We start from the raw sequence: 133,089 nt of genomic DNA on the forward strand, positions 1-133,089 counted from the left end.
TAATACATATTGTGCTCTTTTATTATAAGATGTAATGTCCTTGCCTTAATGTGATCCCAAGTACTATCTCCCCGTGATCAATTCCAGTGAGAACTAAAACTGATAAGCTAGTTAAACGTGCTTTTACTAAATGAGTCTGTAGATAGTTGTCATGAAGATAGCCAAGACTGGAAGGAATCTGGTTTGTTCCTGCCAAAATCACGCAACCTGTGGCTCTAGGTAGAAGATCCCAATACAAATAAATCTTCAGCACATGTCTGTTGACTGGACTTCTATTAACAATGTGAAAATATTAATTGGCTTTTCATCCTCACGTAGCACATCAGGTATAGAAACATCCCGATTTTATAGCCTCATAAACTCAGTGTTCTATTGTAATTCTTTTTTTCAATCGGTAGTTTTCTTCACCATTGTAAATGTTAAATGTTCTGAAGAAAGAGGATAATTAAGGTTTTTTGGAGGATATAAAATAAGCACTTTTAAAGAAAACAAAATATCCAGCTCCAGGATTTTAAGGGCTGTTAGTCACCCCCTACCAAAGTCCAACTCAGAATGCTCTTTAAGAGACAGAGGGGACCTAAGGTATCCAAAGGTTATGCCAATGGAGCCTAAGCTGCTACCTACTTATAGGCTTTGGGTGCAGGTGTCATTAATGACTGGCACCTGAGATCCGATCTAGCTAAATTCAGAGAATCATACGATTCGGTTGGTCATCAGGTAACAAACTGCATAAATGTGGCCACAGCAACTCTTAGAATGATATTAAAAAAACCGACACAGATTTAAAGTTCACAAAGCACTTTATATACATTATCTCATTTGAGTTTTAACAACCCTGTTAGACAGATATTATCCCCATTTTAAATTAAGGAGATTAATTAGCTTGCCCAGGTGGGTGGCACAAGCGGGTAAGAGTGTTGAGTCTGGAGTCAAACCTGGGTTCAAATCTGGTCTCAGACACTTACTAGCTGTGTGACTCTGGGTAAGGCACTTAACCTCTGTCTGCCTCAGTTTCCTCAGCTGTAAAATGGCAATAATAATAGCACCTGCCTCCCAGTGTGCACGCTGCCTGAAGCACAGCAGGCACTCTACAAGTGCTTACTCTCTCCCTCCCTTCCACAGCTACAGGTCCAGTAAGTGTAAACTGTGCACAATTCAAACGTAAGTTTCTCCTGGTTCCGAGTCTAGCACTTCTGGCAGTATGGCGAGGTTGTGATCTGTGTCAAAACTACACATTGATGGAATCACAGACATTTTGAAATACTACAGTTAAGGTGTTATCATATTTAGCCATTTAAATAAAAGTAATGTAATCCTATGTCTGTAACTTTGAGAGGTAAATTCAATGATAGACTGTAGATTACTCTGAAATTTACACATTACTGCACAAAGATAAATATTTTATAAAATAGGAATTACAATTGGTAAAAGATATATACTAAGCTTTAAAGAGACACCACTTTATGTGCTTCCTTGAACTTGGAGCAAGAATGCAACAAGTTTTTAAATGTTATTTTTCCTACAACAAATAAAACATAAAAGATGTCTTTTGCACAGAAAACTAGTAAAACAAAAGTTCTGACTTAACATTTAGTAATAATAAGATTTGACTAAAATTCCTATCTCCTAGAGTCCTCTGCACCCCAAAATCAAATTTAGCATAAGCTTATGAGTATATGTTTATAAACTTCTATAATGGTGAAAAGGCTTTAGAATACTAAAAATAATTTTTGTCAAAGGATAATTATAGAAAATGTATAAAAACACTAAAAAAAGGGAAACAATTTACTATCTGTGTTTTGTAAAAGATTTAGATCATAATCTATATTCCCCTCTATTTTCAACATAACCTATACATTCAAATTTTTCATGCAACAATTCTATTTTTAACTAGATATGACTCATATTTCAACCAATTTCAAGAAGAAATTTGTCTACAAAATGGTCTAGTCTTATCCAATGTAGAATTGAGTGGTGGGACTGTCTGAGTCTGGTGGTATAAGAAACCAAGGGGAAAGAACAAATTTCCAAGATGAAAATGATCACAGCCATATTTTAACCCCATTTGTTTGTCCCATCTTCAGTACTTAAGTAATTACAGTCACATCATTTCATTCTGTTTTATAGGTTCATCTTAAAGCGAGGAATTTAGGTGGCTTAATCTCAACTTTTTGTCCAGCCCAGAATGTTTTAAATAGATTATATGAATCAAAATTCTGTATCCACCATTGCAGTTATCAAATGAACAGAGAATTACAGCACTTTAGAGTTCAATAACTCCTTAAGATCTCAAAATTCATTCTAATTTGCCCTCAATGATTTTTTTCCCCTAATTTTGTGCCCTGATACAGCTTGACCATCAGAAAATGCTCTCAACACATAAAACCTGGGATGTGCAAGTAAATGTTTAATAATCTCCTCTCTAAAAACAAACAAATGTACCCATGAGACACTTTTAAATTTAGTCTTATTATTATTATTAACATTTTCTCCATCACTTTCTTAAATCTAGGTAATCAACAAACAATAAATCAAGCCTTGATCTGTATCACTGGCTGATTCCCAAGGTGTAAATGCTCACACTGAAATTGGAACCATTAGCTCTCACAAGCTGGGATGAACTAGCTCTATCACACCCTTGTATGTTACCCACACTTCTTCCAAATATCCTATCCTATCTTATAATTAAAAAAAGGGTCACCTTATGACCTAAATACTCATTAACTATGAATTAATCAATCAATAAATAAATATCCTTTGTGTGGAAGGCATGCTGATGTTGTGCTAAACAGTCTGTGTCACAGTCCAGAAGAACTTAGTTCTGCAGTTTCAGGTCCATCACAGAGACAATTAATTCTCTTCAGTTTCACTCACTCCTCCAAAGTAGAGAGCAACAGACACATTCTGACCAATTTATTAGTAATGTGTAAGGAAAAAAACAATACATTACACAACAGACAAACCACATAATAGTCTTGCACGTGACCATTTGTTTGGTTGCACTTTCCAGACTGAAAAAATCCTAAGTCTATTACAAACTGATTTATGAATGGATCAACATGCTGCAGAGAGGGCTGAGGTAAAAAGTGGAAGCTATTTGACAGTTGCACAGGAATAATACCCATTAATTTGGGAGAGAACATTAAGAAATCAACAGTGCACAGGAGTTCATTAACACTAATGCAAAATTATATTTAGTTGAACCTATTACTCCTAATGTTCCCAAGGAGTAAAACTGTGCAGATGTCCGCTACGTGTCCTTAACACCCAACAGCTCTAGCCATGAATATTGTTGATCCAAAGAATCGAAAGCTCAAGTACAATAACAGAATGAGAAAAGACAATAATTTAGAGACAAGTAGTATTTTTGCTATTTAATTGATAAGGACATCAGTCTTTTCACAGTTTGCAAGCTTAGCACTGCAGGCATTCACAGTTTTAAACTGATAATGGAAATATAAAAATAACAAATACAAAGCATTCAGGGGTCTCACAAAGAAGAAATGGGATAAAAAGAGTAGTACATTTTGCTGATTAAAAATTTTTTAATACTAAAGAAGCTGAATAGCCTCCTTCAATAACAAATGACAACTGTTTAAATGTAAACTCTTTGTGCTAATAGGAATAGGTCCTGACACTTACTTTTTGAGAAGCAGAAAGACTGAATTCTTTTCCTCAAATTCAATCTATGTTTGCTTTAAAAACTACAGTTCTTCAGGCAGTTTTAAAAAGAAACATCGGCAAAAGGAAATGTCCTTCTGATGATTATATTTCTGGAAGATGAAGCAGATTTAAAGAAAATATGCATTGTTCACAAGGTAATTCACTATCTTTCTTTGGTACAAAGAAAAATTAAGGTGTTTTAAAAAATCTTAGTCCACCTCCTTACTAACATAATGAGAACACACAAAATAATAGCAGCCCAGATTATGAGTCTAGGGGAGATTCATGTTCTTCCACTGCATTCACCAGAGCAGCAGATCCATTGCCAACACTTTCTTGGTTATCTGCAGACTGAATTAACTCTTCCTGCTCACCAGAAACAAGATGGGATGAAGATTCCTCCTCCTCCTCTTCATCTTCCTCTTCTGCCTCCCCGTCATCTTCTACATCCATTTCAAATACTCTAACATGACGGAGATTTGAGCTTAACTAAAGAAATGTGAAAGTATTCAGTTTTAAAGATATTTAAGATACTAAAATTTTTTAAATCAATACCTTTGAGCAGCCCAATAAATAGACTTTTTCAGTAATTGTAAAATGGAAGCAGAAACTGAAAAGTGTTTTTTTAAAGGAAAATAACTCATTTATCTCAATTTATACCAAAATCACTAAATTTAGCCCTCCAATATATAAAAGGAGTGTGTGGATCATAAAAATGTAGGTTTTAACTTGGTACTCTCAAACACAAAACTAAATAGCTGAAGATCCAAAGAATTCATGTAACATGCCATAATCAATTTTAAAAATCCTATTAACATTTAAATACTTACTACACAAGAGACTTTCCGAAAACCATTCACAGCAACATATTGTGCTTTCATATTCTCCAGTATTCTCCATTGATTCTCCAGGAAGACAGTATGTGTAGGTATAATATCACTCTGTTCATCTAGCCTACACAGAGTAAAACCATAAAAAGCAGAATTATTGTTTTTCCTCATTAGTTGGAGAAAGAGTGGGACAGTTAAACCTGTACTTTCAACTTCTGTCCAAATTCATCTAGAATGCTTCTCTTGAGAAAGTCAGAAAAAACCCTGCCATTTTAGGACCACAAGATCATAAATCTAGAGATAGAAAAGACCTCAAAATTCATCTAGTTCAAACCCCTAATTTTACAGAGGAAGAAACTAAGGCCCAAGGAGGCTAAGGGCTTGCCCAAGGTCTCACAATTAGTGAGCATCAGAGATAGGATTCAAATCCAGGTTTCTGATGTGGCTAAGCAAAAGTTAGCCTAGAAATTATCTCTGATTAAACAATCACCAAGACCTCTGTAAATCCCTAAATATTTTCTTGTTTTTCTACTATTCTCTCTTTCCAATACCAACTTATCCTAGTTTTAGTCTTCATAATGCTGCAATTTCAAACAGGTAAAATACCTGTAATATTAACTTAGCTAACAAAGTTACAAGAATAAGTTAATAAATTTTAAAAAGAAGGAAAAATCTGGTTTTTCAAGCTTCAGTTGTTCAAGGCTTTTCTTTTGAAAGTGGCAACTTATGGTTTTTATGGCCCCTAAGATTAGTGGGTATGGCTTTTGAGTATCACAGTGAGCAATAGAGTAGAAAGTGGGAGCTCCCTCTATTCTACTGTGTACTTAGCAGCCCGTTTTGAAGGAAGGCCTCTTTGTTCCAAAAGGTAAATTCTAGAGGCAGGAATATAGTCAAATTCAGAGTAACTAGCCTTCCATTAAATCTGTGGTAATGCTCTTGGGATGTGGATTTGAGGAAATCACTTTATCCTACCTAAGTACATCTCACCTTGTTCTAATAATTTCTCCTCTATTTCGGAAGGTAAAAGAATAGATGGGAATTCCCTGCTTTTCAGTTACCCAATATTATACTACACTTATCAAGTATACCCTAAATAACTGAGTCTACATTTTACATTGTAAAAAACACATCAGCTGAGAGAAGTCACATTATCAATGTCCCTGTACCTTTTACAAGTTGTCCCACTGAACTCTTTCTCTGGAGTGTCTTCCTTCGTATATACCAAAGACAATGGTAACTGAGCCAAGACTCTTTCTTTGCCTTCTTGTTCTTCACTCTCCTTAAGAACCACAGTTATCGTTTCATCATCATAAAAATGTGCATCAAGACAGCTGTAGGAGCTTGAGTAAAAAGGAATTTGTTATATTTAGAGATCATCTATTAACTGAGTGACCACTCTAAGCACAGGCATTAAACTGGCAATGAGGGGGGAAGAAGAAAAAGATCAAGTCACATCGTATTTAAGACTATCAAGATTCATTATACTTGGATTCATTCTATTTTCTTCTAAATTCCCACTGACCTGCTGTTCTCTAATTAATGATAGTTAGGTCTAACAAGATTTTACATTACACATTTATGAAACCAAGAGTACAGAGACAAATTTGTTCATGGTCACAGAACCTGCTTGAGATCACTGTTCAGACTTAAGTCCTTACTCTATTCAGTCACCTCCTCTGTGGAGAGCCCCAGAAGACTCAGTGTAAGTATGCCTTATGGGAAACCAAGCTGACTGGCACCAAAATGATTCCTAGGCTTAAAGGCAATTCAGCTTCACTCAAACTGGTCAACAGAGAAGTAAAAATGAGATTTCATGTAGAAAGACACACAGTTCAAAAGCCTTTGCCAAAAAGTAATGCTTCCCTTTTGTAGGATGGATGAGAGAATGTTTTTTAAAAGAGAATCCCATATTTAGCTTTTCTACATTACTTACTTTTATCAGATGACTCTCATAACAACTCTAAAAGATGAGTTGCTTTTCATCCAAATTATGTACATAAGGAAATGCAGGCACAGTAATGAGAGAGATCTATAGTATATCTTAAATTGGATACAAAGTAAATCTGGTATAGCTGGAATCAGAACTTTCAATATCCACATTATCTGTCTTTTAATCCCTAGCGCAAAACTGCCTCCTTGACCCACAAAACTTAAATGTCCTACTTACGACACACCTTATCAAGTATGTTGAGAGGTAGCATGGACAACAGATGGAGAGCCAGCCTAAGAGTTAGGAAGCCCAGAGTCTCAGAGTCCTGGCAACTCCCTAAGAATAAGTTGCAAAGAAGGTGCCAACTGGCACTGCTAGAGTTTTCTCTTCTGGAAGTTTCCGTCATCAATGAAATCACAGGTCTAGTCCCTATCTCTATCCTTATGAAACATTCTACTATAGCATAATTAGTTCAACTACAGATTAAACACTTCTTCCATGGACAAAACAAAATGTAAAGACTTTTTTTCACTATAGCATATACTAGAAGCCTTATAATATGACTGATGTTCCTTAAGTTCAATTTTACTTAACTAAAATATATGTGAAACATTAGTATTCAAGAGCAAAATATGCCCCAAGTAAATGACTACTACTAATTATGTGTTCTCTAGACAAAGATCAAGATATACCTATTTTCGAAGTTTTCATTTGTTGTATTCAAAAAACTTCCAAACTCAACAGCAAGTAGTCCATTATTGACAGACCTTGGAAAAAGGAAGAAAAAAGACAGAATACTCTGTGGGCCAATCTGGATAATTCAATACTTCAAAAGCTTTTTCAAGGACCTGATTGGAAGATTTAGTACATTACTTACATAATATATTCTACACTAAAGAAATATAAATTTAACTCTCCCTGCAGAAAACATATTGGATTAAAGCATCAGGATAAATAGAACCTACCATCAATATTTTATTACTCCTAAGAACATTATGTCACGAATAAATTAAGATGAATATCCAACAACCTTTTTTTTCCTTTTCTTATCAGGCTCATCTTAGCCTCATGAGATTTCCTTTAAACTCTGGCATAATACTACCACTACCACCACCACCACTACCACCACCACCACCACCACCACCACCACCACCACCACCACCACCACCACCACCACCCCCACCACCACCACCACCACCACCACCACCACCACCACCACCACCCCACCCCCCATTTTTTAAAGGAACTGACGGTCCCTGGAATCACTGTTTTTTTAGCTCTATCATTGGCCTCAGCACAAAAGAAGCTGTTATCAGTGTGGGAGTGGAGTATGCTGCTCCTTTGTTTACTAAAAGGTAAGTTTGAAAGCTGAAGCGAAACTTGGTATTGTAGGAAAAAGAGAACCAGACATACTAAGGAAACCTAGGCTCTCTTTCTGGCTCTGCCTAATTGCTTTGTGATGATGGTCAAATCACTTATCCCTTTTAAGAACTGAACCATCAGTTCTCTCATTCATGAAAGAAGGCCTTAGAGTCAATGATATAGTTCAATGATATGGATCACAGAATCTAAGATCTCTCCCCAAGGCAACAAGTAATCAAACTGCTGCTTCTCAGGGAGTTCAGAAGAAATACGTAACACATTAGTTGATTTTGAGGTTGTTTTGTTTCCCTGTCCTGCAGGGCAGTCTACACTTAAAGGCTGGATTCCAATGCATTTTCCAATATACTAAAGAATCACAGAACTGGAGATTATCTAGTCCAAACCTTTCATTTTACAGATGATGAAACTGAGACCCAAAGAGATGAAGTAATTTATTCAAGGTAATACAGTTAATTAGTAGCAAAACCTATACTCAATTAAGAATACAAAGGGACAGGGAGGAAAAACTCCATCTGTTTGAGGAACAATGCTATGCATATCATTTTTTCATTTTAACTTAATACTAACCTGGATATGTCAGTATGTCTCCTCAAAATGTAAATTTTAGAAGCTGAACTACCTGACATAGTAAAGAGTACATAATGTAGATTTGAAGATTTGTCATTCCAGCTGAAAAAAACAAAGAAAAGTAAAATAAATTTAAAAATGGAATTTAGTAACTTCTACTAAGAAAAACTGTCAAAGATGAAACAAAGGCTTACAGGAAGGGCAATTTGAACAATCTAGGTGTAGAGTCCTCACTGAAACAAAAGAAAAAACAAGTCAGCAAATTCCAAATTTACTGCTGAATTATATGGTGAAAATGTAGAGAAAAATACCTTTTAGCAGCTTTGTATAAGGGAATACAGACAGCTTGATTCACTGATTTTCCAATAACATCCTATAAAAATGAATGTATTTTAAAATTGAACAGAACATGTTTCTTGGGACATACACAGGTGTTCTAAGAAAAATATCAAACAACAAAAAGTAACTAATAGTTACAGTCCAGTTGCTGTATAAAATTATGAAATAATAAGTCTTTGTTTATGCACTTTACAAAGTACTTTCCTCATAATACTCTCATGAAGTATAAAGTATCCGCCATATTTACTACTTTCTTCAAAACTTCTTTAACTCTTCACCTAATCTTTCAGTTTTCGACCTCTTCTTTCTCCAAAGTGCACACTAAGTAATGCTCTGAAGGCTCAAGTCTTACTCCCTTGCCCTAAATCTCCTAAGTTTTCCACTGTGGACTCAAGAGAATATAGATCTCTTGGCCTGGCATTTAAGGACTACCACAATGTGGCCAAACCTACCTTTCTGACTATACATTAGACCATTTCAGTAAAAGTAGGCTACTCACTATTTCTTAAGCCATGGCATCCAGCCTACACGCATTTGCATGTGATCCCCTTCATCTCCTGCCTATAGAATTAAAGGACTAGCTACAGTACTACTCCTTCCATGAAGCTTTGTCAATTTTTCTTATCTAAAAGTGATTCCTTCCTCCTTCAATAGTTTCAGAAACTCTCCTATGCACTTAAATTTTATTTTAACTTGTTAAAATGAGTCCATTATATACGTATCTCTTCCACTCTACTAGATGTCAAGTTTCCAGAGACTATGTTGTCTTTCTTCTACAGTCCCAAAGAGCCCAATGTGTTGCTTGCAGAAAGTGCTTTAAAGATGTATACTGAGGGGAGTGTGGCTCAAAAGTGAAGTGACTTCTCTGTCCATTGCCACAGAACTAATATGGGTTAGGGCCAGGGACTCAAACCCAAATCTTCTGACTCTAAATCCAGTACTTTTTCAATAAACACCATCACACTGCTTCTTAAAACCACACTTCTTTTCTCAAGTAACTTTAATAAGTGTAGCAGGGGAGCAAAAGACAATACAAGAAAACTGCCTCCTCTAAGCTCACATCATCCATTAGCCATCCTTTTAAATAAAAACTACAACTTGAGTGGTACTAACCAAATCTCTATGCTACTACCGTTCATAATGAATTTGTTCAGTGACTAAAATACTCCAATGCTTTTAAGACTACTCCTCACTTTCCTACCCAATTTTTAAAATGACCACAGCAATAATTAATCATTTGTGTAAGTAAGATATGTAGATATTCATGGTCCTGAACAATCATTCCTGACAATGTCAAAAGAATATTCCTAATGCATAAGTCCATTTCCTCACTTAAAAATCATCGGTGCCTCCTAATCGTGTATCAAATAAAATTAAAACTCCTCCTGGAATTCAAAGTCTCCCATAATCTGGCTCTCCAACCTCCTTTGAATTTTATTTGAAACTTACTGCTGGTTTTTGTAAACAACGATCAATAATGCTTTCCATCTGTCTTTTCACAAAATGCAATGACTTTTCAGGATAATAGGGAAACAGCAAAGGGCTTTCTGTAAACAAAAAGTTTTGATTTAATATATAAAAAGATTAGAAGAAAGTATCAACTATTAAGTAGGCACAACCAAGAGTCCTACTATCATTACAGAATGCAATTTACCTATTTTAATATGTCTCACATGGACTAATTATATTCAATCAGTCAACAAGTATTAAATTGCTTACTCAGTATATTTTATTGAATACATTCTAAAAAGAATTCCAAAAGTACTGGCTAAATTTGTTTTTAAGTTTAGTCAGGAGGGTAACCATAAGCTGGAAATTTCAACTATGTGGAACATTTTACAATAACATGCAAAAAACTCCTAAGTGCTATGATACGTAGGGACAGAGACTGGATCTCTGATTTCATTGATGTGGGCAACTCCCAAGTGAGGAAATCCTCTCTATCAAAGTACCTTAGCACCTTCTCTGCACTTTAACGGGAGTTGCCTGAAGTACTGAGAGGTTAAGTATAGTATACATATAAGCCCAGCCTCACTCAGCTAGTTCTGTCAGAGGCAGAACATAAACCCATGTCTTCCCAACTGTGTGACTAGTTCCCTGTCTAGTATGTCGTACTATTTCTCCCAACACGTATAGAAAAAAGTGAATCACTGCTCTTGAAAGTCTTATATTAAGGGAAAAAAAATCATGATAATCTTCTAATTTAAAAAGTTATACTAATCCGGATACATACTGTTCTTTCTCCCATCCCACTAGGCTACAAATTCTTTGACAGCAGGGATTTTGTCATTTAAAAAAAAAAATTTGTATCTCTAATAGTGTCTTGAATGTTTGTTGAATGAAAAAAAATTGAATTTAGTTCTAGATTTATTCCCAGGAATGTCAGTTTGTGTGGAGGATAGGAAGGCATAGACAAGCAACATTCTTCTAGTGTAACATTAGGATCCTAGGGAATAAATAATCAAATATGTCCAAGTCACCTTCATCCTAAAATACACCTTCAATAGACCACAGCTATCAAGGACATCAAGCTATCATCCTATATCTCTCCTCTCATTCTTAGCCAGGCTCCTTGAAAAAGCTGTCTATTCTCCCTGCCTCTACTTCCTTCACTCTCAATTACACCTCAACCCTTTGCAATCTGTCTTCTAATCTCATCACTCAACTGAACCTGCTCTGTGCAAAGTTACTAACGATTTCCTAATTGCTAAATTGATGGTCTTTTCTCACTCTACTCCACTTCACACTGTTGGTTACCCTCTCCCCCACAAAAATCTTTCCTCTCTAGGTTTTTGTGACACTGCTAACGAGGTGTCTCCTGCTACCTCTCTAACAGCTTCTCCTTGTCTTTTATTAGCTTACCATTCATATCATACCCCAGTGGGGGGTATACCTGAAGGTTCTGTCCTGGGCCTTCTTCCCTCTCTATACTCGTTCCTTTGGGAACCTCCTACCAGGGTTTAACTATTTTTTCAATACAGATGACTCACAATTGTACATAACCAACCTGAGTCTCTCCCATGAGCTTTAGTTTTATGTCAACAACTAACCTTTGGCCATTTTTCAAATTACATGCCCTCTCAACATCTTAAATTCAACGTCCAAAACTCAATCCTTCTCTCTTCCAAACATTCTTATTTCTGTTTAATGCACCATTCTTCCAGTCTTCCAAATTAGTAACCTCAACATTATCCTCGTCTCATAACTCTCCCTCACCTCACACATCCAATCAGTTGCCAAATTTTGCCATTTCTACCTTCACAACATCTCTATCCCTTCTTGCTTCCCAAGACCTAGACCTCTACCCCATCTCAGCCAAACACAAAGACCCTCGACCTTGCCAACGCTCACAAACGTATCACCTCTACATTCAAGAATTCTGAAATCTCCTTATCCATCCATAATCCATTGACTTTTCACCTCTCCCTCTGCTTTTCTTTACCAAATTCTACTCCCCATCCTCACCATGATCCTCAATCTCTTGACCTGTCAATCCTCTTCCAGGCCATGTCCCCTGCAGGAATCACTCTTTCTTTCTTTTTCTCTCCATGTTGACTTCTTGGTGAACCAATTCAACTTTACACTGTTTCTTGAATCCGAAGCCCCCTTATTTCACTAAATACGTCCTGCTTAAAAGCTCACCTTTGGACTACTCTCATCATTTGCTGCCTTTGCTGCTGAATAAAGGTGGAGAAAATCATGTAACCATTATGATTGGATCCACTACCAGTTTGTTACACAACCTCGACTAGGCCCTCACTATTGCTAGGCAATTCTACTATATCTCCCTTACCAACTCACCACCCCATTCTCCAGAGTGACTCTCAAAATTTTTCATCTCTCCTCAAACATTCCATGGCTCCCCCTCTCCCAACTACCTTGGCTGAGAACCTTGCCTCATATTTTACAGAAAAAAATTAAAGCTATTTGTTGTGAACTCCATCTTCCTCATCTCCTATCGCTTTGGTGCCTTCTGCCACTATCTCCTCCTTCATCCCTGCTTCACATGATGAAGTGGCCTTACTCATTACCAAGGCTAACTTCTCTACTTTTTCAAGCAATTCCATCTCATACAATCTCTTCCAACAGACTGTCCCTCTGTCATCTCCACTCTCACTTATTTTCAATTTCTCCCTCACCATTGGTTCATTCTCCACTACCTACAAATATGCCCATGTCTTTGAATCCTGGAAAAACTCCCATTTGATCCTCCAATCCCTGCAACTGTCCTATTGTCTCTTCTGCCCTGCCTCCACTTTCTCTCCTCTCACTCTCTTCTTAATCCCTTGCCATCTGGTTTCAGACATTATCATTTCACAGAAATTGTTCTCTCCAAAGCTACCAATGATCTAGCAGCCAAATCCAATGACCTTTTCTCAATTCTTATTCTCCTTGACCTCTCTGCAGCCTTTGACACTGTTAATCACACTTTCTTTGACACTCTTCTCTCTAGGTTTTAGGGATACCACTCTCTCCTGGTTCTGCTCCTATATGAAGTCCTATATGACTGCTCCTTCTCAATATCCTTTGCTGGATCCCCATCCACATCACGTCCTGTAAATGCAGGTGGATCTCAGGGTTCTATCATGGGTCCTCTTCTCTTCCCCCTCTACACTACCTTCACTTGGTGATCTCATCTGCTCCCATGGATTTTATTACCATCTCTATGCTGATGATTTCCAAATCTACCTATCCTGCCCCAACCTCTCTGTTAACCTCTAACCTTGCCTTTTTCCCACTCTCTTTCAGACATCTCAAACTGGATGTCCAACAGACTTTTTAAACTTAACATGTCCAAAACGGAACAAATTAACTTTCCCCCTAAACCCTTCCCTACCTCCTACTTTCCCTATTATGGCAGAAGGTAACACAATCCTCCAGGTCACTCAGGCTCAGAATCTAGAAGTCATTCTCAATCCCTCACTATCTCACACACACCTCCATATCCAATCCGTTGCCAAAGCCTGTTGATTTCACCTTTGCAGCATCTCCCAAATATGTCCCCTTCTCTCCTCCTCTTACACTGCCACTACTCTAGTGCAGACCCTTATCATCTCATGCCCAAATTATTGCAATAGCCTGCTGGTGGGTCTGCCTTCCTCAGGCTTCTCCCCATTCCAATCCACTCTCCATTAAACTACTAAAGTGATTTTCCTAAAGTACAGTTTCAACCATATCATATGCCTCCTCCTCCAAAAATTCTAGGATCAAATACAAAAGCTCTTCATAAACCAGCTCCTTGCTACCTTTCCAGTCACCTTACACCTTACTTACCACCAAGTAGTCTTCAATGCAGTGACACTGGCCTCCTTGCTCTCCTATGAATAAGAAATTCCAGCTCTGGGCATTTTTTCTGGCTCTCCCCCATACCTAGAATGCTTTCCCTCCTCATCACTACTTCCTGGCTTCCTTAACTTCATTCAAGAGTCAACTAAAATCTCATCTTCTATAGGAAGCCTTTCCCAAACTCTCTTAATTCTAGCACCTTCTCTTTCACTTATTTCCTAATTATCCTGTACATAGCTTGTTTGCACATATTTGTTTGCCTGTTTTCCCCATTACAGCATGAGCTTCTTGAGGACAAGGACTCTCACACAGTGCCTGGCACATAATAGGTACTTAATAAATGTTTACTGGCTGACCCCTTTTCTCCTCACACAGCTACCACCTTAGTTTGAGGCCTCATCACTTCTTAGCTAGATAGCTGAAACAGTCTCTTAACTGAGCTCCCTGCCGCAAGTCTCTTACCACTCCAGGCTATCCAATAACACTGCTGCCAAAGAAATTTTCCTTAAGCACAAATATGACCATGCAACTCCCTTAATCAATGTCAGTGGCTTCCCGTTGCCTCTAGGCTCAAATATACACTCCTCAGTTTGACTTTTAAAGCTCTTCACAAACGGGCCCCAATGTCTCTCTCTCAAGTCTCATTTGACCTTACTCCCCCCTGCCATGATCCAGCCACACTGGCCTCCTCTATGTTCCTCACATGGGCCATCACACCTCCTGCCTCTGTGTGCCTTTGTACCAACTAGCTCCCATACCTCAACTCTACCTCAGAGAGTCTCTCTTTTCCTTTAAAATGTAGCTCAAGCTCATTGTCTTTCCTCATCTCCCTAACTGCTAGTGTCTTCTCTCCCAAACTACCTTGTATCAAACTATTTTATATATGTATTTATTCAACTTCACATATATGGATGTACATACATGTGCGTGTGTATGGGGAGGGTGGCTGAGTGTGTATAAAAAAAAATTTTTGTTTACCCTGCTAGAATACAATATAGCACATGCATTTTCTATTACAGAACATGAGTTACAAAATACAGCTCAAAGCAGCTTATTTAAAGGTCAGATGCATGGTAAACTGGCATTACTATTCACTGATTTACTCAGTAGTCAAATGGATCTGTGATCATGTCAGTTTTCAAGTAAGCTCCTTGCTTCATTCTTTGTACTTGTATCCTTTATGCCTAGGCATGGTATAACAAACAGGCCTTTAATGAATGGCTACTGACTGACTACCTGCTTGAAGCTATATGCAATTTAATAATGTTATCTAGACACAGATCCCTTATTTGATTCCTACTTGCTCTGTTTCTTCATACAACTGAAATGAACACAAAAGGAATTAGTGGCTTCAAAGAAGCTTGGACAAGGTTGTAATAGATGCTCATTAAATACTCGTTGATTATTTAACTGGGCTTATATAGATTTAAATGTGGCCAAAGACTATTTATTGTACTAACAGTATCATTAAATACCTTTAAGGTGAGTGCTATTCTGAAGAAAATCATACCATTGGTTTCCCTCGATATTAGGTGGTGACACAAGATCATCGTCTTCATCTTTCAAATACTAGAAATAAATTATTTAGAACTTAAACTCAAGAAGCCAAGACATTTTGTCAAAAACTAGGAAGTGTTTCTATTTAACGTTATTCATGTATAGAGGATCATCCATCTCACTGGAAGTGATTCATTACCATTAGCCATACAAAATCAGGTGACCAAACCATATCATGCATAAAATTATTAAATATAGATTATTACACATTATAGTCTCTGTAAAAAAAGAGACTAAGAGTTTAAATACTGTTTATATTGAAATTTAAATGCTCTATTTATGTTGAAATGCTCTATTTCTAGGAAATAATTTTAATTGTGTTATTAGTTATATAATGTTTCACAATTGTTTACAAATGATCATTATCTATTGTGGAATCTAGCATACTTCCAACCCTCTACAAGTGTTAAGACTAATTTTACCATAAATTTTTACAGATTAGAGAAATAGCATGATAATCAAATTCAATAAAAATTTTACCTGACCAACTCTTTCTACATTGAAATACTTTCCTTTTCGATTATAAAGCTCTGGAGCCTAGAGAAAACAAATATATTATATGACTCAATACAAAGTCAATCTCATTCACTTCAAAGTAAATTATCAGTCAATTTTATAATATGGCATATGCATTTTCTATTATAGAATACGAGATCAAATACAACTCAAATCAGCTTATTTAAAGGTCAGATGTGTGATAAATAAGCATTACTGTTCACTGATTTACTCAATAGTCAAATGGACCCTGTGATGATGTCAATTTTCGGTTATTTTAAATTTGATTCAGGCTTTTATTAAACTACAATAAATATTATATCTTTCTAATTAAACAGGGTCACCACTTTGGCTCTTAGAATAAAGATAATATTATAAAAAATTCTGGTCCCTACCTCATTAAAATGCTCAGTAAGAAAATCAGCAACAAACGTGATATCTTTTTGAGTCATCTGCCAAAAAAAGAAAAAGAACAAAATGTTAAGAATCAAACATCTATATAAAAGAAAACTTCTCAAATAAATGTTAAAACAACCAAAAAAGCATCATTTTGTCACTTAATGAATGATACAGAAACTATATGAATTGTTTTTTTTTTTTTTCAGAATAAGCTCCAACATTTAAAGTTCACACAATTATAAGATCATGAATTCATAGGGCTATAAGAGGCTTGGAGAGACATGTATTAAGAAATGAAAAGCCGACTTAACTCTTTGACTCAATCAAGCAAATAGCTCTTAAATTCCTTATATCCTTAAGAGGTCTTTGAAGGGAGCTCTCAGGAACAAAGTGAGCCAGCCCCAACTCCAAAGACATCTCAGGACTGTTCTCCACAGCATTATTGGTTTCCCTGACACTATCTCTCTCATCCTATTTTTGATTAAGTATGGCAGCTTCAAACAACTTGACTCTGGTTTCACCTTTCATCTTTTAGAGGCCATGACAGAGCTGTGATTGGGTCACCTTCTTCAACCCAACTGGAGCTCTCTAAAATTATTACATCTCAGTACAAGGAACAGAACTGAAAACTGGTAACCCATCTGGTGTATAGTAAGTATTTAATAAATGCTCATTGACTGATTGATTACTCAGACTGAAAATAATTGTGCACAAGATATACAGAGCATACAGCATTAGAGAGATTGATTCTGTTCAATTACGGCTGATTTAGTCCATCTGGCTCTAGGCTAGACAATACCTAACCCATCTTAGTCACTATTTTTTAGGATACCAAGGGGAAGGAGATTCCACTGTCATATCTTCCAAGCCACTTAAATGTTTCACGGTCCTCAGAATTAGAAGCAAAAATTTTCATCACCACAAACCAAACTTATATTGCATCAATTAAAGTATTTAATCCCTCCATCATCAAGAGAAGCTACAAAGGACAATAGATTTCAAAAAGATAAAATGAAGACCATAAAGGTACTTGTTTTGTGTATAGTGAGATCACTGATTCATTAGGTCAAAATCAAAAACCAAACTAAAAGGATAAAGATGAGAAGACAAAAACATCCTAACTTAACCCGATAATGAAAAATTGGAAAGAAAGAAAGAAAAAGAAACTGACATGGATTATTTTTATTTTCTACTGAAGTCTAGGCAATTGCAATAACTCGGTCAAAGAGTCAAGAAAATGCCTAAGCCAGCAAGCACATGATCTCTTTTTATCTAAGTCGAAAAGTATGGTAGATAAAAGAAAAAACAATTTGGAATATCAACTTATTTAAAAAATGTTAAAGAGTGCAAAATTATGAGCAACATTCCCTCCAAAATGAAAGAAAGAGTTACAGGAGGGAAAATTAGTCTACAGAAAGCCTGGCATATGCTCCAACAAAGACAGACTATTAAGAACTTTCACAGGTAAAACTGGAGGAACGACAAAGAAACATAAAAGGGAAAAGATGTCAGCACTGCCACAGTGACATTTGGACTTTAACATCATAGCCCCTGCCATATTACATCAATAAACAGAAATAACACAAAAGAAAACAAAGCTGTCTAATACAATAGAGGTCTGTGCTGTGCTTACATGGTGTTAAAGGATTGACTCTCAAACTCACAGGTCCATAAATTTAGAACTATATGATCTTGGAGGTCAGAAGGCCTGGTTAGTTTAAATTCCAGCTCTGCCATATTTTTGTTGCTCCTTTTGCCTTAAATATAAAGATGCTATAATTAATGGCTAGGTTCCAATGTACTTTTCAATCAATGACTTAGAGATCAACTATTCCAAATCTCTTATTCTGTAGATGAGAAGGATGAGACAGAGATCGTGACTTGTCCAAGGTCACAGAGGTAATCAAGTGACTAAGTTGGGATTCAAACTCTGATCCTCTGGCTGCCAACCTAGTGCTCTTTTGCACAACTGAAAAAAGGGAAGATGCCAAATGATTAGGAAAAATACAAATGGTTTTATTACCGAAAAAAAGGTGATCAAGAGGCCATCAAGAACTACAAATTTCAGCTACAACTACTATTACAACTCCTACTACTACTACAACTCCTACTACTACTACAATTACTATCATTATTTTACTGACCCAAATGAGGACTTTTTCATTTCTAATCTTTATAAGAATGATCTACATAAGAATGGAAAGTACATTTGAGGAAAATGAGTGGCGAACAGTTAAATTTTTACAAAACTTTCTACAACAGACTATATTTTCTTTGATCTAACTAATTAAAAATTACAGAGATTATAAGAGCCTCCTATTTGTTGCTTATAAAAACAAATTCAGTACAGGAAAAAGGAAGATTGAAATGTTTTCTTCCTATGCATATGTTAAGATCACACAAAACTCACTGAGAAACAATATAAGAGGTAACTTTACCTAGAGTTTCTCTGATTATTAATATCAAATGAGGTACAAAACAGAGATATATGCTGATCAAAGGTATCTACCACTGCCAAAGGGTATCCTAAAGTCCAAATGGTAGAGGTATTCCCTACAGATCAGGACATACTCCAGATGACATTGTGCTGATTTCATCAGTCCACAAAATAATTATGTTAAGAAGTTTCCTCAACAAGATCCACAAATACTCTAAAGAGATAAGCCTGACAATCCACAAAGACAAAACCAAACGACTAAAAATGCCTACTGGTGAGAGTACAGCAAGCAGCTGGATTGGCAGCCCATTGAATTACCATAACCACACATGTGTATTAGACAAGCACTGTAGAAAGCCAATGAAGTGGGCACAAAATTGAAGGAAAAAAGTAAACTGGATTATATTTGGAAAACTGTGACGTGCTTAGCACAGGATTTGGCACAGAGTAGGTACATTAAGATAGATGTTTACTGACTAACAAAGGGTTCAGGCTGCTCCTAATGTGAAAAGCAATTTTTCAAAACACCAATGCTCTGCCAGTGATGCTATATGGCTATGACAGTAGAATCCTACAATTTCTGAAGAATCAAAATTGTTGGTGACCCAAAAGAAAAACAGAGATGTATGCAGGCTGTAGCATATTGCCAATGATGACTAACACGCAACAAGTAAAAGATATCATTCAGGAATGTATGATCAGAAAAAAGGAAGGACTATACTACATATAGTAAAAGAAAGGGAAAAGAGATGAACACCTCAAGTGCTACAACTGCTGAAAGGCCTTCAGTATGCTGGGTAGATTCTCTATGGAGGATTCATGGAAGGACATGTATAAGAAACGCATGAGATTAAAAAGGCATGAATGGGTTGTGATCAGCACCGTGGAAAGGAGCATATACAATGACCGGATCATGGATCCTCTGAATTACTAAAGTATAAATGGCTAGAAGTCAATGATTATTATAATACACTTTGCAAATAGGAGTTAGTTTGACAAACCATATCAATCCTAAATTTCTGTTGGGGCAGAATATATGTATCTTGCAGGAATTTTCTTTTAGACAAAGTTTTAATAATGTATTTATACAATGTCTGCTATGAAATAAATATTTGACATTTACTGAATTTCTAGATTAATTATGTAATACTGCTTGAATTGCCAGGGTAGCTGGGCTTTCTAAATCCTCACAATCAACTGCTCTAGGAAAATATACTACCTTGTTCAGTTCTGGAAGCACATGGTCTTCTGACATTCTCAACATTGCTGGAAAGATAAAGTCAAAATTATCTTTCAATGAAAACTACAGAAAACAGTAATAAGAAGAAATTTAGTATATACCTTTTCTTTCATGGAACAAATTTCTTCTTTCAAAATAGTACCTTTTAGCATGCAGTATCCCATGTTTACGTCTCAGGAAAAAATAATACTTTCCTTCTAGGACTAGACACTATAAACTAGGATTAAGTTCTTCATCCATGGTTCAAAGATGCCCTGACCTACCTTTTTCTTTATTCTGTTCAATCCTTTCATTCCATTCAGACAAACATCACTGACTTTTCATCTATTTCTCCATTCTGAATTCTATGTCCTTTGTTCAAATGAAGTAAGGGCTTTACAAACCTTTTTAAAGTACTATATAAATGTTAGCTTCTGTGACAACGATGATGATGTCTATTTTTACAACAGCTTCTCCCTCTTAGCTAGAGAAGCTTAATCTAACTATTACACTTTCTCTGCAAAGCTTTGTTCTCTGTAAGGCATTTAATTTTTTCAAATTTTTCAATTCATCACCAAAAACATTTGCACTATTATATATACATGATTCACTTAAATGTAGTTAATATTTTAAGAGTTGCTTATATATCACTGACTCTTTACATCTACTTTTAGATATTACCTTAGAAAATGTACTTTGTGCAATGCCCAACACAATGATCATTACAAATCATTATTTAAGGTTTTTAAATGTTGGATGAGACTTAAGAAATAATCTGCTTCAATTTCATCATTTCACAGATTAGAAAACTAAGTGACTAGCCCAATGTCAAACCCCAAATTAGTGGCAGAGACTGAACTAGGACCTAAGTCTCTTAACCTCTTGTTTATTCTCTTTCCCCATATGAAACTATGATGATGAAGAGTCATCAGAAACTTTCTTTTTTGTTAGTTAAGATTTGCAATGAAAAAAAAATATAAAAAGCTGTCACTTCAATAGTCTTTGATTTAATCACAGTGTAATTCCTCAACCAATAGAGGTTGCGTACTCCTACACTTTAGTAAATAGTATTTGAGAGTTGCAGCAACCAAGCAATATTCATCACTTAGTGGCCAAACTCTAGGTTCTAAGCCCCTTCATGATTAATGAGGCTGATCCTTTGTCAAAAGCCCAAGTCTGCTGCTGGGCTTACCATCAAAGCCTTTCCAGCTCGACAGGTTCTATCCATGCACTGCCAGCACAGCACTCCAGAACCCAGGCTCACCTTCATGGTACGATCAGGCAGCAGAGCAGGAATTTGGAGGAAGAAATAGCCAGTTACTATTGTAAAATGCAGTAAAGGCAGTGTGGTGTAGTGGCCAGATGCCAACATTGGAGTCAGGAAAAGATGACTTTAAATTATCCCTCTGACACACATGGCTATGTGAGCATGGGTGAGTCGCTTAGCTCTGAGAAAATATGTTTCCTTCTAGAACTACATAGAATCAACCGGGAAGCTTCACAATAGGACATAAATGCAACTAAAGAACTAATATATGTTTTGAGAACAAAGCAAAGCTATCAAGTAAAAAGTCATAAATGCTACCATTATGGGTTTGGGGTTTCACCGGAAATAAAAGTTTTGAACATTACTGCATATAAGGTTATTAATCTTCCTTTTCGTATTTCAGGATTTTAACAGCAAATAGTTACTATACTCAGAATCTCAGAGTTGGAAGGGTCTCAAGGGCTATCTTTATCCAATCTACACCCAAATAAGAAATCCCTCTACAGATCACTTGACAAGTAGTGAGCTAACCTTTGCTTTGCCTCGACCCAGAAAGTGGAACCCATTACGTTCTGAGGAAGTTACAAAGTTTTTTCTGATAGGAAGACTAAATTCACTTCAACTTCTACCCACTGCCCATCAAATCCTTCTTGAACATGACATTAAAGATGTTAAGATAATTTTCGTGCCTCCTCAAGTCATCCCTTCTCTAGGCTAAGCATTTCCTCATTTCTTCAGCCAACTCTCATACAATACAAACCTGAGGCTCTTCACCTTTATGCTTGCCAGTGTATACTGTTAGAGGATCACAGTCCTTCCTAAAACATACCACCCAAACCTAACAGAATACTCCAAACGTTGTTTGACTATGTCCCCTAATGCAGTCTACAATTAAGTTAACTTTTGGGGCTTACAAATCATACCACTGACTCACAGAAAACTTAAAATAAAACCTCCAAGGCGCTTTCAAATGAACTGCTTATCTAGCCATGCCTTCTTCATATAGTACTTATGAAGCTAATTTCATTGAACTGAAGTACATAAGATTTTACACCTATGCTCATTAAATTTTACCTTAATAAATGTGGCCCAATATTCTAGTCAGTCAATATGTTTTTGGATCCTGAAACTTATCCAGTATGGTACTTATCCCTCCTAGCAAGCTGATAAAGATGTCACTTACACCTCTCCCTACGTAGCTCACAAGCATGTTCACTAGTCAAAGGAACCATGCACAGACTTGTGAAGCACAAATGCAACCAGAATCCAGTTGACATTGGGCACTTTGGGTCTTGCCATTCAGCTGGCTCTGAACCCACCAAACTATATCACTGTATCTCTCCCACATCTCTCTTTTCATTTGACAATATGAGTCTCTGTCAAATGCCTTGCTAAAATCCAGGTAACTATCTATAGCATTCCCCTGACCTGCCTGTCTAGTAGCTCTGTGAAAAAGTACAAAATGAACTTAGCCTGTCATATCAATTCTTGAAGCTTTCTGAGATCACCCTTACTAGACTCCAAGTCAAACTTACTGGTCTATAGTTTTCAGGCTTCATTCTCTTCCTTCTTTAGAAAATTCAAACAGATTTGTCCTTTTTCAATCCTGTAGCACCTCTCCATTCTCAATGATCTTTCAAATACCAATGACAGTAACTCAGCAATCAAATCTCCAAGTTTTCAGTATTCCAGGAAAGAATTCATCTGGATCTGATGACTAACTCATGCAGGGGAGCGGGATGTTTTTCCTACTTATCTCTATTAGGCATTTTTATCCTGTTCATTCCTATCTAAACATGATTCTCCGTGGCAGAGAAAATGGAAGGAAAATAAGACAACTATAGATAAAAAATTAGAGTTTTTTTTAAAATACAAGACAACAATACAAGACATGACATAAGCATATGTATTATTTGCATGTGTATATGTATAAATATATGTAATTATCTTATGAATAAATATGTGTGTTTTCTTTTTGGTCTGAACTTGTGAAAGGGGGAGTGTCAAAATAAGTGAGATATGTAATAAGTATTGTGAGAGTATAGAAAGATTTTTTAATAATAGTTAAAGTTATATAGAAGAGTGTTTATTATTATTACTCATTCTCAATTGAAAAAATACAAGTAAATTATTTTAGTAGCGTGCCTCTAGATTGTTATTACCCCTGCCCATCAAGAACTGAAAGAATTAAAACAAGCAGAAAGAAATATTCACATAATCTTACCTACATACAGCCACCGGAAAAATGCTTTGAAGTTTTTCATACTACTATCTATAACTCTAAACAAACAAAATAGAAAGGGTTAGTAATAAATTTATTTTGGATAGCTGGTTCCACTTATTTTTTTTACTTACTATTAGTGAGGTAGAATTTATGTCTAAAAATTAATGTGCATAACTCTCACTGCTATATTTCATCTTAACTACATGATAATTAGGACTTTAAGGACAAAATTCACAAACCTAACACATCCAGAAATTATATTCCAAAGAGCAAATTCATTTCCATTTTAACATCAAGGCAAACAACTCAGATTCTACCTGGTTCTAAGAAACCTTGCCACAAAATATAACATTCTTTCCAAGCATTCAGTAAAGTGTGAAATTCTTTTCTAACTTTGCAAAGAAAGGAAATCAGAAAAACTGTTTTCAGCATTATCTTCACAATACAAAAATATGCTCACTGGTCAGTATAAAGAAAAAACATCAACACCAAGAGAAAACCATTATTGTGAAATTTCTACTGTGGCAATTCCTCTGGTCTCAAAGGACATTACTTTTAGAATGTAATTTGTGATCTTCGCAAGTACTAACAGGATTACAAAAAGTGAATTTCCCTGTTATATACAGGGACCAAAAATAAGTTCTGTAAAGCAATTTTCATTTTGCTTAAATCCCTTTCTGGATATGGAAGTAGGAGTCATTTAAGCTTATAAATGTTAAGATCATTATTAAAAGTAAAAAACATGACACTTGTATTATACTTATCCACTCCAAATATCAAAGTCCTTTGCAAACAATAAATCGAATAATACTCCTAGGGAGATTAGGTCAGTATCATTGACTTTATTGTATATAGTAAGATATCTGAAGTACGAAATTATTAGGTGACTTATTTTAGGTTCCTGAGCAACATCTAACAGCACCAACATGATCACACCACTACTATTTCAAAGAAAAAGAAATTCTTATCACTTCTATGAAGTTTTGGAATATCAGACTAAAACACCATAGCCCGAGAATTGGAAGACATGTTGGAGGTCATCTAAGCCTAATCTTCCACCCCACTCAGGAATCTCAGCTATTTAACTCAACAAACTTTTATGAAGCATCTACTAGGTGCAAGGGATTGTGCTACAGCACTGACATGTGGTTATCTGGCCTCTGCGGAACACTTCTAGGAATGGAGAATCACTACTTCAAGAGATTGCACATTCCATGATCAGCCTTGAGCTGAATCTCTCCTGTAATTTCTACTCATTGATCCTACCTCTACTCTCTGGAATTACACAGGAGAAATTTAATCCCACCTTGTCGGATGACAGCTCTTCAACTATTTAAAGATAGCTATCATGTTATTTCAAGTTCAACTATTCCTTATGACAAATTACTCCCTTTACCATCCTGACTATAGCTCCTCTAGACATGCTCCAGAATTCACTGTCTTTAAATGCAGCACCCAGAACTGAACACAATATTCAAGATGTAATCTGGTCAGTATTTGATAAAGCAGAACTATTACTTTCTGTTCCAGCCATTATAATCTCCTACGTGCATTATAGCGGCAAGTACAAGATAACCCATATGAATGATTTCCCCAGTGTGGGGAACTCCCTTCCCCAGCTGTATGTTACTCAGGAGGTTCTAAATCACAGTATTAGAGCTGGTATGAAAGGCCATTCCATCCAACCTCACTCATCTTACAGATGAACAATGAGGCTGAGAGAGGTTATATGATTTGCCCAAGATCACACAGGTAGTAAAATCCAAGTCCTAGGAACTTATCTGAGGGGAAAAAAGGTAAATGACTTGCTCATAGTCGCACATTTAAGAAGTGAAATAAGGATTTTAACTAAGGTCCTGCAGACTCTAAGCCCAACATTTTATATTCTATACCATACCACCACTATAGGTGCATGTAGGAGATAATTAAAAAATGAATTAATGAGGCCCAAGTTTACATTAGTTATTTTTTTTAGCAACATCACACCGTTGATTTATATTGAGTTTGCATTCAACAGATATGCCAAGATTTTTTTCCTACTTTTAATATACGTAGTCAATATTTAAAGTTTCAATGCATCTCTTCCTCTTCAACTAGATACTGTATCTAAATTACTGAGTATAGGCATAAGGTATAGTAGCTGGCAGCTTGGCTAAGTGACTTTGAGCTATTTAACTTTTACTGCCTCAATTGTTCTATCTGTAAGATGAAATAAGAGTACTATGCTGTAATTATCTCAGAGAAAAGAGGATTTAAAATGTAAAAATTACTGAAATTATCTTCCCTCAATTAATATTTACTGACTGGCCACAAGAAAAGTATTTGCACTTAGGCTGTTAAAACAAAATAGGATTTCTCCACTCTTACGAAAAAACTCATCTTTTTCCTTTGGCTTTCTTATTTTTTTTCTCTTCTTCAAAAAATAAATTAGATTAAAAAAAAAAAACAAAAACAAAAAAAAATAAATTAGATTAAGATCTTATTACTTAAACTGTATGATTAGGAGGAAAAACAAAAACCATCATACATTTCTGATACTTACTGAAGAAGTTCATTTGCCTTTAATATGAAAGAACCCACACTAGTAATAGCATCTATGGAAAAAAGACACAATTTTACTTCTTATAAGCAAAAACAATTTTAATGTAATCTACTGAGAAATAAACTGACTACCTTCAATTCCAGTGGCATCTAGTCCAAGAGGTTCATATTTTTGTTTCCAAGAAGCCATTCCTTTCAATTCACTCAAATGGTACAGTAAGGCCTCAGAGCCACTACCAAAGTAAAAGAAAACATAATTTCTCAGTTATTCTCATCACTACTTACCATCATCATGGATACTAAACACACAGTTTAAAAATTTACAATTTTTCAGACTAGAAACTTACAACAAGTTTAATTTGGGTTTTATTTTCTAAGATACCCCTAAGAATCTGAATGTATCATTCTGTCCTGATGCCTCCGGAGAGATGAAATTAAAATGCAATTCAAATTATATTACAATAGCTCATCATCCTGATATTACAAAACAATCATTATATTTAAGTCTAAAATTAAAAGGTCCCAAACCATTAAGATCACATGTAGATTTTTACCATAGTTCAAATCTTAAACTCAACATTACTTCCTGATTTATTTCAATTCTCAAGGCAGAGTAACAAGCCCATTTCCAAATCTACTAAAAACAAGTGGGGGAAAAAAAGAATCAATCTACATGTGGTGGAGAAAATATTCTGGGGGTGATAGATAGACTCAGCCATTGGCTCTTTAAAGTCTATTCCCATATCCAGTTCAATGATTGACTAACCAAGATGACCAGCCCAAAAAGATGTAAAAGTTTGGAGCCATGGATAATGGATAGTAGTCTCTAGGTGATAAACCACTACAAGATTTTAGGTAAGTCAATTTCAACAGCTATAATGCTAAATAAAGCATTCCAAATAATCATACCTCTGCAGGTGACTTATGACCAATTTTTGTATACTGGAATATGAAGACTCTATAGACTGGCCAAGCTTTTTTAAGCCCTAATTAAGAAAAGAGAAATAATTTAGCATGTCCCTAAGAGATGATAAACTTCTTTAAAGGAAGCAATAAAATGTGTGCTTTACATTCACAAGAGGCAGTGTGGCATAATGGATAAAGTGCTGCCCTTAAAGCCCAGAAGACCTGAGTTCTAGTCTCAACTTTTGACATATAAACTGCCTCTATGACCTCTGGCAAACCACAAAAACCTCTTAGGGTTCCAAACGACTATGCTTGTAAGATGCTGACCAACAGTGGTAGAAAGGGACCTCTTCGTCTGGGAGTTCCCTATACCAATGAAAGCACAGATCCAATCCCTATTCTTTGAAATTCATAGCCATTTTAAAACACAAACACACATACTGTATTATTAACTATACCTTTACTGTTAACTGGTTCATTAAGAGGGACTGAAGTTCAAGGCTAAAATTAAAAACAAAAAACAGAATTTTAATAATTTTTCTCTATTTAAAACCTCTTTTTCTCCTTTACTGTTTTGAAACTCAAGGTACACAAATTATGCAAAAGAACAGTATACATTTAATATACAAATTAAAAATTATCCAATTACCTTGCTTTCCCCCATAATAGCAGCTGCATGAATTCATCCTGCACTGAAGTCGTTGTGTTCTTTTCCTAGTGGTCAAATATTATTGTCATAATTATTTTTATTTTACTGAGAAATATTTAGAATTATAAACATATTTATTCAGAAGCACATAATTCTTATATCATCACTAAGCCTTTCCTAAAAATTCATATTTAAGTTGGTCACTACAATATCAGTGACTAAGGTAGAACTAATTATTTATTATAACATTTACTCCTCCAAGTTGTTTTCTCATTTTATACGACTACCTGGTCTATCATCCTAATCCCTACCCAATAATCCTCTCTGCCAACTTTCCTCAGATGACCATATCATGCTCACAACAAATAAGCCAATTATTTCATATAATTAAGTCAAAGAGGAAAGCATGAATAATGTTTTATAGGATAAATTATTTTCCTATTTTTAAAGTTACATGAGAAGTTAGATCAAACTGAAAAATTACTACTCTTAACTAATATTGCTCCATTTATGGGTTTTCTTAAATGCCTGAGACATGAGCTAAAAATAAGTAAGGAATTTAATGCATCCTTTAACTTTTCAATTGGGGGCTTCAGTAATAATACCTGTACAAATTTGGTAAGACGAGAATCCATCTGCATCAATATTTCTTCCCAGGCCTCACACATGCATGTCAACGATAACCTTATATACTATTAATGAAAAAGGCAAAAAAAAATAATTAAAGCAATGAAAAATATTTTAACCTAAGATGTTAATTAAGAATTTGTATTTTTATTGTTATCTGACTCATAATAATTCGAAATTTATCCCCTAGTGAATTTAGCTTTGAGCCTCACAGGAAAAAGATAAAAACATGAATTATAGTAGCCAGTGTCAAGATATATTTCAAAGAATGTTCTATTGAAGATATGGACAAACTACTGAAATACAATTATTTAAACTTTTCTACAAGCATATTTCAGATTACACTAATAGCCAAAATGAATGTTTGGTCAAATCATGTAGGTTGATATAAATCAACAGTTTTAAAACAGAACTTTAGATTAGATGCTGACCTCTAAGAGTGCACTGTCATTTAGAAGTAGGTAAATGAGATGTTGTATAGTCTACAATACCCTACGAGATGTTTTCCAAATTAGATTTTAAAAATTATTAAAGTAGTATTTGAACTGTCATCAAAAATGTTCAATTGTTTTAGAAAGTATCAATAAATTTTCTATTTCTGAGACTGATACAAAGTGATCCTAACATAAATTATCATAGTGTTGAGGAACATTAAGAAGTGAAAGTTTATGCACTTGGTATGTAAAGAACTGAAGAAATCAACACCTTAAAGAGTTGCATAAAACAAGTTTTAAATAAATACCTGCAAAAGAGTTGAAATATGAGTAAATTTTCTGGCCATCCGAGTAACTTCAGGTAAATAAGTAGACAACAGGCTAGTATCAAGCTGTAAGGCTCAACAGAAGAAATTGCAGTGAAAACCAGATGCTTACTTTTAAACTTTATTAAAGCTAAATCACTATCAAAAGATGTGTCCATGGAGACAGAGAATACCCCAAGAAACATAGACCACTTAACACACAATTTCGTGACCAAAATTCCCTACTTCAAATCTCACAGCATTTTTAGAAGTATCAACAAGTGACTGACTGGTTTTTGCTAACTTTAAGTAGAACATACTCATACACGTATCACATGAAATCCCTTTTTAAATGTGAAATAAAATGATTTTGTCACAATCTACAAAAGAATGTTTTAGAAACAGTTTAAACAGTATTTGGCTTTAAAAACAAACTATTTCAGTGCTGAGCAAAGGAATGCAAATCCTAGGGTTTTCAAATCTATCTTCTGGGCAAGTAGTTAACCCTTCTGGATCACAATTCTTATTTATAAAATTAAAATAATTGTAACAACCTATTTCATAAGATTACTAGGAATAGTTATCTAAAACAGATCACAAATTCACACAGATGATTCATTTAAAAAAATAGAGAAGTCATCAAAATACACACCTCTGACCACACATATAATTATGTACCTCTTTTTTTTTAAATATCTTTCTAATTGTAAGCTCCATGAAAGCAAGAATTGTGTTTCATCTAATGTTTCTATGTTCTCCAGCTTATATCACACTGTTCTACACACCAGTTATTTATTATGTCTGCTGAACTGAAGTAGAGAAGGAAGGTGTTAGGCAGAAGTGCCACTCACTGGATCTTTTCAAGTGTTTTCCTTTTGTGGGTAGTTTGGCAATTTATGTGGGCATCTGATTAGGTGGGTCCATATTTGAGGCAGGGAAATTTTTAGTTAATGTTAGAATTACTGAAATATAAAAATTCAGTTTTGTCATAGCTCAGTTCCCCTATCCTATCAAATGAGATATTTGTAAAGCACTTAGCACAGTACCTGGCAAGTACTAGGCACTTAACTAATGTCTGTTGCCTGCCCTTCCTGTTACCCATACCTACAAAGCAAATAAATAATAATCAAGTTTTTTTTGTTTTCCATTTGTCTCAGTTTTTAAATTACTGAGTATTTCTATTACACAGATAGTACCACAGTAAAGACTTAAAATATAAGATTAGTTGGAACACGTAGAGTTCATCATCATCAGACCCACAATACTACTGTTTCTATGGGCCATACTGTAGGACAGGGCTGTCCAAAACGCAGCCCGCAGTGTGATTTATGCGGCCGGCCTACAAGCACAGAAATTTACATAAATTCTTTAGTAAAGAAACTGAGCTACCGCAGAGCTCTCACAAAAATGGCAAATCAAAATATATTGTCTATTGTTTCAATAGAAACACAAGGTTGGACAGCCCTGCTCTAAGACACAGAACCAATTCTACTATATGGTTTCTCTGCTGAAATGACAATTCTAATAATGGTGTTTTACCTGCAAAAGATGTGGGAATTCTTAAAGAGTGCTAATGTTTCTTTCATGAAAGAAAGAGAAACATGGAATAGTGGATATGTGCCAGTTTTATCAACAGGGAAGAAGGTCTGGATTCAGATTCTGTCTCTGACAGACTATGTGTGTGGATAAATTGCTTTTACTGTATGATTATGGGCAAGTCATTTTTCTCTGCACCTCAAGTACCTCATCTGTAAAATGGAGATAATAATACCACCTTTGGTACCTATCTCAGAGTCATATAAAGCTCAAATATGATAATATATGCAAAGAACTTTGTAGGTCTTAAAGAACTCTCTAACTCTCAGCTATTAATATTATTATGCTATAGATCATCAAAATGGTCTTCAGCCATTGGAATCAACAAGGCAGGAAGAGCGTGCCATAGACTGCATTTCACATTGCTCTGAAAATCAGTTTTACTTACCTGAAAATATGAAATTTCTGATATAATACTGGTAGAATCTCCTATCTCTGTAATAACTGATAATGATTTCAAGTCACTTGATAAGCATAAGCCAAGACATGAACCAGAAACCTGAAAAAGTAAAAGATTCCAGTCATAAATTTTATTTGTTCATTTTACTCAAATAACATTTTTAATATTAATGCATTACTTTATGTTTGTGTACAATACATGAGGCAAAAACCTAGGTAAAACCTAGAAAATAAAACTGCTCAGGCAACCTAAATCTCCACTGTTCAGGTGTCTGCCTTCCCTCTGTTATGGATACTGGGGGTGTCAAAACTAGATCCACATTCACAGACTCAATTCAGGGAAATGGTCTGTATTTCTCCCCTCTCCTTTGGTTACCCTAGTTAAAGTCAGTTTCCACAACTGAAATCAGCAGAAAATCAGCACCTCAACCTTCACCAATTGTTCCCTCTCTCCTCAGGAGGTACAGGAGGAGACCTGAACTTAGGGAGCAAGTTCAGTGCTAAGCCTTTAGCTCTGGTGGTTGGGAGCCAAACAAAACTGGTTTTGACTAATTTAGCTTAGCTGTATTTTCCCCACAAATTCTAGCTTTTATTCTCCATAGACTGGCAAAAAATACAAGTGAGTTCGTAAAGCATAAAGCAACTATAAGCATATCAATCTTTTTTTTTTAAGGTTCCCTTTAATTCCATTAGCAACTAATAGCTCTTGCTCTTTATGGGTACCATCTCTCTTACTTTTACACTCTGTATGAATTATAAGTGAAATCTCTAACTTCCAAATTTAATTAATTCATGATTATAAGAAAATATCATTCCTTTCAGAAAAAAACCCATACATTTAGCATTTAAGGAATAGTAATTTCAATTACTGGAAATGAGAAAAGTCAGTGTTTGAATCTTGTCTCATAAACCAATTAGTTGCTACATTTAAAAAGAAATTGTTGGGAAAATAAAAAAAGAAAACTTACCCCTGTAACAGTAGCAATTTTGTACATTCCATAAGCATAGATCTCAATGAACCCAGAGTTTCCTCCAAGGACAAGAGCATTAAGCCTAATTAAAAGTAAGGCAACAAGCTGAGGACCAATCAACAATAGAAATAATCAAGTTCTAAAACTCAGCTCTAAATGACTACTCCTACATAATCTACATATTAAGGCTCTCCTGCAGTGGAAATTGATAAACCAAAACAAGTCTACTGGTCAAATTCAGCTAAACGTGCCTAGTCTTTTCAAAAGTAGTACAAAAATTCAACTGTGCAAATTAGGAAGGCCTGCTACCTGGAAGAAATCAGGCTGTAGGCAAATAACAGTAAAAATTATAATTAAAACACCAATACTGTGCTTTTTCCTATTTGTGGCTAGTATCATCGCAGCTCTACTAGGATGACACCGACACTTACATTTTAAAATTTACAAAGCACTTTGCATACATCAGCTCTTTGGATTCTTACAAGCCTGAAAGGCAGTTATCACAACTACTATTATCCCTGCTTTTTACAAATAAGTAAACAGAGGTTTACAAAGGCTGACTGATTTGTCCACACCATGTCCCTAGTTCTTTCCTCTATGTACCATATGCTGCCTCTACCTCAACGGTAAATATATTTGATAGGGCCTGAAGATTTTAAAAATGCAATGCACCTGCCAACTCTAAAATTCAAAGATGAAACAGCACTTTTTACTTTTTTATTCCATTAAAATTTTTCTCTAAAACAGTAAAGGGAGGTTACAAACTTTTAAAACTATTTTTTAAATTGACAGAATGAAAGGCCACAGAATAAAATCAAGTTAAGTGATAGATATTAAAAGAATACCTAGTATGCACAAAACAATTATACAAACACGTAAGATCTGTCCATTTAAAACTTCCTACCCAGATTAAGTGATTTTAAATATAAGAAACCCATACTTGCCACCCACCATAGGTATGTCCAAGAAAATTTACCTGACATCACCCAAGAGCTTCATAATTTCATCTGATTTTTCTTCACTAAAATATGAAAATAATCGTTACAACTCAATTTTTATACTAAACAATAATTCTCTTACCAGAAAAAATACCAAAAAATCTTTCTTACCTAAAAATTTTTGCAGTAGTGCTATAGCTGAATAAAAATATAAATTAAGAAAATTAATACTTTAAACAAAAAAACTAAACAAGATATTTTCATAACATAGTCAATAACAAATTTCAAATGAATAAGAAAATTACAACTAGTTACAAAGCTATCCAACTTTGATACTTACTTTTTTGGCAATGCAGGTAGTTTAGGCAGGAGGAGATTTGATTCATCTTCAGCATTATAAAAGGATGTTAAAACACTAGAGGAAAAAAGAACACTAAAGTTCTAAAATACAAAAGATGTGACCTTTTTTTTACAATTTAAAAATATTGTAATCTTTCAAAGAAAGAGAAATAACAGAAAGTTAACAGTAGTCAGGTCTTGCACTTAAAAATCTTGCCATCATATTCAGTATGAGTTAAGAATAAAATATTCATATCTTTTCTCCATTGAGAAGCATGTAATTTTCTCAGTACTCAGTTCAAAATAAATGCTACATAGTAAAAATGAAATATTACCCAAGCTCTAAACATCTATAGCTACTATTTATGTTATGAAAAAAATCACCGTTAAGATTGATTTGGGCAAAATCAACATAACACAAAGATTTAGGTAAAATAAGTAAGGTAAAGCAACAAGTTTTATAACAACTATACAGCATTTCGATGAGAAGGGACATTTACTATAACAAAAAATATATTAAAAATTTTCCTTATTCACAAACAGCCATTGTCTTGACTTTTAAAGGACAAATGTATCCATTTTATAAATCACAAAACAGAAGTAAATGACTTATCTAGGATCACAAAATTGCTATTAAGGATGTGGAATTATAGTTCATGAATTCTAAACACTCATCCAAGGGTCCACTACCATAGATCTAAGTAGCAAGATTTGTTTTAAAGAAAATTGCTATTACTTATGCTGGCTTAGTGGCCAGTCCTGTGGTTTACATACAAACTTCCAATCTAATGACTTGACAAGCAGTTCCACATTTAACACAAAAGTAGTCCTGAAAGCCTCTGGATCTTCAGCATAATATTCATAAATTGGTATATGAATCATCACTACTGAAGTAATAGGTTTTTAAAAAAAAATTGCTAAAAATCAATGAATTATAATAAACTCCTAATGATTTAGAAATAATAATTTACAAGAATTACTTGTCAAGAATAGCTTGTACTGCATTTTTAAAAGTAATTTTAATTTTTCATGATTTAGAGAAATTAGATTTTATACATGTGTATATATATGTGTATATACACATGTGTATACACACACACACAAATATACACATATGCACGTACATACACAGTTCTTAAAACATTGTTGCTTAATAAAAGAAAAGAATTTAGTAGAGTATTATAAAAAAGCAACCTATTTTGGTAAAGTTGGGGAGAAAGATGACCCCAAAGGTATTCCTACACTACATTTAAAGTTACCTTTGACACGCTGAATTTGTATTAATGCAGATTTCAAAATTTCTTGACCTACCTGCTTTCTTCAGTTACTTCCATCCAATGCATATAAGTAATAGGTGTATCCACAGAAAAAGAGTGCAAGCTTTCAGGTTTTTCAACATCACATAAAATAACTTTCTTGGTGTCAGCAAGACCAAAGGCCAAAACTACCAAAAAAGGCAATCAAATATTAGGTGATTCACATAGAAAAATGTAACTATATCTAAAAACAACTTAGTGAAATGAATTCGGGCTCAAAATCCTAAGTAGTTAATGTTTTTAATTTGCTGTTTAAATTTGTCTATTTAAAATAAATCTTCATTACAGTTGTTAGAATTAAGAATTCTACCTTATGATAATACTAATGCAACGTTAAACTATTAGTAAATTTTTAAAGGAAAAAAAATCCATAAAGGATTTTTATAAGTTCGCTTAAAAGTGGGCCTATTCACTTTCATGTAGAGTATTAACATAATGTATTTGTATATACTTACACATCTAGAACCTTGAGATCCAACACTTTCTCACGTACAGTATTAAACATCTGACATAGTATAAGTTCCTAGATTAGAAACTATGTGTGTCATCTGGCACAAAGCATTTAACAGATAAACAACAATAATATATTGCTGTATGATGGCTCTTTATTACCAAGATATAGCGGAATCTATAAACAAGCCTAGAAGAAATAATTTAATCTGTCTAATTTTTAATACTTTTTCTACCCTTTATTTTTCTTTACTAAATGAGAACATGGGAATCATAAGTACACTTCTCTTTGACAACAATTAAATCTTACAGTGAGGAGTTTCTGAATGGGTCGCTAAAAAGATATTTTTAATACATCAAATTATTTCACTGAATTTCAAATATGGACTCAGATAATATCATCCAATATTTACTAATGTACAAATCTGTACAAAGTCCTTGTAAGTTCTTGCCTCTCCTTCCTAAAAACAAACTACTTGAAATAACTCTCAAATAGTCTTTATTTGACGAAGACTATATTTAATTTTTTAGTGAAAACCTATTGCTCATTATTTAATCAACACTTACTGTGTGATCTTTCACAAGCCTTTGTTTCCCTAGCACTTAGTACAAAGCCTTGTACACAGCAGATGTTTGATACTTACTGATTAATAAAATTTTTTATTTCACTATGGTTCTTTCCCAAGACAAGCGCACTGTACAAATAAAATGTAGCTGAACAAAATCCCTCAAATTATGTGTGCAAAGCGACAAGGGAGAACCCTAACCACTAACATATTAAATGATATTAATGATGGCTAATTTTTATCAATTATAAAAATGAGAGATACTCTTTGGTGTTTCAATGTGTCTGCTCTCATCAGTGTGGCTACTCTGCCATTTATCCATGCCTTCTCATCCTGTATGATTCTCATTAACATCTTATGTGAATCCTCCAGAGGATCTCTCCAACATACTTCTAGATCTCTTAATGTTTTGTGAATTTCATGAAAACCTTCAGACCATGTTATTATTAGTTCTTACTATACAACAAATGAACCTTCTCTGGTCACAACTGTTCTTGATGACATTCTTCATGGAACTTCTCCCATGTAAATCATTGCTGGTAATAAACTGCAGGAAACTTGCGCCCATGTTATGTCTTTCCATTTTGCTTTTTTAGTTACTCTTAACTTTAATTCTTACAAGACTACTGTATTCCAGGTTTTGTAGTCATATAATATCACTAGAGAAACCTGGAAGATTTGTTTTGGTAACATGGAGCAGACTGTGATTATTAGAAGCCCTATGCAATTCCCCAAATGCTATTCAGTTCACTCTCATCCTATTCAATTATGGGCCCAATTTAAGCCTATCTGAATTGCCTTTTCAAGATATATGTGCTAATGGACTAAACCAAGGAGCTGCTGCATGTCAAAATTTTCCAGATTATTCATTTGCTGTTTTTACAATATGGTTTTTTAGGCTAATTTTATTTGAGTAGTCTTGGATCTCACTGTAGTACTGTTCAAGGCTCAAAACAATCAGCATAATGTAACTGACAAACAAGCAACCGTAGAACCTCAATATGGAATGAAAAAGGAAATATCCCTTCCATTTGGATTTTTATCTCTCTCTCTCTCACACACACACACATGCACACACACACATCCATTTTATGCCTTCCTAAATATAGTTTAAAGAATTGTTGAACAAATTATCACTGTGGTTTCATCTATCAAAGAAGTTTGTCGTAGCTTTATCATCTTAACACATACATAAGAGGTAGGTGAAGGAAGAGGCTCTGAGGCTGTATTCTGCCCTTACACGTTCATTCCTTCATTGATGATACTCAATCAACAAGTATTTATTAGGTGTCTGCTATGTATCAGGCACCATGTGTCAGGCACTGGGGAAAGAAGTACAAAAAAATCTAATCTCTACTCATAAGGAGTGTACATTCTCATAGAGAAGAAGATAAGTAGTTATATAAATAACTGCAGCACAAAGTGCAAAAATACAAAGTAATTAAATGCAAGGTTGTTTGGGAGAGAGGACACTAGTAGCTGAAGAATAAGGAAAGGCCCCATGCAGAAGACATCTTGGTTGCATCTTAAAGGAATAAAGGGACTCTTTGAAGCAGAGGTAAGGAGGGCATGCATCTCAGCCTTCCAGGATGGCCACTGCAAAAGCACCAAGAAAGGAGAAGAGAGCAGCATGTGTGAGGAAGAAAGAAAAGGCCAGTCTGGCTAGATCATGAGTGTGGGAAAGGGAAGTGTCCATTGAGACTGGAAAGATAAATTGGGGGCCAGGTTGTACGGGACCTTAAAAGCAAACAGAGGAGTTTATACCAGATCCAAGAAGCAACAGGAAACTCCTGGAGTTGCTACAGAGTGCAACATAAAAAGTGTCAGAGTCAGAAAAGACACAAATTCTAATCCTACTTTTGACATGTCCTACTTGTGTGACCCTGAACCTTTCTGAGCCTCAGTTTCATCACCTATGAAACAGGAGAGTGGTAACTGCAGAACTTACTTCACTGGGCTGTGTTCACCAAGTGACATAATGTTTCCATAAAGGACTTTGCATACCTTAAAGTCCTATAAAGATGCTAACAGCCACTATTCTACATTTAATTCATGCCTGTACCATTCTCATATTTTATGGACATGAAAAAATGTAGGCAGATAAATAATTACTGATGTCTTCTCAATTACATTTTTTGTTAAAATACTGTCAGATCTTTTGTTACTTTTAGAAAATCTCTCTTTGTGATTTCTGGAGAAGTGACCCAAGTGCCTTTTGTGAGAAATGGGTCAGTTCCAACACAGACTCTCACTGCACAGACTCACTTTGACAGGCACAATTTGCTCTTCTCAACTTTATTTTCTTGAGCTCTCTTACCCATGTAGCATATTGGGCAGTGGTGGGGAGGGGGAAAAGATCCAAATGCGGTGGTTCCACTGTCAGATCAATTATAAGAACAGATTTCTATAGATACACAGTCACTTTTCACATATTTGAGGTCTCCCACTTCATCTATGAATGCTCTCATAATTTGGCTTAACTGATTATTAGCTTTCAGCACGCTTTTTCTCTTCCACTGCCTTTGTTTTGTGATCCAATACTGCTCGCAATCTTATTTCATTCTTCCCTAGTTTTCTGTAAATGAGGTTATATTCTAAACTGCAGGTGCCCTTGTCTGCCATCTCTTGCTAAGTAATGAGATCAAGTATTTGTTGATTTCTAGGCTTTTTTGGCTTCTCCAATGTGGCAATTATTTTATAACAGTCTAACTTATCTAAGAAATGGTGGCAAGAAGACAGTATCTTTACTTTTGTCTATTTCTCATTTTTCAAAGCCAATGGCTTATTTAAATAGGTCAAGTTGGAGCTGCTGCAATTATATACATTGTCTCCTTCACATCTTCATCTTTTCTCCTGATATTTGGACCTTTATGCTAAGCAATCCAAGACCTGACTATCCATAGGTAGCTAACTCTGAAATGAGTCCCACACCAGAAACTGAATGTTAAAAAAATATAGTTAATTTCTCTTTTGTTTTGCTTAGTGCTTGACCTTCCCAGTGCCTTCCAAATTTTGAAGAAAGTAATTAAGATTTGTAGGCATGAGGTCTCCAAGAAGTCTACAAAGCCTTGGACTTTTTCGGTTTTTTAATCACAAACATTATTTTACAGTTTTCAAGGTCTTCCCTGTGCCTACTTCCAAACTGATATCGTCAAATATCAAAGTAAATGCTGACTTGGTTTGGAGGATGCTGTCAAGTTTTTCACAGAACTGGCATGGACAAATACTTCATCATGCAATGGCTATCCTGCAGCCAATGATCTTCTCTGGGTTCTCCAATAGCAGACACATTACCTTTGGGGACATAGATGAAGTTTTCCAACGTGGCAGAACTAGTCAAGGCAAGTGCTCTAGTGACACAACCTTCAGAAACCCAGGGCTACCTCCAAACCACAATATGGATTGTTTTGTGGCAGAAAGAAATGTAAGGAAACAAAGTGAGCTGGATGTACTTACAAAGGTATAGAGACTTATGTGCCACATAACTACTAAATGCCATAAAGTACAAAAGAACTGAGAAAACAGGCTAACAAGCAAACAAGCTAAATACAAGAAACTGTAAGGCCAAGTAGAAAAGGTAAAGAAAATATTTGTATATGTTCAATTATATTTCATTTAAGCAATATCTTTGCAGAAAGGAATTATTAAAGTTTCGTGAAATGGAGAGCTTTTAAAAAAGAATCAAATAAGTAATATTTAAGAACTCTAGCACATAGTCTGAGCATAAAATTCTTTCTTGGAACAAGGTTTCTGCAAAAACTCCCTTCTGTGATAATAAAAATTTCTACAATAGTACTATCATTACTTTTCCCATCTGGTCTCCAAGCCAAAGATGTTACTTCTTTTCCAGTATTTTCATTTGGTGGCAAACTCCAAACACGCTGAAAATTTGCTAGTCGATGAAGTAAAACCTGAGAAAGACAAAATGTCAAATATTTTTTAAAAGTTTCCTACTTTACACGTATAAAATGGATTCTTAAAATAGATAATTTTTAAATAATAAAGAAACATAAACTCAATATGTCACTAAGGATTTTTTAAGTGCTTACTATCTGCCAAGGACTGTGACTGGTATTAGGGATGTAAAGAAAGGCAAAAACACTGCTCCTAACCTCAAGAAGCTCACATTCTAATGGGAGAATAACATGTTAGTAGCTAGGTACATACATATATACAGAGTAGAGAGAAGGTAATCTCAAAGAGAAAGTATTTGTAGCAAGAGAGGGCTAGGAAAAGTCACTGCAGAAGACGGCACTTGGGCTGAGTCTTAAAGCAAGCCAGTTATAAAGACTAAAATTCCTATTTTCTTTTTTGTTGTTTTTTTGGAGGGGGAAGGCAAGGCAATTGGGTTAAATGACTTGCCTAAGGTCACACAGCTAGTAAGTGTGTCAAGTGTCTTAGACCGAATTTGAATTCAAGTCCTCCTGACTCCAGGGCCAGTGCTCTACTCAACTGCACCACCTAGCTGTCCCAAAATTCCTATTTTCTAAATCATCTACTAGCAACGGATAGAACCCATAGTTGTTCACAGACAGTACTGTCTGAAAGAATTGTAAAAATATATTTTAAAAAACTGAAGAGAAAATCTAATTTAATTATGTATCCAGTAAATTATCTAACCTTTTTATGTCACTAGAAGGCCAACAATTAATATCATAAAGGTAAATGTGTTTCAATATTAGTGTTGGGTGTGCAAAGGAAGAGTCCTCTTTTCAGTTCATGGCAATTAACACTACATCTAGCAGAACTGAAATTTAAAGTTTTTTAGCAATTTTAGTATGCAGAATAATTACATATGCTTCAGCATATAAGTAACATAAGGCGGCTCTGTTGGTGACAGATAAACAAAATGAGACTTCTCGAAGAAATATTAGTGCATTAAGAATTTTTTAAAAATTAAAAAACACCTTGCAAAATAAAAAAAGACAATTTCAGTTGTTATAAAAAGAGGTCGGCAGCAGATGGCCTTAGTTTGAGGTAGATAGAGTACATTGCTTTGCTCAAACACCTGTTCCAATAAATCTTAATTCTGGCAGCACTTCAGATAAGAGCTTTTGTAGAAATAAATATTAGTAATCCAAATTATTTTATGACAGGGAAATCAGTGCATTTTGGGAAAATCTGACAACACTAGACTCATCCTCTAGAACGGTAACACTGTAACAGCCATTCTTAATCAGGTTTGTGTCAAGGACCTATTTGGCAGTCTGATGAAACCTATGGAACCTTCTTAGAATAATGTTTTTAAATGAATAAAATACATAAGATTACAAAGGAAGCCAATTATATTGAAATGTAGTTATCAAAATTTTTTTTAAAGTTCACTGAACCAAGGTTAATAACCCCTGCTCTAGAAAATCAGATCCCTGCTCTTTTACTAACTGCTTCTCCCAAGCTTGACAATACAATGGTCAAATTTAGGCTCCTACTAATTAGGGTTCAATCTAAAGGAAGTTTTTATAATTTAATGTTAGCCTCCAAAAGTTGATCATTTAAGAACTAGGGCACAGGATACTAGGACCCTAACTAGTAACAACCATTCAATCAACAAACATTTATTAAGCACCTACTATAGACCGGGCATGGTGCTAGGGATACAAACACAATAAATGAAAAAATCCCTACTCCTATAGCCTTTATAATCTGACAACATGAATATACATAAGTATAAAAAAGAATAAATATAAAGAGAATAAATAAAAAGTAATTAACTACAAGGTAGTTTGAGAGGAATGGCATTAGATGTTGAGGTTAAAAAAAGCTTCATGTTGAGAGAGGTATTTAAGCTGCATTTTGAAGAGAGGGATTCTGTGAGGTGGAGATGAGGAGGAGGTGCATTACAGTCACTGGGGACAGCTAGTGCAGAGATATGGAGATGAGATATGGAGTATCACGTGTAAAGAACGAAGAGAAGATCAGTTTGGCTAGATCCCAGAGGGTGGAAGTCGTTGGAAAGACAGGTCGGGACAAGGTTAGGAAAGGCCAAGGTTGCAAACCTGTGAGACTGAAAGAATGGTGATGCTTTTAACAAAAACTAAGAAGTTAGGAACAGAGACGGATTTGGGAAAAAGAAGAACGGGATTTGGATGTGTTGAGTTTGAAACGTCTCCAGACATCCAGTTTGCTTAAAAAAAAAATAATCAATAAATAAATATTTACTTGCTAGACACTATGCTGGGTGGTAGGCATACAAATAGAAAGAACAAAATTATCTCTATGCTCAAGGAGCTTACATGTACATGATATAAATATCTAAGTATTCTTCAATACCTCCAGCATTTGTCTCCTTTCACTGTGTTCATCACCTTCTAAAACTCTCCAAAGTTGCCCTACTGAGTCAAAAATTTTCAGGCTCAATTACTATCTCTGACATATAATAGCTGCATAACCATGAAATCAATTAACCTCTCAGAACCTCAGCCATCAATACCGGCCGGGGAGGAAATTTCCTCAAATTCCTTACAGATGAAATCAAAGGTCAAAAAAGCCCAAGACCCTCCATAATGTAGTTCTCACTACAAGTAAGCCTACCTTTCCAGACTCATGTCACACTACTCCCCTTCACATATTCATAGGCTCATAAGATTTAAAAGTGTCAGTCAAGGAGCATTTATTAAGCATTGTGCACATGAGACACTGAGCTAGGCGCTGAAGATATAAAAACAAAAGTGGAACTTTAGTCCCAGCCCTCAAAAAGCTTACATTTAAATAAAGGAGACAAAATGTATACATATAAGTATGTACCTAACACACAGAGAAGGAGTACAAGTTGGCACTAGCATCTAGGAGGATAAGAAAAAGCTTCATGTAGAAGCACTTGAACTGAATCTTGAAGCAACCAGAGACTCCAAGAGGCAGAAATGAGAAGGTAGCACATCACAGGTCTGGCAATGTGCAAAGGCATGAAGATGGGACATTGAGCAGACTGAGACACTAAGAGGTGAGAAGGCTCGTTAAGATCGCATAAGTAGTGTTGTAGAATTGAGACAGAAACCCAACCAAATATTCTTTACTACAAATCCAGTGGGACATTCTGTTGGGCAACAAAATGACTTACCCAGTTTTTCCATATGTATCCCATGTTCTCATTCATTGTCTTCTCTTAATTCTGGAATGCCCTTCCCTTGCATCTTTCTTTACCAACTGAACTCCTAAAAATTCATGAAGGCCCAGCTGGAAAACCTTCTCTAACTCTCTTCCCTGTTCCAGCATCATCCTCCCCACCAAAAACCCCAGAACATTTTGCACCTGGGATATTGCCAAGTACTTGCTACATTACATTGGGTAAATCACTTCACTAGTCTGAAGCAAAGAAGGAACTGTTTTTTTCACCTTTCTCTGAATCCCCAGTACTTAGTATAGTGTTTGAAGCACTTCATAGATGCCTGCTGACTGAGCCTCAGTTTCCTCATCTACTCTGCAGATAATGCAATCTTTTAACCTCATGCCTTGCATAGTAAAAGGGTTTGGGGTTTTTTGGGCCTTTCCTTTGTCTTTTCATGTAGATATTTTAAAGGGCTGACAATAGATAAAAGTGTAATGTACAACCTTTTTATATATTATTGATTTTTTTTGAAAATATTTTAACTTAAATGGGAAACTAAAATCACACAATCATGAAGCCAGTGGTGGCACACCTAGCTCGTTCTTCCATTTCAGTACCTATTGTTTCTCCGTTTTAATATGTGACTATTAGCTCTTTCTATATTAAAGCTTAAATAGAAAAAAAAAATAAAGCAAATTCGCTTTCTAAAGAGAAGGAGAGAACTTTTGTCTTCTACTTCAATGTTTATTTTTGTGAAGTTTTTCAGAAGCTTCTTCACTGGATTATCGTGAGGGAAAAGTGTTATAACGATATCTATGAGTTAATGATACTGTTCTTTTGTGCTCCTCCCAGGGCCTGGCGAAGCCCCTTCCCTCTGGGGTATCATCGCAGACTTAAAGCTGGAGGGGGAAACTGAGGCCCAGGGAGGCGAGGGGAGGCTGAGGCGCTGTTGGGGTAGGGCATCCCTCCCCCTTTCACTTACCTCCCCTATTTTGTTGGCTAAGGCAATGAGGTCCCTCTTGGGAGACCAGGCCATGAAAATGATCTCCTGGGGCAGCTGCTTCTCTCCCACCTGTCGGAAGGCCGGCATCGTGAGGGGTGGTCCTGCAATGACAAAACCCCCTATTCAAACTGGACCCTGGCTCCCTCTTCTCCCGCCCACCTGGCTCCTCCACAGACTACTGGCAGCCGCCTCCCGGCCCCGGCCCCGCCCCCCGCCTGCCGCGCAGCCGCATTACCGGGCAGATTCGCGCGGCAGCGGCGCGAACCAGGGCCCCGTACCCCGTGTTCCGGAGCGGGGCTAGGCCGGCCGCCGGTGGCGGTGAGAGGCACTTCCGGCGTTGGGACTTCCGGCTGGAGCGCCGGGCGCGCGCACGTCGGCTTCTAGCGCGCACGCCCAATCTAGGCTGACGCCGTGGCTCCCTGTGGCGGGTAGTCGGGTCGGCTTCTGCCCATGTACTCTCACCAGCCTGTGTAAAGCTCCCTTTAGAAGAGGTTCGATCCTACCCTCATGGAGCTTACAGTCAAACAGCAGACGAAACACCCCCGCTGGTGGCCGGAAGACTCATTCTTACCGACCTTGCAATGCTGAAAAACAGTGGATTGTGCATAAAATAAGTGAAATCTCACACATTTGCAAATGAAACCAATTATATCGAAATAGTTAATAAAATATTCTTTTAAAACGTTCATGAGCTCCGGGTGAAGAATCCTTGCTTTAGAAAATCATTCCTGTTATTTTATTATTTGCATCCTCCCACCTGGCAACGCAATGATGTGCTTTGGATTCCGATTCCTTCCAATTAGGGTTCAAGCTGTAGGGAAGTTTTGTTCAATAGTTGCCTTTTTTTTTTTTGAAGGGGGAAGGCAAGGCAATTGGGGTTGAGTGACTTGCCCAAGGTCAAGTGTCTGAGGTCGCATTTGAACTCACGGTGCTCTTGACTCCAGGGCTGGTGCGCTACTCACTGCACCACCTAGCTGCCCCCATTAGCTGCTTTTTCAAAAACCTAAACAGCCTTGACCAGACCCTCCTTCCATATGCACTGAAAAGGGCAGCCAGCGAACCAATATTTAAAATAGATTTCAGCATAAGGCAGACAGCCCCATATTTTCTAAAAAGGTGATTATAGATGGCTCAATCACTCTTAAAAATGAAGACCTGGTTTTCCTAAAACTCCATGCATGCTTAGGCCTGGAATGCTCTCTGTTCTACTCCACTATTGACCTCCCTGACTTCCTTTAAATATCAACTAAAATCCCACCTCCTACAGGAAGGCTTCCCTAACCCTCTTAATTCCCATACCTTCCCTCTATTAATTATTTTCAGTTGCTCCTGAATATAGTTTGCTTTGTAGATATGTGTTTGCATGTTGTCTCCCTCCTTAGTTTGTAACCTCCTTGAGAACAGGGACTTTCTTTTGCCTCTTTTTGTATCCCCAGTGGTTAGGACAGTGCCTGGCACATAGCAGATACTTAATAAATGTTTATGGAATGAATGAATTATGCCATCATTCACAATCTTAAATGTTGAATGCCTTGCACGTCAAACTCACAAAGTGCTGAGAACTGTTATGTACCTATAAATCTGCTGAAAGATGTGCTTTTTCCAAAATAACGGTCCAAGTATATGAACTTCCTTTAGGAAGTTACATATAACTGGTTAGCTACTACACTACCAAAGTGGATTGCTTTTGTTAACTACCACCAGTGAGGAGGGGAATTAGGCACATGTTATTCTCATGCAGAGGTTCTTAGCCTTTTTTGTGCCCTGAAAACCTTTGGTAGTTCGGTAAAATCTATGGATCCCTTGTAGACTAAGGTTTTTAAATGCATTAAATACATAAAATATAAAGGAGAGCAAATATATTGAAATAAAGATGTAATTTTCCTCCATTCAAAGGACTCCCTGAAATCCACCCATGGATTCTTGGTGGGGAAGGTCTATCAAACACCCCAGTTTAAGAACCTGAGAGTCAAGATTAGGCCCATCAACAAAAAATTTAACTATGGCAATACAGAAACAGGTGTAATGAGAGCATATGTATCATGAGGGTGCCCTGTGTCCTGAAGGGAGGCTGAATAGACATCTCTAGCCTCTTCCCCCCCCCACCCGCCCCCGCCCCCCGCCCCACCCCCGCCCCCCAAGGAGCACTTGGGGCCAGGAGCTTAATTTACTATTTTGAGGTGATAAACAATACAAAACACATTAGGGAAGAATTGCCATGGTGAATGAGGTTTCTTGCAGGATGGAAGCAAAAAGTTTTGTTGTTACCTCAGAATCAATCTGCTTCCCCCAAATTAAACAATCAAGGGGATACTGAGGCTTCTAGAACTATTTACATGACAATGCTGGAGTTGTTACATGGGGGGAGAGGGGGGGAATCTGAGGATTTAAAATAGTTCAGGTCATTGACAAGAACTGTGAATAAAAGGTACCTCTTTAATGCCAGTTTTATTCTTAGTATTCATTTTGCTAGTCAAAGGGTTAAATTGGTTGCATACTGAGATGGGAGGCATCTGTGCATAGTGCTATGAGAATTTTTAAATTTTTTATTTCCTTTTATTAATATTTTGGGGGGGAGGGAAGGGGGGGTCAGGACTTTTTCTTCTAGTTATGTTATTGAGCAGGCTGAAGCCTATCCCATAATATGTGAAATTTTACTTAAAGCTTGAAATATTCCTCAGAGAAGAAGCAGAAGAGAGTCAAGGCTCCTGGAAGTAATTTGACTTACTCATTTGAAGGAGAATTCACTTGACTATAGGCATGTAAATCTCCCCTCTCAATCAGCCTATTTCAAACCCTCTGAATGTGATTTAATTTGTAACCTGACTTAGTTTACCTATAAAGTCTATTTAACTGGGTTTGTTTCCCTAGTTGATGTATGAGAATATAATTCTGGATTTAAGTTTTATGACCTTGCACAAAGCATGGGATTATGAATATATATGTATATATGTATATTATGTATGTATATACATATATATTTAACTTTTATGGTTTAAGAGGATGTATGAGATTGCTATATGTAAAAGAATTATTTCTCTGTCTCTCTTGTGTAACTTTGTCTATAAAAAGCCTTGTTAGAGTCCTAATCTTTGTTCAGGGTTATTTTTTTTTAAGTCCTGAACCTGTGCTTAAATGTAATAAAACAAGGTTTTTACCTTTATAATTTCTGTGTTATGGTAGATTTATTTCAGCAGCAATAACTTACCGCATGAACTCAGAGGAGATATTTCTCCCATAACAAGAGAACGGAGTCAGGCTCCCTGGATATAAAAGAGAAGCCGTCACAATGACATTTGTAAAAACCTTAGCAGCTTTATTTTATGTGTCTATCTATCTAGACAGATAATGGCAGCTAGATGGTACAGTGGATGGAGTGCTGGGCCTAGAGTCAGTAAGACTCATCTTCCTGAGTTCAAAGCTGGACTTAGACATTTACTATCTGTGTGACCCTGGGTAAGTCACTTAACTTTGTTTGCTCTAGTTTCCTCATCTGTAAAATGAGCTAGAGAAGGAAATGGCAAACTATTCTTGTATTTTTGCCAAGAAAACCCCAAATGGCACCAAAAAGAGTCTGACACAGCTGAAAACGACTGAGTGGGCTGACAATCTGTCTAGCTTTGATCTAGAATTGTGATTTCGAACGAGCGTAAGGAATTCCAGTCAGGAAATTCCATCTACCAATGAAGAGCTGGGGCTAACTCTTTAGGATATTTTCATCATAGGGAATTGCCTGGGGCACTACAAGATTGAGTGACTTGTCCAGGGTCACACAAACATGATGTAACTTCATGTGCCATGAAGGGTTGTTGTGAGGATAAAGTAAAATACTTGTAAAAGTGCTTATAGTAGGTGCTATCTATATAAATATTTATTCTCTTCCCTCTACTGACCCTTAATGCAGTCTGAAAGAGGTTTAGGATCCCAAAGAGCAAAGCAAGAAAGCCTCCAGACAGAACAAAATTGGCAGAGTAAAATCTTCTTTCTAAAACCAGGACCCAATTTTTTAACACCACACTTCTTCTACTTATACCATATGGCTCCACATGATGCAGGCTCTAAAGAATTAAAGACAGAGGTCACCCAAAGAGCAATGGAGAAACACATGGTGGGTGTGAGTGGGCTGCAATTGGGAATTAGGTGGGAGAAGTGGTATAAAAGGTACTATCAGATGACCAGAAGAGCAATAGCATCCATCCGTCATGTAGCAAGATGGCCTGTGTGTTCCATTGATATCCAAGCAGTGTCTAGCTTAGACTAGGCATGTTTGAGGGAAGCCACATGGCTTCTCTTATGCAGTGGGCTAGCCCGAGTTTGAAAGTCAGAAGATCTAGGTTTGAACACTGGATCTGCCACTCTTCTCTCTGGGTGAGCTTGGACAAATTTGCTTCTCACTTTCCTTATATGTAAGATGAAGGGACTGCATAAGATGCCCTCTGAGTTACCCTCCAGCTCTAGGTCTATGATTTTATGACTAGGTATCCTCTGGGATACCTCCCAGAACTAAATCTAAGCCTTTGACTATGCTAACGAGTATCAAAAGTACTAGCAGGATCAACAGCAGGGGCAGGACATTTATCCAAAGTGAAAACTGGACTACTACATACAACGCATATAAGGGGCAGCTAGGTGGTACAGATGATAGAGCGTTGGGGTTAGAGTTAGGAAGACCCGAGTTCAAATCCAGCTCCAGACACTTGCTGGCTATGTGATCTTAGGCAAGTCATTCAACCTCTGTTTGCCTCCTCAACTGTAAAATTGGGATAATAATAATACATAGTTTCCAGAGTTGTTGGGGTGGGGGGGAATAAAATGAGAAAATATTTGTAAAGTGCATAGCACCGTGCTTGGCATACAGGAGGTGCTATGTAAATGCTGACTATTATTAATTATTAGCAGGCTTGTTCCCTATAGCTTTTCCTTTTGCCAGATTTATGGAGGCTCAATGTCAGTCTTCCTGTGCAGCACTAACAAATGGAGAAGGATAAAAGAGAGCAACAATATTAGGATAAATTTCGATTGTATCCTTTGGGGTTTTTTTTTTTTTGGCCCCTCAATGATTTGGCTTCTCAACAAACACACACTGTTTCCCACTGTGGGAAGTGTGTAGTGGGAAGAGCATTAGAATAGTAGTCAGAAGACCTTGCTTTCAGTTCCGGATCAGCCAATTGTTATATATTATTTTGAATGAGTCAAAATTTCTGATCCTTTCACAACTACGTACAGTAACGGCGGAGTTCTTGACCAAATAAGAGACGGAGGATAACAGCTGAGAAAATGAACAATTTTGATTACATAAAATTGAAAAAGCTTTGCACAAACAAAATCCATAGTTAAACTTTATTTCTAAAGATTTCATCAATTCTGAACTTGAACACCAAATAAAGCAGGCATTTTCGTATACATAGGACCTTATCCAGGTCATCGTGCCCATTTACCCAGTGTCCCAAAGGGCTCTGTCCTGCACCCTCTTCTCTTCTCCCTCTATACTACTTCATTTGGTGATCTTATCATCTCCCATAGATTTAATTATCATCTCTATGCTGACAATTCTCAAATCCACCTAATCTGCTGACCTCTTCTCTAACCATCTGTGTTGGTAAGCACAGTAGGCTCTTAGCACTTAGTTGACTTTTGTTTCCTTTGAGTAATTCAGTGTATTTCATTTAGCCTTACTAGGTGCTAAGCCCCAGGCCCAAACCCCTATTAGGTGTAAAACCTATGTGGGTGTGACTTGGTAACCAAGGTGGGGCCCCAGGTGGGGCTAACTAAGGGAGGGCCTAGTTTACACATGAGTTTGAGTGATAGGTTTGGGCCATCAGAGACTCTTAGACCACGTGGGTTTAAGTTGCCTCTTTGTGACGATTTTAGGTCACTATGGGTGAGTCGCATGTGTGACTTACTCCTGACCCTGAAAAAAATATAAAACCAGGGGTTGGTTTCCTCTTTTTTGGAGCTCTTAGCCACAGCAGTAGTGGTGCGCATGACTCTGAGCCAGCCCCTTTCATGAGCTCCTGGGCTGAACCTAGATGTTGGTAACTATGAATCTGTATTTGGTCTGTCTGTTGATGTTTGTAATTTGTTTGTAATTTGCTCTGAAGTTCAGTGTGCTGGTCTTTTCCCCCTGAACTAAGTGAATGATATTTGTATGCTGAATTAAAGTAAGCTTGTCAACCCCTTAACGTAGCTTTCCTTAGTTAAGCAGATCAAAAGAACCTGTGCTTTCGCAGCATGCTGGTAGCATTCTTGTCGTTGGGCTTGGGCTGGTCTTACACCCCCACAACAGCTGCTAGCCGGATTGTTGACACACCATCTCTCTGCTGACCTCCAATTTCATATCTCCAATTGCCTTTCAGACATCTCAAACCGGATGTCCAATAGACTTCATTAACCCAACATGTCTAAAATTGAACTTGTTATCTTTACTCCTAAACCCTATACCCCACCTCACACACACCCCCACCCCTGCCACCTTCCTAACCTATTACTGCCCAGCATAATCTCATCTTCCCAGTTCCTCAGGCTCACAACCTAGACTCCCCGCTACCTCTCACCCCCCAAATCCAATTGCCAAAGTCACCAATTTCCCCTCTGCGACATCTCTTATATATGCCTCCTTCTCTAACATGACTACCACTCTAGTGCAGGGCCTCATCTCATTTTTGGATCTGCCTGCCTCAAGCGTCTCCTCACTCCAAGCCACCCTTCAGGCAGCTGCCAAAAGATGATTTTCCTAAAGTGCAAGTCCGATCATGTCACCCTCCACCCAATAAACTCCAGGGGCTCCCTTTAGGATCAAATATGAAATCCTCTGTTTGACATTCGAAGCCCTTCAAAGCTGTCCCCTACTCCCCCCTTTCCAATCTTCTTACACCTTGCTCCCCACCGTCTACTTTTTGATGTAGTGCCACTGGCCTTCTTTTGGTTCCACAAACACCTGGTGTTCTAGGCATTTTCTCTGGCTGTCCCCTCATGCCTGCAATGCTTTCCCTCATCACCTTCACCAAATGGCTTCCCAGACTTCCTTGAAGTCCCAACTAAAATCCTATCTGCCACAGGAAACCTTTCCTAACACCTCTGAATTCTAGTATCTTCCCTTTTAAAATCATTTCCTATATTTTCTGCATGTAGCTTGTTTGTTATCTCCCCCATCAGAGGATGAGTTCCTTAAGGGCGGAGACTGTTTTGCATCTTTTTGTATCCCCAGGGCTTAGCATGGTGCCTGGCACATGGTAGCAGTGTTTATGGATTGACTTAGTAAATGAAACTGCAGGTCTCTATTATGTACAACTTGCTTTTAAAAATATACATATTATATATGAATAAATAAATTCAACATGTAACTTTCACAATTGTCCTCTTTGTGATTTTTTCTGTTCTTCCTTTTGCTCTCTTCTGTGCATTCTACTTAAAAGATGCTTCAATGACCCTCTTTTCTTTTTTGCTATCCTACCCCAATCCTTTTTCTCCCTTCAACTCCCTTCTCAATGGAGAAGTAAAAGCATTTTGTAAATTGCTAAGCCATTTGCAAATGTAAAATGGTACTATGGGGTAATGGGTGTTTTAAGAATCACTGTTACTAAGCAGATGAATGGGTTGAATTTACCTCTCAAAATGTTGAGATCTGATCTGCTTGGTTTATATTGCTGCTATCTCCTACAATCTGCATCAGATCACAAATCCTAAATTGCAGGGCTTCAAACAGTAAGAATAAGTTATCTTCTGGTCTCTGCAGTGACTCTTGTGGATGAACCTTACATGATTTAACCTAAACTGTCTTGATTTACCAATTAAAAACATCTCATTTAAAAAATGAGGTTGATTTTCCTTTATATGCATGATTTTCAAAGGGTGTGCCACGCATAAGCTATGTTAGGTGTGCTGTGAAGATGTGGATTTTGTCATTTTAAAAAAAGGATAAATAATTTTAATATACATTTTATTTATCCAGCATACATTGCATGGTAAGAATAGTTTTCACACAACAAACAAAACTTGCCTACTACACTAACCTCAAAACGCACCAGACCTTGAACTCCCAAAGACCTCAACGAAAACAGCTGCTATTATTGAAGGAAAACTGCAGACACTCCAGTCTCCTTATTCTCCCATAATGTTACCAACTTAACTGCTCAATGTGCCGTGATTCCTTACTACAAAGGATACTGCACCATGAGCAAAAAGTTTGAGAATCATTGTTTTATGTTCTCTCAAGTACTTGTGAGGAGAATTAACTTCCCCATTCAAATTTAAAGTTGTTAGGATTTCAAAATTTAAAATCATGTAATTTTCACAGCATCACAGAATTTTAACTTATAAGGAAGCTTTGGCTATCTAGCCAAAATCATATCTGGAAACGAATACCCTCTCCAACATGCCAGAAAAGGGGTTATCCCAACTCTGCCTGAAAACCTCCAGTGAAGAGGAAGCAGGTTTTCAGAGTAAGCATGAACACCACAGAAATCAACAAATGCTACAAATCAGGGCTTGATTTATTAGTTTGTTGGTTGATTAAAGAAAGTGGAGAAAATGTTAATAATACAGATTAAAGTAAACGTGTGTTGTGAATACATTTTTTTTTGAGAGCCAGTTAGTTGTTAAGCATTTACTAGCACTCCCTTGGGAGGAAGGCAGTACCATCTAAGGCAGTCCATTTAACTTTTCGACAGCTATAATTGTTGGGATGCTTTTCTTTTCCTTTTTCTAAGCTGAAATATGTCTCTCTGTAAGTTCTATTGATTGCCTCTAATTCTTTCTTAATGGCCAAGCAGAACAAGCTGAGTTCCCCCCCCCCATTCCATGTGAAACCCCTTTAAATACTTGTATCAACCTGCCCTGACACTGTATCCTAAAGTACCCTGGGCCTTAATATCTGCCTTGCCACCACCCCTCTGGCTCCTGGCCACTGCCATCTGACATGCTGAAGTGAAGTCTTCAGCATCAAATATGAAATCCTCTGTTTGGCATTTGATGCCCTTCAAAACCTTCCCCCAATAACGCACCTTTCCAAACTTCTGACACTTTATCTCCCCCCCTTCCCCAATCTACTGTTTGATCCAGTAACACTGGCCTTCTTGCTGTTCCACAAACATTTCCTGAGTTCCAGGTCTTTCCACCCACCCTGTAGATAAAGTCTTTTTATATGTGTTGCCTCCCCAAATTAGTGTGAACTTCTTAAAAAGCTTTCATTTTTTTTTCTTTATCAATATCCAGGACTTGTCACAGTGCTTGACACCTAATAAGCACTATTCACTATTCATTCATTCATTTATTCTCAACAAGCATTTATTATACATTTGTATTATACGTCAGGCACTGTAAAAGGGGTTGGGGACACAAAGACAAATGAAAGTAACTGCCTTCAAGGAGTTCACATTCTATCTAGGGGGCCTGATAAACTCTCCCTCACCCCACACATCCAAATCTTGCCGTTTTTACCTCAACAGAATTTCTGGCATCTAACCCCTATGTCTACTAACACAGCCAACACCTTAGTTTAAGGGCATTATAACCTCTTTCCTGGACTACTGCAGCCTCCTAATTGTCCCTTGCCTCAAGCTTCTCCCGACTGACGTCCATACTCCATGATTTTCCTTAAGCACAGATCTGACCATGTAAGAGATATTATACCATGGACATGAATAATCCACAAAGGAAAGCAGACTAGTCATGAATGAAACTGAAAAACAACATGTTGATGGACAGCCTGCACTCATAGCCAAAAAATTTTAAGTGAACTATAGTAAGATGTCTGGTGCAATAGACAGATCCTCTATAGAGACTTTGGAGACACATGGATAAGAATTCCACTATATGTGAAAGCATGGTAAGGAGCTGCTCTTGCAAAAAAAGCATAGCCATCAAAGTAAGCTCACAGAATTTCCATGATGATATAAAATACAGAGGAAATAAAATGTAAGGAAAATTACTTTTGGATAGAGATAGATAGCTGGAAAGACCATCATGTATAAGTTTGAAAAGGAAATAGAAATGTTTCAATACTGATATCAGCAGACATCTAAACATTTTTGCTTTAAAAATGATCTATTAATAAGGTAACGACTTCAATTTTTACATTTTTAGTGCATTCTTTCAACATACTGAGTCATATCAGATACCATCTGAAAACAAAGATACATGCTCACTGTACTTTTCAAGGGAGCTTTAAATGCATCATTGTTGTTGCTCTTATTTAATGCTTTGGATCAAAATCTGTGAAAAAAAATAGACATCACTGTTTCAAAATCTTATTATTACACTTCTAATGGTCACTGTAGACAAAACATTATAGGCTTTTGCATGCATCCTTATCTAGATTCTGCACAGGAATGCTATATTAATCATGCCCAAGTACAGAATAAAGGGGCTTTAAGGATTGAGATTTTTGGAAATAAAGTGACCAAGAGCACAACCCAACCAAAGAAAGAATCTGGGTTCTTAACAGGTTCACCATAGCCCTTATCGATTAGATGAAACATTCTTAACTGGGGGTCCATGAACTTAAAAATAAAACAAAGTTGATAACTATATTTAAATACAATCAGCTTCTTTAATAACTTATTGATTTTGTTTTATGCATTTAAAGACATCATTCTGAAAACAGGTTCACAGACCCCCAAAGGGGACCCTGACACGCAAGAAGGTTAAGAACACGTTTACTAGAGAGAGCATACAGCCTGACAATCTTAAGTTTCTCAAGGTGCACATCTGTGAAAGTAACAGAATTTAAGTCCAGCATGGCATTTTGAGAAAATAGCTTCAAAGGTTAAGCTATAAATCTTATTCTCAGGTCACTGGACATTTAGGAGCAAGGATATTGATGTCCTCTTTTCTTCTTTTTCTTTTTCCTTGTAACAGTTGCATGATTCATAGATTGTCCTGTAGTGGTCTCCATTTTCATCTTGTTACTTTTTTTTTGCTTCTGTTTCCTGACAGCCCTGCAAAACAAGGTGTTAAATTATGTTAAGAAAAAGCACAATGAATTATAAATACGTTGCCATCCAATTAACCAGCTAACCAAATAAGCAAGTACAAGAGTTGAAAGAATTTACTGTACAATATATGCCCATAAAATTCTAACAGTAATAACAAGGAGTTAGAGGCCTGAGCAAGCAAAACGTTGTTTGGAAAAACAAATTTCTTTGAAAGATGGTTACTAGTGATTCAGATCAGTCTATCCAGGACAAACAGCACAGAGTTAAACAGACAGGCCAATGAAAAACTATTTTTTAACATCCATACTGCTCAGCTCAGCACTTCAATCTTCAAATCCTTGAATTACATTTTCTAGAAAAAGGACTAAGACTTGGGAAGTTAGCAGAGTGAAAAAAAATGCAAAAGCATAACAGATGGGGATGACAATTGAAGGGCCCATTTTATAAGCTCTCTAGTTAATTTTCCATTCCTTATTAAATCCAACGACTCTGACAAATGCTACACAGAATATATAAAATACATGGTCACTGTCTCCTGGAAGCTTGCAGTTAGTTTAAAGCAATGAATAATGAATACCAATGACCTAAAGAAGGATTAACTTGAAACTTGCCCTATAAGAGTATGAAACCAGAATTAAGAACACTGAACTTTTCACTCTAGTGTTCTCCAACCTGACATCAGACTGTTAAGCCCTTTCAGGGCAGGGACTGTCTTTTGCTTCTTTTTATATAGTATCTGGCATATAGTAGGGGCTTAATAAATGTTTACTGATTGATTGACATGAGCCAATTAGTGGCTAAGAAAGATTTCATACAAACGCAAAAGAACTTCGTAGCTTATTATCATATTTCAGAAGAAACTTGTACGCTTATGAATCTGCCACTAGCACAGTCTGACAGCAGTGTCCACTTCCCATGGTTATTCTATAACAAAAAGAACTGGATTCACTTTTCACAAAACACAGCGAGTCCCAAGGTACCAAAGGCAAAGCTTTTTCTTGATGTGTCAAAGGTGGTAACACCTACATCAAGGCCTCAAGTGTACTTAAAGACTTCACAAGCTTGTCAGCTACTCCAACTCAGCTTGTATCTGATTCCTTCATCTCTTCACTGTGGTTTTCCCATCCTTCCTTAGAAGTTACATACTTTTGATTGAAAGGGTTTAGGTCACTGATAGAAGGTAAGTGAGGAAAAAAGAGGACAAAATGAAAAAAACATAGAAAGGCCAATACCATCTTTTACTTTAAAGTTTTAAAGTAAAAAGAAATAACAATGTCTTTTTAAGCAAATGCAAAATTTTATAAATTTCATCCCAAATACATAACTATCTCTGAAATCTGAATAAGACCCTAAAGAAAATACTAATGAAAACCACTGCTATATTCTGCAGGCCCATGTTTTCTGTTCAAGTGGCCTGTGTTACAGGTTTCCAGGGAAGCAGAGAGGCTTTTTACTGCTATATTGCCATGTTCTACTAGATTTTTAAAAACAAGTTACTGTATTCAAAAGCTTTTTAAGCTTGGAAACTTTTATCCTAAAATATTCTCTTCTATAGTTGCTGTTCAGTCATTTCAGTCATATCTGACTCTTTGTGACCTCCATTTGGGGGTTTTCTTGGCAAAGGTACTGGAGTGATTTGCCATTTGCTTCTCCAACTATTTTACAGATAAGAAAACTGAGGCAAAACAGAGTTAGTGTTTGAGGCCAGATTTGAACTTCCTCCAGGTCTGGCATTCTATCCACAGCACCACCTAACTGCCCTAAATATTTTCTAGTCTAGCCAAATATAATAAGTGTCTTGAAAATACCTAACCAAATAGAACAAAAATGTCTAGCAAGTACATATAAACATCCCAGTCAGCCCTCTTCCCATTCACTTGTTAATTCTCTGCCTCCTCGAAGTAAACAGAGGCAGACAAAAAGCATGGCAGTAGAATAACGGTGAGAGTTTGGCACTCCAATATTAAAAACAGGCTCTTCCCCTTTACGGTGGTCATTGCCATGGAAAATAAAGTATGTAGAGAAGAAAAGTGTCAATGGCCTGGATACATTGCATGGTACACAGAATACTGACCTTGGAGTCAAAAAACCTTGGTTCAAATTCTGTCTTGTGAAACTTACTAGCTATGTAACCATGGGCAAGTCGCTTAATCTCTGAGTCTCAGTTTCTTCATGTGTAAAATAAGAATAATGACTATGTAGTACCTACATAATAAGCTTGTTGTGAAGCTCAAATAAGATACTATTAAACTTCTGGCCACTAGGTGGCACAGTGGATAGAGTGCCAGGCTTGGAATCAGGAAGACTGGAACTCAATACCAGCCTCAGACATTTACTAGCTATGTGACCCTGAGCAAGTCGCTTCACCCTCTTTGCCTCAGTTTCCTCCTCTGTAAAATGAGCTGGAGAAGAATACGGCAAACCACTCCAGGATCTCTGCCAAGAAAACCCAAGATGGGGTCATGAAGAGTCAGACATAACTGAACAACGACAACAACAAGTACGTCAGCAGATTTTATTTTATTATTGTTGTTGTAGCTGCTCTCATTCTTTATCCGAGGAGCTCCGACAGAGGCAGTGCTATGGCAGGTCACTATCTTACTTTTGTGTCTAATGTTCAGAAAGGTGGCTAAATGATTGTGTTTTGTAACTGCATAAATGTATTGGGATATAAGCTCATCTTCTTCACGATCACTGAAAATAGCTTCAGGATATATTCTGCAGACAGAATGACAGCACAATTTTACACTTCATCCTGTTACCAAGTGGTTTTAATTTCTTCTAACAGCTCTTTATATTTTGAGAGCTTTCACTCTTTAGTTGAGAAATTATGAGTATTTGGTATAGGAACATTTATGAAAACCATTGCTTTTCTTAATAAATGTTCCTGAAGCTAGTGGGTAATTTGAGAGGGTTTAAGGGATGGGGGTTTGAGATGGGAAATGTATCTATTCAAAAGAAGAATGGGTCAAGTTCAGTGTCAGTCTACACAACACAGCCGGTCTTCATGTTGCTGCTTTGTGTTACCATAAACAGATGATGTTGAGTATAACTTGTGTATGGCTAATGGTGATACCACTGTATTAAAATGCTACCATTTGATCTTTAAAAAAAATTTAAAAACACTAGCTTTTCTCAAACTTTTACAGGTCGACATTATATCCAAGTGACTGTGGGTAACAATTTTGTCTGTGATTATGCTCCAGTTCCAATATTTGCTAATTCTCAGGGATATCTGGGGGTTTACATTTCACAGAATCACAGAATTTGGGGGGGAAGGGACTTCAGTGGCCATCTAGTCCAATCTATACCCCACACAAGGAATCCTCCCCTACAGTATTCATGTGAAATGGCCACCTAGTGTCTGATTGAAAACCTACAAGAAGTGGGACCCACCACATCTCACAGCAGAAAGCCACTGAACTTCTGGACAACTCTGTCTCCACGTGAAGCCTAACTTCGCCTCTTTGCAATTTACACTTATTCCTCCTGGTTCTGTCCTCTGGGGCTAAAGAGAACAAGCCTGATCTTTCCTCATGACAGCCTTTCAAATACTTGTACACAGCTTTCATGGTCCCCTACGTCTTCTCTTCAGGCTAAAAAAACTCCAGTTCTTTCAACCAGTTCTCATACAGCATGGATTCAATGACCTTCATCATCTTGGCTGCCTTCTTCTAGATACTCCCCAGTTTATGAATATCCTTCTTAAACTGTAATGCCCCAAACTGAATACAATACTCCAGACAAATCAGAGAAAGGCAGAGTTTAGAGAGCCTATCATTCCTCATCACTAGAAGCTATACCTCCCTAAATGCAGCTTAAGATTCAATTAGCTCTTTTGGCTACCACATCATACTGGTGACCCATATTGAGTTTACCATGCACTGAAACCCATACACACACACACACACACACACACACACACACACACACACACGTATTTTTTTTCAGACAAACTGCTCTCTAACTATATCTAACCCATCTTGTACTTGTTAATTTGATTTTTGTGTGTGTGCCCATGTATAAGACATCTTATTTATCCTTCTTGAATTTCATCTTATTAGCTTCACTCTAATGCTTGTATGTAAAATTTTTTTAGAGCTTGACTTATCTAGGGTGACAGCTAGCACTCCCATCTTAGTGTCATCTATAATTCTGATGAGCCCAGAGTTCTAGCAACTCTACTTTATATTTCCCTATATTTACATTTCATAGTATAGTTCAGGAGAAAAAAAATTTTAAGTTTTTAATGTGCCAGTTACATAACTACTGCTTTGCTTAATTTTTTAAAAACAAAATACAGGAAAATTTCCTAACTAAAAAGCAAAGATTTAGCAAAAAAAAAAAAGAGAGAGAGAAAGAGAAAAGTAATGGTATAGCAAACTCAGTGATACTCTGAAAAAAAAAACTCAACTTTGTTTTAAAAATATACTTAGTAAATGGCCATCAAACCATAAGTTTACCAGTGATAAAACGAGATTTTCCAGAAATAAAGCTCACAAATACTATGGAAAAATAAGACAATAAATAAGCTTGTGTAATCAGTCTTTTTTCCACATATCCTAAGAACTGATACTTATGTGAGATTTCTTTCAAATTTTGGTTTTTTGGGTAAATTTTAAAAATGGATAGATAACCACAAGAGGGAGTCAGTCTCATTCCAGTTCATCACAAAACAAATTGCTTTTAAAATAGTATAAATTTATATTCATAGTAAAAGGGCATAAAAATTCTTGCTAAAATTATGGAATCTTTTAAAAAAATGTTTCAAAAACAATCACTTCCTATTTTAGCCTAGAAATCAATAAAACTTAAGTCAAAAAACATATATTAAACTCCTACTATGAACAACGCATTGTAATTTCACTATAATTAAAATACTCTGAAAGCAATACTTAGGGTTAATTGGGAACAATAACATAAGCAGGAATCTTAAGGGAGAAAAAAAAAATAAAGTACTATTTTAGACTTATTCAAGCATATCACTTCCCACAGGATTAATTCTTTATATCATACTGAGATGATGAAATCTCCAACAATGAATAAAATTGAGTAATCTGAGTTACTAAATGATGTCCCTCAATTAAAGTGCTATGTACTATCATCAAACAGGCCACCTGGGAGGAAATTCGAAGAAATAGAATGATTTACAAGCAACAACAGAGAATGAAAATTTGTTGTTAATATATATATAGTACATTTTCAGGTATCCTGTTGCTTTGAGAACCACAGAGTTGGAAAAAACCCAAAAGGCAAAGTCCAGACAGTTGCCTTAGCAGGACTATGTTTAAACTATCCAGACAACAGAATGTGTATCTTATTCTTAAAGAGGTCCAAAGCAAAATATTCTAATGTGATTTTGTTCAGTTATCCTGAAGTTATTGTGACCTGTGGGACAAGTCACTTACTTTTCCTGGGTCTCAGTTTACTAATCTGTAAATTGAGGGAGTTCAACTGGATGACCTCTAAGGATCCCTTCAGGCTCTAGTTATAATTTTATGTTGATTTAACAGAAAGGAAAATTAAAATGAGTGAGGAATGAGAACTAGTAATGGAAGATGTGAAGAAAACTGAAGAAAAATAACAATAGGTCTCATATATAGAATGCTTGTAGGGATCCAAAGCAGTTTCCTTCCAAAAACCCTGTGAACTGGTTAGGACAAAGATACTGCAGTACTTCAACAAATCTATGATGTCACTTATGTAAGTACTCTGAATCAGACAGATTGCTACTGATCTGCACATGTCCATCACATGCCACCTCTCTCTTCCGTGTCCTTCCATAAATCTGCCCACAGTAGGCCCCCTCCCTCCCAGCAACATACTGAGGACTTTTTCTTGAGTTCTTGTGATACCTGATACAATCAATTTTTCACTCTTGTTATATAACCTGCTCCTCTTTTTTGACTGTACATTTCTGTGGTGAAATCCTTTACTGTTTTTTCTTCATGACCCTTGCTTATAGTGTGTTGTACAGCCTGCTCATGCCAACCAAGTACCTCTCCACTACCCTCTGGATGATGCTCAACTTTAATGACTCACAGCCATGAAACAAAATCAGAAGAATATGGATGTTAAAACGATGGGCCTTTATTTCAGGCAGAAGATGGGGATCATTAAAAGAATTTAGCAATTTCCCAAAGGCAACCTAATATACTTTTCTCCTCCTGTTTAATTCTGGGCCTGACTCATTACATATTTGCAGTGTCTTTGAAAGAGATAGATAGATAGATCTTTCTCTCTAGAGAAACAGATATCTACATATATAGATACAGCTGCTTCTATAGAGATAATCTTGCCAAACACTTTTAGATGATTATGGATTTCATTTAGGAAAAGGATCTGCAGTGTAAAGGGATTTGATACAATCAATACAATGTCAACTAAAACCAGGAGTACCTAGAGGACTTCACCATGTACAGGGAATTCCTCTTTGATTCGGACTCTGCAATGCATTCTCTTTTGTAACAATAATGAATACCTTTAGGGAGCACATGTCAATAAATCAATGAGCACTGATTAAACACCTACCAAGTGGTAGGTACTATACTAAGCACTGGAGATACGAAAACAAAAAATGAAACAGTCCCTGCTTTCAAGAAGTTTATATTCTATCAGGGGAAACTATAAGAACAAAATAAGTCCAATATAAATACAAGGGGTTAGAGAGGTCAGGCACTGGCAGTTTAAGGATCAAGAAAGGCTTCTTGTAGAAGGTGGTACTTGAGCAGAACACTGAAGGATGAGAGGGATTTTATGAACTTGAGATGATGAGAGATCGCATTCCAGGCATGGGGAATGGCCAGCACAAAGGAGCAAAAATGGGATAAATGCAATGTGTAAAAAACCAGAAATCAGGCCAGTTTGGCTGAAGTGTAGATTATGAGAAGGGGAGTAATAGATAATGAGAAATCCAAAGGAAAGATCATTTTGGCAGCTAGATGGAGTATAGATTGAAGTGGAAACAGAGAGGGCCAATAGGAGGCCAATGAAAATCCAGATGAGAGGTGATGAGGGCTTGAACTAAGGTGGTGACTATGTAAGTACACGTAAGCAAACAGGTGTAAGTGATGTTACGGAGGTAAAACTGTTAAGATTTGGCAACTATAGAGTGAAGGACAATGAGGAGTTGAGGATAAAATTGAGGTTATACAGCCGGGAGTCTGGAAGAATGACGGTATCCTCAATAGAAACATAGGTATTTAGGTAGAACCATCTTCCTGTTTCATATTAATGATCAGAGGGTGTTCAAACAAGGTGAACTCTTGTTATATTTTAAGAAACTTGAATAAGGGAGAATAACATGACTTCTAAGGTCCTTTTCAGGTCTAAAAACATTCCATGTTTCCAGAAACTAAGATGTCAATTTAGCATCTACTTAGCTGAAATAATAAGGTTAATGACTTACTGTCATTACTATAATATCCTACTACTAAAACTTATTTGCAAATGAGGGTTAGGGAAAAGAGGGAGGAAAGGCATTTTGTGGGGAATGGGAGGTGTTTGGGGGGGAATAAAAGGAAAACGATAAAAAGAATAAAAATAAACTTAAAAATCAGTATATATGCTGTAAGCCTTTTTCTTAAGCTTTCAAAGGCATAACCATCTTCCTACTATGAAAGTGATTATAATAAAATTATACGAAAAAATATTTAACATCTACTCATAAATAATTATAGAAATAGTTGATTTAACATGTCTAACATGTTCTTGACCACTGAATAATTTTTTGGCTATCCTTACAAAATTACTTGAGAAAAGTATGCAAATCATGTTTTTTTTTTCAAAATAATTCAAAAAATTCGACTTACTTCTTAGCTCTTTTAGATGGAGAGAAATTAGGACACATAGTACGTTTGTGATCTGCTTCACCACATATAAAGCAACCATCTTTAGCATCTGCACATGAATGATTTGGAAGTGCACAGTAATTGCAAATGCTGCAGTGAATCCAAGCTGCAAATCAAAAATTAGATTTTAGAATACAATTCTAATTTAATACACTGTTGAATTTTAACAGACATTAAGATATCTTACTTTAAGCAACATGATGACCAGGTCATTTATTCACTTAAACTTCGCTTAACTTAAAGTATTAGTGTGGAGGTTACAAATTAGAATCCCATGTGGATAAACTGGCTTTATCATGTTATATGACCATATGCTATATATATCTCTAACCGAGCCAGCAATATTCCATCCAAAGTACTACTAATCACAAGGGGTATTAAAAGGCTGTTAACTAATACAAATCCATTACTACCATTGAAAATAAAAACAAATGTCCTATTGAAAATAATCAGTTGTGTTGATTTTGTAAAATGCAGGAAATGAAACACACACATACATGCATGTATATGTGTGTATATATACATATACATATATATGTGAATGTGTGTTGGTATGTATGTGTAGGTGCACATATGCTATAGTCACACGTATTATGTATACATACATACATATGTCTGTTAAAAGGGAAGACTACTATTTGATGGGAAGAGGTTAGTGAGTAGCTATAGATATGCAAAATATAGCATCATGAAAGCATTTTTTAATGCACAGAAGAAAAAAGGAAGTAAAGGGGACATAAACATACAGAATAATTTTTACTACCTTGTTAAATTATATATAGAAATAGATTATAATTATTATATTATAGAATATTGTTAATATTATAAAATACATGTTATATACTATTATATTATTATGTGTTTGATATATAATTATAATCTCTCTCCCTCTATTAAAAAATCTGTACAGAATAGAAGTTCAGTTTCTCATACAATATTCTTTCCAGTTATTTGTATATTGAAATGTTTACAGTTATTAAATTCACAACAAAAAAAGAAAAAATTTAAAAATTTTTTAAAAAACTAAATAAAGGAAACCATATCTTTGTTTTTACCACAGTAATGGCAAATAACATAGACGTCTTCAAACTTCTAAGTTACTTATTTTTCTATTAAGAAATTATAAGAAGAAGTGGCATAGTTGATATTGAGCTGGTCTTTAATTTAGGAACATCAGGGTTCAAGTCCTGCTTCTAATTCATACTAGCTACGTAATTATAGGCAAGTAACTTAATCTTTCAGTTTGTCAAGCAAAATCCCTAAGACCATAAGTTTCGAGCAAGTTGCCAATCAGCAACACTGGAGATTTGTCATTCCAGAAGTTGTCTTCTCTGATGAAATCATAGGTTCCCCTCCCCTCCACCAAACTACCATACAACAAAATCAATATATTGCCAAAATGAAGCAACACACTAAAACATTTTTAAATGCTTCAAGCCCATCAAGTTCTTATATACAACCAAATTGATAAAAGGCTATTTTCTTTTAAATGTAAGAATTTCATTATGGGTCAACATTACTAAAAAATGCACAACTTTCCCATCTAACCTCCTAATGATGAACCCATTGGCACTTAGCTAAACTGGTCTTCACATTGCAATCTATTGCTAGGCCTGCCCCAAAAGGATTTTCAGCTAAGTAGACTCTTCCAAATGTTGGGGTCCAATGGCATAGTTTTTTAGAAAGCAAAATCACCTCCCTGCAATGAGGCAACAAGATAGGTCTTTTGTGGCTCTCGATTACCAACTCCTACAAATAGAAAGGCTTCATTGAAATTGTATACCAGAACAGCCTTGAATATATTCAGATCAGATTCTTTATGAAGAATCTGATCAGAATATATTCAAAACTATCAATACGCATTTGAACCTAATTTTTCAAAATTTATTATGTATTTCAAAAAAAAGATTTATCTTGGGCTCAGTCTAAAATGCTCATTATATTCTATCACAGAAATAAAGTATTAGGAAATTTCATACTCTAGCTAATTTAATTTTAATTTTTTCAAGTGAATATTTTTATTACTACTAAGTGAATAGCAAATTAAATATAATTATAATCTCTCAAAGAAAAAATATTCTCCAGTACTTACAGGGCTTGACACATTTTTTGCAAAGAAGGCAATGCTTCCACCTTCTGCCATCCTGCCAAAAATAATTTTTTCAAAAGGATGTTATTAGTTGGTGTAAGTATGTCAAATTCTACAAATGGAAATCAAAATATATGTTACAAATGAGAGGATAGTATGTATATAAATTAAAATATACCACAGTCTATTTTTTCCCCCAAAAAGTTTGCAGACGAATTCAGAATGAATTAAAAGAATATATATTCTTATGAAGTGAATGTTATACTGGTTACCTATGACCAACTTAAAAGCTCAATATTAACTATAAAGTATGTGTTTCAAAGTTCCTAAAAGTGTGCTCCACCAATATTATAAGTTACTATTCATTTTGGAAAGGGTCACAGGTGCTTATTGTGCCTTTACTACACAATCTAGTTTTTCTTGTTATTTTTAAGATCCAATTTAAGGATCATGCTAACTTCCTAAAGAAAACAATATTTCACTAGAATACAGACATGGTCATCATTATCACCAGCTATCAACCATTCTGAATATGGTACTAGACTGAGTTCTACAACTGATGTCATTGCTATTAGGTGTGCTGTAAAATTCTACTGCCTTCCTCAAACAATACATAACAAAAATAGCTTCTCAGCAAATAAAAACCAAATCTTACATGTTTCACACACATTACACACACACACACACACACACACATATACACATGTGTATCTACGCATATACATACATACACATATCAAATAAGCATTTAAACTACAGGGAACATCTTACCTTAGATGTACACGAATTGCAGATCTCACAGTGTTGGTTCTCTAAAGAAACATAACGTTGGCACATAGTACAAAACCTAGAAAGAGACAGAATTAACTTGGATAGTCAGTTATAAATATTTATTGAGCATCTACAGGATGCACAAATAGCATTATATGAAACACTATTCATACCAAATGAGTAATCTACAGATTTCATTTTAAAAATGAAATTGCAAGAGGAATTTAAGTTTAAAAGGATAAATCCGTTGTAAATGAGTAGGTTGCCAAAAATATTTACTCATTTTGAATGTGTAATTTTATTGTAATGGCTCAAGGAAACTTGAGTATCCTTAGAACCCTTACCTGTATCCTTCTTCTGCTGGAAGAATTATTTTGTTGGGAGGAATATTGGTGAAAATACGCACAGGAGACTGTTTTCGACCTGTTTTTCCATGTTTATAAAGTGCATGATTATCATAATCTACCTAGAAAGTTGAAAATATAAGCACAAGAATTTATTTAAATAAAAGAGCATACACTGTTATTAAAATCAACAAATAAAAAACTAATAAGATATAGATTAAAGCAAATTAAGAAAAGCCATCTTATTAAATAAATATGAAAGCAACAGTTAATTTTTAATTTGGTGACAAGGAGGCCTACAATTCAATGAATTCTCATTAGAAGGTGGTGAAATTTATTTTTTATACATAAAGAACTTGTCAAAAGTAACAGATAATGAACAAAAGAGTTGTGATTTGAACCTGAGAGTTCATGTGAATGCAAATCCAATGCTGCTCCTTTTATAAGTTTTGAAATTTTTTTTCTACTTGCTGAGATTTTATAAGAATTAAAAACTGAGCCCTAATCCCAGAAAATCCCATCTTTTCACTAAAATTGAACAAAAAAACCCCCAAAACCCAAAAAGCCTTGGTCCAGAAAAAGTTAACAGGTAAATTTTATCATACATTTAAAGAGGATTTAATACTTGATGCTCCACAAATTAATCTTATAGATCAAGAAAGAAAATGAGACAAATATGATCCTAACACCTAAACCAGGAAGGGACTGAGAAAAGAAAGAGAACTACTGATCAACTTAATGGATATAAAAATGATCAAATAAAATTCTGGCAAAAAAACTACAGCAAGAGTTCTCAACTTTTTTTGTGTCGTGAATCTCAATGGCAGTCTGGGAAAGCCTAAAGACTCTTTTCAGAATACTATTTTTTAAATACTAAAAGAAGATAAAAATTTGATTTTCTCCCATCCAAGTTCATGGACCCCAAGACTACAGTGGGATGTGAGTGTAAGTGTATGTATGTATGTATATATGTATGTATGTGTGTATGCGTGTGTGTGTGTGTGTCTCACACTATGAACAAAAGCTGGATTTGTTGTCCCTCCCATTGCTAGTGTTTTCCCTCTGAAATTACCTTCCAAGTATATCATATAAATCTTGTATGTATATGGTTATTTGCATGCTGACTCCCCTTTCAGAATGTGAGCTCCATGAGGGCAGAGATAATTTTTTGGTTTTGGTTTTTTGGGTTTTTTTTTTTTTGCTTTTTTTCAGCATCTCCAAAGCTTAGCCCAGTGCTTGGCACTTAGATAATGTATAATTAATGCTGATGATTAATCATACCAGGAATTAAAGGATGGTTCTGACTTTTTCTTTCAAAGTCAGTCTATACAGGCAGTTCCTAGTAAGGAACTTCCCTCTATCAATGCAGATTAGCACTATCTCTAAAGCCTGATATTACAGAGTTGGTTGGCTGCATTAAAAGGTAAGTGACTTGCACAGTTAATATAGTATGCATCAAAGGCAGGACTTGAACCCAGATCATCCTAACTTTGAAGCCAGTTGTCTTTCAAGTATATCACACTACCTCTTGGGTCAACATGAAGAAAATAATTACTATACATGATCATATTAAAAACAAAATACCCAAAACCACATGATTATGTCAATAAAAGCAACAACAAAAAAAAAAGGCCTTTAACATAAGTACAACACTCATTAATGGTAAAACTTTTAAAAAGCATTAAGAACAGCAGGGCTATTTCAAAAAAAGTATCTATTTGAAACCCAAAGCTAGTATTATTTGCAAAAAGAAAGCACTAGATTCTGAGAGAAATAATTATTTCTCTTTATATTAATAACCAATTACTGAATTAGGACTAAGGTTTTTTCCCCTTTTCTACTCCCTCATTTAGAAGTTGGCCTCTGTAAGTTATTCAGGCAGCCTTTGAAGTGCTGGGCTGATAATGAGAGAGAAAACTTAGATTTATTCAAAAGGTAAAGAAACTTTAGTTTAGGTGAACTGATGGATTCTGACCCATTTTGTTTTACTCAGATGGGTCTGGGAAAAAGTAGATTCTCCCTTTTGTCTAGATTACCCTAGGTGGGGTAATATAGATATAGAAAAGTCTCTTTGACTAACACTTAGTGATCAGAGTCATATCCCTACCCCCATCACCCCACCCCCTACCTCCTGCTCCTCATTAGAAGAGGTCTACCTCTCATTATAATATTCATTCTTCTCATTAGTTTTTAACCAATCAGAGTTGATTGGTGGGTCAGGAAAACCCAATATTCCAAGGGCATATAAGCACTGAGTGGTTTCTATGAAGGGTCTTTGGCATTCAAGAGTGTCACTGACCCCTTTTATATGTTAGGATGATTAATAAAATGATTAATTACCCAGAAACTATGTCTTTTGAACTTTTCATATGTCACAATTCTTTCTCAATAAATAAAGAGAAAAAATAGGGATGCCTCTTCTATCCCTACTATTATTTGATCTGGCTCCAGAAATGTTAGTGATGTCAATAAAACAAGATAAATAAAATAAAAAGCATACACTTTGGCAAAAAGAAGATAAAATTCTCCCTATCTGCAGACATTTGGTTTATTTAGAAAACCCGGAAGCATCGGCAAAGAAATTAAAAAAGACCATTAATAGCTTCAAAAAGTAGTAGAATACAAAAGTCAATCCACAAAAATCAATAGCATTTCTGTATAGCAATAACAAAATCCTAGAGGAAATACTACAAAGGGAAATTTCATTCAAAAAAATTATAAAATGTATAAAATATCTGGGAGTTTATGAACCAATGCATACTCAAGATTCAGGTAGAAACAACTACAAAATATTCTTTAAAGAAATAACTCAAATAATTGAAGGACTACTACTACTTATGTTTGGGCTATCTCAGTAAGTAAAAATCATTATGATATATACACAGACAGGTAGGTAAAACAGTGGATAGAATGCTAGCCCTAGAGTACAGAAGAACTGGGTTCAAATCTAGGCCTAGACATTTATTAGTTGTGAAGCAGTAAGTCATTTAATCTCTGTTTGCCTCAGTTTCCTCATCTGTAATGAGGATAATAATTGCATCTTTGTAAAGTATTTTGTAAACCTTAAAGCACTACGTAAATGCTCGCTATGATGATGATGATGATGATAGTGGTGGTAGAGACGATGATATGACCTAAATTCAATTACAGATTGAGTGCTATACTAAACTACCAAAGGGGTACTTTATATGGCTAGGATGAAGTAATAGCAAAATAATTTCAAAAGAATAAAAGATCTCGAATCTTGAGGGAAATAATGGGGTTAGGGGAGTAGGAATAAAGGCATAATAACACTTTGAAGGATCAAATTATATTATAAAGCAGTAATGATCAAAACTGGTAATGTCTAAAAACTTAAAAAGTGGATCAGTAGAAGAGATTTAGAAAAGCAAGAATCAGAAACAAATGAACTCAATAACAATGTTCAGCAAACTCAAGAATATAAACTACTTGGAGAATAACTTTCTACTTAACAAAAACTACTAGGAAAATTGAAAAGTGATTTGGGAGAAATTAGGTTCAGGCTTAAACCATATGTGACAAAATCAAAAGGGATACAGGGTTTGGATGTGTAAGTTCCCACCATAAGAAAACAGAAAAGCACAACACCAGCTATGTTTTACTACCATGACTATAGGGAGAAAACTCAACAAAGGATCAAGGAAAATACAAATGACAAAAATAAACAACTTCATTTACATGTAAACGAAAAGCTTTTGCACAAATAAAATCAACACAGCTAGGTTAAGAAAGGAGCTATCCTTTTTGTGGTAGCAAAGAGTTGGAGATCAAGGGGATGCCCATCAATTGGGGAATGGCTGAACAAGCTGTGGTATATGTAGGTAATGGAATACTATTGTACTATAAGAAATGGGGATGATACAGACTTCATAACAACCTGGAAAAACCTACACGATATAATGCTGAGTAAGAGGAGCAGAGCCAGGAGAACATTATACACAACCACAGATATATGAACTCTGTGAGGACTAACCCTGACAGACTTTGCTCTTCTCAGCAACACAAGGTGCAAAGACAACTCCAAAGAACTCACGATGGAGAATACTGTCTACATCCAGATAAAGAACTATGAATGCAGATTGAGGCACACTTTATGCTTGCCTTTTTTCCCCCTTTTTTTCTCTCTTTTGTTTTTGGGGTTTTTTTTGGTTCTGTTTCTTCTTTCTTATGATTCATTCCATTGGTCATAATTCTTCTCCACAACTTGACTTGTATGTAAATTAATTCAGCGTGAAGTTATACGTGGAAGATATATGGGATTCCACGCCGTCTTGGGGAGGGAGAGGGGAGGGAAGGAAGAAAATCTGGAACTCAAAATTATGCAGAACCAAGTGTTGTAAACTAAAAATTAAAAAAAAAAAAAGAAAGAAGCTATCAACTGGGTGAAACATCTCTGTGTCAAATATCTCTGATCTGATATCAAAGATATATAAGGATGTAACATAAAAATATAAAACCAAGAACCAAGAAATAGACAAAGAAGGGAGCTTATTTAACAATCCAGGAAGAAATAATAGAAAGGCAAAGCTCATTCAAAGCGACTTCACTTTTAACTTTGATCCAGTGCTAGTTAGTTACAAAGAGGATCTGAGATTCTAGGACCAAAGGTGGGGGAAAAGACAAAAGAACCAAATTTCACCTCTCCTTCTCATTCCACCTCAAACACTGCCAGAAGGACTGTGGCAGGATCAATATCCATAAGTAGGAAGGAGAGAAGAGAAAACCCTATCCAATACGGGCGATATTCTGCCTCTCTGGGCCACATCTCATAATTATGACTCCCTGCCCCACCATTACCTACAGTCCTTCTCTTTTCTTACTTTTCTAATACACATCTCACTACATACCCCCAAATCTTGACTCCCACCACACTGCTCCTATCCAAGCCCCAGTTCAAAGGCACAGAAATACTGCCAAAAGGCTAGAACTAGTTAGCCCATGTTCCTGGGGGAGATGTCTTGCTGGTATCCCATGTCTCAACTGGGAATACTTTTTCCCACAGAAACACTGTTCTAAACAGTAGTCAGGTTTTATAATACCATTAATGCCAAATTTCAGGTACATTCTATTTTGCTTTCAGGTCTTAGAATGCATATATATATATATATGTAGATATGTACTTATATGTATATATAGTGTATGTGGGCATTTATATGTGTATATGTGTACACACTTCTCAGACATATACAGTATGTATTTATACAAATGTGTCTATGTATGTATAAATATATGTGTACATATGTAAGCACACACGTATGTGTATACACACACATTTACATACCTATATACATATATATGTATATACACATACTCATACTCACATATGCATACAAAACTTGTCCTGTGGGTAAAGAAAAAAGTACTTCTAAGTTAAGAACTGATTTAAAAGTGAAATTTTGGAAAACAACCCATGTGTAATTTGGGGTCTTAATAAATGTATGTACATCAGTGACCCATGAGTGTTTTTATGACACAAGACCCCAAGCTTGCTCCTTACACATTTTCTGTGGCTGAATGAAAAGTGCTAAAACTGTAAGATCCACAGTATTGGTTAAAATCACCTTGAAGCAATGTGATGAAATGGGAACATCAACAGATTTGAAATCACAGGTGTGTGACTGTAGAAAATGTCATTTATCTTCTCTAAACCTCAGTTTCCCCATCCCTGAAATGAAAGGCTGGGATTAAATCATCCTGATGCTCTCTACCAGCACTAAATCTTATGATCTTACAAGATGCTTCATCTCTTTCTCAAAATGTTATGAGGGAAGTAGTGATTCTACCAAGGCCAGTTTAATACAGATGTAAAAGCATCACAACTGTTTCCTACCTGATTACATAAGGAAAACAGATTCCCCCACCCCCTTTTTTGAGTAAACATCAAAAGATTAACATATTTTAAATAAGGCCAACTAATTTTACTTCTTAGAGATTAAAATAAAAACATAACTATCTCTCAAAAAACATTTTACTGAATTAAAGAATTTTACTTCAAGATATATACACACATAACCAAAAAGTTCAAAATCCAAATAACTTTCCTTTTAAAAGTATTTAAGTTTATAGAAGTTCTACAGCTCTTGACTAATGAATCTCAAACTCCAAAATTGTTTTGAACACATATAGATATCAAAAGGAAAAAAAGAAATGGTCTTCCTAAGAAACTTTCTGAAAGCTTATGAAGCATTGGAAAATGGAATTTTAGAACGGTAATAGTTCCTGCTATATGACAAGTTCTGTGCAATATAAAAGAAAGCAGATGGAAGAAAGGGGAAAAAAAGGATGGAAATTTCTTTATGGTTACCCAAGGAGTCAAAGAATGTATGTGTCTGGAAAGTGGTTGATTGCACGGCTTTGCATAACCTAATTGCGATTATTATTATTTTTAAATGTAGTGTTGTTGTACTAATTAACCATAAACATATGGGATGTAAAATGCATGCTGCTAGGGAAAATTAATGTACCTCTAACTTACATACATATTTCATAGCCTGAGCTACAAAAATGAGCCTCCTATGGAAGGGCAGGAAAGCAGATACCATTTTACAAATTGAATATCACTACTGGTGATGCTGATAGGCCATTTTTCCTCCATTATCCTTGATATTTCACTCATAGTGATGATGAGAGACTTTTAAAAAAGAAAATTTCACCCAATGGAACCAATTAATGTGATGAAGTTCTAGTCAAGAATGAAAACATTAAAATCTCTCTGACTTTTAATTTTTAATTCTACCTTTATTCAGATATTTTTATTGAAATATGCTCTGAAATGGCTTTACCGAAATCAAAGTTTTACCCTATCTCTTTCTATAATACCTGAGAGTATTATGATCGAGGATTATGGATTATGAAATGACGGCAGCATGTTAAGACCCGGAGGATCCCAGATCCTCCACAAACATCCCAGTAAAGGTCTAAAAAACGTACTATAATAAACAATGACAAAGAAAACAAGAGAATCAGTTATAAACTCCTCTATCTAGTCCAGGACTACAAAAAGATGGCCAGAATCCTACAGAAGCCCTGAGTAGACATGAGCCAAGGCAGATAGAAGGCAAAGGTCAGAAGCAGTAGTGTAAGCAAGAGACAGGGCCAGAGCAGTGTCCAAAAAGCCCCAGCCTGAGTTAACATACAGGCAGGCCTATCCTAAGCTAGCATCCAAGTAGTCCCATCCCAACCCCACATCCAGGTAGCCTGGCCTGAACCACAGGGAAAAGGGGCAAGACCGGACGATTCCTGCAGAATTCCAACCTCAACTTACCCAGTAAATTCAGGATCAAGTGGGGTCTATCAATACCATCCAGGAGTAGAGGAGCAGAATACATCCTAACCAAAACCCCCAAAACTTAACCAACAATTGAACTCTCTGAATATGAGAATGAGCCAAACAGAAAATGACTCAATGAGACAATAAAAACAGAAGAAAACATAAGACAACTGACTTTGAACTACCTGAAAAATCATAGCCAAAAGAAAAAGAAAAAACTTGGGTATTATGTTTCTAAAAACATATACGAAAACTCCAGGTCTCTTCAAACCATATGGCAAATCAAGTAGGGAATGGCTACACAAACCAGGGTATATGGATAAAATAGAATATTACTGTACAATAAGAAATGAAGAGACAGGCTCAGAGAAAGCTGGAAAGACTTGTATGAACTGCTGAAGAGTAAAGGGAGTAGAACCAGGGGAATACTTTATACAATAACAACAACATTGTAATGACAAATAGTTCTAAAGATTTTAGATCTCTTATAAATGCAATAATGAGTCATGTTTCCAGAGGAATGACGATGATTTATGTTACTCATCACCTGACAGTCATGACAGAGTCAAGATTAAAATGAGTCATATGTTTTTGGACAGAGACAATATGAAAATTTGTCTTGCTTAACTATATATTGTTATGAGAGTCTGTTTTTCTTTCTTTTTTACATTTAAATTTTAAGAAAGGTGATAGGGAGAGAAAACAAATGTGTCTTAATAGAAAAATAAAATGCATTTTTTTTTAAAAGGAAAGAACCAGAAGGCAATGTGAAAATACAAAGTATATACCAATCATCTTTTAATATAAACTTCAAAATGAAAACTCTCTGGAATGTCATAGTCAAAATTCGGATCTTCTATGTCAAAGAAAAAAAGTACTGCAAGCAGTATCCATCTCCCCACCCCCCGCTATCCCCCAAAAGAGTATGAATACCAAGGAGCTACAATCAGGCTCACACAACTGCTCCTATAATGCAGAGGAGAGCTTGGGAAAAAAAAAAATTCTAAAAAAACAGAAGAAAAAGACAACAAAGAATAACCTATCAGGCAAGACAGAACAAACCTATAGGGGAAAAATGAACCTTTAATGACATAGATTTCCAAGCTTCCCTAATGAATGGTACAGAACTAGGAAGGCACTTTGAAATGGAAACACAGGAGCCAAAAGAAACACAGTAAGATATACATATTTGATTAAATGAAAGGGAAAATGGGAACATGGATTGTCTACTTGCTAACAGAGGAAAAAGAAGTATCACCTCAGAACTCTAATATCAGTCTTCAAAAGTCATAGACAAAGTTAAATAAGACAGGCAGAGGGTCTGGGGGTGGTTTTGTTCTGTTCTGGTTTTAAGCATTTTTTTTTGTCTTAGAAAAAAGACCCTGACAGGCTATATTTGGGAGGAATAAAAGAAGAAGAGGGATCTCACTATCTTCTATAATAGAAGAGCATGGTATGAAGAAAATAAAAACCTAGAGAAAAGGGGTAGAGGGAAGAGACATCCTATGAGCTTTACTTTGATCTGAACTGGACAAAGAAAAAGTTGAGCTAATACATTCCCACTCCCTCTACCTCTCTGTTTTTCTCAGTCACCATCTCGGTTTTTCTCTGCCTCTCTCACACAAACAAAGTATGCAAAAATGCATTAAATTCAAGAAGAAAATAAGTGAGAAGTGGCCACAGGGAAAAAGGGAATTAAAAGGGAGTACTAAGTTAGGAATTTAGTCGTAGTTAAAAGAAAATCCAATGTTGGAGGGGAAGGGAGGGGAACATAAAGGCAGATTAAAAGGAAAGAAAAAAAGAGTAAAAATCTGAGATGAAGGTAGGGGGAAAAGCAGATAGCATCTTTTATCAACAGATAGCATCATTTATGGATCACAAGTATCAGGCAAATTCCTCTTTCGCCTCCTTCTTCTTTGTAAAGAGATGATAGGTTACAAAGACAAAAAAGTTTAAGACCATAGGATTGGAAGGAAATACTTGATTAACTATGAATATGAATAGGATGAAGTTACCCCCAAAATGTAAGATAACAAAATTGATTAGAAAGCAGAGTCCTACAATATGCCATTTAAAAGAAATATACTGGAAACACAGAGATTAACAATACAGTTAAAATGAGGAGCTGAATCAGAATCCATTATACTTAAAGTAAATTTATAAAAAGAAGTAATAATAATCATGGTTTCAGACAAGAATATGGTAAAAAAACAGAAATGATTAAAAGAGATACACAGGGAAACTACATTATGTTTAAAAGTACCACTGAAAACAAACAGAAAACTGAAGAGCACAGCATCTAAATAGTTAAGAGAAATACTTAAAGAAAGGTTAATCAAAACAGGAAGAAATAGATAGCAAATCCATACAAGTTGGGGGACCTCAGTATACCCCTGTCAGATCTAGACAATCTAACAAAAAGATAAACAAGAAAAAAACTAAAGTCCAGAATACCTGGATAGCACCTTAGAACAATTAAGAGATTACAGATCTCTTACAATTACCAAATGGGTACAAAAAGGACTTTACATATTTCTCAGCCATTCACTGCCCCTTTATAAAAATCATGTGGGCAGCTAGGTGGCACAGTGAGTACGGCACCAGCCCTGGAGTCAGGAGGACATGAGTTCAAATCTGGCCTCAGACACTTGACACACTTAGTAGCTGTGTGACTTTGGGCAAGTCACTTAACCCCAATTGCCCTGCCTTCCCCCCTCAAAAACAAAAAAAGAAGGAAAAAAAACAAAAAAGTTAATCATGTACTGAAACATAAAAGTATCCCAAACAAATAAAGAAAGCAGAAATACAGACCAAAAGGTAATAAAAACATAATTCAATAAAGGGTCTTTAAAGAAAGAGTTAAAAATTAATTGGAGACCAAATTACACAATCCCAAAGAATTGGTGAGTCAAAAAAAATCACAAAAACAAAAAAAATTTTCATCAAAGAAAATAACAACATACCAAAATTTGTGGGATGCAACTAAAGCAGTCCAAAAGGGAAAATTTATATTTCTAATCATTTTCATCAACAAAAGAACAAATCAATGAACCAGGCATACAACTAAAAAACTTCAAAATAAAAATAATTAAATTAAAATTTAAGCTTCCCAAAGTTCACAGAAATATGTTGTTTTTAGAAGCCTTCTGTTTCTATCAACCATTTCCAATTTATAGCAACATGGTTTATGATTCTATTACTTATATCAAATTAAACAACTCACTATTTACATGATTGTAATTTACATGCCCCCTAAATTTATAGCCTTTTTACCATAAGAAGTGAAGAGGAGGAAGAGAGGAAGCTGTATTACATTTGGAAAATTGTGCAGTGCTTTCAGTAATCCACAACTGCCCTTTGGTTCATATATAAATTTTTAAACTAAATGTTTTATTAAAAACTTAATAACATACATTGACATAATTATCTAAATTTCCTTAATAACTATTTACATTCTAGATTAATTTCAAAATATAAAATATAAATTTTCAGTGATTCTCTTTAATGTTCCCATCAAGATACTCTGTCCTTTCATTCTAAGAATTAGAATAATTTAAATAGCGGGCATTTAGCTCTAAGGTTTGAAAAGCTTTTTACAAATAGTATCTCATTTTATCCTCACAACTCAGGAAGGTAGGTGCTATTATATCTAACAGAGGTTAAGTGACTTGCCCAGGTCACAGAGCTAGTAAACGTCCAAAGCCAGATTTGTACTAACATTTTCCTGACTCCAGATCTAGCACTCTATATAATGCAACATTTTATATAGTTTTTAGCTACTGTCTTCCTTTCTTCTGGTCCTGATTTTTTTTGCTTTGCATTATTTCATAAAGGCTTTTCTAAGTTTCTTGCATTTTTCATCCTTACCGATCTTAATGGCATTACAATATTCCATTACGTTAACATGAATAATTAAATGCATAAAGCATTTATTAAATACTTGCTATATGCAAGCACTGCTTTAATATGCTGCAATTTAAATTTTTTTCTTTCACTGGACATTAAAGTTGCTTCCAGTTGGCCTTTTTTGGGGGAGGGGTACAATTAAATAATACTGCTATATAAATCTTTAAACAGAAAACTTTTTTTCCTCCTTTTGATAACAGTTTCAGGGTACATGCCCATCAATGAAATTACTGGGTCAGAGGGTTTGCTTACTTTGGGGTCATCTGCAATTTTGATTCTTCTGAGAATGTGGTGTTTTATGATTTGCAGCCATATGGCATCAATGGGAAAATAATGATGTTTAAAAAGATGGGCTTTTGCAGCAGTGAGCAGCTTGTGATCATGGAAAGCCTCGCACAATTTCCCAAATGCAATCTGTCTCACCATGCTCCTCATATTCAATTCTGGGCCCAATTCACTGCCCATCTGCAGATGATGTCCAAGATGTGTGCATATAATTGATACACACACACACACATACAAACACGCATGTGTGCATGCATACATACATACACCATATATACTTTGTTGGACTAGCTCACCTGAATGTCTGTCTAGCTATTCAAAGGCCCAAAATGGGCAATATGAACTTTTTACAAACATTTTTTTCTTCTGATATGGATGGCTAAATCTTGTTGGTATTTGCATCTCCAACACTTAGCACAGTTCCTGGAGCACAGTAAGTATTTAATATACGTTTATTCCATTCCTTCCTTCTTTGCTTCTTCTCCCCCTTCCTTCCTTTCCCTTTTTTTCTTTGTTAGGATACTTATAGACCTCAATGAGGAGATTTTGCAGTGTTCTGGTGCTCGATGTAACATGCTATTAACAAAGAGGAACCAGTCCTCAGACAACAGACACAACTGGAAGCAGCTTGTATGCAAAGCCTTTCCAGCTTCATAGAAACTCTCAGAGTTTACAGACTGATGGCACAGTCTTTGAGAATTCAAGGTCACCTGGATGTCATAATGAGGTTTAAAAGTAAGATTCTTTAAAATTAACAATAAATTAGAAAAAAAAACAAAATCAGTTTTACTGTTTTAATGTAATCATGGGATAGGAAGACCACCTCCTTTTAGTTTTGTTTGAATTGTGTTTCATTGTTATCTTTAAAATATGGCATATTTTAAGAATGTAATTACCTTTGACCTAGCAATACCACTTCTAGGGCCGTATGCCAAAGAGATCATACAAGTGGGAAAAGGACCCGTATACACAAAAATATTTATAGCAGCTCTTTTTGTGGTGGCAAAGATTTGGAAATCAAGGGGATGCCCATCAATTGGGGAATGGCTAAACAAGCTGTGGTATATGAATGTAATGGAATACTATTATACTGTAAGAAATGAGGAGCAGACTTCATAATAACCTGGAAAGACTCATATCTGATGCTGAGTGAGGGGAGAATAACTAGGAGAGCATTATACACGATTACAGACACACGGTTATCTGTAATAACTAACTTTGATAGACTTAGCTCTTCTCAGCAACGCAAGATTCCAAGACAGCTCCAAAAGACTTATGATGGGAAAAGCTGTCCACATCCAGAGAAAGAATTATAGAGTCTGAATGCAGACTGAAGCAAACTATTTGCTCTCTTATTTTGTTTTGTTTCTTCTTTCTCATGGTTCATTCCATTGGTTATAATTATTCTTTACAACTTGATTATTGTGAAAATAAGCTTAATGTGAAGGTATATGTAGAACCTCTATCAGATTACATACCATCTTGGGGGGAGGGGGAAGTAGAGGGCAGGGGAGAAAATTTGGAACTCAAAAACTTGTGGAGTTGAGTGTTGTAAACTAAAAATAAAAAATAAATTAAAAAAAAACATTAAAAAAAGAATGTAATTTAAAAAAAGGTAAGGAGAGTTTGCCTCGTCACTGAGAATAACTGATTGATGAGTCATCGAATAGAATCTGGGCAAGGATGTAATCCAGGTAATCACAAATATAGCTTAAGCATTCCATGAGGGTAGGATAGTCAGGACTCTCTCTGCTCTATGAAGGAGATGAAAGTGGTAGGTACCCCTCGAAAAAGACACAGGAACTCAGAGAACAGTCTAAAAGGGAAAATGAGTTTTGAAAGAGGAAGAACTAGAAAATAAGATTCTGGCTGTATCTTATAATTAATGTGATGTTTAGAAGTTCTAAGTAAAAGGAACATCTGCCACTGAGACCACATAACTCCTAGAGATATTAGGCCAAGATGCCCTGAAGCACAAGGTAGGAATCTTTGCAGGTGAGTCTAATTAACCAAAATGTGACTTCATCATTCAGGGACCCAGGAATGCAGGGAACAAGGCCAGTCTGGAGAGTTCACAACAGCCTGAGAGGTAAACCCACTGGATCCCTTCCCCGTCATGTTAGGGCAATGTAAACTACAGTACTGATTCTCTTCTAGAACAGCACTGAGCCATCACTCCAACACAAGCTACAGCTCTTGTATGTACCTCCCCATATCCTTTAATACCTGCCAAGAATGATAAAATAAAGGACTTATTTGGTGACTAGACTACAAACCAGACATTGCCATTAACTTCGCACATGTACAATACAATAATAATTGAATTCCATCATGAACATGATGTGGCACTATACAATCCAGAAATAATTTCTGGATCATTATAGAAAAATTAGATTTTGTTCAGAGTAAGTTTGGTATTGTGTATACATACATAATATTATATTTACATAACAAACAACATAACAAATAGTATACTATAACATAGTATAGTACAGTATTTTAACACACTAGCAGCTGTATATAACATATATAGTACATTGCTATTAATCAAGTATTTATTTTATCAGAATACCTATTCCCTGACTGTACCAGGAAATAAAGGTTTTACTATACCTGGTAATCCAGCATGCTGAAGCTTGGAAAAAACTGAAGAATTCGAGATTCAAAAAAATAGGGGAAAATCCAAAATAATGGTAGTTCCTTGCTATTATTATCTAAGAGCAACAAGAAAAAAACACTAGATTTTAAAGAGCAAAATAGTCGGGTCAAGTCGATTAAACAAAAACATTTATTAATCATCCACTATATAACAGGCACAATGCTAAGTTCTGTTCATTGTGATAAGTCCTAGACAGACAGATACGAAAACAGCCAGATGTTCTATGGCCTTTTCCTACAGGACCTAACATGTCAACTTGTAGAAGACACTTGAGGGATGAAGTGGATCAGTCAACCAGTAGTCATATATATTCTTAATAAGATCAAAACAGTCCCATGTAAGCAGACTCTGTTGTCATTTACTGACCTGGGAATTTTAGCCTATACCCAAATACAGTTGCAAAGAATGCATGAACAGGATCTTGGTATGACAGAGTTGCTCTTTATGAAAATACAACAAATATTTTATAAGGAAAATCACTTGAGATGCTTAGTCACCTTATGAAAAGTATGGTATATGTAAAATATGATCAGTCACAGAAGAAAATTTAAATCACTGTTCAAAAAGATGACTTGATAAATTTTTAAAAATATATATATTTGATACAGCCCTAAAGCATATTCTTCACAATCCAAAAATTTACATTTAATTTTTAAGCAATAAACATTTCAAAGATGTGGTTTTAATTTTATTTTTGTAGACTGAAGCTCCATAGTGAAAACAGATATAAATGTACGTATTTGTTAGCTATAACTGCAAGAGATTCATGCAAAGGCAACGAAAGGTAAACTTTCTTCCAATAAAAATGTTTTCTTTCATATGTGCCATCTTTTGATAAGACTGTATCAGATGAATAACAACCAATACCAAAGAGACAGTTAAATTGAACTAAGTACATAACTATGGTTATTTTTCTTGAATAACATATACAATTATTTAACAACACAAGTCTACATTTTAAAATTAACTACTTATGTAATTGTAAAGCAAAAACTAGACTTTCAACCAACAAGAGTCAAAAAACATTTCCTGTAGGATTTCGAAGTATTGCACAAATATACTCTAATTGGTTCTCATATGTACACTTTTAAAACCTTACTTCAATCCCTCATCAGGGTATGGATATCATCCTGTGTTCCTGAAGAATATGACACTTTCAAACAAATTCTGGAAGGTTCTATCAGGTCAGAAAAGCTTTAAGTACCTCCAGCAAAAGATGATATATCTACTATCTGAGGCCAGGGCAACTGAGGAGATGCTCATCATAGGGAAGTTAGCAGCTTAGTGATGCATTCTTTATCCATGGACCCATTAAATAGATAAAAACTTTAAAAAGAACCTCAGTCTTATGCACCTACCTCTGTCTTCCACAGTGATAGAGTTAGAATGGTGGAAAAGAGGGCAGAGGGAACTAAGAATGATACAGTGCTTAAACAATCTACAAACATCAATTCATGCTGTAAAAGTGACATCTTTGTCCAATGACTAGCTAATTTATTACTGAAGCAAATGAACCACATAAATATTGATGTCCTCACTATAAATAAAATAAAACCAAAGGACATAAACGAAGCTACAGCTACATGGAGAAATGCCACCTCTCTTCCAAATATCTTTAATTCTGTCCATGGCAGCACCATCCTTTTATTCACAGAGATTTGCAACCTCAAAGCTATCTTCCCCTGTTCATTCTCTGATCAGTAGTCAAGTCCTGTGGATTCTACTTCACAGGTAAGGAAAAAAGGAGCGACAGAACATCAATATTTTCAACTTGGGAGCCAAGGTGAATGAGTGGTACCATTGATAAAAATAATAAAGTTAAAAGAAGGATGTGGAGAATTATAACGACCTAAATTCAAGTGAAATCTGAAATGTTAATAGGAGATTCAGAATAGACAGGTAGATAGGTAGAGAAGACAGATGGATAGATAATATATCCTATGATCAACTGTAGGTCTGGAAGATGTGAAAGAAGTCAGGACTAGAGATCTAGAACTGTGAGTCATTTGCACCGAAATAATAGATGAAGTCTGGGGGATAAACAAAGTTGTCAAAGGAGAAGATGCAAAGAGAAAAAAGCTTGAGGAGAGAGGATTAGAATCCTGTGAAAGAGATAAGCAATTGAGAGAGGTAGGGGAGACTTCTCTAAAGCAGAGAAGCGGCCAAAAGAGTCAAATGCTGAAAAGAGGCCAAGAAGGATGAGGAATAGAAAAAAGGCCTTTAGATTTGGTGACCAAGAGGTCTCTGATGACTTTTGAAAGAAGACTTTAAGTTCAGTGTTGGTGATAAAAGCCAAATTGCAAGGAACTAAAGATAGAATGTATGGAGTCAAAGGCATCTGAGAAACAGAGGAGAAACATTTGTGAAAGTATATGCCTGCTACATCAAAATTCTAGAGGAGACAGGAAGGTATATGATAAACAAAGGCACAGATAAAGTAGCCTCTGGAAATTCACTGAGAATAGATGTACAGTACATGTACAATATCCAACCAGTAAGTTATTTCTCTGCCTGGCTACCTACAGGTCTCTAATCATTTGACAGTCGTGTTAAGGCTCCTAAGGTAACTCCCCTCCACTCGAAAAAATTCCACAAGCTGTTTTTAAATAAGATTAGGATAACACTTTTTTTTTTGGAGTGATTATGGATCTCATCCAAAAAGGGTAGCAGAGTGAACAGAGTTAAGGTCAAATCCAGGAAAGACCTGGGTTCAAGTCCTGCCTCTGACACATACTGGATTTGTCACCCTGGGCAAGTCATTTAAACACTCAGTACTCTAGGCAATTCTAAAAAAAGGAAGAAAAGAGTAGGCTAAGAGGAACTGGAGAAATTGTGTAGTATATTAAGGAAGCTAAATTTCCCCCAGAAACAAAGGCCCATCTTTAAAACAACAATATTCTTCTGCATGATTTTAAATCATGGAATATCACAATTTCCAAAGAGCTGAAGTTGACGATCCTCCCACAGAGCAAGGGAGAGGGATGTGGTCAGCATGAATCAGCTAGAAAAGTAGGGTAAAGGATGACACCAAGAAATGAATAATTGGAAAAGAAATGTACGTAGTGAAAATGAGTAACTTGTAGTCAGTACACACACTCTACTGGTATACATACAGTGTTGAGAGAGCTAGAAGAAGGGTTTCAGCATGTTGGGTGAAGCTTCTATAGCAAAAACAGTAGACATGGACATGAGTCATACAGAATAAAAAGGCTCTGGAGAGAGCACTGACATATACTGATGAGATCGCAGAGCCACTGAATTATCAAAGTACAGACAAATACAAAACATTCCCATGAGAAATCAACAAATCATCAGGAAAGCACTTTCAGGAAGGTAAGAACTTAAGAAATTATTCATAATTTGTCAAAGTCATTTCACTGGGCTAAATTTTTCTTTATGACAGTGGAGATTGTTATGTATTTATTCAGCAGTTGGTATAAATTACATACCTGGGCTCTGTTCCTCTCTCCACATATCCATAAACTTCCTGAAGGTAACAGCCAGTGGTTCTACCAACCCTCCAAAAGGAGGATCCGTCACCAGAATGAGTCTTACACCTTTATCTGCTTGTAAGAATTTTCTACAAATTTCAAGAGCAGCCTACAAAAGATACAAGTTCGTTTTAAAAATCAATACTGCAAATGTGTACTTAATCTTACTTGGACAAGTATGTGCCTAGAATAAGTGTCAGTTACCTTGTCATCAAAGTAAATACCCACACTGCCATCTCAGCATGCTTCACTACTATCCTCGAGGACAAAAATTTTCTTGTTTGGTCTCCATATGGTACTATCTTTGACTTGTCTTGGCAAACAGGTGTTTTGTTTTGTATTTTTTTTCTCCCCTCTCTCCCCTCTCCCTCAAGACGGCATGGAATCTCATATCACTACCACGTATAACTTCGTATTGAATTAATTTATACACTAGTCAAGTTGCAGAGAAGAATTATGACCAATGGAATGAATCGTGAGAAAGAAGAAACAGAACCAAAAAAAAAAACAAAAACCCGAAAACAAAAACAAAAGAAGAGAGAAAAAGGCGAGCATGAAGTGTGCCTCAATCTGCATTCATACTTCATAGTTCTTTCTCTGGATGTAGACAGCATTCTCCATCGTGGGTCCTTTGGAGTTGTCCTTGCACCTTGTGTTGCTGAGAAGAGCGAAGTCTGTCAGGGTTGGTCCTCACGGAATCCATATATCTGTGGTTGTGTACAATGTTCTCCTGGCTCTGCTCCGCTCACTCAGCATTATGTCGTGTAGGTTTTTCCAGGTTGTTATGAAGTCCGTATCATTCCCATTTCTTATAGCACAATAATATTCCATTACCTTCATATACCACAGCTTGTTCAGCCATTCCCCAATTGATGGGCATCCCTTTGATTTCCAATTCTTGGCTACCACAAAAAGAGCCGCTATAAATATTTTTGTACATATGGGTCCTTTTCCCGCTTGTGTGATTTCTTTGGGATACAACCCTAGAAGTGGTATTGCTGGGTCAAAGGGTATGAACATTTTTATGGCCCTTTGGGCATAGTTCCAAATTACTCTCCAAAACGGCTGGATCATCTCACAACTCCACCAGCAATGTAACAATGTTCCAATTTTCCCACATCCTCTCTAGCATTTATCATTTTCCTGTTTTGTTATTTTAGCCAATCCGACAGGAGAGATGTGGTATCTAAGAGCTGTTTTGATTTGCATTTCTCTAATCAGTAGTGATTTCGTGCATTTTTTCATATGCCTATAGATAGCTTTAATTTCTTCCTCTGAAAACTACCTGTTCATATCCTTTGACCATTTCTCAATTGGGGAATGGCTTGTATTCCTATATATTTGACTCAGTTCCCTGCATATTTTAGAAATGAGGCCTTTATCAGAGATACTAGTTGTAAAGATTTTCTCCCAATTTTCTGCTTCCCTCCTAATTTTTGTTGCATTGGCTTTTTTTGTACAAAAACATTTCAATTTAACATAATCAAAATTATCCATTTTGTATTTTGTAATGCTCTCTATCTCTTGTTGGGTCATGAATTCTTTTCATTTCCATAAATCTGATAAGTAAATTATTTCTTGCTCTCCCAAATTACTTATAGTATCAGCCTTTACTCCTAAATCATGAACCCATTTTGACTTTATTTTGGTATATGGTGTAAGATATTGGTCTATGCACAGTTTCTGCCCTACCATTTTCCAATTTTCCCAACAGTTTTTGTGAAATAGTGAATTATTAGCCCAGAAGCTGGCCTCTTTGGGTTTATCAAAGAGTAGATTGCTATAGTTGTTGACTTCTCCATCTTGTATTCCTATCCTATTCCACTGATCCACACCTCTGTTTCTTAGCCAGTACCAGGTAGTTTTGATGACTGCTGCTCTGTAGTACAGTTTGATTTGTTTTGTATTTTTAAAGCAAAATGCAACAGATGAGTATTCTAGCATCATAACTGTCAGAGGGCAAAACATTCCAAGCAATAACCTTGAAAAATAAAATGTATTATCCATAAAGAATACCAAAAGCATTATCATTTCTTTAGTAGCTCATCTACTACCATAATTTCAATTTAACATCTATAACTAGCATTTCTATTTTGCCAAACACAAGATCATACCTGTTCCTTTTTAAATTTTTTCTGTTATTATATTTAGAACACTTCAAAGTCATATACATTCTAATCATCTCAACACATACATAAAATACATAACCCACAAAATTTCCCTATCCATTAAATTGTCCCAAAAACATATTTACATCATTTTCTGAGCATGTTGCCTAGAAGCCCTCTTAATGGCATAGTCTCTATGATATGTGTGTATGTATATACATATATATGCGCATATATATATATATAAACTGTTTTAGGACAACAAATAAAGCTATAAAATTTCTAGACTACTGACTTTACAACACATTTCAATAAGCTTTCTGTAAGGGTAAAGCTATACTTTAAGGACACAAAATGATAACAGGTTTTAGAATTTAATGTATTTGTATATTTTCTCTATAATAAAATATGCACATTTGATTCAATTTAGAAGAAACACTTGATAGACTTTTACAAACTTCAATAGCTATATCCTTTTTCCTCCTAGAAGAGTTTTTATAAGCTTCCAAATGGAACTCCTGTAGCACAAAATGGTTGGTCTATTCATTCATTCATCAAGAAGGTTAATTACCATCCAGTTCAGCTAAGTCATTTCTTCTGCTTGTCCTTACATGAAGGACTAGGGACAAATAATGATGCCGAAATCCTTTCAAATTCCACATTCAATTCGGAAAACATTTTTAAGCCCCTACTTTGTGCAAAGCACTATAATAAGCACTGATGATATAAAGACAAAAATAAAAGGGTCCATGTTCTACTCGGGAGATATGATATGCACAAAAGTAAATAAATGTGGTAACTGGAGAAGATAAAAGAACACTGACCAGTTGTTAATGAGAGGTTAGGAAAGAGCCCTCAAATAGAAAGTAGCACCTGAACTGATTCTTCAAGGAATCTATGGATTTTAAGAGTGAGGACAGAGTTCATTCAAGAACAGACAATAGACTGTGCAAAGGCACAGAGAAAGAAGAGAGAATGTGCAGCTTGGGGAACAGCTAGTTGACCAATCTGGTTCAAACATACAGGGCATGAAGGAAGATAATATGAAGTAAATCCAGAGGGACTGAAATACCGTACTGAAAAGTTTGTAAAGATGAAATAGAGAAACAGTAAGATATTCTGAGCAGGTGAGTGACATAGTCAAATCTATGCTTTAGGAATATTCATTTGCCAGCTTTATAGAAGACAGATTGGAGAGAGGAAAGGCTGAATCAGGGAGACAAATAAGGAGGGTATCACAATAGTTTAGGTGGGAGTTGATAAGGACCTAAACTTGTGTGATGGCTCCATAAGCAGGGGAACGGCCCAGATGCAAAAGGTGATGTAGTGGCACAACTGATAAGAACTGGCAGATGACTCAATAAGGCAGAGTAAGGAGAGTGAAGGGTCAAGGGCAACTCAACAGTTGCAAAAGTGAGTCTGTGGAAAGATGGTAGTTCTTTCAACAGAAATAGGGAAATGTAGAAGTAAAGTCAGTTCAAAAAGAAAATACTGAATTCTGTTCTGGATGTGTTGGTGTGGAATTGGATCACCCAGGTAATGCCCTTCAGGAAGATCTTATACACACACACACACACACACACACATATACATATACATATGTATGTATGTGTGTATGTATGTATATCTCAATTGAGAGTCATCCTGTCCCCAGCAGAGATGATATTACTCTGGAAGAAAGTATAAGAGAAGAGGTCCAGGACAAAGCCTTGAGTGACATCTATGCTTTTGGAAGAGGAGCTGAATGATCCATCCAAGGAGAGAGAGGAAATCAAGTGAAAAAGACACAAAAGACAAGGAAAGAGAAAATACCCTGAAGAAAGGGTGGTTGCTGGTGTAAACTATATAGAGGTCAAGCAGGATGAGGACTGAGAAAAGGCCACTGGATTTAGCAGCTGATAACCTTGGAGTAAGCAGTTTCAGTAAAGAGGTAGGGTCAGGAAACAGTTCACAAAAGGTTAAGAAGTAAGCGGGAACTGAGGAAGTAGAGGCATCAAATACAGATAAATTTTTCTGGTAGTTGGGCTATAAAAGAGAGAAATGGGATGATGAAATGAAGGGATGGCAAATCAAGGTATTTTAAGGTATGGGGAAGATTTGGACATATCTGTAGTCTGCTAGGAAAAAAAATTAGTAGTTATGATAAATTAAATAAGAGAGAGGGATCAAATGTTCAAATGGAAAGGGCCCAGAAGGGATGGAAAGGGATCAGTCAATGACACAAGTATAATCCTGTCAAGGTAAAGGATGACCTCTTGCTCAGAGATTGGAATAAAGAAGTAAAGAATGAGGGATGGTGTAGAGGGGTTTTTAGCAGGATGTAATGGCAAGCAAAGCAAGCACAAAATATCAATGGTAGCAGATAATCCAGTGTTGGGATTTAGAAACAATGACCATCAAGTTAAAGATGATGTCAAAGGCATGGTCTGGAAGTAGCAGGAAGGAGTAAGAAATCTGGCCACTCCTCCTCTTGGCCTAGTGTCACCTGTTTCCAGTCATCATGCTCATTCCACTCATCCCTCCAGAGATTTCAGATTCTGACAGGGGACTCAGACCCAATCACTCATACTGCTCCCCTTTATGCGTTCTCTTCCCCCATTAAGCTCCTTGAGGGCAGGGACTGTCTTGCTTGTGTTTGTATCACTAGCACTTGGCACAGTGCCTAGCACAAAACGTTCTATCTACATAATATAATGTGTTGGAAGTCATGAGAGAAGGAAGATTCACTACTAGAGTGTCAGTCAGGATGCAATGACTTCCAAAGAAACGGTTAAAAGTAAATGACACATAATCAAGAAAATAATTAATTTTTAAAGTTCTTTTAAATTTTTTTTATTTTATTTTTTCCCAATTACATGTAAAAACAATTTTTAACCTTCATTTTTTACAATCTTGAATTCCAAATTCTCTCCCTCCCTCCCCCATCATTGAGAAGGCAAGCAATTTGACAAAGGTTATACATGTGCAGTCATGTAAAACATATTTCCATATTAGTCATGTTGTGAAAGAAAAAATAATTATTTTTTAACAGGTAGGCTCAAGGTCAATTGGAATATAGTTGTTGAGCATCTGTAGAAAACAAAGGCTCATGAACAAAAGTTGCTCTCTACCACTGACACCAGGCTCTCTGGATTCCTTCCTTCATCCTTGGCTATTGTTTTTTAGTATTCTTTTAACAGCCACGATCATCACCAGCTGGGTTTTCTATGCCTTATTCTTTGCACTGACAATAGCTATTCCACAACAAATTTATTATCTAAAGGCTGCTCCTAAAATAAGAAGGCCTAATGACATTTCTTTCTTCTAGTGAAGATAAAATGAAATCTGTCAGTCTCAGAAGTCCACTTAAATAACTATATCTGCAATAAAAAATTAGAGATAGAAAAAACTTCCCCAGCAAAAACTGATTAAATTATCACATACCCCTTTCCTTGCTAGCCTATCTTATATTTGGGTGTTCAAACTTAATTTTATTTGTATTTTGTCTCTAATGTTCAAAACTAAAAGGTAAACAATATAATGGATATCAGAACCGTGTGTCTACTAAACTTCCTTACTGTTTTTAGTAACTGACTGAGACAAAGATACATATAAAAGAATGAGCCCATGGTAGTGTCCAGAGAGGACTAAAAAGGGCATTATTATGAACAGTGCTGAGTAGACAAAAATAAAAGTGAGGCAGTCCCTGCTCTCAAAGAAAAGGGAGAAAACAACACGCTTAGAGATAAAGAAAGACAGGTTATATAGAAACAAAAACAAAAACAAAGTGGGGGGGGGCGAAGAATAATAAAGAGGATAATTAGAAAGATTCTTGAAGGAGGTGACACTTGAACTGAGTCTTGAAGAAAGCTGAGGGTTCCAAGAGGCAGAAGTGAGGAGGAAGAGCATTCAAGTATGGGAGGACAGGCTCTGCAAAGGTATGAAGGTGAAAGGAGGTGAAATGTTGCATAGAGGAATCAAGGAGGAGGACAGTATAGAGGATGTAATCACTGCGGGAAGATAGCCTGGAGCCAGGCTATGAAGGGCTAGAAATGCCAAAAAGAAGAGTCTGCACTTAGTCCTAAAGGCTATGGGAAACCCCGGAAGCTTTTTGGGCAGAGAAGTGATATAGTCAGATTCGTGCTTTGTTAACCAGATTATCTATTTAGCATCTAGGTGGAGAGTGGATTGGAGAGAGGAGAGGCTGGAGGCAGGGACACCAACTAGAAAGATATTGGAAGAGAACAGATGAGGGGTCTTTTACTAGGATGGTTCTAGTATGAGTGAAGAGAAGGAGGAGGATTCCGGGATGTTAAGGAGATTAGAATAGAGAAGACATGAAGGTGAGTGAGAGAGAAGAGCTGAGGATGGCTCTTAGGTGGCAAACCTGCACAACTGGATTAACAATGGTGCTCTCAATGGCAATGGTAAAGTTGGGAGGGAGGTGGGTTTAGGGACAAAGATCACAAGTTCTGCTTTGGACACAACAAATTTGAGATGCTTATGAGGCAGCCAGTTGGAAATACCAGGGCAGAGAGGAATAGACAACAAAAAGGATATAATATAGCCTTACCGTGGGGAAATAGGCATGCCATAATCTGTGGTGTTACATACACATATACCCATATATATCAGTATATCCAGGATGTCCCAATTTTAGTACAGCATAAAACTGCACTAAGCCTTTTGGGACAACCTATATACATACATACATGCATGCATGTATGTATGCATGTATGCTTTGTGTGTGTGTCTACATATATATACATAGACACACAACAGACACACATCACTATATAGACACATATATATGTATATAGGTATATAGACACAAAAAATCTATACATATATAGATTTTGTGTTTGTCTATACATATGCACTTGTGTGTGTCTATATATAGAGACACATACACATAAAATAGCAGTTTCAGAAAAAATGAAAGAAGGTTGTAATCTTTAGACCTTTGCTCATAGGGATGTACAGGTGAAGACATAAGTGGAGAGGACCCAATAATGAAGAAAAATACTGCTAAGTTACACAAATATGCATACCTCATATATTGAGAAAGATATGGTATAATTGGAAATAAAGGTTAATGTAAACAGCCCTCATCTAAGGATTTACTCTATTGATTTAAATTCATACCAAAGGGCAGTGAGGCATTAAAGAAGCATACTACAGTGAAAACAACATTAGTTGTTGAGTCAAAGCATATGAATTTGAACCCTGGCTCTGACACTTCCTACTTGTGTGACTTTGGGCAAAAACCTTAACTTTTCCTGGGTCTTAGTTCATGTTTCACAGGTCTTGGAAGTACACCCAGTAAGGACAGGAGGAATTGTAGTACAGTGGAAAGAACATGAGTTCTAGAGTCTGAAGACCTGGGTTCAAATCCTGCCTCTGACACTTAATATCTTTGTGACTTTGAGTGAGTCACTTAACTTCCTTGGGCCTCAGTTTCTTCATCTATAAAATGAAGCAGTTGGACTACATGGCCTCTGTGGTCCCTTCTAGTTCTATGGGCAAATCTAAATCAGTCTGAAGTGCATTCCTGTCTGTCTCCCTCCCTTCCTATACTATCCTGTGCCCCAAGGACTAAGCCCCTTCTTCAACTACTGACACTGCTCTGCCTCAGACGTATTAATTAGTAAGGCAGATACATTTTTCTGGCATCATGGATGAAATAAAGGGCAGCCAGGTATTTTCTAAAAGGAGATCTGAGGTAAAATAATGAATTTTAAAATGTGACAGAACTTCTAGAAAAAGAAGATTTTATAGTCCACTTGCCCTAGAAAGCCATTAAATCATCAAAGATTTCTTCACAATTTGTTCACCAAATATAGAAATATTAAAATTCAAGGCTACCTGAGCTACTCCTTAAAGCTTAAAAAAGGTTATAGAATAAAGTAGGTTCTATATTATATTGTGGTTATCTATGGCTTATGCCTATCTGACCCCTAGAAACAAGCATTAGAGGTCATGTATAAACTGAGATTGAGTCTTCGGCTTTAGGAATGTGTATACACACCATGTTTTGATCTAAACATATAACTGAATGTTTTTCCACAATAGAATTTCAAAAGCATATATATATATGCATATATAAAATTTTTTACAATTTAGTAATCGGAGGAAATACAACTATATAGCTGTGGTTTTTTTTTTTTTTTTTTTTTTGCAAAAATGCAACCTCTGTAAGGCAAAGATCTAGCTTATCTGTTGCTCACACTACTTTTGGGAGGACAAAACCCACAGAACTGTATTTTTTTTAAAAGGTAAATGTTGGTATAAGTGGTTATATGAAGTAGCTTTAAAACCTCACCACAGGGTGGCAAACACAGACATTCAAAGTCTGTCTCTTTTTTTTTCCATTTTCAAGTGAGAGGGGAAAAAAAAAAACCTTTAATTTTGTTATTCCGAAAAGGGTGTGGATCTCATTTTGCAGTGCCAAAAGCATATTTTTGGGGGAAAATTTTCCTGGAAAGACCATTTTTGTTTTATTTTGCTTTCCTACAACTGTAGGCATAATTAGTTAGCCAATAATGTTAACCAAAACATCCCATTATCTCAGGATTTGGATTAAAGTTTTACTCTATCAAATTACCAAACACCAAGTCTGGTACTTAACAAGTAAAAAATAGTCATGGTTCTTACCTTTCCATCAAAGAAATGATGATTAAACATGTTGTAATGGCAGAAGCTCTCTTCTGTATAAAATTGTGAATACCTATAAAATAAATTTTGTTAGGTTACTAGAATAATGACAAATATTTTAGAGCAAACATTTTCAAACAGCTAATTTAAAGGACTCATGACAGGTATTTTCAATATTAAAATATATTTGATCTTTGGCTGGATTTGATTATTTTCCACCATTCTTTCATCTGAGGAAATCAGTATTTTCCAAACATCAAACTAACTTTCACAATAACTAGAGATGGAAAAATTATATCCTTCTGTTCATGTATTGTGTTATATATATAGAAAAAAAAACTTAACCCAAGTGTAAGGCAGTGGCAACGCTAAAGAATGGCTGAGTATGAAACGCAAATATTTCTCCTGTCTAGTAAGTAGATCACGTATAAGAAATTATCTGGGCCCAACATACAAATTAAAGTCAAGGTATGATAGCAAATAAAAATAGAATCTTTTTTTACATCATACATATTTAGCAACTTTAGAACATATTGCACCACTACATTTGATTAGCATCAGTTAGTCATATTCACTTGTGATTAACAATGAAAAAATAAATATTCAACATCAACATTTTTATTTTCAATATTAATCAGCTCAGCCTTCTATTTAATAGCTTTCAATACATTTAAAAATAGATACATACTATATTCAACCCAATTAGTACCTAGAAAGGGTAATATATTTTCTAACTAGATTACTTTACTTTCTAACAGTTAATCTTCTAATTTATTTAAAAACATAATTAGTAGACCTTTCTAGAAAAGGACAACTGTTTAACATTCCTTTGATTATTGTTAAACAAAGAAGAAAACAACGAGATACACTCTTACCAAAGATATCAGCTAGGATATCTTGGATAAGGTCCCAACAGAAGAGGGATTTCCTACAGAATGTTGAGGTTACAAACTTATAGAAGACACTGTGCACAGTGTAGCACATTACTGGGCCTCCTTAAAAGAAATCAGACTAATAAGCCATATAGGAAAAATTAAAAGGATAAAATATGATTATTACCCAGATACAATATATAGTTAGATGGCTGGTTCACTAAATTTGTCCATTAATAAAAAATATATCTGGGCACTGCACCAGGGCAGAATTAAAAAGGAGCAGGAGAATGGGCTAGATTGAATTTGGGAAGCTGAGTAAAGTAACGATCCAAAGATGCTCCTGAGCATAAAGAATCATTTTTTTTTACATAAACATTCTCCTACAAGTGATAGTGATGCTGTTGTGCCTGCAGATGGTGGAATGCTGCAATCTTCAAAGAATCAATCTGTAGATGACTCAAAGAATGAAAGAGAAATGGATGGTGAACATAAATAATATGTTTCAAGGCACGACCTACACTCACGAAGTGGCATTTGGAATATAATCTGGGAAATAGATTATCAAAATAAAAAGTGGACTGAACACAAGGCAAAAGCAAGTGATGATATTGGGTAAAAGCAGGGGATGTTCATCTTCTGATGGACAGCTGGGTGTTCCTGTGGGATCCACGAAATGTGAAAAGACTTAGAGCATGTTGGGTGGAATCACAGTTAGCTAAATATGGAGAAAATGAACAAGAACCACAAAGGATAAGAGGATATAAAAGAGCTGCAATATGCACTAATGGATGGACTAACCATACTGATTACATCAATTTAATCAGAGGTACTGAAGTTTTGAAGGATAATTCAGTAACCTTAAGCTGAATGTGTTGACTGTTTTCCCTGGAAAACCATCAAGAAATTATTTAATGAATATTTAAGGTATTTACTTCCACTGAATGTTTTGAAAATTTTGAAAAAGAACCTATTGTTTCAAGTCTTTCACCCTTCTAATCTATCACTGACATGGCTGTTAAAGAGATTTTTCTTTTTCTTTTTTCCCCCCACATTATTTTAAATATTTTTTTCCAATTACGTGTAAAAACAATTTTTAACATTTGTTTTAAAAAATTGTGAATTCCAAATTCTCTTCCTCCCTCCTTCTCTGGGATGGCAAGCAATGCAATATAGGTTATATATGTGCATATATGTGCAGTCATGCAAAACATACTCCCATGTGAAAGAAGACACATATCAAAAGGAAAAAAAGTAAAAAATAGCATGCTTCAATCTGCAGTCAGACTCCATCAGTTTTTTCTCTGGAGGTGGAGAGTACTTTTTATCATAAGTTCTTCAGAAGTGTCTAGGATCTTTGTATTGCTAAGAATAGCTAAATCATTCACAAGTGATCACTGTATAACATTGCTGTTACTGTATAAATTCTTCTGGTTCTTGTCACTTCACTCAGCATCAGTTCTTGTAAGTCTTTCTAGGATTTTTCTAAAAACATCCTGCTCCTCATTTCTTATAGCACAATAGCATTCCATCACAATCATATACCACAACTTGTTCAGCTATTCCTCAATTGATGGGCATCTCCTCAATTTCAATTCTTTGCCACCACAAAAAGGTGCTATAAATATTTTTGTACAGGTAGATCCTTTTCCCTTATAAAAAAAATCTCTTTAGGATACAGATCTAGTAGTGGTATTGCTGGGTCAAAGGGTCTGCACAGTTTTATAGCCCTATGAGCAAATTGCTCTCCAGAAGGCTGGATCAGTTCACAACTCCACCAACAGTGCATTGGTGTCCCAATTTTCCCACATCCACTTCAACATCTGCCATTTTCCTTTTCTGTCATATTAGCCAATCTGATAGGTGTGAGGTGGTATCTCAGAGTTCTTTTAATTTACAATTCTTTAATCAAGTGATTTAGAGCATTTTTTTATATGGCAGCTTTGATTTCTTCATCTGAAAACTGCCTGTTCATATCCTTTAATTACTTATCAATTTGGAAATAGCTTATATTCTTAAATATTTGGCTCTGTTCCCTATATGTGTGAGAAATGAAGCCTTTATCAGAGAAACTTGCTGTAATTCCCCTCCCTCCCACCCTCGTTTTCTGCTTTCCTCCTAATCTTGGCTGCGTTGGTTATGTCTGTGCAAAATCTTTTTAATTTAATGTAATCCAAATTATCCATTTTACACTCCATAATGCTCTCTATCTTAAAGAGATTTTTTTTTAAGAGCAAAACTAAATGTGTCACTCCCTTCACTCAACTGACCCAAGTACTGTCTATTTGATTCTAGACTCCTCTGACATTTAAAGCTCTTCACAACTTGGCCCCAATCTACCTTTCCAGATTCATAAATCAATCCCCCTCCTTTTGTTCCTCATGCAGCACGTAGCACTATTCCTGGCACACAATAGGCAAGAAGCATAATTAATGCTTCTTGACCTGACTCTACAATCCAGTCAAACTGTCCTTTTATCTGTTCCTTGCACCCAGTACTCAATCCCTATTTCCAAGCCTTTGTGTTGGTGATTCCAAACACCTGGAATACCCTCCTTCCTCACTTTCCCCTTGAGGAATTTCATGAGGAATTTCTTATGGAATCCTCTGGTGTCACCTTCTATGCAATGTATTTCCTGATTCTTCAACTTGCTAGTGTTCTCACTAACTACCTAGAATTTATTTTGTATATATTCTGTCTATACTTATATATGTACGTGCTGTCTTCCAGATAGAATATCTGCTCCTTAGGAGTGGGTATTTTTTCATTTTTAAACCTTTATTCCCAGCTATTCCCAACATATAGCACAATGCCTGGCACACAGTAAAGGCTCAACAAATACTTGCTGATCGATTGATTTTTGTTAATTAAATTAATTCCTGTAGCAACTACTTAACATGAACTTTAAAATTTTAATGACTTAAGTTTGTTAAGCTTAGAAAAGTCCTACTACAAGGCCTCTGAAGATGATCTTGGATTCTCAAAATTTACGCCAGTAAAGCACAAACTCAAGCAAGTTCTACCAAGCTGGAAATGCTTCAAGTATAGTCCAAAAGACAGACTGTGTCTGATTTCCAAGACTATCCAAATTAAGAATAGAGAAACTCATCACTAGTGGGTTAGCCACTATGTGATGAATGCCCCTCAAACTTATTTAAGAGTTCCACCTCTCCCCTCCCACCTTCCACTTCCAGCAATGGTGGTAGAGAAGAAGCAAAGCGGGGTGTCCTCAAAGAATCACAGTTTTTACACTGTTCTTAAATATTTATTGAATTCTTGGTACTTGAAATGTGATAACTTTGTTCAACAACCAAAGAGGTAACATACTGCTGGAGGAACTGAACCACTTCAATAGTGACATTCTCTCTATGAATAAAGTCAGAAGACATAAAGAAAGTACATCTAGATGAAAATATAGCTCACAGATTCTCCTTGAAGGGGCAAACAGAGGAACTGACACATCATGCATCAAAAGGCATCATTTTATGAGACAACTGACCATCTCACCTTGCAGTGTGTGTGTGTATATATATATAGTATATATATATATATATATGTTATGTTATATACACATACATACACATACACACATATATGGCATAAGACAAAAGACTTCTGTGAAGATAACTGCAACTTATGTGCCATCACCTATTGCAAAGAAGAAATTCTGTAAAGAGCTTGACAAGAACTTCTAAACCAAGTCACCAAAGACTGTGATACTTGGTCACATTGATGAGAATGAAGGAGGACACAGTGAAGACAGCAAAAAATTTGCTCAGAATTAAGAAATAAAGGCCAAAAGGCTTCTAGACTACTTGGAAGCTTCACAGCTGCATATCATGAACACTTCCCTAAAGAAGAGGAAGAAGATGCCTTATAAAAAAGCAGTAAACACTATTTTAAAAAAAGGAAACTAACTAAATAATTCAACAGACAGGAAACAACTGGTTACAAAGTAAGGAGCCATTTCTAAATCAGCTCTATGTGCGCAGTCAGATCATGGACTACTTAGTGCTAAGGGCAAAATCAATACCAAATTAGGATCAAGTTGATATGAAGACATGACATACAAGTATAACAGCTTCTATCAGACCTATTCAAATAAGCTATTGACTGAAAAATGGTAAATAGCTGAAGAAAACAAAATTAATTGATTAGCATTTATTATAGACATTTAACCAATATAAAATAGTCACTAACACAAGTGACCCAAGAATTGACTCAGTCAACAAACGTTTAATCATCTTGCCAAAGAGAGACAAATGACAGCCAAGGACAATACTAGGTTAGAATACTGACTTATTTGTAAACTATTTGAAGGTGGACAATTACTAGCAATATTGCCTCACAGAATAGTTAAAAGCAACGAAGGGGAAAAAAAGATTACAGAAAGTTGACATAATAACCAATTAAATCAGAACCTAGAGTATTGGTAGATTAAATTGAAAGTACAACAAATAGATGTAAAACAAAACAGATCTCCCAGGATTTCTGTAGCTATTTGATCTGCCTCAGTCATATGTGTGTGTGTGTGCACATACATATATATGCATATATGTGTGCATATGCATACACACACACACACACACACACACACACACATATATGAAGAAGTAGAAATGGCAATTAAAAAGATGAAGCAAGGAAGGGCAACTTGTCTAAACAAAGATCAGAATAAATTCATGTAAGAAGTAACGTTTTTGAAAGCATCAAAGGAACAATTTTTTTCAAGGTATCTCAAAAGGGAAGATACCAAATGACTGGGATGATATTATTATCAAAAATGACCAAGAGAGGGGCAGCTAAGTGGTGCAGTGAGTAGAACACCGGCCTAGGAGTCAGGAGGACCTGAGTTCAAATCTGCCCTCAGACACTTGGCATACTTACTAGCTGTGTGACCTTGGGCAAGTCACTTAACCCCAACTGCCCTGCCTTCCCCCTTGCAAAAAAAAAAAAAAAATGACCAAGAGGACATTAGCAATGAATGATCCACATATCTGTTGTCATTACCATATGATATTTGTGAGAATGATTTTACATATGATTGGAAAAGGAAATGAGTTAGTCATGTAATGAGACTGATGGACAACTCAAGTCTGACACTGGTACCCATGAAATGTTAAAAGGCCTTCAGTGGCCTAGGGGAAACCCATGTAAAACATTTATGAAAGGATATGAAAGAAATGCACAGGACGAAAAGGTATGGATGGGTTATAAAACGCACCCCTAGGAAGAGTAGCCAAAAGGATGGAATCACAGCATTATTGAAGTACCAAAGAAATGTTTAAAAATTCTAAATACTTTCTTAAGTTCAACTTTTTTTCCCCTTAGATCTGTTTTAGGAATGGAATTCCAGAATGAGGAATTTCAGTATGGAAATTCATTCTACCTACTAAGACCTTATAGTTGCCTGGGGCACTAAGGGGTTACATAACCTTCCCATGTTCACAAAGTGAGTATATGCCAGAGGCGAGACTTAATCTGGGTTTTCCCAACTTCAATGCTTAATGTTCTATCCATCCACTACATCATGCTGCTATTCTCAAGATTTGAAAATAAACAATATTAATAGACTACTTAAATCATCTTATTAGTGAATCATATTTAAAAAAAAAAAACTCTCTGGAAGCCATTGGATCTATGTTGCAGCCTTCCTCAAGGGCTACACCTGACTGATCCACATCCTATCCTAATTCTACAGTAATCAGGTCACTATACTCAATGTCTAATCATCTTGTTAAATGGAAAACCCAGGTAGAAAGTCTAAAGAAATCAAAGGAACTCCTTATTTACTTGATTTAAAACCAGAAACTGCTGATATGTCCTGAGAATTTTTGACTCTTGTTCTGCTACTAGTGAATGAGTCTCACACTAGACACCCTTAGTCTTTCCTAGTCATGCTAATTTAATGCCATTATTGCTATAGAGTTTTCATCATGTTTAACCAACATTGTTCCTCCTATGGTTAAAGCCCATTTCCTCTCATTCTATGGTCAATGGAGATCCAAAAGAGCTGGTCACCACTCTCTGCATAATATCCCTCACCATTCCCGAATACAGTGTTAATACACCTACTGACTACAAAAAGTTTGTACACTGATAAAATGAACAAAGGGCCCAAAAAACAGGAAAATGTTTAAAATATGGTTTAATTTAAGTAGACATGAAGAAACAAACATAATGCCACTGTTAATGACCATCTCATAAACAGAGATGTTAGTATAAATTTTAACCTATTCATTTCCAGTAGATAAGATGCAAATAAAATAGGTAACAGGAAAGTCATAAACAAAGGAGGATATCCTATAGTTAATAGTTTTCTTCTGTTTTCAAAGTTTAGAAAGACAACTTTTTCTATTCCCTCACCTCGTTTTCTTTTCACTGTCTCATAAAAAGATTAATACCCTCTTTTAATAACATCCATTTGATCTTTTTTAAATTAAGAGCTAAATAAAAATAGTATCATAGGGCACCTGGACAAACTATTATAGGCAGCAGTGGAGAGAAGAAGCCAAGATTTCAGTTCCAAGCTTTCATCAAGTTACAAACAAGTGGGCATAATTATTCATATTTTAAATTATGAAAAATCACTCAACAATGCCCTCTTAAAATGAAATTGGCCACAAAGAATTATTCTCTACATTGAATAAGGCAAACAAAACCAATCAGGGATGAATGCACTAGAAAGCCACTCAAAAGGACATTCATTTAATTTGGCCATTCATTCTCTTTAAATAAGAGTCAGTTACCAAATGTGAAACATGTACTATACACAGGAAATGTAATCAAGAACTGAATGAAATTAGTTCATGAGATCAACCTAAGAGATTCATTTTTCAAAAATAACTATATTCAAATGATAGGTTGCCAAATACAGTTTCATATCTTCCAAGCTAAATTTATAATTAAAGCTTGCAGGAATCTATCCTGTGGCAAATATTAACTCTACTTTTCCCAAAAAAGAATCCTTATGCCATATCCATATGACCAAAATGAAATTGTAATCAGTCTAAACAGCCCTTGGGTTGGCTTTCTACAAAGCCACAAAAACCAATGACTTGTAGTAGCAACAGAATTGCTTGATGCGACCCACACAAGGTATATCGATATTCCAAGGAGCTGTGATTTTGTTGGTGTGGGCATTCCCTCCATCAATACTAATCACAAACCCTTGTAAATGGTCTTTGAGAGTTGCTGTGGTCAAAAAATTCATGCCCTTGTTGCCAACCTAGTGATCAGCCTCTTTTGCATTTAGCCAAGCTGACCCCTGGATGACAGGCACAGCCTAACAATTTTAAGCTCGATAGAACGTACCAGAGCTTACAGACTAGAAGGATCCAGCAGCACCTCTGTGCCATAGTGATGAATTGAAACTAAGCTCCACTTTGGTGGAAGAGATATGTAACGGATGATCTCGTCCCTCATGCAATCCCCAGACACTGCGGGATTTGGTGCACAGTTATACAAGACTATATACCTAAATCACAGAGTGTTAAGATGATCCATAGTTTGATTTTATTTGTAGCACAAACGTGTTCCTACTAATTGGGGCTGCCATAAGTTTTAAATGACATCTCTCCAGAATTAAAGCATTCATTGGCTGAAAAATTAAGGAAGATAGAAAAGCTTATGAAACCTGAGTATGTTCGTCCTAACATATGAATATATATTTATACTGACCATCTCTCTCCCCCTAACTCTTTTTAAAAGAAACATGCATTAGAGAAATATCTTGAGGAATATTTCTTAACTAATAAGTAACACTTTCTCTCTGAGTTAAAACAAAACCAAGTTTAGACTATATTCTCAAAGAGGAAAAGTTATAAGGCAGAGGACTAAAGAGGAAATATCCACTACCTACAACATTATATAAAAGTCAATGCTACTCCTCTGGATAAAAAATGAAATTTAAGATCCATGGGAAAACTTAAGGCCCTTAGAATTTGACACTATTTATGCTCATAAGTCATTAGGATTCCCTCTAGTTTCTTTCTGGAATACTGCAACCTATACTACACCACAGACCAAACTGAAACTACTACAGTTGTTGAGAACATTAAAGAAAAATCATTATATAACCTAAATTCAACTACAAAACCAACACAGTATATCATCAGTACTCAAGTGCTCCAAGATCTCACTGAAGTAGGTGCTCCCTCCAACAGTGCAGCTTGCAGCCCAGTCATACAACCACACCCTAGTTGGCTCTTCTTCACATTCTTCTAGGAAGGATCCATTCACTAAGATTTAAGTCTTTCTCTAAGTCTTTACATATTATGTGGGCACCAGCGGGGCACTCAAAGTGGATCTGTTATCCCTCACTCTCTTTCCAAGATAAACCCATTTCCTTTTCTGATCACACATTTGCTGAACAAGATTTTCTATATTTCTGCTTAGCATCACCTGTAGCATTACAACACTACAGAATCCCAGAAGCCACATTACTGAAATGAGGCACGTGAGTTCTGATCCTGTCTCTGTTATTAAAACTAAAATATCATAGATTTAGAACTTGAAAGGGTCTAAGAGATCATTTTTACAGAGAAGGAAACTAAGGCCCAGAGCAGTTAAATGACTTTCCCAACATCTCACGGCAAGAATCAGACTGAATGTCATGCTCTTCCCACAACAGGGAGGCAATGCCATAGAGAGCAAAGAATGTTGGGCGTGAGGTCCAAAGGATCAAATCCCAACTCTGTGCTACCTTGTGCAAATCACTTCCATCCTCTCAGTCTCCTTCTCCTCATCTGTACAAGCATTTAGGAAGTGCCCACTTTCTAACAGCTTTATAATAAAAGCGCTTATTAAGGCATTGGACTAGGGGCTGGACATACAAAGATAAAATGATTTCTTGCCATTGAGCACACATTTTACTGGGGGGAAACATCATGCACACATGTAAACAAATACAAGATATATATGAAGGAATTTTATTTATAATGTGCGGGCACTGTGCTAACTGCTAAGCATACAAAGAACGGCAAAAATCACCCCTGCCCTTAAGGAAATTACATCATAATGGGGGAGGGGTAAAGGCATGTAAATAACTATTCACATACAAGATAGATACAAGCATAGATGGAAGGGGATCCTAGAGCAAAGGCACTAGCAGTATGGAGAGACTGAGAAAGTCCTCCTACAAAGGTGGGATTTGAAGTGAGTCTTGAAGGAAGCAGGGAACCTAAGAGTCAGGAACAAAAAGGAGAATATTCCAGGTATGAAGGGCAGCCAGTGAAAGGCACTAAGTTGGGAGAGGAGTGTCATATGTAAGGATTAGCAAAGAAACCAACATCACTAGATTATAGGGCATGGACGTGGGAAGTACAAGAAAACAAAGTCAGGAAGCAGTCATATTGCTAAGGGCTTTAAATACCAAACAAATGACTTTTTATTTTATCCTGGAGGCAACAGGGACGCACAGGAGTTCCCTGAAAAGAGAAGCCACAAGGTCAGACCTACGCTTGAGGAAAGTGACTTTGTGGGCTGAGTAGAAAATGAATTGAAGTAGAAAGGTTGACCAGAAAGCTACTGAAATAGTACAGGTGAGAGGTGAGGAGGGCCTGAACCAGGGTGGTGACTATGTGAGGGGAGAGATATACAAGAGATAATGGAAAGGTAGAAACAAGATTTCACAACAGATGGGGTATGTGGGATGAGTGAAGAGGGAGGAGTTGACAATGACACTGAGGTTTTGAAAATGGGTAGTGCCCTCAAGTACAAGTACAAGATAAGTCGGGAAGAGCAAAGAACTTTAGGGAAAGATAATGCAGTGGGTTTTGAACTCGTTGAGTTTGAAATGCCTATAGAACATCCGATTCAAGATGTTCTATAGGCAGCTGGAGATGGGTGACTGTAGCTCAGAAAAGAAATTAGGGTTGAATGCATTAATCTGGGAATCAACTGCACAAAGGTGATAATTGAGGCCTTGGGAGCTGATGAGATCACCAAGGAAACAGGACAGAGGAAGAAGAGAAGAGAGTCCAATATAAAGCTCTGGGCAACATATGCAGTTAGTGGGCATGACCCGGATGAAGATCCAGTAGAGAAGACGGAGAAGGCATGGTCAGACAGGTAAGAAGGAGTACCAGGAGAGAACACTGTCATGAAAACTTAGAGTGGAGACAGTATCCAGGAAGGGAAAGCCATCAGCAGTGTCAAATGCTACAGAGAAGTCAAGTAGGATAAGGTCTGAGAAAAGGTCAAATGATTTGTCAAATAAGAGATCAGGGGGAGCTATGGAGAGAGCAGTTGTAGGTCAGAAGGCAGACTGCACAGGGTTTAGAAGTGAGAGAAGATCACTACATGTAGTGAGCTTTCTCAAGACTCTAGCCACGGGGCAGTTTGGTGGCACAGCAGATAGAGCACTGGCCCTGGAGTAAGGAGGACCTGAGTTTAAATCTGGCCTGAGACACTTGACCCTTACTAGCTGTGTGATCTTGGACAAGTCACTTAACCCCAACTGCCTTGCAAAAAAAAAAAAAGAGCTTAGCCAAGAACAGAAGAAAAGATGGGATGATAGCTAGTAAAGATGGTCAGATCAAACAGGGATTTTTTAAAGATAGAGGCCACGTAGGCACATCTATAAGCATCAAGGAAGGAGTCAGTAGAAAGCAAGAGATTGAAAGATAGAAAGAATGGAAATAATGGTGGGGGCAATCTGCTGCAGAAGACAATAGGATATGGGATCAAGTGTGCATGTAGAAAAGTTGGTCTTGGGCAAGAAGGGGGGCCACCCCTCTGGAAGGAGGATATGGAGGATGATGGTGTGTACACGGTGAGAAGGGAAGTAAAGAGCATTTAGAGAAAGGCTCAATATTTTCAGTGAAGTACATAGCAAAGTCCTCATCTGGGGGGAAGGGAGGGGGAAGTGCCATGGAAGACTTGAGGAGAAACAAAAAGGTTTGCTATAGCCAGCAAATGAAATTATAGCAAATCAATTATTCTCTAGTTGGTCTTCACCTTCACTCCAATAAGCAGCCAACGGAGGGAAATAAACTCTTCTCCAGATGAAATGGACCAAAAAATTTATGTTTTGATATAACTTGAAGATCTGGTGATGAAGCAAAATTCTACAAATTCTTGCCTAAGTAACAAGGAGCTCAGCATCCACTTCAGGATGAAATGAATGAGAAGTTTCACTCAATAGGAAGCCAAAATATAATAAACTTTAAAAACAAGATGAGATTATGTTTTGTAGGAAGTAGATTAGGCAAAGCACAGGAATAGCTTTGTCTCCCAAGATACGAAATAGAATAGGCATTGAGTTCTTGTGTCCAACAGCCAAAAAGTTATCTTATAAACAACTACTGCCTTTGAGACCCAGCTAGAGGGGAAAACAGAGATAATGAAAAAACTAAATAAAGAAAATTGCAAAAACTAGGAGATGTTTGGGGAAAAAAGAACAAATATTATGTCTTGTAAACCTACCTAAAATCAATATCCAGCAGAAGGCTTTTAACGTCAGACTCCTTGTCGCCTGATGCTTTCAATCTGATCAGCTCATGCAGCCTGAAGCAATTAATGAAAGCAATTTAGTAAGAAATTACCAACACCACAGACAGCAAAAAACTGAAATGATCAATTTTTCCAATGTTTGAAAGCTTGGTTCCACAAAACTTTCAATGAAAAAAGCAATGGGATTTGGGCAGGTTTTTCAAAATCAATTATAAGTTTTGTTAATGTTTAAAAGATAGTAGCCTTTCCTTATCTGAAACACAGGACTCTGAAACTGCAAAAGCCAAGCAGAGACAAAGAAATAAGATAAAACACACAAGCCTTTCCAAGAAGCGGGAGGAAAAAACAAACAAAAATGAACATTAAGTATCCCTTTCCTTTCTCTTAATGTCCTGATCTGCATTTGGCAAGTATAGCTATGTTAGAGAACATGCCAGCATATATGAAATCTCAAAAATGATTAACTGTTTGGCATCAACCACCTTGTTGGCCTAGAAGGGTTTCTCCAAAAGGAACAATAGAGATTGCTACTACCTCCTTGATGTCAAAAACTATGCTATATATCTCATATACCCTGTGGCTAGTCATGTACTTGTACATATCAGGTGCTCCACAAAGATCTGTTTCTAGTGATGATGCAATTTTTTAAAAATTAACATACCTTGGTGTTCCAACACACAGCACTTTTCTGAATCCAAGAGTGAAAATGAGGTCCAGTAAGAACTGGCAACTTCTGTCCGTGAACAAATACTGAGCATTTGTCTTCTTATTCTCCAGTGGATATAGGAGTTGACTGGGTCTCTTTAACTGAGCAATGGAGATATCACAAAGTACCTGGTGATCACAATGCTTTCCCCAATCATCTGGTAACAGCAACTGTTGACATCTTTGGCAAAACTTCCTTTGAGATAGAGGCAGCCCAATAAACTTCCAATACCTTCAATAAACAATTCAACAAGACAACAAATTTTAAGTTAGTTTCTATGGAAAACACTGGGTTATTAATATTTTAATATTAAAAAACTACTTTTTGAAACTCCAAAGAATTATTTGAAAAATGGACAAGAAAAATACATTGGCTATAATTTATATCTAGCTGAATAACTACAAAGTAGAAAAGAATCAGCAATTTCATAAGAATGAAGATGCTCCAATTTAGCCACTGAATAAAGATCAATATCTATTTCAAATGTGAACTTAATATATAACTCCAACTCAGGTCACTACTACAACTATAATGTTTAAACCTATTGACAAATCTATGTATTTCTGGCTTTAAATGTTAAAACAGTCTTACTCAGTGTGCTAGTCATTACAAAATGAAAAGTTAAGGTCATTCTTCAAGCTCTTATGGCATACTTAGCAAGAAAAATAACCTTCTAAAGAAAAGGTGTTTGCTATAAAGGAATTCTATTCTCAGCAATATTGATGAAGCCCAATTAAAAGGTGATTATGCCCTCCAACCCTCTGTCCCAAAAGACAGAAATGGCTCATGATCCAGATCACGTGCAAAGTGTACTCCTGGAAAGGGCTGACGTGACTTTTTTTCTTTAAGGAAATTGTCATATGGCCCAAATGAGATATTTCCAATCATTTTTACACCCACTTTCAAAACTGACATTCCTTGTAATTTATTGTTCTTGTGTAGAAGTCGGCTGAGGGAAAACCAACTAGTCATTGTCAGTGTTTAAAAAATTTAGATTGCTTTCATGCTTGTCCATGCACATCAGTTTTGAAGTAAAAGAAGAAGCAATTATGAAGCACTCACTATGGGTCAGGCACTGTGCCTGAATTCAGGGCTCATTAACCAATGAGAATAGAGGAGAGGGAGAGAGCAAATTCACTAGGCTCATGGTAGATAGTCAGAAACATCTAAATCCAGGCACATCAAATGGCCCTCCAGAGGATGCCTAGAGTTTGGGTAGGTTCTTATGATTTCAATGGAACTAACTACCGAGATTTGGCCAGGTACAAAATGAGCTAAACAAAGTAAATGTAGTCAATTCAAATTTCATCTAAGCACCAAGTCTTACATCAAACCACCTTTGGCACTGACAGAGGTACTTTGGAGCACTGATGTCAAAAAACTTAAAATCATAAATTCAGAGCTGAAGTTGGAGTTTGCCTAATTAAATACTCTAATTTTAAAGATGAGGCAACTGAAACCCAATGGGTAAAGCACCTTACAACAACATTACAGAGGGATAAAGAAAAGGAAATTGGATTGAAACCCAGATTTACTGACTGCAAATCTAATACCTTTTTCTACTACAACACAGTTTGATATGACAAGAATACAAATGTTTCTGTTCCTATAATTGCCCTTTGGATGACCTTACCTATATAGCACAAGAAATTTCAGTAATTCAGAATCAAAGCAGCAGTAGGGAAAAAGGCCAGTAAGTAATTAAAGGCAAGGGAGAAGTGAGAACTCAGCAAACCAATAGATTTCACCTACAATTTCACACTTTTGTTCAATAACTAAGCACTGTAAAAGATTTCTAATGAAATCTTAGATCTGATCAGGGATCTTAGATGAACAGTTTACTCTCAAAGGTCCCATTCTCTAGCAACCAAAAAGAATCCACATTGCTCTCCCATGACCTTCCTTAGCTTCAACAGATGAGAGCAATCTACATGATACAAGAGATTTCTAGGACCTCCTCAGGTCAGACAGGAGGAGCCAGCTATCTGAGGCAATGTGGTATAGCAAAGTGCTAGACTTGGGGTCAGAAAGACCTGAGTTTGAATTCTGCCTCAGATGTTTACTTAGCTGTGCTACTCTGGGCAAAGTACATGGACTTGACCTCTCTGAACCTCAAAATCCTCATCTGTAGAATACAGGGCTAGACTTGATTTATGATCCTATGATTTACCAGGCTAAATGTAACTCATGAATTATATTTTATTGATTCTAGTCCTTATGTAGTCCTAATAAGCTTGAACAAATGTGTGGATCTAAAGAGAAATTCTGAATAACCAAAAATTAGTCTGATTTTCAAGGAATATGAGTATATTATCCAAATTCACTTCAGTTGTGTGATCTTCAATTATAATTTAGAGAATGAGTGCTTGCCTTTATTTAAATAATAGCCGTCTGTTTCCTCTGGAGAGGTACTGTGGCATATTACATTGAGAGTTAGCCAGTGTCAGGAAGACCTAGGTTCAAGCCCACCTCTGATACATATGGCTGGGTAACCCTGGACAAATCACTCAGCCTTGCAGTGTTCCAAACAACTAAGACCATGTGTTACAGAACAGTTGCTGATGTACACTGGCAGAAAGACTTTCCTCACTGGCATTTTCCTACAACAATGAAAAGGCCAGAAGCTTTGTCTAAGTCTCTATCCAAGCTAAAAACCGATCAAGTATTTACACGGCTTCAATGTTTGCACTAAAAGTCTATAAGGGACATACAATGACCATTTCTTTAAAGGGCACACTGCCAAACCATGAGACTGCCGAAAAAAATCTGGAACTGTATTCAAATCACTAGCTACATTATCAAAATTATCATTTTGATAAAATTTGTCATCAAAATACATGGACTAAAATTATTATTCCAAGTTTAGAGCACATGGACCTTATTTTGCTTTTTTAGAAAATATCCCTATTGGCATAAACTTCATTTATTCCTATTTTATTATTTTGGGGGGGGGAATGTTAATTGAGATTTCTTGTGTATGTTTTCTTTCAAGATAATGCAATCATTTGAATAAACCAAATTTTTAAAACCTGTAGATTTTTAAAAATTTGGTTAGAAGAATGTGAAGATTTGAAAAAGTGTTGATTATTTCATTTTCCTTCCTTCCTTATTGATATTTACTACACATACCTAGGAAGGAAAAAAAATATTCATTCTGCTGCTCAGCTCAGCATGATTCACAAATTGCAGGCTAGCATTTTGAAATGTCATTTTTATTGATCTCCATTTGATGTTCCATTTGCCTTTCCCGGAGTAGACAAATTATGTTTATGGTATTTCCCTAATAGCAGACTTTGAAAATCCAAGTTTAAATGAGTACTGAAAAAAAAAAACAACCAAATGAAATATCAACTAAACAAAGCTATCTGGATGCACATAAATTAATGCTGATTTTAGCATTCAAATAAGTTCTTCCTAGGACTCTATAGGTCACAGTGAGAGTGTGTCAACATCTTTGGTAACGGTGTAATGGCACACCTTCAAGAAGCTATCTGAAAACCAAAAGGAAAAGCTGATGCTTAACCACAAAAATAAATACATCGATTTAACTTACTATACCTAAGAACTCATCCCAAAAGTTCAAGAGAGAAGAATGATGATTACCCTGTTTTGTGGAACCCAGAGAGGTGTGCAATACTGTCAGTTCCATAACACAAATTAGATAACACACTGTTTTAACTTTTTTAGCTACCATCATTCTCTTTTGCCACAATTTTCAAACTAAACTATTTAATCAAAGCACAACAAAACCTTGTTAACTAAGAATGAATAGAAAGACCAGTTTGATTTAGAGAACATTCTCCTTCACAGATTTTTTAAAAGAAATTTGGTTTCATTCTTTTCAAGCAAACAAACACAAAAATCAGCACAGATAAGTTTAAAAAAAGAATTACCATTCAAAATCACAACCCCATTGTGATAATTGATGTTATCATAAGCACTAAAGCTGCATAACATACAGACAAAAATGAATTACTGGAAGGAAGCAAGCCAAAGGCACACTAAAGGAATCCTTAATTTCTTAAGTCTTAAAAAAAGCCAAATTTTATTACTGAAATTTTTTAGAAGAAACTATTTCAAACTCTTGAGTCAAAATGAATCATGTATTCTACATCTGAATCCTTCAATACTTCAGAAGAGTCATGGTTTCATTCACTGATATGGGAACCTCCCTAACCTAGGAAGATCACAACCCCTCTATACCTTAGCGAAGAATTTCATGAACTGTTGTGATCAAAACAATCACCTGACAGCCAAGCTTTTGGTGATAAGATATCTAAATTAGCAAATGTCAAATGAAAGGAAACCAAATTAAGGAAATTATATTGTCAAAAACTTAAATCCTTTAGAGTCAGCTGAAATAGCTTGTTTAACCTCATCCTTAAAACCTTCCCTGATTCGCACCCCCTTCTTTTTCTTGGCGCTTAGCACAGTGTCTGGCACAGATTAGATACTTATTAAGTGTTTGCTAACTGATTATTCATATGGAACTTATCACATATTACCCTCAACCATACTATCAATGTACGTATAGTGTTTTCCCTAATGGTTTTTTCAGGCATCAACCTTCTAGCTGAAGATCACAACTCTATTTAGCACATAATGAGTGACAAGTAAGGAACAGCCAAAAGGGCCAGAATTTGGAATGAGAAGACTAGGCTTTGAATCTTGGCTCTTCCTTACTATCTGTGAGACCCGGACCAAGTCACTAAATGCTTCTCAGTTTTGACACAGATGTCAAAAGAGAGGTGAAAGAGATGCTCTAAGGTCCGTGCTGGCTCTGGATCATAAGGTCCCAGGTGTTTAATAAAAAAGCTGACAACAGAAATATTTTAAATAAAAAAGTTATGGATACTACCAGTCATAAAGAAGCTGAAAACTATTCTCAAGGAAGACTACCACCAAACTGTAAACAGCTATAACTTTTTTTCTCCATCTGGGAGTCTTCTACTTCCCCTCCTCTCCTATCCAATACTTCCTATCTTACAAGAGCACTTCACATGAAAAAGGAGGCATCAAGTAACGTAAACTTCAGCTAATCTCCTATAATCCCTTTTTTTCCTCAAAGAACCACATTCTGAGAAGAGAAATTTAAGAGCTCTAGCTATAGATCAAGATCCTTAGCACTGAAGAAAGATAACAAAAATGTCTAGATTTTTATAACCATCCCAAATTTAACCCTAACCCCTTTTCAATCTTATCTTGCCTTGTTGTTGTTCAGTCATGTCCGAATCTTCCTGACCCCATTTGGGGTTTTCTTGGCAAAGATGCTGGAGTGGTTCGCCATTTCCTCTTCCAGCTCATTTTGCAGATAAAGAAACTGAAGCAAAAAGGTTAAGGGACTTGCCCAGGGTCATGCAGCTAGGAAGTATCAGGTCACATTTGAACTCAGGAAGAAAAGTCTCCCTAACTCTAGGTCCAATACTCTATTCGTTGAGTTCAATCCTATCCTGCCTAGCCCCAAATAAAATCCACTAATTTAATCTTATTCTGCAAGTAAAATATTTTACAGTTTCATAGTCTCTCCTTTCACTTCCCTAGCCTCCGGGGGGGAAAAATGATATTTTCGTATTGTTTAAAGGTTTGGCCACAGTGGTAGTTAATTTTAAGGGAAGAGATTACAGTTAAGGTAATATTTAAAAGCAATCCAATATCAGCACCTTTCTACATACTGCTTGTGAGACAGGGGAGGTTGGCAACGTCTGTTGTAAATTTCTCGGGCAGCAAGTCTAGCTTCTGACAACTGAAAGAAGAGCACAGATCACGTAAATGGAAATTCTCAAATATTAAATATTCTAAAACAACTGTAGGCATTTTTTTAACATAAAGAAATATAAAGCTTAATTAGTTAAAATGTATTGCCTATTCATTTCAAAAAGAATTGTAAGAAACCAGAAAAATCCAATGAGTTTTAGGAAGGCCTTTTTTTCCCTAACCTCTGAAAGCACTAAAATTAACTCATGTAAGAATTTTTGTTTGACCAGAGAAAAACAGTAAACAGGATTCACTTAATCTAAAATAGTAATGCTGAAAACTCTTCCTTAAAAGCATCAGAATTTTTATATTGTCTTCCATGCCACAAACATTCTCTCCATTATCTCAGCTTTCATTTAACTAAAATTAACCATTCAAAATTCAGAAATGTAACATAGGAAATTAATCACAAGGTATTTTCAGCATAACTGAAGGTGGAGTTTTTTGATGGAATGGTCATGACCAGACCTTGATTTCTTTTTGGGGAAATAGCAGCCAGTCTACTGAGTTAGTGCATCAGTACATATATATCTACGACGAGCACTGCAGAAAAACAATGAGCTGGGCCTAGAACTGAATAGGAAAAAGAGAGCAGCTGGATGGCACTAGGGAAATTAAAAATGTGCTTTTAATGATCCTAAGTTGCTCCCAACACAAAAACTTATCTTTTTAACATCTGTGATGTCCCAGTAACAATGTTGCTTGGAATACTATAAATTTGAAAAAATAAAAGTTACAGATTATCTAAAGGGCGATGGGGAAATACATGGCCATAAATAGGCTGCATCATGGTTCCAACAGTGATTTATGTGAAAGAAGTAGTATAAAAGACAACATCCAGGAAATGTATGTGTCTTAAAATGGGGGGGGCGGGGTGCGAATTCATGTAATGAAAGTGAGGGAATGAAATGTGGAGTCAGTACTAATACTGGAACTCACAAAATGTAAAAAGACCTAAAGGAAGGCCTCCAGCAAGTTCTCTGTGTACAAGAATATGACAGGTTGAAAAGACGTGGATTCTTCTTAACTCTCATATTGTTGCAACTTTAAACGTTCTTTTAAGAGAAAGAATTTTTGATTCGTTAAGGCTGAATCCTCTTGATGAAGGCCTTCATTTTATCCTAGTTTTACATATCTTGAGTGTTTTATCTTTCAAGGAATGACTGCTTGCCCAAATCTTGATGAAAGGAAATAGAATTTATATGTGGCCAAATAGAGGAAAACATTAAAAGCTTTTATTATTTTGTTATTATAGTTATATGATCTTACATATTATATGTATCATATCATCATATATCTATATTACATCATCTTCCTATGGATTTTAAATCTTAGTCAAGCATTAAAAAATGGAAAGAGGTCTAGATTTTCAAGACAATTTCACTGACCAGTAATTGACATCTCTGTCAATAATAAAAGTTCACTAACCCTAGTCTCCAGCAATAAAAGGTTATGGTACCATGTTCATGGTATAATGGAAAGAAACGTATTTGGTGTGGAATCATAAGGATTTGTGTGTGTGTGTCTAGGCAATAACAATAACAATAGCTGGCATCTGTGTGGTGCTTTACGATTTTACATAGTTTATCCTGTTTGAAACTCACAATAAGTTTGTAATATGTAGGTATTACAGGTATCATTGTAGCCCTCTGCACTTCAGATTCTACATCTGTAAAATGAATGGGTTGGATCACATCACCTCAAAGGTCCTTCACAGCTCTAAATCCTATGATTTCTCTCAGACTTAATTTACATCACAAGACAGTGAAAATGTCACTGGACTGGGAATCAAAGACCTGAGTTCTAATCTTAGCTCTAATACTAAATACCTATGCTACCTTGAACTAATCACTTGGTGTCTATGGGTCACAAGTTTACCCATCTTTAAAAACATGATCCATGATGTCTCTTGCAATGCTAATATTTTATGACATCCATATTCAACACATCAAAGGCCTGTGATTTCATCAGTGTGGGAAATCCCAGTCTAGGAACTAGATTTGTGATCCTAGTTATAACTTAGGAATCTTAAAGAATTGCCTGAGCCTCTGAGAGGCTGTCTGTCACATCACAGACCTATTAAGTTTTAGAATTCAGCCTTGAATCCATATATTATTGACTGCAAGTCCAGAACTCTATCTACTATACAGCTTCCTCTCTATATGTATAATTTTACCATAAAAGGAAACATGAAAAAAACATACCTCCAAAGACTATCATACCTTTTCATCTTCCCACTGAAAGAAATTACAGTCCTTTCTATCTCTGCAAGCTGAGCAAGCATAAAATCTTCGAGCCTCTTCTTTACCTTGGTGTACCTTTACAAACAGAAGGGTAGGACCTACATAAGAAAAATTAACAGCATCATCATTTACTCATCAGTTAATTATCAGTTAATTATCAATTAACAGTTTATGTATAGGAAAAATTTCTAAAGCTCCATTTAAATTGCTAGTTTTCACTTTAGTGAAAATTTTAGGTTTTCTTGTTAAAAGGCAGTAGGGTAAAGTGGAGTATTTGGAATTTAATACTGTGGGTTGAAATCTTAGTTTTTGTGTGACCTTTGCTAAGATATTTAACCTCCCCAGATCACAGTTTTCTCACCTGTAAAGTGGAGACAGGTTGATTTATACAATTCCTTTGGTTCCTATCATGCTAAATCTATCATTCTGATTAAACGTAACAGATTTCTATGGAACAACTTTCAGGCTGGAATAATTTAAATATATCATCTTTTGAAAACTGAAGTCACTTAGAAATGAATGCCAGTCTGTGAAGCTTAGTGCGGTGGAAAGAGGCTTCTTTATTGTAAAATGGTGACAACAATCCTTATTTGTAAAGCACTTTCTTTCCTCAAAACACCCCTTGAGACAGTGCGGTTATTATACTCATTTTGCAGCCCAGAAATCTGATGCTCAAAGTTTAGGTTACTCGCCAGGTTCACACAGCTATTACGCGACAGGTGTGAACCCACTTCTCTCATCTTCAGTTTTTTCCTGATTTCCAAGTCCAGCACACCAGGGCTGTCTCTGAGCATATTAGTGCTGACACTCGGGGCTTCTGTGAGAAGCACTATACTGTACAGCACCCTAAAAAAAGAGAGCTGTTCTCATTCTTATGAGATAGTCGCTACAAAGGGAAGCCTTCTCCTTGTTTCGCTCCCTAGCCTGCTCTCTCCTGTTGTCTAATACAAGCAGGAGCCCGTGGAATTGCTGACAAATAGCTCAAGCACCACCAGCACCCAGGGCCCGCCCCTCCCCCTCGCCCCACTCTCCCGTCCAGCTTGCTGGGCCATGAAGGAGCAGAAAGCCCACTGCTTGTATGGCCCTGCCAGGACTTGAGAGGGGCCCTCAGTCACCAACATCCCCGCCCAGAACAAACGTGGGGTCTGCAGGCACTTCCTGGGACATGGTTAATTGTGAACAGCTCCAGCTAAAAGGCATGGGGAGGGGCGAGTTCACGGGGCAAAATGTAAAGGAAGGAGGAGGGGTGGTTAGAGATCGACCCCACCATTTTACTGATAAGGAAACCGAGGTCCATAAATGTGAAACGACTCGTCCAAGTAGTCCATGTACGGCTCCCGACTCGGGTCCTTACACTCAGGTTAAGTCTTAAGTCTTAAGCGAAGGGACCCGACAGAGAGAAAACGGGTGTCGGCTGTGAAGGCAAACCCGACTCCCAAGACCCCTCCCCGCCCCCTGAGATCCACGTGCCCAACCGATCCGGGTCCCGGACCCACCATGGGGACACTGAGGAGTGGGGCCCGAGGTGTCTTGGGAAACCAGAACCTCCACCCCAGACCTCCTCCTCCGCCCCGCACCCTCCGCCACCGCTTCTTCCTCCTTCGCCATGGTTGCTCCCTCCTCACTCCTGGGGGCAGCCATCTTCCCGCTACCGTCCCGAAAGCCTCAGCTGCCAACGACGACCGGTCTCTTGGGGTGGACTAGAGCGTCGCCTCCTGCTAAAGCATCGCCCCCGCGGGCTCTGGAGGAGTCATGACAGCCCCAAGGGCTGCTCCCTTCTTCCCGCTCCTGTCCCTAGGGCGGTAACGGAGGGGCAGATAATGTGGCCCCTGGCTCACCTTTTAAAAGTAGATAAATATATGGTAGTTTACTATTTCTGGGGATGTATCCTAAATATTCTTAATTTTTGCAGCAAAACCTCTGTTAGAGCCAGCTGGAGAGAGCATTGTAGCTGGAGTAGGGAAGACCTGAGTTCAAATTCAACACACTAGCTCTGTGACCCGAAAAAATCACTTCAATGGTTACCCCATCTGTAAAACTGGGATAATAATAGCGCCTACCTCCCAGTGTGGATCAAATGACAATGTTTGCAAAGTGCATTGCAAACCTTAAAGCGTAAAAATGTTGATTAGTTAATGGAGGTTTTGATACTTTGTATAGCCTGAGGCACTAAAGAATAGCAGTATCTCAGAGTTGCAGAGTCCTAGATGACCATCTAGTCTGCAGTCAGAGGACTTGGGTTCAAATTCCACTTTGCTGCTAAGTACCTATGTGACCTCGGGCAGCTTCTACTTCCTACTGAGGTCTCTTCCGGCTCTAAAACTATGACCCTGTGATTTCCAGGGAAGCAATACCCAATACCTCCCAAGCTTGTCTATTTCACCCTTGAATAGCTCGAATTGTCAGAAAGTTCTTCCTGATGTTAAGTACTCTGCCTTTGTAAGTGCCACTCATGGCTCGAAAACAGAACAGATCTGATCCCTCTTCTGTTCCAAGGCCATTCAGATACTTGAACAATGATCATGTGTCCATCACTCAGCCTCAAACGCCAAGTTTTCACTTTTTCAGCCCATGCTTGCCTGGTTTCTTCAGCTAATCCTGGTAGGACATAAGCTTCAGGTCCACCATCATCCTAGTTGCCCTCCTCTGGACATTCTGCAGGCAATCAATATCCTTCTTGACAAGTGGCACCCGGAACTGGGGGCCATCACCAGTCATGCAGATCTATGTCTTGCCACTAGACTACGATGATTCTGGAAGAGAGAGCAAGGCTGATGACTTTGCACAGCCCTGCCTCACTTAAATCCAATTCACTTGCAAGTCAAGACATCACCCTGCTGATGTCATTGGTCCCCTTGGAGAACCCAGAACTGAACCCAGCACTCCAAAAGGGATCTGACCAGGGCAGAGAACAGGACTGTCCCATCTATCATCAGCCCTGAGCACTATTCCTTTCTTAATGAACACTAAGATGGATTGACCTTTTATAGCTGCCACATCATATTTTTGAATCCTGGTAAACTCAGCGGTGCCTAACCAGTGGGCCTCTAGAGAATAATTACAAGGTATCTCTGAATCCATATGTGTATCGAGCATTGTTATTTTGATCTTTACTTAGCGCCAACAAAAACATGCTTGATTCAGTATACAGTTATCCCTTCCACAGCGCCGCTGTAATCTGGAAAATCCGCATGGAATTTTTTGGCCCTCCCTTTGCACTAGAGAAGAAGTTTGAATTTTTTCTTTTTTTAATGGGGTGTTTACAATACCTTATTGTAAAATTTGGATTGATATTATACAATTATATATATATATGTATATATATGTATAAATATATATGTATATATATATTTATACACACACACACATAGTATGCATTTCTGAGCTCCTAAACTTTTTCTGTGTCTGCTGGCTTTCATTGCTTGTCTGTGGCTTCCACAAAACTCCCCCAAAATTCCCATTTAATTTTTTATGCTGATTCACAATATATTGAAACCATGATGGTACTAAGTCGCAATGTGGAAGGGTTAACTGTAATAAATGTACAAACATACTCTTTGTGGATTGAATAATGCCTTACACCTACATTTGTTTTTGCTTTTTTAACCAGACCTTTGATTTCACTGGCTTAGAGAGACTCTGGTAAGTAAACAACCTCTAACAATGCAGATAACTAATATGTGTTAGAAACAGAATTCAACTCTGGGTCTTCTGCACTCCAAGGCCAGCTTAATATACCACCACTATACCAAAGCTGCCCCCCTTCTAGCCCTCTTAATTTTAGAAATGTATATGGATTCTGTGGTATATTTTTTAAAAATACAAATTCATTTTTAAAATTACTAAACTTGTTGTCATGTATTTTATCTAAGGATACTAATTTTTTTAATGCACTTAATAAGTGCCTACTATCTGCCAGGAGTTTTACAAATATGATTTCCTTTGATCCTCACAACAACCCTTGGAGGTAGGTGCTGTTATTATCCCCATTTTATAGTTGAGGAAACTGAGGCAGAGGTTAAGCTCTTTGCCCAGGGTTATACAGCTAGTAAGTGTATGATGTGGAATTTAAACTCAGGGCTTCCTATCACCAGGGCAGCTAGGTGATGCAATGGATGAAGAGCTGGGCCTGGAGTCAGGAAGACCTGAGTTCAAATCCAGTCTTAGATACTTACTAGCTGCGTGACCTTGGGTAAGTCACTTAACCCTGTTTGCCTCAGTTTCCTCATCTGTAAAATGAACTGGAGAAGGAAATGGCAAACCACTCCAGTATCTTTGCCAAGAAAACCCCAAATGGGGTCATGGGGAGTTGGATACAACTGAACAACAATTTCTTATCTCCAAGCCCATCACTATATCCACTGGACCACCCAGTTTGTTCTGAGAAATTCTGCACATTCAAAAAGCTTGTAAACCAATAATTTAGACCAACCCCCTAATTTTAACAATGGAGAGGCCAAGTCCCATAGAAGAGAAGAAGACTCAGCCAAGTTAATATGATTATAACCCGGGGCCTCTAAAGTGTCTGAGAATTCAGGCTCTGGAAACTCTTGCTTGTTTTTCTCAGATTAATTGTGGACTCTTTCAAGCAATAAATTTCTCAAATCATGCAATTTTTTTTTTCTATTTACAGACCACGCTGAGCTAATCCAACAGCAAGAGCATTTAATTAAACAGTGTACACAACAACAGGAAAGCAAGTAGAGGAACACAAACGAGATAATATTTGTAAAGTGCTTAGCACAGTGCCTGGCACATAGTAGGCACTTAAATGCTTGCTGGCATCCTTTCCTTTTCTCTGACTCCATAGACAAGGAGGTACACCCTCCTATGTCTCTCAAGGTGGAGGATGGGAAAGAAATTTCTGAAGAAAACTTGCGAGGAGAAGCTGACACTATGCCTTGGATGTGGTGGGTGGAGTGAAGAAACTTCCTCTCAGCATGCTTTCAGTGGGCTGCTTTGGGGTCTGTTACAGTCTTGGCTCCAGGTCTTGGCTGCCGGCTCCCTTGCATAGAGGTGATTTCATGGATGGATGCAGACCTGAGTTAAAATTTGGCCTCAGGCACTTACTAGCTGTGTGACCCTGGACAAGTCACTTAACCTCTTTTGTCTCAGTTTCTTCATCTGTAAAATTAGGGGTGATAATAGCAATTACCTCGCAGAGTTGTGAGAATCAGATGAAATAATAATTGTAAAGTGCTTAGCACAGTGCCTGGCACATAGTAAGCACTATATAAATGTTAGCGTTATTATAATTACTATAATTATTATCATTCTGGGGGGTCATTTCATCTTAGCAGAGCTGCTGCGTCATTGTTTCCTGCTCAGTAGACCCCACGTGGTCCAGGACTTCAGACTACTCCACTTTGGCTCCATGTTCATGGTTTCTCCCCTTTCCCTTCAGTTCCTAACCCCTTACTTTTGTCTTTCCCCAAGCAACACAGCTTCTCTTTTCACCCTTTTCTTTGCTCGTCTGCTGATGCAATCCCTCCTCAGTCTCCCAGTAAGTATCTATTCCCTTGTAATACAGGGAAAATTAGGAACCCCTGAGAAACCCCTAGCTACTGACAAGCACCCCCAGAAAGAATGGACTCAGATATCTTTGGCATTTAGCAAACTCCCTGGGACTCCATGACTCCACCAAGGGATGTCAATAGATAGGACCATCCCACTGAAGGATAACCTGGCAGACCCTTCCTGGGAGATATCCCTGGGGCTCCATGACTCCACCAAGGAATGTAAATGAGATTATCCCACTACTACGATAACCTGACTGAATCTTTTGATCAGCCAGGACCTTTGTTCCTGTTTCCCTGCCCTGTACCCCACATATCCTATATAAGCCAAGCCATCACCCCAACACATGGCCATCGATTTGTGGTGCAGTACCCCAATGGCCGCCGGCTAATAAATTCTCCACTTAAAACTTATACTCTGTGGTGTGTCTCGCTCTCTTCTGGTGCAACACCCTTAGCTTGACCCTTGAAAGAATGATGGATAGTTCCTACAAAAAGCAATCTGCCCTATTACATGAAGATCCATTAACATAGCCAGGACCCAAACACAAGTCACACCTAATGCCAAATCCAGTATTCTTTCCATTACACCTTACTGTGTTCTTGCAAGTGTTCCACAAGTACAGCTGTAAGTCAGGAGTCAAGCCGAGATATTTGTAAAATAACCCTCCTCATTGGTGGAGAGAACGATTACTAGGTCTTCCCTTCCTGCGCGATGGTACAAGAGATCTCAAGCTTTCACCAACTCTGACTCAAAGCACTAAGTCATCACTCTCTCCATCAATAAGAACAAACATCTAGGCTTGACCCATGGGTTACACAGCCATTAGGAGTGGGGTGGCCTTTTTGAGCAAAGACTTCAGACCAACCAGGATGCCGGGAGATAGCAATAACGGCTGTAGCTGCGACAAAGGAGGGCTTTTCAGTGCATACAGTAGAAAGGATTGCCAGTTTCCCTTTTTCTCCCACTCCACCCCACTCACGCACCTTTCTATTTTCAGAAACATTTTTTTATAAATTCATTTTTTATTTTTAGTTTACAGCACTCAGTTCTATAATTTTTTGGGTTCCAAATATTCTCTCCCTCCCTCTCCTCCCCGCTCCCCTCCACTGCATGTAATCCAGTGTAGGTTCTACATATACCTTCACAACAAACTTATTTACATAATAGTCCAGTTGTAAAGAAGAATTATAATTATATAATTATAATTCAGAAGCACTTTTACTGAATCTCCACCTACATCGTACAGGCCTAGGTACACAGTATAGTCATAACGATAGCTGCTCAACTAATTGGTCATAGGCTTTAGACCTGGAAGGAACTTAGAAACTGCAACTCAACATAGTGAAGGGAGTTGCCCTGGGCCATACGGGTAGATTCTGTGACTCAGCACTCTTTCCACCCACCCCACCCTGCCATTCCCCTATTTGCTTGTCTCACCTCAGCAATCTGAATCCCAGATTCTGAATCCCAGTTTTCTCATCTATAAAATAAGTGCAGTGGAATAGATCACCTCTAAAGTTTCTTCTAGCTTTTCAAAGTCTGTCATTCTATGATTATGATGATGATCAGAGAAAGAGAAAAACTGGGGTTCCAGAGAAGCCGGACCTTTGGGATTTCCCATTCTTGAACTTTTAACTCAGAGTTGCTATGAGGTGTTTGCTAAAGTTGGAAATCCTGAGGGTTTGTTGGTTTTAAATACTCTGCCAAAAGGAGGCAGCAGTGACTGATACCATGTCATTTTCTTTCTGTGGCATTCAACACAATGCTTCATGCAGGAAGAGAGTGAACAAAAGTACCTGGTGGTAATGTTTGTTCTGGCTGGGTGATGCCCACAATCTAGAGCCACTCTCGATGACTTCATTTTGACCTGCTTGGATGAGGTTGATCTGTGAAACCTGGAATCAAAAGACACTGCCTAAGCAGCCACATTATTTTCTGTCTTTAAAGTAGCTCTGTGACATAACAGCAACAATGAACAGCTTTATCTTCAATTATAAATTGTCAGTCTTGAAATTAGTGATACTGTCATTTCCCATACCAATGGGAAAGAGAGGATAATACAGAAAAGATGTTTCTCTGTTACAACTGACAACAGCTAGTAATTGCTTCTTTTGTTAAAGGGTTGTTTTTCCTATAACCATGTGGGAAAATGGATTTAAGTGATCACGTTAAAAAGCTTCTATGCCTATGATGTGCAGATCATCTCAAAAGTATTCTTCTTAGTAGGAACTCTGTTTTTAGGGGAACAAGTGTTGATAAAGCGACTACTATGTGCTAGGCACTGTTCCAAGTGCTTTACAGATATAATTTCATTTGATCCTCACAAGAATCCTGGGAGCTGCCTCTTTTAATCTTAATATGGTTAGATTTTATAATATCACAACAATTAAAATTTCTTTTGAGTTCTCGTGACTATTATGGTTTTTTTAAATGAATTTTGTGTTTCCATCCTTTTCAAACTATCATAACTTCTAAAAGGAAATGATGTTGGAAATTTCTCCAGAAGAACTACGGTTCTTAAAAAAAAAAAAAAGGTAGCTATGTAGGTAGCATAATGAACAGAGTACTAGACTTGTACTCAAGTCAGAAAGACTTGAATTCTAATCCTGTCCCAGACTCTTACTAGCTGTGTGAACATGGGCAAATCACTTTTCTCATCTTCAGTTTCCTCATCTGTAAAATAGGGATGATAATAATAGCACCCATCTCACTGAGTTGTTGTAAGAATTAAATGAGATAATATATGTAAAGCACTATATAAATTAACTATTATTGTTATTTTAAAGTTGTAAACTCTTGGTAAGAGAACAGATGAGGTATAGGGAGAAAGGCAGAGTTAGACTCTAACTTGGGTGAGGCCTTTTGACTGTGTCCGAGTTTTACAGAACAAATTTGTTCTGTGAAATTTGGATTCAGTCAAAGGGCTGTACTTGAGGACCTAGAGGGCCACATGTGGCCTTGGTGCCACAGGTTCCCTATCCCTGACTTAGAGCTTCCAAGGAAACCAAATTCTCATCTGTTCTCATTAGATTGGAGCTCCTTGAGGTCGGAGACTGTTTCTGCCTTTCTTCGCGTTACCAGCACTTGGCACAGAGCTTGGCAAATAGAACTGCTAAATAAATGTTTGTTGATTTGATCTTTTTAAAAAGGGAAAAGAAAAACAGATTCCCAAAACTCATAAAACAATTAAAATCTATCAAAGTAGAAAATGATCAAAGCAAAAAGGAATGACAATATATTTAACTTTAATAACTGAAACAGCTAAAATAATACAAGCAATACAGATGAAAAAGGGAGAAAATATACAACATACCCTGAGACGGATGACACATTTAATGAATTTAAGCAAAAATTAATATTGGTAAAACAGTATAATAGTGAATAAAAGGAAACTTGTGGACATGAAAAAAATCATAAGAGGAAATCAATGTCTAATTAAAAGACACTCATCCTCCAAATTGGGGAAAATAAATTAAAAAAACTAACATGGAAAATATAACTGAAATAAATCCGTAGAAGCAAAAGACTTGCTACCACAAAAGATAAAATTGCAGACAATACAAAATGGAAAAATGAGTTTATCAAATACAGGTTTATTGAAAGAAATGAAAACATACATATACGAGGGACAGATGTACGGGGTGGGTCAAGGTATAACAATAACAAAATTGCTAACATCCTAGAAAACTTAGAAAAACTAAATAATCTGGACACTAAAGTGCTGGAAATTATTGAAGAAAAATTTTCAGAATTAACAAAAACAAATGACAAACTTTTTTTTAAGAAAAAAAAAAGCTACAGTTTCCCAGCATGAAAAAAAATAAAAACTTCAACTTTACTAGGGATATGAATAAGAATCGTGGCCAATTTCTCAAGGAAGACCAAGCATGATTGGAAAAACTGAAATATGACATACACAAAATTAAGAAGCACAAGTTAAGGTGTGATTTATTTATTAAAATTGACTTCATAATAACAATAATATATAATATATATAATAATAATAACAGGAAGCATTTATAAACACTTTAAGATTTGCAAAGCATTTCACAAACATTATCTCATTTGATTCTCACAACAACCCTGGGAGATAGGTTCTATTATCCATATTTTATACATGTGGAACGTGAGGCAGAAAGAGGTTAACTGACTTGGCTGGTGTCCACAGCTAGAAAATGTCTGAGGCCAGATTTAAACGTAGGTCTTCCCGAATCTTCTCTGGTACATAAGAATCCTGTATATTTGTATACACTAGTAGAGAAAATACAGCAAGCTTGTGAAATTAGAGCTATCTCGGGGTCAGTTTTCATAGGTGAAGTAATTTTTAAACCTTGCCTCAAAAGCAGTGTTCTATAGTATACAAAGTACTGGTCAACCAGTCAAAAGACTTGGGTTCTAGTAATGGCTTTGCCATTAACTAGTCATATAACCACAAATCTGGGCCTCAGTTTCTTCACCTTTACAATGAGAAGATCAAGCTAAAGGTTCTTTAAGTAACTTCCTGATACTATAATTCCGTGACGCAATCTAATCTAATCTCCTAATTAGCCCAAAATTTACTAAAAATTCCTAGAAAGTACTACAGAAGGCACCAGAGGGAGATGACCACAGAAACAACCATCACATTTATTATGTATAGCACATTTTGAGGTTTATAAAACTCTCCTCACAACAATCTTGTGAAGCAGAGAGCAAAAGTATTATTATCCTCAATTTGCCCAAGAGAAAACTGAGGCTCAGAGAGGAGAAATAAATAGCATGAGATCCCAAGAGTCAGAACCAAGGTAAGTCGTCAGAACGAATGAAATCCGGTCAAATTCAATAAGCCTTTATTATATACCTTCTATGTGCACTAAAGGCATTGTGATAGGTACCAGGGATATAAAGAGAAAACAAAAAGTAGTCACTAGTGGTAAGGAGACTACATTCTACAAAATGCACAGTAGACAGGCCCCCTGCCAAGGTGAAGGCCATGATCTAAGAGAGAAAAAAAATGTGAAAAATATGTTTAAAATGCAATACGTAAGAACTGTACTCCTGCTTTTCTTCCTTATCAGGTCTACAATATTTCACTACTTCAAAGATTCAATTAATAGTAATTGAAAAGTATACTTTGAGAATGTAAAATCCTATAAATGGAATGTCTAAGGAAAGAGTTGTAATCTCCAGTGGGGTCTGCCACTTTCTGGGTAGAAATCCAAAGGAGCGGGTGCTAATCATCAGGAGGAAAGAGAAGGAAAGCTTACAAGGCAACTGGAAAGGAGCTGATGCCCGATAGAGCTCATTTTCTTTTAAAAGAGCTATTGATTGCAATGGAGAAGAAGGAAATGGAATGTTATGAGGATGATTCATCCTTGGTCTCAGGATGAGGTAAGTGGCCCTGTTGTCAGCAACTCAGTTTGGTGACCACAAGCATAAAATCCGAGTCACAAAGGGTAAACAGGTTATGGAACAAGGACACACGAGAAGCATGTTTTAAGCCAGTTATTTTCAAATAGAGGAAGATGAGCCTCTCTTTTAAAATTCTTATTCCAATTAGCTCCATTCAACTCTCAAGCAATACTTTGTTTTTAGATCTTAGTGTTAGTACTTAGAGTCTTAAAGCTAGAACAGACCTTGGATAACTGATCGCAGGATCATAGACATAAAGCTAGGAAAGAGACTAGAAAGAGCCTCTAGTACATCTTCATTTTACAGATGAGGAAACTGAGGCTCAGAGAGTTTACATAGGTAGTTAAATGGCAGAACCAGGATTTGAACCCAGAATCTGACTCTAAATCCAGGACTCTGAAAGTTGTAAATAATGAGATAACTAAATTAAGGTCTCTGCTTTGTTCTTTCCTTCCTTCTTTTTCTCTCTTTAATCTATTAATTCCATCTTCAAGGCATAGTCCTAAACTCTATAGATATTAGTAACTGGGTTTGAAAACTTTGAAAGTATGCTCCTGCTAAGGATAAATTATAGAATGCAATTTGGAACTAGTCAGCAAGTATTAATTACCAAAGATATAAGCAAAATTCCTGTACTCAAGGAGTTTAGGACCTAAATGGCGTGGATTACATGTAGTTATATGATGTCAAAGAGGAAGAAATATGTCATGTTTTCCCACTAAAAATATCTGTGATTTTAGACCACTTTTTACTTTAATGTACAAAACATCAAGCTTTTCTTCGCTTTGTCCATTTTCAATGAATGGATCTTTCCTTTCTCTCAAATACTCAAATGGATGTGTGATCTCACTGATTTAGGAGTTTCCTCCAATGATGCAAATCTCAACTCATCAATGTCTGCCTATTCTATGTGACTTTCATTTATGTCCTCCCAAAAGTTTTCAACAATAGCTCCAGCTAACACGCTAAAAACCTTATTGACTTTCTTCTGATATCACAGTGAAGAACTCTGGACATCTTTTGATATCACAATGAAGTATTTCGGACATCTACCCATCATCCTTCACTCTCTCTGGGTGACTGGCCCGCCCATCTTCTCTTTTTGTCTTCGATGACATACTTTACTCCTTTTCTTCTTCAAAGTTCCTTGTTGGTCACCCTTATCATGCTGTTTTCCATTGCCCTGTATGATGTTTATTTTATTTCTTTCTTCTCATCAGAGGCAATGATGTCCCAGTCATACAGTATTGCTATATACCAATACTGGCAAAATGTTTGTATTGAAAATATGGTACTTAGATTTTCTGCTTGCTCTCTTACTCCTTTTAAACTCTAGGCCCATCTCATTGGCTATCTATATTGTCTGTCCCAGATAGACATAGTGTTGAACAACTTTTATAGTTCTATAGCAAACAAGTTTTATAGCAAAGGTTCTTCACATATTTGTATCATGAAGTGCTTTGGCAGTCTGGTGAAACCTATGGACCCCTTCACAGAATAATTTTTTTTAATTTATAACTTAGAGAAATGCTAAATTTCAATTAGAGGCTAGTGAAAATAAAGATTATCTTTTTCCTTTCAAGTTCATGGATGCCTTGAAATCTACCTATTCCACTGTGCCTAAAGGACTATAAAATTGTGCATGCCTTTTGTTCCAGCAATACCACTATATCTATCTATAACCCCAAAAGATCATAAAAAAGGAAAAAGGACCCACACATACAAAAATATTTATAGCAGCTCTTTTTGTGGTGGCAAAGAATTGTAAATTGAGGGGATGCCCATCAATTGGGGAATGGATGAACAAGTTCTGGTATGGGAATGTAATGGAATACTATTGTTCTACATGAAATGATGAGTAGGTGGATTTCAGAAAAACCTGGAAAAACTTGCAACTAATGTTGAGTAAAGTGAGCAGAACCAGGAGAACATTGTACACAGTTACAGCAACATTGTGAGATGACCAACTCTGATAGACTTACCTCTTCTCAGCAATACAATGATCTAAGACAATTCCAAAAGACTCATGCCCAGAGAAAGAACTATGGAGCCTGAGTGCAAATAGAAGCATACTATTTTCTCTTTTTTTCTTTCTCACGTTTTTCCCCTTTTGTTCTGATTTTTCTTTCACAATATGACTAATGTGGAAATGTTTGACATGATTGTACATATATACCCTGTATCGGTTTGCTTGCTGTCTTGGGAATGGGGGAGGGAAGGGAAGGAGGGAGAAAGAAAAATTTGGAATTCAAAATCTTAGAAAAATTAATGTTGAAAACTATTTTTACATATAATTTGAAAAAATACAATACTATTAAGTGAAAAAAAAGACTTGCACAAAATAATGGAGCAAAATGAGCAGAATGAAGAGAACACTGTATATAGTAACAGCAATATTGTTTTAAGAATGACTGAGCAAATAAGTCATTTTGTCTATTATAAATACTGAAATAAACTATAAAGGACATATGAAGAAAGATGTTATCTGTATCCAGAGAAAGAACTGAAAAATAGAAGTATGTATGGAATAATTTATATGTATAGTAGTGGTAGCCATCTCTAGGGTGGGAAGAGGAGGGAGGGAAGAAAAAAAAATTTATATAATAACTTTATATATTTAAAAGGAATAGCAAATTGTATATAATAGGTTTGCAGTTTCATATGCATTATACTATGTCATAGAAATGCTTATTTTATGGTATATGGTTATGATGGAATACTATTGTGCTATAAAAAGTGACGAGCAGGATGCTTTCAGAAAAACCTGGGAAGACTTACATGAAATGACGCAAAATGAAGTGAGAAGAACCAGAAGAACATTGTACACAGTAACAGCAATATTGTAACAATGATCAACTGTGAAAGACTTAGCTACTTTGATCATGTCAATGATCTAAGACAGTTCCAAAGGACCAATGATGAAAAATGCTATCCACCTCCAGAGAGAGAACTGATAAACTGAGTGTAGATTAAAATATATTTTTTCACTTTCTTCATTTTTCATCCTTTTTTTACAACATGGCTAATATGGAAATGTGTTTTGCATGACTTCACATATATAATGGATATCAAATTGCTTGCCTTCTCAAGGGGTATGGGAGGGAACAAAGAGAGGGAGAGAATTTTGAACTCAGAATTGAAAAATATAAATTCTAAAAATAAATAGATAAATGAATGTGTGAATAACAAAATGGAAGGGGATGTTCCAGATGGACTAGAGCAAAGGTGTCAAAAATAAATAAAAATGCAATACAACATAGAAAATAAAAGACTCTCTTTCCATTCGGATGCATGTCGCAATCTGGGTACTAGATATACTTTATCCACTGGGTCTTTCCTTTCTAGATGCATAGGCCAAATTTCTTTGAGTGACTACAGGTCAATTCCAGGAGGTTCTGCAGCATCTTGAGGCTTGATATAATCAACAAAAAGCTGTCTGCAAATAGGAGTATCTGGAAGATATTATTATTCACAGAAAATCACTCCTCAACCTGGACTGTGCACTGAATCTCCTTCATTACAATCATGAATATTTTTTGGCAAACATGCATTTTTTTCTGTTTTATGCCTTGATTTATGTTTATTTTCAATAGTTTATTGAAAGGGTTATTTCTGTTATTATATCTTCCAAGGAATCTTGAATGATCTTGATATTTGGATGACAAATAACTTGTAAGATTTTGTCTTATCAAGATGAATGTTTTTGTTTTTGTGACCAACAAACAATAAATACAATGGTACTTTATATTCTCTACATATTTCATTCAATGGTAAGATGGTGAAGATGTGGTCTATTGTTGAATATTGTTTCAAAAGCCTATTTTTTCCCTACCAAAATTCTTATCAAAGATGTCCTCAATTTTTGTATAGGTGATCCTCATAAAGATTTTATATGGATGGAAGAGTAGGGATATAGGCTAGTAGTTGGGAATCAATTCCATTTTTTTTGGAATCAGTATGTGATCTGATATTTTTTTTCATGCACCTTTTGGTAGTTTCACCTGCTTTATATATCTTGTAAATCTGTCCATAAATGCCCTTGCAACTGTATGGTCATTGGCATGGATCACATATACACACTTGTACATATACACACATATACATACTTGTACAATACACACATACACACAAGTATATAATGTATATATGAACACATATACATATGTGCACACACATGTGTATATACATACATATACACATATTCCAATCTGGCCACTTTTCCTATTTATTTTTTTAGTGTTACTTCTACTTCCTCTGAGAGCACCTAAGGGACTGTGATATTATGGTAAAAGTGTGGTGATTCTACTCTTTTTTTTTAATAGAGAAAACAGTTTGTTGTAATAATTTTTGCAGACTTTCTTTTTCCCTTTTTCTTCCATTTCTTGTGCTTCCATTTTCATTTTTGCATGCCCTTCGGATGACTTTGCTTAGTTGGATACCTGGCTAAGCTATTTTAACTAGTTTTACCTAACTGCATGTTAAAATATAATCAGTTTCATTCTTTGTAATGTTTGGTGTTCACCATGTTCAGCACCTACCAATTTTTTTTTTTGAAGAAAGTGTTTATGATTATAGGTGCACAAAACTTAACTAGACTCTACAGGCCTCTCTCCTTGAAAAAGCCATCTATAATTAGTGCCTTTACTTCTTTTCATATCACACTCTGTTAAATCCTCGACAATCTGGCTGCTAACCTCATCATTCAACTGAAACTGCCCTCTCCAAAGTTACTAATGATTTCTAATTGCCAACTCTAATGGCCTTTTCTCAATTCTAAGCCTCCCTGATAAAACATTTGACACTACTGATCACTGTCTTCTTCAGGATATTCTCTTCTCTCTAGGCTTTCCTGATACTACTCTTTCTTGGTTCTCCTAGCTATCTTTCTCAGTAATTTTTGTTGGTTCTTCATCATGCCATGCCTTCTAACCTTGGATTTCCCCAAGAGTCTGCCTAGGACCCCCTTCTCTTTTCGATCCCATAGGTTCAATTATCATCTTTATAAAGGAGATTCCCAGGTCTATATGTCCAGCCCTACTCTCTCTGCTGACCTATAGCCATAATGTTTAATAAAATCAAAATACAGAAATAAATTCAATGTGGAACTAGATTTAAGACTATGTTTGTCCAATGTTGAGCCAAATATTGCAAGCCTTTGTTTAAATAAAAGTCCAATACTGAAATTAAGATTATATATGATTATTATATTATGTTAGATACCTTCTAAGTTGTAACTTCTTTCATTAAAAATGTTACTTATATTCAACAAAATTTGTAAAATAACAAAGTCTTACAGATAAAAGTAAGTACACAAGATCTTGTAGAATTACTTCTTTTAAGTCTTATAGAACATTCTCACCAAAATATTTGCAATTATTTTATAATTAGAGTTTTATAATTTCATATTTAGAGTTTTCATAATTGTGTGTTATAATTATGATGTAAGTTTTAATTTGTAGCTTTTGGGACAAAGGTTATCATTGCAGTTATTATAAGCACTTAATGAACACATTTTCTAAAAGAATATTAAGTATATTAAGTAGTATATTAAATTACGTTGGGGGTTCACTATACCTTTTTGTTGTTGAAAGTGATTTGCACAACAAAAGAAAATTGGAAATCACTGGACTATTTAATCATGGGATCATAGATTTAGAACTAAAAAGGTCCTCTGAGGCTATCTAGCCCAACCTCCTTTTACAGTTGAGGAAACTGAGGCCCAGGTAACTTTTTTGTCCAAGGTCATACAGGTAATTGTTAGAGGCATATTTAAGTGCTAGTCCAGCTGTAACATTCTATAAATGTATGCTCGTTTCATGAGGACAAGGGACGGTGTTTTAAGTATTTTCATATTTACCACTCAGTATCTAACAACATTTTGCACTTTGTAGATGCTTAGTAAATCACTGTTAAATGAATCAATCAGTCCCCGGAGAGTCATTATCTTCCCATTTGAGAATTACTCTCATTGACTAATGTTAATACCATAGTAATAATAGCATACAACTCCCCCCCCAACCCGACAAAAAATAATTAATTAATGGCATGATAGACAAATGAAAATGTGCTCCCCAGGGAGACAAAGCTCCAACCCAAAACATACACAACTCAGAACAAGCAGGAATCAACAAGCAGACTTTTGATGAAGGATTTAGTGAGAAATGGAGGAGGGGATTCTACCCTAAGTGAAAGGAATAAGGAGGACACACGAGGGCCATAGGTTTATTGAATATAGTATCTGGTAAGGAGTAAAATATGTCAAACTGGCCATTGTGAGGTAGGACTATTGGTAAGAAGAAACCTTAAGTATATAATAGCTGACATTTAAACAGAATTTAAGGTTTGCAATGCACTTTACACAGATGAACTCATTTTATCTTTACAAGAACTCTCTCTGAGCTAAGCATTATAGATACTGCACTCAAATACTCAAATGGACCCTGACCTCATAGATTTGAATATTTCCTTTAATGACAATTAACAATCCATCTCTGCCTGCCCATCCTGGGTAGCTCTCGTCTAGCACCACCTTTGAAGTCTTTCCTGTCATGGAGATGCCTAACGGTTCTGTCCTGGGCCCTCTTTTCCTCTTTCTCTACATTCTCTCATTTAGTGACCTCATCGGCTCCCATGGATTTAACTACCATCCCTGTGCATGTGACTAACATATTTACATATCCAGCCCTAGTCTCTCTCCTTTGTTCCATTCCTACATTATCAACTGTCCCCACAAGCATCTTAGACTCAACATGTTGGAAACTTATATTTTCCACAAAATCTACCCGTTTTTGAATTTTCCTGTTTCTGTTAAGGAAACCAGCATCTTTCTACTCACTTAAGATTCTAACCTTGGCATTATTCTTGACCTTTCATTCTCCCTCACATTACATAACCAATTAGTTGCCAAATCTTGCCATTTTTACTTCTACAACATCCCTCAAAAACATTCACGTTCACTAGCCACCATAGCTCAGGCCCTCATCACCTCTCACCTTGACAACTGTAATATCCATGAAATGATGCTCCCTCTGGACACATGATAAAATCAACTCTGCCAACTACTTTATTTGCCTCTCAGCAGAGAACCTATGAGGCCACTCTTCTGCTTAGATATAAGTTCCTTCTTTCTTCTCATTTAATTTTTAGCAAGAATGTCAAAATGAATAGAATCCACTTCCTCCAGTAAGTAGCATATCCATTCACTGGATATTGGACAAGGACTTCATATTTAGAGTTCCAACAGCCAAATTAAAGTTTATAGATGTTCCAAACAAATGATTCTTAACATTCTCTACTTTCTTTTCTGTCATTGCTGCCATCAGTACAGATTTGGAAAGGGTCCACATAGGAGTCTGGGCCATTTTGTGGTTTTCTTTGTTTCCTGGAAGATCATCACCACATGACCACTTGGTTTACTAGTGATGAGCTTCTCCATATTTAGCTAGGTTGGTCTTTGGAAAAATAAACATGGTCTTTTGTTGAAACCATACATGATTCCTTTCTGGCATGGTAGAACCTATAAGATCATATACTCTGTTGGTAGAACTGGCAATGTTATATTCTATGTTATATATAATATTCAGTGGAACATTATTTATAACCATTTTACAGATGAGAACTTGCCTGTGGTGACGTAACTAAATTGCTCAAGGTTTGATTAAATCCAGGCTTCCCCTGAGTATGAGTCCGGTGTTTTTTTTTTCTCCCATGATCCCAAGTTTTTATGTATTACTTAAACTATTGACAAAGGTAGATACTATTTTGCCCAGAATAGATATGGTTTGGGGAAGTAAGAGCCTGAATTATTACTACCCCAGCAACCCTTCTCAGGACTATCGACTAGGTCTATTCCCATTGTAGCACATGCATTCTGAGTAGGAACCATACCTCTCTCTGCACACTACCCTCTGACTCCCCACAGCAAACTATCTCTTTTCTATACCAGGCTAAATATTTTTTTTTCAGCAATATACTTAATCTTATTTCATCCTTGCCAAAAACTGCCTGAAGCATATATTTGGGACATAATAATGAAATTGGTCAAATATGATTTTTCTTGGTTGGGTAAGAACAAAGGATAGAAAATGAAAGAATGCATCTTTCTCTTTATTGTTTACCCTAGGCAAGGATTACAAACAGTTTGATCAATGAGGTTCTTTCATATAATATTAGATGTCTATGTAGCATGCCCAGTGAAGTTTATAACATGATATATGAGCAATCTAGTTCATAGAGACGTACTGAATTTCCCTGTGTAATTACTATTCTTATGTAGATTTGAAAATACATCACAAAAATACAAATTATTCCAAAATAAAGTATTCTGTAAACTATAATCATCATATAAACAGCAATTGTTATTATTGTCATTATCCCTAGAAAAAGATTATTAACATGAATAAAGGAGGACAAAGAGGACCACTATCGTGCTAAATCACTAACTCAGAGTAATCTTTCTCATGCATAACTCTAATTATGATACTCCTTTGCTCCAAAACCTTCAATAGCTCACTATTACCTCAAAAAGTTCAATTTTCATAGCCTAGCATTCAAATCTAATTTCAATTTACCATTTAAGCTTTATCTCTCCATATTTCCTTTCACTCATATCATTGGATTTGACTACTGCAATCTCAGTGTTAGAAAGGATTAGAGGGATCATTGATTCTAACCTATATCTCAATAGAAATTCCCTCTTCAACATCTCTGATCTGAAAAATGATCAAACCTTCACTTGACAGCCTCCAGAAATGAGGAAATCATCACCTGAGGCAGCCTGTGCAGTTTTGGGGCTGCTCAGATTGTAAGGAAAATTTTCTTTATATTGAATCAAAATTTGTTTCCAGGGTAAGAAAAGAAGACCTGAGTTTAAAACTGGCCTCAAACTCTTGCTAGCTGTGTGAGCATGGACAAGTCACTTAACCCCTTCCCCAAAAAACCCCTCTATTTGCCTCAGTTTCCCCATCTGTATAGTGGTTATAATAATAGTACCTACTTCCCAGAGTTGTTGTGAAGATAACATGAGATATTTGTAAAGTGCTTTGTAAACTTTAAGTTTATAAGCTTATAAAAAGTAATTATAAGTTTATAAAAAGTATACATTTATA

At 36.3% G+C, this 133,089-nt stretch overlaps 2 protein-coding genes across 6 annotated transcripts; both read right to left on the bottom strand.

Annotated features, from left to right (window-relative positions):
* Positions 1-3,347: 3,347 nt before the first annotated feature.
* Positions 3,348-44,023, bottom strand: ANAPC4 (anaphase promoting complex subunit 4). Of its 4 annotated transcripts, none has more exons than XM_036763947.1 (29): positions 43,917-44,023; positions 43,661-43,782; positions 39,439-39,544; positions 34,613-34,745; positions 33,303-33,377; positions 33,134-33,160; positions 33,001-33,045; positions 32,022-32,106; positions 31,043-31,153; positions 29,062-29,145; positions 28,298-28,384; positions 27,693-27,757; positions 27,502-27,544; positions 27,047-27,123; positions 26,270-26,370; positions 26,139-26,190; positions 23,597-23,652; positions 20,106-20,152; positions 16,446-16,502; positions 16,036-16,092; positions 15,474-15,567; positions 10,162-10,259; positions 8,685-8,746; positions 8,568-8,606; positions 8,374-8,475; positions 7,116-7,190; positions 5,660-5,833; positions 4,494-4,617; positions 3,348-4,152 (listed from the first exon to the last, which is right to left on the bottom strand). In XM_036763947.1, exons 2-29 carry the CDS (start codon positions 43,766-43,768, stop codon positions 3,928-3,930), a joined length of 2,409 nt encoding a protein of 802 aa, XP_036619842.1. In that variant the 5' UTR covers positions 43,769-43,782; positions 43,917-44,023; the 3' UTR covers positions 3,348-3,927. The 4 variants fall into 4 exon arrangements, with proteins under 4 accessions (XP_036619842.1, XP_036619843.1, XP_036619845.1 ...); XM_036763948.1 differs by having other exon boundaries at positions 43,960-43,993; XM_036763950.1 differs by lacking the exon at positions 43,917-44,023 and having other exon boundaries at positions 3,348-3,773; positions 4,038-4,152; positions 43,661-43,898.
* A 10,187-nt stretch (positions 44,024-54,210) lies between these two features.
* Positions 54,211-114,715, bottom strand: ZCCHC4 (zinc finger CCHC-type containing 4). Of its 2 annotated transcripts, XM_036764643.1 has the most exons (13): positions 114,568-114,712; positions 113,051-113,169; positions 110,735-110,817; positions 105,030-105,305; positions 104,342-104,422; positions 92,043-92,115; positions 83,260-83,410; positions 79,765-79,865; positions 65,670-65,791; positions 65,326-65,401; positions 64,558-64,609; positions 62,427-62,571; positions 54,211-54,618 (listed from the first exon to the last, which is right to left on the bottom strand). In XM_036764643.1, the coding sequence occupies exons 1-13, from the start codon at positions 114,710-114,712 to the stop codon at positions 54,483-54,485; spliced, it is 1,560 nt and encodes a 519-aa protein (XP_036620538.1). In that variant the 3' UTR covers positions 54,211-54,482. The 2 variants fall into 2 exon arrangements, with proteins under 2 accessions (XP_036620538.1, XP_036620539.1); XM_036764644.1 differs by lacking the exon at positions 104,342-104,422 and having other exon boundaries at positions 114,568-114,715.
* Between the last annotated feature and the right edge of the window lie 18,374 nt (positions 114,716-133,089).

The sequence above is a fragment of the Trichosurus vulpecula genome, chromosome 6 (assembly GCF_011100635.1).
Source record: "Trichosurus vulpecula isolate mTriVul1 chromosome 6, mTriVul1.pri, whole genome shotgun sequence".
NCBI lineage: Eukaryota > Metazoa > Chordata > Mammalia > Diprotodontia > Phalangeridae > Trichosurus > Trichosurus vulpecula.

Bases quoted from the DNA above. Each gene is read 5' to 3' on its own strand.
- ANAPC4 (XM_036763947.1), bottom strand. From the start codon at position 43,768: ATGCCGGCCTTCCGACAGGTGGGAGAGAAGCAGCTGCCCCAGGAGATC. The intron at 27,124-27,501 runs GTATAGTTAATA...TTTCTTAATTAG, and splicing joins TGAACCAGTTAACAGTAAAG to GGCTTAAAAAAGCTTGGCCA. The intron at 23,653-26,138 runs GTAAGTATCAGA...TTGTTTGTTTAG, and splicing joins AAGGCAAATGAACTTCTTCA to AGTTATAGATAGTAGTATGA.
- ZCCHC4 (XM_036764643.1), bottom strand. From the start codon at position 114,712: ATGGCTGCCCCCAGGAGTGAGGAGGGAGCAACCATGGCGAAGGAGGAA. The intron at 105,306-110,734 runs GTGCTGATATTG...TGTTTATTGAAG, and splicing joins CACAAGCAGTATGTAGAAAG to GTATTGGAAGTTTATTGGGC. The intron at 65,402-65,669 runs GTAAGGGTTCTA...GTCTCTTTCTAG, and splicing joins CCAGCAGAAGAAGGATACAG to GTTTTGTACTATGTGCCAAC.